Source organism: Trachemys scripta, chromosome 15, assembly GCF_013100865.1.
Source record: "Trachemys scripta elegans isolate TJP31775 chromosome 15, CAS_Tse_1.0, whole genome shotgun sequence".
NCBI classification, from domain to species: domain Eukaryota; kingdom Metazoa; phylum Chordata; order Testudines; family Emydidae; genus Trachemys; species Trachemys scripta.
Genome location: NC_048312.1, coordinates 3,884,252 through 4,025,984, shown reverse-complemented (window position 1 = coordinate 4,025,984; position 141,733 = coordinate 3,884,252). Strand labels below are relative to the sequence as shown.

The following is a 141,733-nucleotide window of genomic DNA, read 5'->3' as shown; positions in this document are numbered from 1 at the left end:
TTCAGAGTGAAATCCACCCATCAGCTTGGGGAACACGAACAGAGTCATGCCAGGGCCACCACAGTCTCGCTGCTGTATGAGAGGAAAGGTGGCCAGAGCAGGTGGCAATGCAGAGACATTTACAGTGCCACGGAGATATTTCGGGGCCACGTTTTGAGGCACCACCGTGACATTTCCTGGTGACACTTTGTGGCTCCGCAGAGACATTGTCTGGCAACATTTCGCGAGGCTGCAAGGCTGTTTTGAGGGGCTGCTGCAGCGTGGTTAGAAGTCACCCCAAGCATTCAAAAGCCTGACCCAGGCCCCCTAAAATGGTGAGACTAGCTTAAAAATGGTAACTGTCCATTCTAACAGCAGGAACTACGGGCTCTTTGTTGGCCTCTCGGGTTGTGCTTTCCCGCTCTTCTCCAGCCAGCCAGCAGCTTGGCTCTTCGCTTAGTGCCAGCTGGGAGTCTCGCCCCAGGCGCACACCTCCCACCGGCTCAGTGACAATCCGCTCAGGGCAGCTGCCTCTACTACACCCCCGGCTCCGCCGAGCGCTGCTGGGGCGGGGGGAGGGGAGGAATCCTGTCGCCCGCCTCCAGGCCCTAGCAACCAGCCACTCCCCAGGAGCCCGTTGCTAGGGGGTCCGTGCGCTAACCCGGTCCGACCCGGCTACTTCCGGTCCGCTCCATCTCCCGCCCCCCGGACCCCGCGCTTCTGGGTGTCTTTGGTTCCGCCCGGCGGGCAGCCGGAAGGGCTCGGGGCATGCTGGCCGGGGAGACGGACAGGGCGGTCAGGCGGCTCCTGCGGGCCGGAGGCGCGGTCAGGTCAGGAACGGCGGGGGCGGGAAGGAAACATGGGGTTGGGCAGGACGAGAGGAGGGGCGGGGCGGGGCGGGTGCCAAGGGGAGAGCAGGCCCGGAGGGGAGGCCGGGGGGAGTCGGTCACGGGGGAGTGTGGGCCTGGGAGGGGGGGAGATGGGGCCCGTCCGTGGAGGGGCGGAGGCCGGAGCACACAGCCGACCTGCTGCGGCCTCTTCGCCCCTGACGTACGTGGCTGTTTGACTGCTGCTGAGGTGACCATCAAGCTCAGCCCGGGTCATGTCAGGGCCCCAGGGGCGTCCCCCTGGCTGGTCGCCCCAGCAGGAAGCCCGCCTGTGAACTGGGACTGGACAGTCTGAAACCCTTCCCGGGTGAGGAATGCCGTAAAGATCCCTGCCCCGCGGTAACTGTCCATTGTTCCACATCCAGAAAATAATTTGCCTCGGAGCTAGGGTGACCAGATGTCCCGATTGTATAGGGACAGGCCCGGTTTGGGGGTCTTTTTCTTATATAGGCTCCTGTTACCCCCCGCCCCCTTTCCTGATGTTTCACACTTGCTGTCTGGTCACCCTACTCGGAGCTAAGGAGGGGCTGTGTGTACATGTGGAATGCGATTGCCTGGCATTATTCTGAACTTGAATGTACTGACTTGTCATATGACGGGTTTCCTTTAACCATGCGCCAGGATTTATTTCTTGCATGTTACCATGTATCTAGAGAGATCCCCCCACCCAGGGAACAGCGGGCATTGTGTCTATAATGTTGCCAGCCCAAGAGCGACCGGACTGAGCTCGGCACCCCACTCAGAAGGACCATATGTTAGCAGCTTGTGCTGAAGGCTAGTCCTATGATTTGCAAATTTTGGATCCTTTGTTTACATGAGAGATGTATTGATGGTGTAACAATTACCAAAGACATGATTGGGGATAAAAACACACAAAAATAGGATCGTACCGGACAAAAATATCGGTGTTCTGTGTATTACAGTGTCCTTGCCTATCAGTCCTATATGATGTGTTAATGTTGTTACTGGTTTTCCAGTAGAAAACAGCAAGCAGACTTTTCCCCTTACTTTTTTAGGCATAAAGTAATGAAGAACTGGGGTGTTGTTGGTGGAATTGCTGCTGCTCTGGCAGCAGGCATATATGTTCTCTGGGGTCCCATCACTGAAAGAAAGAAACGCAGGAAAGGTGGGGAAAGTTCTAAATTGACCGACATTATCCATATCCAGTAACAGAAAAATGTGTGCTAATGATGAATACATTCTCATAATGTTCTCTAGAAAGGATGAGAGAATAGTAAAATTTCCATTTTATTGTGGGTTTGAATTTCTTTTGAGCTAAGACTTTGGATGTTAGAAATGTTGCCACTTTTCTTTTAATCGTTAGATTTTGTAAAACCTTTTGTTATATAGCAAAATATAAATTTTGGTCAGTGAATCATGTTGCCTCCTATATGAATTAGTCTGTATCAATAAAAGATTTTTATTTCCTATGTAGATTTGATCTTTATATATACTATTATGTTAGTTTAAAATTTTAAAAAGTATCATAATATATATTAGGCATGCTTTGTATGTGTTTTGTAATATGTTTGTATTACCTACGGAAATTCAATAAAACTTAAACAAATACACAAAATAAACACCTTCTGATTGAACATAAGCACAGGATAAGTGAATGTCTTCTGCTTTGGAAAGTAAATATTCATACTAAAAATAGCTAGAATAAAGAAATATATTACACAAATCTTTGAAAACTGGAGAGCATCCCTAATACAATACTAATCTCAGGGAAGGAGATCTCACTAAATTGAGACCAGGTGTGCAAAGGCACATACTTTAGGCCCCCATCCTGGAAACGCTTTTGAATGTGTTTAACTTCACACATCTGAATAGACTCATACAAGCTATTCGGATGTGTAAAAATTAAGCACATATGTAAATGTTAGGATTATTACTATTATTATTTATTATTACTACTTAGGAATTGCAGTCATGAGGCAGGACCCCAGAATCAGGGCCTTCAACCTTGCAGATAGTATTACAAGTCACAAATTGAAAATTAAATACATTACAGTTGTTAATTCCAGTTTATATGGTAATATACAGATAATCCCACAGTAATCCGTGCTTGATAGTGTTAAAGTATAGCTTTCTGAAATTCAGTCAAGAACATTTTTCAGAGGAAGTTTACTTTTTTTTTTACAATGGCATGATTCTTAGAGACCATAACACTATTGCATGTTTGAGTGTCTTCTGATTTCTTAAACAACAGTTGTAAACACCAAATAAAAGATAGAAGCTCGAAATCCAAATCACATGCATCATATCACTTTCAGTAAAAAAAAAACTGTCCTACGCTCTAGAATGTAAATTGTTCATGCGTATTTCTAGGGCTTGTGCCTGGCCTTCTCAACTTAGGAAACACCTGTTTCATGAACTCTTTGCTGCAAGGCTTATCTGCTTGTCCGTCTTTCATCAAGTGGCTGGAGGAGTTTACAGCCCAATACAAGACAGCCCAGAATGAATCATCGGAGCACCAATATTTGTCCCTTACTTTGCTGTGCCTTCTGAAAGGTATCACGTTGTTAAACTTCTAAGGGGTTAGGTTACATTAATTAATAAACCCTAATGTGTTACTGGTTTTAAGGAATTAATTTGCACGGTGCTTAGTCTAAATGAGAAAGTTGAGAAATCTTTTATTTTTAATCTCACAAAGATGTCTCCCAGCTGTTGTCACGCTCAGAATTCAATCAGAAATACATTTCATTTCCTATCATTTAAGGTGGAAATTTCTCAAATAAATGCATGAGAGAGCATATGTGATGTTTGTTAAAAAGAGCAGAAAACTAAGTTTCTTATTACGTTAATGAAGGTTGGGGGATCGAATAGGTAAACTTAATTAGCTGACTTGATGGTGTTCTCTGTGTACAAAGAAATGACTGTATCTTGGGTCCATTTTCTCTGTTGAAAGCTGAGGTTTTTTTATTTGCCCAGGTTTTCATTACTATTGAGTCCATGCAGCACCCTCAGGTTATTAGTGTGCTTCCTAAGTCCCACCAAGGAATCTCTCAAACCTCTACTGCTGAAGGAAGGATTAGCTCCACGATACGTAATATTTAGTTTACATTCATTTTCCAAGTCCCCTCTACTCTCCTCTCCTTGAAAAAGGATTTTTCCATTCAAAGTTGTTGTAAAGTTGAATGAGGTGCCAGGGTCTTGCCCCTTTCCCTGCCCCCACCTGCATTGTTGTTATGAAAGCTAAAGGAGAGGTCAGAGGGCGAGGTTTTAAAATAAATATAACTGCAGAACAAGCAGGGCCGGCTCCAGGCAGATGCTTGGGGCGGCACGTCCAGGTATTCGGCGGCAATTCGGCGAACGGTCCCTCACTCCCGCTGGGAACAAAGGACCTCCCGCTGAATTGCCGCCGCAGATTGCGATTGTGATCACGGCTTTTTTTTTTTTTTTTTTTTTTTGTGTGTTTTGGCTGCTTGGGGCGGCCAAAACCCTGGAGCCGGCCCTGAGAACAAGGATTTACAAACATGTGCAGCTGTTGAGGAAGGGGGAAAAAAGGCATTCTGCAAATCGTTCCTCTCAGACATAACTAAGAAATAACTGCACAGCTGTGGATCAGTGGGTTTAAAACGTCCCTGCGCCCAGACTGGCTGGGCCAGCTTCTTGTGCTTAAGCATGTGTTAACAAGTCATTCCACTGTTGTAAGCAAAAAGAAATTAGGCCCAGGATATCCAGGTTTTGTGATCTAACCAATCTTAGTGGCTCCATTTATCATTTTGAATTTAATACCTCCAGCTTTATCCTGCCAAGAGGTCACAGAAGATGATGTCCTGGATGCAAGCTGTTTGTTAGAAGTGTTAAGGCTGTACAGGTGGCAGATCTCGTCATTTGAAGAGCAGGTGATTATAAAATTTGAACTAGATTATAGTATATGTTTGAGCTTGGATACTGTGACGATAGGTGCCTTATGTAATATAAGGTATTTATAGAGCTGAGTATCAAATCTGAATCCTCTTCAGCATGGTGAAAAGTTATCTTTAGTAACTAAAAGAAAGCAGCAATGGGATTAATACATGACATCTTCAGTTTGTTTTAGAGACGCCTGATTCAGACTCTAATGCCTTTCAACTGTCAGCGTTTGGTCTGATGCTGCCAGGAGTGACAAAGTCTCAGGGGGTAAAATTCTAGTCCCATTAAAGTCATTGCAAGTTTTGCCATTGACTTTAACAGGGCCATGATAAAATGCCCTGGTTTCTGTTTTTAAGGAAGTTCCCTGTGTTTTCTTAAGGCTCCCAGATTTAGTTACACGTAACCGATGGGGCTTCTAGATCTTGTACACAGCACAAATGTGTACAAGCACAAGCTGTGCAGACAAACCCAACACAGTAGATTCTGCTTAATAGCAATATAGATATTGACAACTTCCTGTTAATAGCAGCATTTTGCCAGGAACCAATCCCATCACATTGACGTTAATGTTAACGGGATGCGGATATTGGCAACGGCATGCTGCTTAATAACACCATTTCTTTGAGTCTTGGAAGAAAGGCCCCAGCTGTTGGCAGGTTTGTGAGGATGCAGCCAGGGAAGGAAGTGCTGGGGAGTGCCTACCCTGGCCGCAGCCCTACAAACCTGCCTGTGGCTGGTGCTCAGCCCATCCCAGGGCTTCCTTCTGGGGTTGCAGCCTCACAAACCTGTTGCCGCACAGGGATGGCACAGGAGGTCAGAGGCTGTGGACAGGGCAGTAGTGGGGAAGGGGGCTGCAGCCCACATGCCAGAGCTGCATGGCACTTCTCCCTGCACTCTGCAGGCTGTACCCTGCTGGGGGGCTGCACCCAGGGAAGGAAGTGCTGGCACATGCTAAGCTCTGACCCCCAGAGAGCACAGGGAAGCATGTGATGCAGTCCCATGAGCCCCCAGGTCCCAATAGAAACTCCATCATCCTGCTGGTTTGCAGGGGGGCAGCCAGGGAAGGCATATCCCAGCACTTCCTTTCCTCGCTGTAGCCTCACAAACATGCCTTCTCCTTGTTAGCAACTGCTGGATAAGGGCAACTTTTTCATGGCAACTGCGGAGAATAAGCAGAATCTATTGTATTTGAAAAATGTTTTCTGCTCCTAAGTGTGGGAAGTTTGGGGTCAGTAAATTGGTTCAGTTGTCTCTTCTATAAATATGGCTGTATATTTTATACTTCATATCCAAAACAAATGACCTAAGGGTTCAGTTCTGCTCTCATTGAAGTCAGTCAATTTCACCATTGACCTCAGTGGAAAGCAGGCTTTGGGGTCATTATTGTGAGTATATTTTGTGTGTGTGTGTACACTCTTCAGTATTCTTTCAGTGTTATATGCCACAAATACATTTAAAAAAAATGTTGTACATTGTTGTGGGCTAAGCTTTGCAAAAAAGATTGTTGGCAAAATTGTAGCACAAGCATAGGGATATAGGACTGGAAGGGACCTCGTGGATCATCAAGTCCAGTCCCCTGCAATTGCAGGGAACCTCATCTTATAATCCTATTTATAAATTTATCTATCTTCATCTTAAAATGAGTAAGATAGTTTGCTCCCACTACTCGTATTGGGAGGCTGTTCCAGAACCTCACTCCTCTAATGGCACCTTAGAGACTAACAAATTTATTTGGGCATAAGCTTTCGTGGGCTAAACCCCACTTCATCGAATGCCCACGAAAGCTTATGCCCAAATAAATTTGTTAGTCTCTAAGGTGCCACAAGTCCTCCTTGTTCTTTTTGCTGATACAGACTAACACGGCTACCACTCTGAAACTACTCTAATGGTTAGAAAATCTTCTCATTTCCTGCCTGAATGTATTCACAGCCAATTTATACTCATTTGTTCTTGTGCCAACATTATCCTTTTGCTTAAATATCTCTTCTTCCTCTCTTGTGTTGACTCTCAAATGTATTTAGAGAGAGCAATTATATCTCCTCTCAGCCTAAGTGGTTATTATTAAATTAACTGGGTCTTAAAAGTGTAATAATTTCTTTTTAATGGAAAAATGAACACCTTATTTTGCCATGACAGATTCCTATGTGCACACACGCTCTTGGTATATTTGTTGATGCTGTCTTGTTTGATTCCCCTCTAAGTTGCATATCCCCCTTTAACAGGATGCTCATGAACTATTCCATGTCCTTACATCTTCGTTGGAAGATGAGCGAGATCGTCAGCCCCGGATCACACATTTGTTTGATGTGCATTCATTAGAGGTAAAACTGTATAAAAATGTTATTTCCCTTTCCTTTAAAGTGATAGAGCCTGTTTAGATACTAAATATGCAATGCTGTTCTTCCATCTTTGGATAAAAATGAATTAATAAAACTAGCAAATTGAAAAAGAGAACTTTTCAAAGCAATATAATATTTTAGGACTTTGCATTTATATTGACTCAGTCATTCAAGGAGCTGAGCGTCCTCAATGCCCATAAACATCAGTGGGAGTTGAGGGCACTCAGCATCCCATGGGATTGGGCCCACAGCACCATCCATTTGAGAATCTCAGTATACTGTATGGATGGACTATAGGAATTGCCATAATGGCCCAGACCATTGGTCCATCTAATCAGGTATCTAACAGTTGTCAATACACCAAGTGCTTCAGAGGGAGATACAAGAAACTATATAATGGACAATTATGGAATAAACTTCTAACCTTCCACAATTAGCAGTTGACTTATTCTCTGAAACATGAAGGTTTAAATCTCTTATACATTTTTATTCTATCTAATATAACTGGATGTTCTGTCTATTAAGCTTTTATCAATTGTTGTAAGCGCTCAGTATCTTGTTGCTCCAAGTTCCAGCGTTCATGGTGCGTGATATAAAAAACCCTTCTTTTATCTATTTTAAATTCATTGCTTTTTAGTTTCATTGGTTGTCCCTATATATTAATTTTTTTAAAGGTACAATTTTTAGACTCAAATGAGAGCATATTTAAGATTTTGTATTTTGTAAGGTGAGATTTAATACAATCTTTTTCCCTCCTGTGTAGCAGCCAGAAATAACCCAAAAGCAAATAAGCTGCAGGACAAGAGGTAACATTTTCTCCCTTGAAAACATGTGAAATATTAAATAAATGTGCATATTTACTTATAGACATGGCAACAGTAGTTGTTTTACTCACGGAAGTAATATTACTATTATTTCATCTGTTTCTAGTGACCAGGAATGCATCTTTAAATGTCTCTAAAGACCATGTTAATTAAAGATTTGTAAACAGAAAGTGAAGTGTTCTTAAAAAACCTGGGTTTTAACAGCTGTAAAAAAGCAACAACCCCAAAGAAATAAAAAATCCAGGCATTATAATGATCATGATGAACGTGGAAGTACTAAATATTAAAGACAGTTACAACTTCGTATTTTAGGGTCACTTCACCCCATGTTGAGTCACTGGAAGTCTCAACATCCTTTTCATGGAAGGCTGACCAGTAACATGCTTTGCAAACACTGCAAACACCAGGTACAAGAATTTGTGTGTTTGAGATTAATTATAAACAAATAAAAAAGGAAAGCTTAATCAAAGGGGATTCTTTAATGACAAGAACCATCTTTTGTTTTATTTTGTGCAATCCTGAAAATTTGCAGGATTGGGGCCTTATATTGTAAGCAAACCAGGGCAAGAACTTTGTTTTCATATTTGTCTGTAAAGTGCCTAGGACAGCATTGGTGCTGTACAAATATGTGATAATAATAATTAATAATGAAAAATACAAAATTGTGACCATGCTTTGTTTTGTAAGTGTGGTGATTGTAACTTAAATATTGCTTTTAGTATTTGACTTTCACTTGCAGACACATTCGTGTTATAAGAGAAATCCGGTAGCACAGGTAGCATTTTAAGACTTGGTCATTCAGTCTTCAAACAGCCAATGTTCCTGTTAATTCTTGTGCAGTAAATGTGGGATTGGGCCGGGAGTGTTGACTTCTGTGCTGGACAGAGGAAACAGTATCTAATGCTTACAGAATATCTTCTGCTACCATGGAAAAATTCTACTCAAATATTTACAGAACAATTTCCAAAACTCTTTCTTTGCAGAAAAAAATAAACCTGCCCTCCAGTAAACTAACCAGAAGATATTTTGACCAGATATTTGAATTGTTTGTAACTAATTTTGCTGTATTTAGAACTACTAATCCAGATCAGATTATATCTAGTTAGAGTCCAGTCCTGTTAGGTGTTAGTACCCTTAACTACCATGTAGGACCATAGGAGTAGAGAGTGCTCGGGCCTGTTTTCATTAGGCTGAAGGTGGACTGTAACCCTGTGGACATGTGAAATGTTTTCTTTCAGAGTCCTGTGAGGTGTGATACATTTGACAGTCTTTCGCTGAGTATTCCAGCAGCCATGTGGGTATGTACTTTCTGCTGAAGCATGATCCATTTTGTACTACATGCTGCCTTATGGTCAAAGCTTTATTCTAGACTCGAGTCTTGTGCCTGAATTTAAAATGATGGGGTGAAATTGTAAATCAGTCATTTAGAATTAATTTTATTACATTTTATTAATTTTTGTTGTTGTTTTAGTAGATTTTCCTGATTCAGTATCTTACTCTGAACATAGTGGGGCAAATTTCTAGCTTAGCTAACCAAGTGTAACTTCATTGATATCAATGGAGTTGTCTGCCTACACCAGTAATAAATTTGGCCCTGTCTGCATATCTAGAGATACCAAAGTGCAACCTGAGGGCTGTGTGTTTCCTGCAAAGTCCTAGTATGTGCTTCTGCTTGCTTTCTCCCGATGATTAGAGTGAGGACAAAGGTGCCAAATTGTAGACTTTTAGAGCTGGTGATTTCAATAAAGAAGCCATTTCTGTTAATCTCTAAAGCCGTGTTTCTCAACCTTTTTGATACAAGGGACCAGCTTGCTGCCTTCCTAAACTCTGTCAGGTAGACCTCAGGGACCAGTGCCGGTCCACGTAGCGGTTGTCGAGAAACACTGCTCTAAAGGAGATACAAGTCTGGACAAATATTATGGTTGTTTGCAAAGTTATTATTAGATTACAAATAGTCCACCTGTATGCAAAATTTGTGTGGTCCTTAGTATTGTAAAGCTTGGGCCCCTCATATACTGTGTGTTATTAGTTTGTGTCTCCAGACAAGGGGTCTAACTGTTATCCCCTTCGTGTGTTCATGGAACAGCCATTTGCATTCATAGTTTTGTGCCAGTGCCTAGGGGAGAACAGAACCGGGCTTTTGACACTTTTTCTGTGCTAGTTTCCTATTTTTATACCCAAGTTGAAGATGACCCCAGCTCATCAGCAGTATAGATTTTGCCATCGAAAAGATGGCTAAAAATAGCAAGAAAGCAACTAATGCATGAGACGTAAAATACAGCCAGAAAGCCACATTCCTGCTGGGCAAGGGGTCAGGCTGCAGAAGGTGTTTCATGGGGCACTGTGTAATTGTGGAGGGAAGTATTGTAAGAGGGCCAGGGATCCATTGGTTCAAAACCCCACTAAGAAGGTGACACAGGAAGTGTAATGAAACAAATTACCGAGGGAGGTAATGGAATCGCTGTCACTTGAGGTTTTTAAGAACAGATTAGACAAACCTGTCAGGGATGGTCTAGATCAGTGTTTCCCAAACTTGGGACGCCGCTTGTGTAGGGAAAGCCCCTGTTTACCTGCTGTTAGACTGTTTACCTGCCACGTCTGCAGGTCCAGCCGATCACGGCTCCCACTGGCCGCGGTTCGCTGCTCCAGGCAATGGGAGCTGCTGGAAGTGGTGCGGGCCGAGGGACATACTGGCCGCTGCTTCCAGCAGCTCCCATTGGCCTGGAGCAGCGAATCGCGGCCAATGGGAGCCACGATCAGACGGACCTGTGGACGTGGAAAGTAAACAAACCGGCCGGGCCCACCAGGGGCTTTCCCTATACAAGCGGTGTCCCAGGTTTGGGAAACACTGGTCTAGGTAATACTTAGTCCTGTCTTAGTGCAGGGGACTGGACTAAATGACCTCTTGAGGTCCCTTCCAGTGTTACCATCCTATGGCTACTACTCCTGCACATAGACTATAACAGCTCCCAAGGATGAACTGGGTGGAAGGAGGAGGCTTCCATTCCCCCACCAACCTTGTGTATGTTCTCTGCTCAAAGCCCTTCTACTCTAGCTTTGTGGAGGAGCCAGGATTTAGCTCAGAATGTATTAATTCCTGTTAAATAGATAACTAAAATCCTTTAACAGAATTTAATTGTGTGCATCATAAAATCAGTGCAAAATTGTTTTTTCTCACACTCAGGGTCGTCCTATGACACTGGACCACTGCCTCCACCATTTCATCTCTTCTGAATCAGTAAAGGATGTTGTATGTGACAACTGCACTAAAGTATGTACTTTTAATTTATATACTCTTCCAGCCCAGTTTCTAGATCAAGTGACTCAGAGTGAGGACTCCTAGGTTCTACTCCTTGCACTGCTGCTGACTTGCTGAACCCTCAGTTTCCTCACCTCTGAAGTGAGGATTCTACCTCACAGGGTGTTAGGAGTCTGAAATTATGAGTAGTTTGTAAAGCACTTTACAGATCCTGGAATACTCAGTGATGGCCAAGTATTAAATCTTATAATATCCTGGTGGGTTGTTTTTTTCTGATCTTTAAACACTGTTTTACAACTACACCTCTACCCCGATAGAACACTGTCCTCGGGAGCCAAAAAATCTTACCGTGTTATAGGTGAAACCGTGTTATATCGAACTTGCTTTGATCCACCGGCGTGCGCAGCCCCGCCTCCCCCGAGCACTGCTTTCCCGCGTTATATCCGAATTCATGTTATATTGGGTCGCGTTATATCGGGGTAGAGGTGTACTTGTAACTTGACTGTAGCACAGGGAGCAAGAGTAATGTGACTTAAGATTAGACAGAGAATGTCTAAAGGTTAGACTTGAACCCAGAACTTTTGGGTTCATGGGCACTTTCTAGAAATGTTTCTATTTAGTTTCACTTCTTAATTCTCATGCACTGATATAGTTCTGCACTTCTGAGGTTACAAACAGCTGGGAAATGGTTAAACCTAAACAAACTGTTTAAACCTGCGTATAGCCCTCAATAAGAAACTACTATTTTTTGGCATATGCACACCCCTAGTATTGGTTTGTGTAATTTAATATTATGGATAATTAAATGGCTATAATTATGTTTCCTTTGATTTCAGATTCAGGCAGAAGGAACACTGAATGGGCAAACCACAGAAAACCAGAGAACAACGTTTGTTAAACAATTAAAGCTAGGGAAGGTGAGACAAATTGATTTGGCAAATTTATTTTTAAAGCCTCTACAGTAGTGTCTTCTAAAACAATCCAGTGACTTATCTCTTCAGTCTGTTATTTTGATACCCACTTCTTGGCACTGAGCTTGGAGACCATTCGTATTCTATTTTGTACTTAAATGTGAACTCATTTGGCAGTTTTGTATGCCATAACACCTTGACTCAGCAAAGCACTTAAGCCTATGCTTAACGTTAAACACATGAATAATCTCACCTTAATTCTACAGTGTGTGTAAACATATGTACTGCTGAGTTGTGGCTTATATGTCCCTTGAGATTCAGCAATAAAAATATGTGATTCCGTATTTCAGTGGTGAATTAAGTAATTCCTATATATATTTTGTTAAACACTTTGCCATCCCTAAGCAATGGCATGTTCTTAAAATAAATAAATAAGCCCCATTCTGAATGCAGGTGATTGGGTGGGTGAACATGGTAATAAACGGCTGAAACAACTTAGATTGTTCTGTGTTTGTGCAGCACACAGCACAATTGGATCCGAGTCTATGACTAGAGCTCCTAGGCACGACAGTTATACTAATAACTTAATTGAAAGAGAGAGTAAAACCTTGTGCTGCACTTTGGGTGTAAAACAATGGAACTGTTTGACTCCAGTTTCCATGGCGCTTGCTGGATTCACTCTGACCAGCCACAAAAACATTGCACATGGAAACTTAGCTCTGGTTACAGTATAATAGCACTAACTGCAAGAGACCCGATTCCTCTGTCCCCAAGGGATTATATTGATCAGAATCTTTGGTCTGCGCTGGACAAGTTTAAAAAGATTTTAGATGAGTCTTTTAGAAACATGCATGTGTTTTTATTGACTTTTCCCACCTGTGGCAAACCCCGTTAATTTTGTCCATCTACCTAATAAATTATGGTAGTGTTATTAGAAACCTCTCTTCTGACTGTCAGGCTTTATACTTTGTATTTTAGGCTTGGTCTACACCGGGGGTGGGGGCGGGGAGTCGATGTAAGATACGCAACTTCAGCTATGGGAATAGCGTAGCTGAAGTCGACGTATCTTATTTCGACTTATCTCCTGTCCTCATGGCGCGGGATCGACGGCCGTGGCTCCCCCGTCGACTCTGCTACCACCGCTCGCCCCGGTGGAGTTCCGGAGTCGATGGGAGCGCGTTCAGGGATCGATATATCACATCTAGACAAGACGCGATATATCGATCCCCGATATCTGGACGTACCCATAGGTATTACTTCTAGTGGATATAGTAGCAGATGAGAAGCCAGTTTAGTAATCCACTTCCCCATTCACTCTCTTGGACTTTAATTCTAGTTCCAAGAATATACTTCTAAATCAAGCAGTCGTTTCTTCCTATTTTTAATATGTCTGTTGACATTGTATTTCTGTGGAATGTGCTTGAAGCTCCCTCAGTGTCTGTGTATCCATCTGCAAAGGCTGAGCTGGTCAGACCAAGGCATGCCTCTGAAACGTCATGAACATGTGCAGTTCAATGAGTTCCTGATCATGGACATCTACAAATACCACCTCCCTGTCCATAAATCAAGCCAGCATGATCTAAACCAGAAAGGCAATCCATGGATGTCGTCTGAAACAAAGGCTGGGTCAGCAGTAAAAGCCTCAGGTATTTGATCTGAAAATAAAAAATATCAGGTAGTTTGTCAGTGTATAAGAAAAAAATATATTTATTTTGAATTATACTAAAACCTAGAAAGATCCCCTTTCCCAGCAGGCTTTGGCCCCTTGACATATATTTAAAATACAGTTCTTCCCTGTTCACTCCCATTCCAAAATACTTGGAGCATAGGTGGGCTGTGGAGAACTGGGCTGCATTAGCCCCAAAGGATGGGTGAGTTCTGAAGTCGATAGGCCCTCACAGAGAATGTCTCGTTAGTAGACCACCACTTTTAAACCAAGGGAGCTCCAACTATGGCTGTATTGCAGGGGGAGTGCAGACCCTGGAGCGCTCATGTAATGTGGTCACAATGAGACCCTGTGTCAAAACTAATGTTGAAATTGCAGGGCAGTTCGAGGTGTAAATTATACCGTGTTTAACGAAAAGGGCCTGATCCTACAAACCCTTATTTATGCGAGGAATCCCATTGCGTTCAGGAGGCCTGTTCACATAGGAAAGAGTATATAGGCTCATGTGTCAAAAACTGTGCATTAGGGAAAATGGCCCTGGATCCAGTCAGCCTTCAGTGTGCAGGGTGCCCATTAAAGTCAGAATTCAGCTCTAAAGAAGTCTTTTGTTGGCAGGAACAGCCATTGAGGAGGCGTTAGGCATGCAAACTGTGCCCTTGCTTGATAACGCCACAACTTTTTGCTTAAATAAATAAACAAAATCTTCACAAACTCGAGCAAACTGTTTCCAGTCTATATGGCTATATTGTATCACATCATTAGAGCTTAATTCCTTTGTTGCTGCTGGTCCCAAGTCTTCAAATAATTACTTGAATCGACGGCTAACTACTACTTCAAATAACCCAAACTGAGCAGGGCTCTTGCAGCCACATTCTACTATGAGCTGTTAACGGTGTCCTTGGATATAATGCTCCCCTTCCTCATTAGGGGATTGTGAGGTTTAATTAATTAATGTTGGTAAAGTGCTTTCAGATTCTCTAATGAAAGTTGCCATAGAGAGCACAGGACTATTATTTGTAATATGAATAGTTAAGCTGCAGATCAGTTAAATCACTGAATGTATAATTTCTCTGGCAGATCTGGAGCAGACATGTAGCACTAAATCATTCTTTATGAACGGCACCTGCTCTCCTTCATTATTAACATCCCCGATAACTTTCCCACTTGCAGTGGTTTCAGATTGCAGGTAAGTCAGACTTTTGAAGTTATTTCATAATTTCTACCCGTGCTTAAAACTGATGTAGATGATAGTTTCCTTTATTCCATCTTTACTGTGATTCGGTAGCCACAGAATTTACCATTTATCCCAGCTACTGCAAGTGTCCTCCTCGTTAGCAAAGGATTTCTGTCCCTTTCTGTTTGGGTGATTTGGCAGGTCTACTCTGCTCCCTGTGTCCGCAGCTAGTAAAAGGACTTGTGTGAATTATAAGTGAAGAGTTCAAAATCTCCTTTCTCTGGTTGTTTTTGCTCTGATGGCTCCTGCAGGAAAAAAATCAGGAGTGCAGCAAGCTTCTTACTGCAGAGCCATCAACATATAACTGCTGCCTCTTCGCTGATATCTCCCTTTTCTTTTCTCTTGACTTTTGAGAACAAACGAGTGTTTGTCATTTCTTGTAGACTTTGTACAAGCCTGTTTTTTAGAGGAGCTGTGTGCTCGCTGCTCCCTGCAACTTCTGTTGGAGCAGTGGACACTTCGCTCTTGTGATGATCAGGCCTAGTACTTGTCCTGTTAAATATTTTCCCCCAGAGCACTCCTAGTTTGAGACTATTCACTTTTCCCATGTGGCTGATATATAGTTCCTATAATGTCTGTCTTATCAGTAATCATGTATTTTCCCTGGAGTATATACTGACTTAAGATATTCCCTGCCTTTGCTCGCACCATGTGTCATGACCTGTTCCAGGAGGGGCAGCAATGGCTGTTTTATAGCCCACATGTTCGGTGAGATTCACAGCTTAGAAAAACAGGTGCATGGAGCAAGTACTTGAGAGGGCTTCCATGATTATATAGGGATGGTGTCATGTAATTTTATGTTTTTTCTGTTAAAATCATGTGTCCTGGGATAACTTTTACCATTAACACTGCTGTAGAACTTAGCATTCACATACTAAAGGAAACAGGTGGGGGGGCCTCACTGCAAAATTCAGAGCCAGTGTGCTGCACAGTATGCAGTGGCCCTCTCTAGAATACATTCCAGAAACTGTTTTCATTAATACTCAGAGCAGCAGTTCTATTCTCCTGATTGGAGAAGAGTGAAGCATTTTGACCAGGGGTCCCCAACGCGGTGCCCGCGGGCGCCATGGCGTCTAAGTGCGCCCGCTTACTGGCCGGCGGACGATATCCACCAAAATGCCGCCGAGAAGCAGCGTCATCCAGAGGTGTCGCCACCGAAAATCGCCTATTGACGTTGCCGCATGTTGGCGGCATTTCGGCAGATGCTCGTCTGCTGCCACGGTCCTCTGTGGCTCGTCGTCTGGCGCCTGCCAGACGAAAAAGGTTGTGGACCACTGATTTTGACAATTGCAGTGAAGATCTGGGGTGTTATGAGGGAATGTGCTGCTGTGAGAGTGCATCTCTTATGAAGGGGGTCCATGGAATGAAAAACATGCTTTAAAATGAACTAGCTACTGAAAATAAAGTGACTGGGGATTCTCCAGGTACATGTTTGATACACAAGTGCTGCTGACCCCTTCCTTTCTCTCATTTGCCCTTCAGTTCCCCAGTGTACCTCTACCGTCTGATGGCTGTTGTAGTTCATCATGGGGACATGCATTCTGGACACTTTGTGACATATCGCCGCTCTCCGCCTTCTCCCAAGACCGCGCTCTCGGTTAGTAACCAGTGGTTGTGGATTTCAGATGACACTGTGCGCAAAGCTAGTTTGCAAGAAGTGCTTTCATCTAGTGCTTACCTGCTCTTTTATGAGCGTGTTCACTCAAGAATGCAGCACCAAACTCAGGATTTCAGGGCTGAAGAATAACTTGGACCTCTGGAGAAGGATAAAACTGCTCTTGTGAGATGTACATTGCACCTCCTGACTGTTATGCAAATAGCCCACTACATGCCCTTTGATATTCCATTCCTTCCTGGCAATGGTGCCTGGCTACTGCAGGGAGCTAGTGTTTCATACCAAAACGATGTTGCCCAAAGTTGGTTTGCTAGTGCTGGGCACTCCAGAGTGTGTCTGCGTTAGAGAAGCATGTTTGCTGTTCAGATAATATTCTCTCTGCATCACAGATTTGAAACAGGGACTTCCTAGGGCCACATCTTTTTATTCTGACTTGTATGCATGTTTTCAGATGGAGCTGCTTAGTGTCACCTTAAGATATTTCTTAGCTGGGGAGCCCTAGAAGTGATTGATGAGAAATTACTGTTATCAAAGGCAATGATTTAAAAAAATGAAGTGCCTTGAGATTATTTAAATGGTTAAATTACCATTGTCTACATCTACAATCTGTGGATTACATTCTGGTAAACATCTATATCAAAGTGATATGAAGAACTATTAACTGAATCACATTTTTTGTCATAACCCCAGCTAAGCAACTAAAACAAGTTGTCTCTACCCAACATGCTTGATCCAAAAAAGCTCTTTCCTATTTGTATCTTTTTTTCCCTAATATTTCATTTCTTTGTACATCATAGAAGTACTTATATGTCAATACAAACTGCAGTTTTCTGTTTCAGGGAAATACTCAAATAGTTGATCAATTAGAACTGAGACACTGATTTGTTGCTCCATATCATCATACTATAAGAGATGTTAAGAGAGAACAGTATCTGCTAGCAATCGCTATGGTAATGTCGTCTGTCTCTATAAAACAATTCAATACTGTTGCATTAGATCATCAGGTAGACTGTGCCTCTCAGTGCTGATCTTAAAGGTGACTGATTGGTACTCTAAACTCACCTTTCCTACCTTAACAATGAACACTGCCATTCCCTATCATCCCTTCTAATGAATGCCTTCTGATCTGCAATGGCGTTTGAACCGGTTGGGATTGTGAGCCTGGGACTTGAAGCAACATGTGTCATGGTGGGTTAGAATACACACAGTTGCATGGGCAGTGATTGGGACTTTGTCCAGTAGCCTGAACAGATTGGTATCACTGCACTAGATATTGCTATTTTTAAAGAGTTTGATATTAACCGTATATTGCTGCTCTGTGCTCTTTGGTGTGTAAAAAAAGAGATGGGGAAAGAGGCAAGAAATCCTTTTGGCTGTTTTTAAATTAATGGGGATAAAATGGACAGACGTGGGCGTTCTTTTCTATTTATGTACTTCGGGGTGAGTGTGTGTGTGAGGGAGGAAGTCTGAATGTCAGACTAGGTCTTTTCAGTGTAAAACAGTGACTGACTTCTCAGACAATATCTACTGCCTCTCTAAAGTAGCTTTTTTTCCAAAAAGTTTTTTTAATTGTAACTTTGTACATTTTGGATCCATATCATTCAACTGCCCAATATTGTTCATATGCATTTGGAGCTTTTTAATAGGAGACTGAAAAAAACAGCCACAAGATCATAGGCTATGAATGTATATAACACTTAGCTGAAGTCATTCCAGAGTGTGGAATCATGATCCCTACTCACAATAATGCTCATAACCCAGAGAAATCTGTATAAATCCATTGACCTGTCTGGTCCAAAGAACCCTTGGCTTCTGTGTTAGAAGCCCTTTTTTTACCTTACTAATTTTATTACTATTTAAAAACATATGTAATACCAATGAACTTTGTGACCATTGAAATAAGATCTAAACTCAGCATGTGACCCACAAAAGCAAAAAAAGAATACCTGAGGCTGGAGCTTCTCTATTGTAGATAGATAGCAGTGAGCAATATGGGCTTTGCAAAGCAGTGCTGGTTGTCAACAGGGGCAAGAAATGCATGCAAAGCATCTGTCTACAGAAATCCTGCCAGTTGTACCTCTGACCTTCAAAACATTTCCATCTGACATTAGTGTATATGCTGCCATAGCGAGGCTCAACAGGGTGTGCTTTGTAATTTTAACTCCTTTGATTTTGTGGGAGCGTCTGCTCATTGATAGTATTTGAACAAGTCACTTTATTATGCAGTAATGGGTGGTGTGTCAGATACTACCCACTAGGAGGACTGTAGGCTTTAGGACTCATCAGCCTCTATATGATTGTGTGAAGCCACACGCTGTTGCAAGTTGTGCGTGTGTGTGTGTGTGTGTGTAATGTTTTCTGAAAATTTCCTTTTGTATAAACCTGCTCTTCACTAGCGACATTTCTCTGTGCCAGTTTGGGGTGAGGGAAAGGCTGCTCACGGTCACACATCACTAAGGTACTTGTTTGCCATCCTCCCACTGAACTGGAAGTTTCATGTGGCATCTTCAGCAAAGGGCAGTAGGAATGAGTGTTGGGCAGAAGCTCTTCCTAGCTTCATTGCAAGAAAGGAACAGGAGTTCTTTTCTTAGCCCTGGTTGTGGAGAAGTGTCAGCATCTTGGTCGTGATGCTGAGAAGTGCTGAGCACCCACAACTTACATTGGTTTCAGAGACGTGCAGATGGTTGGCACCCCTCACGATCAGACCCTGGACACAGTCTGGCCAGCTGAGCCTCATGGGCAGATACCTTCTGAAAGCAATATGGCTCTATTCAGGCGGAGGGGTACACCCAAATGGCTCAACTTGTGGGAGTGGGGGGCTAGTCTCTGTCAGCCAATATCAGCATTTTAATTTCTCAAAGGCTAAAGTTGTTGAAAAGGTGCTTATGAATGGAATAAAGGAATGATATGAAACATTAACGATACAGAAAACTGGCCTCTGCTTACTCTGGTAGAACTAAGATAACAGCTCTTTAACTGAATTATTCTTGTTTTAATGCACTTGTTAATAAAAAGGTATGATGTTAGAGTCCAAACCACTGCACTTCATTTCCAACACTGCTGTCTTTGAACTGCCTATTTCCTTATGGGAATTTTTGTACCTGTCTTGTTCAGTAGCAATAAAAGAACCAACTTATTAGAAAAGGTATCTTGATGCATGTGGTGATGGATTGAAACAAAAGACAAGTGAGCGGCAGCAGTGATGTCTTTCCTTTTCTAATGCAATGGCCTGCAATACCGGCCATTGTGAGCTCCTGATTTTCTCTGTTCCGTGGTTGAACACAAGACACTGACAAGGCTGTAGTATTCAAAGGATGAGTTTTTAGTTAGTGTAACAGATCCTCTATACGCACAGTAAAATATCAACGTGAGGGCTACACCAGCACACTTGTAAAGACAACCAGCCCTTGAAGTGTTTGTGTGTGTGTAGACCCCCTAAGCATGAGTTTGGATTCTTTTGGCCAGCATTGTCTCTTGGGGACATGCCTGCAGCTACAACCTGAGGGCAAATAGGGCCCAACCAGTTCCTTACTGTCCATGGCAGTGGGACAGAACCCCCGTAGCATCCACATACTCTGCACACTGAGCAATGGTTGGGAGGTTAGTATAATTCATTAGTTAGTGTAGTTAATAGTTGTTTTTGTTACACCTTTTGGCAATACATCTATACGTATGCTTAGGAGCTACCACGGTACATAGCCACTGTGGCTGAGACTAAATCCTCAGGATTTAAAATGTGTCCCTCTTGTGAAGCTGTACACTCAATGATTGACACTCTTGAAGACTTCTGTCTCAGGTATATTTCTCTGATAAAGGTTCCATCTGCCGCTCTTTTTCCAAGAGTATAACAAAGCCAGGGAAGTCTCCTAGCTCTTCCTTTTAGAATGCTCAATGAGGGCCTCTTCAGAGCCTGGGCTTAAAAATCCTGTTAAGCCTCCTCTGTCTCTTTTGAGAAGTGCCCTGTTGAGCTCCCAGGCATATTCTTTGTCCAAGCGTCAGTCCCCCTCTGCTAGGGGGTATGGCAGAGCAGATAAGCACTCCTCCACCCAGCCGTTGTCTGAAACGGGTCGGAAGAAGCATTGCTCCAGGGACAAGCACAGGCAAGGGTCACCCACCCCCGTACGCAGTAAGAGACACAAAACCCACCATGGTTTTGAATCAGCTCATGCCTTCAGCCAAAAGGCAGTTCACAGCCCAGATTGGGTCCTTCTGACACTTCAGCACTAGCTGATCATCAAGTACTAGAGATGGCACCTGAAATGCTGGTCTGTACTTTCCCAGCTACCAATTCCTCAGTATGGATAACCTGGGCGCGCCTGCTTCTGACACCAGACTCCATGGTGCAGATGTTTCCAGCACAGATTTACTGGGCTCTGAAGACATTCTCAGTCCCGAGTGATCTTATGCTAACCAGGCAACGAGACTCACCCCTACTCTCCTCATTGGCCAGTAGAGGTGCTTCTGTCTTGGTACCGACTTCTAATGTGACACGATACCTATAAACTCCCCCGGTAAGTCTGGGTTGCAGGAGGATTCTATGACACCTAACAGGGTTGCTCCCCTGCAGGAGGAAGAGTATTCATTTTCTTTCTCTCCTTCACATAGTAAGGAAGATGGTCTCCCCCTGCACCTCAATTTTACACTTCTGAGCATCACTGGTCTGATAGAAAGTCATGGATCACCCTAATAAGCACAGGCTCCTGGGATCTCATAGAGAACATTCATTATGGTTTCCACCCACATGGTGTCCAACCCTGTATCATAACAGCATGCAATCTTGGCCATTTTGGGCTCCCTAGCATATGTAACCTAGGATCACCTTCTACTACTCCCTCTAGAGTTAATCTCCCTCCCCTTCAAGACAAGAGATATCTACTCAACAGGGTTAGCTGGCGCAAACCCACAGCCTACAACAAGAACAGAGCAGTGAGGAAGAATAGCAGCAGGATAAGAAAGACCAGTTGTTCCCAACAGAAATTTCTTCCTCCTCACCAGATGAGGCAGTCATTCCTCCTCCTCCTCCTAGCCAGCCAGATAATTCAAGGCCTTCCAAGATGCATGGTAGATACTTCAGAGATTCTAGTGGAGGTGATACAAGAAAAGTCACAGATTACTAGGCCTCCTGCACTCCTCCGTGCCTGGTAGGTTTGTCATGTACATTACTTGTTAGAACCAGCTAAGGAGTTGTGACAGATCCTAGCATCAGTGGCGTCCACTTCCAAAAGAGCTGACAAGTGCTATCAGGTACCCCCTTAGATTAGAATATGTTTACAATACTCCCCCTCTCCGCCCCCGATCACTAATGATGGCGGCGGCGATAGATGAAAGATCTAAGCAACAGGGGCAGCCAAAGACACAATGTAGGAAAAAGACTCCTACAAAGCTTGACTTATTCAGCAGGAAGGTCTAACTCCTCAGCTAGTCTCCAGATGCACATTTCCAGTTATCAGGCACTGCTCTCAAAGTGCCTCAATTCATAGAGAAGCTTCCACAGCACAGTCCCCTACTGTCTGAGGGGTAGTTAATGGGCCAAACATCTCTTCAGGCAGCTCTAGACCTATCTAATATGGCAGCATATTCAATGACTACTGCCACTGATGTGCAGGGCTTCATGATGATTAGTCCTATACTGCCTGGATTCTGTACTGGTGAAGGAACTGAGGAAGGCCTGCTTAGCCCCTTATGCCCTCAAGTGGTGGGTGGGTGAGGTTATCTATGGAGTAGGTGCAATCCCAGTGGACACTGCTGGCCAAAAGAATTCAATCTCGGACACATACGCAACAACAGTGGAATCCATCTGGGCAATACATCTCCAAGAGTCATAGTTACTGTAAGATAAGTAACAGTTCTTATTGCTTTGTTGGTATATATCTTCAGAAGCTCCAGAACTGGGTAGTCCTGTTTCCAAACCTGCACCAGTTACAATCACATTGTAAATGATGAAGGGGAAGTTTGTCATTTAAACAATTAGCATACCCTTCTCGTAGAAGAATCTTGTTTTATTTAAAAAAATATACATGACTCATTTGTAGAGCAGTCATGCGCTCCCATACATTTCAGACTTACTGAATTATTAGATTCTATGGTACGTTAGTATTTAGTAGAGACTTAAAAACAAAAAACAAGGCATACTCACTGATAGGACTACCACAGACTTAAAAATAAACCTCCCTTCTGAACCAAGGAGAATAGCAGTAGAAAAATATACCATCAGGCTACAATAGCATTGGCTGTAGGAAAATAATCTTAACATCCAAGATCAAATGGTTGCCGTATTTGTATCTAAACAACTGCATGTTATTCCCCGTTTGCTTTCCTAATTTAAATACACTCATGTGACAAAGCTTGCACCACAGCAAGGTTCCTATCTCTTGCTATATATGCAAAGGAAAAGGCAGTGTTTGAAAGAGAAATTGACTTATGACATGGAAAGAAAGTTCTCATTTTCAGAGGCAAAAGGAGCTGTTCAAGCTAGATGTTAGGTTGTTAAATAACTTCATTTTTTTGGTAAAGCCATCACTTTCCGAAACGTCAGGTTGATTCTTGGGGCTAGCACCTTCTTGCGGGTGGGCAGGCTATGATACCAGTACACATTGGTGGGGTAGTTCATCATTAGTAAACTGCCATGGGCTAGCTGCAGCTTGACTGGCTCAATGTGGCATGAGGCGTTTTTCCCTCGGGAAGCACCGTGCCTGAAGAAAAAGTCCCTGCAGGCTCCAAAGGACACTGATGCGATGGGACTCCGTGGAACCAATTCTCTCTCATCATCTCGATGTTCACCCATGTGATCACAGCCATCTTTATATCTGTGAGGGGGAGGATTAAATTAGTTCTTCCATCCACTGTACAAGCATATGCCAAGACACTGCTTTACTGCAGCATATTTATTTTTTATACACGTACAGAGACTATTACGGGAAATCAAATCTTAATTTAGTCACAAATGAGTCTAGCATTCTCACCCTCGTGGATGATTTTCTACCACACAAAACTGACACACACACACTTGCGAGTTGGTTATCTGGATGAGAAAGACAGAGGGGCTCGCTTGAAATTTAACCGCCTTAGCCTCATAGACAAATCTGCATTTTGTGCAGGGCTTGAATGGAAGAGAGTTTCCTGTGACTTCGTTATACTTCTGCAGAACACATTGAAAATGTGCCACATAGTGTGTTTCAGACTAACGCGCATCTTGGGGAGAGGTTCGTCCCTAACTTCTCTCTCTCTCCTCCTCAAAAATGACCCAGTTCAAACACCAATTCTGTGCTTGGTCTGCAATCACTGGGATGCCACTCAGCTGAGCTTACTCCTTGTCTCAACAGGTGTGCAAGGATCATAGGATTGGGTCCCTGGTGTTTAATCATTCAGCAGTAACAGAACTATCTCCATTTAGATAATGTTTTCACTCCTCAGCCAAAACTACAATGAGAGACACTAAAGAAAGAGCTTAGCTTTTTGAATGCTTTCCAGTACTCTACTAGCTAGTTAACACTACATTGGAAGTTGCGTATCCACAAATCCCTTTTCAAGAGTAAAATGAAGTGGCGAATAACTGCTTAATGATACCTGACTAGTAAAATGTCCTACAATCAAACTGTTGTTTGAACAAAGATGCTTACTGCCATCAGAAATCAAATGTTACCTGTTAATAAGAACAAAATTAAAAGTGTGTCCAGTGGCCAGGGTGATGCGCTCTCTGATACGGTTGAGAACTGGAATCCATAGCTTAGGAGAAAAGGTAACACCTGAGTAAGTGTATGTTAACTCAGGATCTCCATATGTCACCTGCTTCCTTGGAATTTTGTGCCATTTGCCAAACACTTGCACTTTGGTAAGATCGCCTGTTTGAATAAGAGTTTGGGAAAGTCAAGACCGATTTGCCCTTCTTTTAGACAGCTAAGTAGCAGTGTTTTTTTGTTTTTTAAGTTTAGAGTTAGGTCAAGTGCAATTATCAATCATTCCTACTGCAGAGCGGAGTATAACATATTCCTTGCTGTGCAGCCGCTCTGAGTGTGACTTAGAATGACAATGCCACTAAATGGTGCTGCACATCTTAGCTTAAAAACCTGTCCATTTAAAAAGTGTTGCTGTCCAAAAACAATGACAGGAAGCTGACTAACACTAGAGATCTACATGTATGAGACTCCTCATGAGGGATGGAAATAGCACCGTGCTCTGGGCTTCTCCCACGTCACTCCCTGTTATTGAATGGGCGGGGATAACTGTAAAATAACAGAACTAAAACTTGAATCCTTTCACCTTTCATGTGTTTTGCATGTTTCATGCTGTGGCCTTGATCATGCATAAACTTAAGAATGTGAGTGAGCCCACTGAATTCATGTGCTTAATGTTACGCATATGCATATTTGAAGGATCTAAGCCTACGTTTGCCACTTACCCACTATGGGCCTGATCATGCAAACACATCTACCCATTGGGACCTTTAATCCCATTAAAGCCAATGGGAATCCACGTAGAAGTAAGAGTCTGAGTGTGCAGACTGTATGTAGGATTGGGCCTTCTGCGTAAAAACTTCCTCCCACCTATCCAATCCTGCACTGAAGTCATAAGGCAGAATGTGTCATGCCAATTAGAGATGGAGAGACATTAGGTCTGTTCGTCTGTTTACCTTCAAAATATTCCACTTCCTTTTCCAGCTCCTGGAAAATCTTGTCAGCCTCAGTTTTGTCGAACAGGATCTTGTAATCGCAGTTCAGACCCTCAGCCCGGATTTGCTTCCATGGAGAATGCAACAAGGACTCATCTGCACCTGGCATTTCTGACCGGGGCCTTTTCTTCTCTCCCCCATCTCTCATGCAGTCCAGCCCTCCTCCCGTCATCTCTAAGGGTTCTTGTTTGTTCTTGCCTGGGGAAGGCCTTTTGACCAAGAACTTATCCATTCCTAGCTGCCCCTAAGAAACAGTCATCAGCCTGCAACTAAAAGGCCTGATGGGATTTCACTCTTGTTAGATTCTGGGCTGCATGGAACTACAGTGGCCTGGGAAATTTTAAATGCTTCGTTGAACACCTGTAAAATCCTTGCTCCCAAGCAACAGAGACTTAAAACTACCTTAATATGACTCCAACAGATGGGGGATCGCTGCACCTCTGTGGAATGGAGTACCGGCTCCAATGCACTCAGTCATTCCAGAGTCATCCTCAGAGTCTTGGCAATGCTCCTAGCGCCAGACAGATCGTTACTTAGGACTCCACTGAAACTGGCCTGGCTATCAGATCACTAAAGGCATCTAGGCCACAGAAACAGCTCCTGCAGGCCTCATTTCCAGCAGCAATAGCTACTTCCCTCCCACCACTTCCTGTCTGAGACACAGAGCCAAATGTTCCACCCTTGCTCAGCCCTCCCACCCAAGCGGATTGTTTTGCTCTGTAAGGCTTGTAGCAAGGTCCCCTGGCACCACCTACTGGATCTTCTTAGAAGCATTTATAAATGACTAGAAACCACTATCAGCCTGATTACTGAATCCACCACATTTATATGCATCGTAAATCCTGTTTAACAGGTGACTGTGCCAAACAATGTTATTTATTTTGTATGGCTTTGAGGGCTTCATATAAGGCAAGCAAACAGGCACTCAATTAGGGCACTTTTATCCTAATGTGCATAGCTTAGTAAACACTCATTACAGCATTTAGCTCCTAATGTTCTGGCCTAGCAAATTTAAGGCTGGATTTCATGATTGCATTCCAGGATCCATGTCACAGGTGCATGTTCACTCCTTTGCCAACAAAATGAACAAATGAGGGCTTTATCTCACATCAGTTATATTATTAATCATTTTTATTAACGTTGTGCCCGAGGGCCAATCAAGAATGGGGCCCCATAGGCAGGTGCTGTACAAACACAGAATAGTAGACAGTCCCTGTGCCAGAAACCTTACAATCTAAACAGACCAGATAGATCCAGGGTGGGGAAGGGGTAGAACACAACAGCAGAGTGAATGATGGAATGATAGCAAATGCCATGTTAGTACCACATTTAAAAAAAAATTATATTTATTTTTGGTGTAGATGTATTTAGGAGGGAATTGGCAAAATGCAAAGGGAAGGGGGACAGGGGAGAGGAGGGTAAGAGGGGCATGCATTGAGTGAAACAGGTGCAAGTGCTATTCACAGTTGTACTGACAGGGCCATGGTGTTCTGGGCCCCTAGTGTCTTGGGCACAACTTAAGAGGCAGCATGGTTACTGCATAAGGAGATAGACTGGGATTCAGAAGATGTAGGGCCTATTCTTAGCCCTGCCACTGACTTGCTGGGTGATCTTGGGTAAGTCACTTTCCTCTATTTAGAGTGTAAACTCAGAGCTGGCAGGGGGGTCGTCTGTATAATGATTAGCACGAGGCCCTAATGTGTTTAGGATACTAACTAGGTGCAGTCATATAAACAACAATGAGTAACTTTAATTGTAATGCACACAAGTCAGTTTGTCCAGGCAATCATACCGAAATAAGTATTCAAGTTCCTTTTCCAGCTGCAAGCACCTGGCACCCACATGCTCTACAATTTATTTCCATCCAAGTGCTCTTATTCCCCCTTCCCCCCATGAGTGGCTTTGTGACTAAAGCACTAGAGTGGGTGGCACGACTTTGGGGGTCACACACCTGGTTCTACCACTTTAACCTCTCCATGTAAGTTAGGGATAATAGCACCTCATGGGTGTTAAAGAATCACAGAGTTTTGTAATTCTTTAGGGAGCATCTCAACTTAGCCTCATCACTGCTACTTCCACTATAAACCTGCTTCCTCGTGTCATTTCCATTTACTTCTTCATTTGTTTTCTGTCTTCCCTGTTGATGTTTTCAGCTTCCTCAGACAGGGTTGATAGAATGAGTTACTTAGCATTTGTAAAGAGCTCTGAGGAACCTGTTATGCAAGAGTTAAGTTATTTTATTTTGCTTGCCAAATAGCCCTTGTTCTGATCCATCAAAACCCACCTGTGTTGCAATGCACTGAAGCTACAGAGAGATGTGATGGACAGCTTTAAAGTGCCAATTTTTGAGTTTGTAAACAAGATCAGGGCAGGCTGGGAATGGACAAAGGCTGAATGCAAGGATAGAGGGGAGAAGTGTGCACGTTCACTCTGCTTTCTTGGGACGACAAACCTCACGAGCACAGCCAAAGCTTTCAAAGGGCAGAACTAGCTGCACCACTACTTGGGCAGTCCGTTTGGCGTTGAGGCTCATGTCCCTCCCTGGTGTCATCCCCTTGCTCTATTCAGGCCCAGCACATCCAAGGAAAGACTTATTAGTTACCAACCGTTTCTATTACAGCAGCACCCAAAGGGCTGTTAGGGTCAGGGCCTCATGGGGTTGGGTTGCAGCCCACCTCTCCCAGAGGCCCTGTAATTACCCCCCTCAGTGCTGCTTCCACCCCATCTGCCTGCAGGCCACACATCATCCACCCCCTGCTGGAAATGGGATTAGAACAAAACTGGGGTGAACCCATCAGAAGGAGGGGGGAGTCTGTATAATGATTAGCACAATGAGGCCCTAAATTGCCTAGGGAGGTTGTGGAATCTCCATCTCTGGAGATATTTAAGAGTAGGTTAGATAAATGTCTATCAGGGATGGTCTAGACAGTATTTGATCCTGCCATGCGGGCAGGGGACTGGACTCGATGACCTCTCGAGGTCCCTTCCAGTCCTAGAGTCTATGAATCTATGAGACAGTGTGCATGGGGGTGCCACAGGGGAGTGGGGGGGAGGACAGACCCAAAGGTGGGTGGGGTCACTGAGCGGGGTGGGGGGGTGGTAGAGCCACAGGGGCCTGAGAATGAAAACCACGGTCTGTTACCCACGTGCGTGAGCGCTGAGGGGCGGGGAGGAGACTGCCCCATTGCGCACGCGCGGACTGCCCCTAGGGACCCTCTCAAGCACGTGCTACCGCCAAGGTCCCCCTCCCCTTCTTACGCATGCGCACTCACTTGGCGCCAATTTGGGTCAGTCCTTCACCCAGGCGGCCGCCGGCCACTACCTCCGCCGGCTCCCGTGTGGGGAAGGGGCCGCCTGTCCCCGGCTAGCCGGACCCCGTGTGTGGACGAGTCCGCCCCTCCCCAGCCGGCCGGACCCGCGGAGCCCACCCGCCGCCGGCATGATCGGCCAGAAGACGCTGCACTCGTTCTTCCGCGCGGCGCCGCCGCCGAGGAAGCGGGAGCGCTCCCCGGAGCAGGGCGGGGATGCTGAGGTACGGAGGGGCCGGGCGGGACCCCGGGGGCAATGCGGCCATGCTCGGCGGCCAGCGCTTAGCAGATCTTGTTTAAAAGACCCGCCGATAAATGCGGCGCCGCTTTGGGGGATTGACCAATAGGAGCGCGCTCCTTGACCTACGGTCCAATGGGAAGGCAGAACTGGGAGAGGGGTGGGGCCAGACAACTTGGCGGGACTGCGGTAGTCACTGGCCAGTAGGGAGCGGGTTTCCATTCTCAGCGTCCAATCGGAGGGGTGGGACTGGGCGGGGCTGATACCGCGGCGAGCTCAGTCGGCGGCTCTTCATAGCGAGGAGCCAATAAGGGGAGCGGTGGCCTTGCCCTTGGCCAATGAGGAACGAGGGCGAGGCTCGAGTGCCACGCGCGCTTTCCGTGGCTGAACATCCAATAGGAAGGGCGCGCCCCTGGGGGAAACACGCGCGGTTTTCCCGCGAAGTAGCCACGTGTTTGCGCGGCGCAGGGAGCAGCTGTCACTTAGCCCCTCCCAGGCTGGGGGGCGGGGGCCCGAGCGCTCCGGCCACAGCCCCTCGCCTGCGGTACCCCGGGGGCGTGGGAGGGACCCGCCCTGCCCGGCTCGCCCCGCTCCACCATGGGGCTCGCCGGCCCCTTGTTTCTCCGCGCGGGGCCGGGCCGCTGCGTGCTGCCCCCTCCCAGTAGCCGCCTCTTGTGTCGCGACCTCCAGGCCAACTTCCCCAAAAAGCTGAAGCTGGTGGAAGGTGACTCGGGGAAGGCCTCGCCCCGCTCCCCTCCGCTGAGCCCCGAGCAGCAGGAGCGGATCCGCAAGAACAAGGAGGCGGCTCTGCAGAGACTCGCGTCGCGAAGCGTCCCCGCGGGGTTCGGAGAGGGCTGGAGGCGGCAGCTGGCGGGGGAGTTCACTAAGCCCTACTTCTCCCAGGTGAGTGAGCGCAGGAGGCTTTGCCCGGGGGAGGAGCGTCCCGCTGCAGCAGCTCGTCTGTAGCTGCTCGGTGCCTGCCCCTCTCCCTCGCCTGTACTGACCGCGCACCCCCTGCTTCCTCTAGCTAATGGCATTTGTAGCAGACGAGCGAAAACGTCACACCATCTACCCACCCCCGCAGCAAGTCTTCACCTGGACGCAGATGTGCGACATCAGAGATGTAAGTGCCCCTGGGGCGACCCCTGCATTGCCGGGACGAGAGTCGGGATTTGCTGCTTTCTGATGTTTTTGATAAAAAGATGAAAGCTGTATTTGTAATCAGGCCCCAGGATGCCATGCATGTGTTCGACTCTCATGGGTTTTCTGCCTGGAAACCCAGTGCTTTAGAATGTGAACCCTGCTTTGTCTCCTGTAGTGTTTGTGTACTTTGCCCCTGTTTTCTCATCCAGATACTGAAATAGGGATTTCTGCATTGGTTGTTTCCATCCATGACTGCAACATAATGCTCTTAAAAACTTTAGCTGTCTTCTTGGCCTCTTTTCCCCTCGCCCTCCCCATTTCGGCACTGCCTTCTTTCAGATGCAACTTGGCTGTGATCTACAAATTTTTACTTTGTAGCAATACATAAAATTCTAGCAGGAGGGTCTCTGCCGATTGAAGTCACTAAAACACAGGATTGGGGACTTCAACGGCAGAGTCCAGGGAAGGGTCTTGTGGCCTGCAGCATGCAGGGGGTCAGACCAGATGATCATAATGGTCCCTTCTGACCTTAAAGTCTATGCGTCTATGAGATATTAAGAATGTTATCAGCACTAATTAGTGTCTGTGTTCAGGTAAAGGTTGTCATCTTGGGACAAGATCCTTATCATGGACCCAGTCAAGCTCATGGACTTTGCTTTAGTGTCCAGAGACCTGTTCCACCTCCACCTAGGTATGGTTATGCTTTATCTGTTTAAAAGTCTGCCACTATTTACTGGGTAGGTTATATATAGCCATACAGCTGTTTGTGAGTTTGCCTTTCTGACTGCCTTTGAGGTAATTGTTTTGTGATTTGCTGAAAAATTAATTTTATAACATATGACAGAGTATTTCTACTTGTTGGGGAGCAGAAAGATGTCAGAAGAATGACTCGTATTGAATTTTAAGGTGTATACTTTCTGGGAAAGATCACCTTGATCAGTGGGTCTATTAGTCCTCACAGAGAGCGCGCTGATCACAACACGTCATTCGTGTTCTAGCCAGTCCTTCAGCTACCCACTGACCAGGCTGTCAGTGGCACCAGACACTCAATTGGCATAGCGCACCGCAACCCAGGACTGCTGAGTGATCCACCAGCCTCAGCCGCCCAAGTAGCTGGGATTACAGGCGCACGCCAGCACACCCAGAGCCTTCTGGGAAAGAATTACTACAAAAATAAATTGGTGAATTCTACATAGACTTCTGGCTCCTCCAAGGTGGTGATGTATTCCCAAGTATTTAGGGTCCAAACCTACAAAATTGGGTTTCCCTGCAGATCCAATTGTAGTATCAGGGCCTTACACAGGGATGACCTGCAGCCTGATGGCACAGAAGAGCCATTCTTGTTTTGGTTTCACAGAGGTCTTTATTTTCTAAACTGGATTGGATTAAACTTGCTTGTCTTCCTGTATTGCATACAGACACCATTCTGTGGCCCTATTCACTCAGGCATCCATCCTGCAAATCCTTAAGCAGATGCTTAACTTCAAGGAGATGTGTGGTCCCATTGCCTTCAGTAAGCATTTGCATAAAAGGTAGCAGTATCAGGGACGTGGTATTAATTAAAAAGATAGGTAAAGAAAAGGACCTGTCATATACATCAGATAAATCAGATGACTATAATTTTCCTAAATGGGAATTGGATGACACATCTAGAATGCGAGATCAGATTTTTAGTTCTTGGTAAAAGTTCCAATTGTAATATACAAAATCATTAACTTGTCTATTTGATAATTTCACAGAAATATTCTAAAAATCTCTTCCATTATTTTTGTTTGCAGTTTAGAAAATATTTACAAAGAGCTGTCTGAAGACATAGAAGATTTCACCCATCCCGGCCATGGAGATCTAACTGGGTGGGCCAAGCAAGGTAATCAATCCGTTCATCCTTCCTGGGTTCTTCGTTTAGACCGTGTCTGTACTAGCTCTTATGTCGGCAAAACTTTTGCCGCTCTGAGTGGCATAAGTATTGCCAGCATAAGCGCTCGTGTGCACAGTGTTATGTCGGTGGGAGATGCTCTCCTGCTGACATAGCTACTGTTGCTCATTGAGCTGGTTTTATTATTTCGAAGGGAGAGCTCTCTTCTATCAGTACAGCTGTGCCACTGTAAGCTTTTCAGTGTAGACATGGCCTAAGTGGGGATTTTCCTCCTCAGTGAGTGGGTTGTAGTAGCAATGTTAATCTAGCTATTGGTACTTTCCAAACTACGTGGCTGAGATTTATTAAAAGGAATCATTTAAAACCCCCCCAGCCTTTTAATGTTCATAAAGTGGTTAAATAATACTGAGTCGAAGCATGTAAAAAGTGAGCCTGTGCTTATGCACAGCTTAACCACGACAGCCTTGACCTTATACGTACACAATTGTCTTCATGTTCTCCCGACAAAGCACATGTGCAATGTACTGGCCTTTTTAACAAAGAAGAGATCACAATTTTTCTTGCGGTGTATTCTCTCTAATGATTCTTGCAAAAATCCACTCGCCTGGGGGAATAGCTTTTTGATGGGTGAGTGAAATAGCATCCTTTTTATTTATTTATTTTCTTTTGCTTTTTAAATAATGGTAAAATGTCTGAGAAAATATTATGCTTGGCTGCAGGTCGGAAAACCTTTGTGATAGCTGTGTAAAACTGATGACCACTCCCCAACAAGCATACAGCTTAATTGTAATGAATGATTATGCGATGTCATTACTGAAAATCTCATGAAGGTCTCAGAATTCATCTCTAACTTCCGTGGAGTTGCCTAGGGAGGTTGTGGAATCTCCGTCATTGGAGATTTTTAAGAGCAGGTTGGACAAACATCTGTCAGGGATGGTCTAGATCGGGGTGGGCAATGTTTGGCATGCGGCTCGCCAGGGTAAGCACCCTAGTGGGCCGGGCCAGTTTATTTACCTGCTGACGTGGCAGGTTCGGCCGATCGCGGCCCCCACTGGCCGCGGTTCGCCGTCCCGGGCCATTGGGTGCGGCAGGAAGCGGTGCAGGCAAGGGATGTGCTGGCCGCGGCTTCCCGCTGCCCCCATTGGCCCAGGACGGCGAACCGCGGCAGTGGGGGCCGCGATCGGCCGAACCTGCCGCGTCAGCAGGTAAATAAACTGGTCCGGTCCGCTAAGGTGCTTACCCTGGTGAACCGCGTGCCAAACCTAGCCGACCCCTGGTCTAGATAATACTTAGTCCTGCCATAAGTGCAGAGGACTAGACTAGATAACCTCTTGAGGCCCCTTCTAGTCTTATGATTCTCGTGTTAATGATACTGACTCAGCATTATAGTGGTAAATCTGTTTATGCAGACATGCTGTAACTTTAAAGGAAAACTCCATTAAAGCCTATTAATTTACAGAAACTATACTTAGCCCCTATATTTATCCCCTAAATGGTCTATTTCTTAGATGGGTTTCTTAATGACTTATTTTCTCCCTACTTCGACAAACGGATTGTTTGAAAACTCTACTGGTATCTCTCATGGATAGTTTTCCCATGAACAAAAGCTTAAATGATTTTTTTACCATTACAGATCCAGCAAAAGACTGGAAGAGAACTTATTACTTTGCAAACTAATTCATGTTTTCTCTGTCCACACTGATATGTACATGTCTTGTTTGTGATTAGGAGTACTTTTGCTCAATGCTGTCCTCACAGTCCGAGCACACCAACCTAATTCCCACAAGGAAAAAGGCTGGGAACAATTCACTGATGCAGTGGTGTCATGGCTAAACAATAATTTGGATGGACTTGTCTTCATATTGTGGGGAGCTTATGCACAGAAGAAAGGCATCTCTATTGACAGGGTATGGTTTAATTTTTCATATTTCTAGAAGTCTCAGTGCTTCTTGCTTCACTTGGGACATTTTTGGTAGGATGCCATCCAGAGGGGGCTTTTGGTCATAAGTGGAAAAAATGGTTGCTGCTGCCTACTATTCAATAAAAAAAGCTAGTAGACAGTTAAGGGACTCAAGGCAGGTTGTGCCTGTCCACTTCTGTCACCTCTTTTTGTTCCAAGAGTGCTTATCCTCTAGGAACAAGAACAATCAGTGTGGAAGAAATTAAGATACTGTTGTGTGAAGAGGCTCAACATTATGATGTGTAGTTTATCTCCTGCAGGAAACTTCCCAGAACAACTTAAACTCTTCGTTATTGCTGTTTATTAGAAATGCAGCCATTTATTGAGTGCAGAAAGCCTGGGCTTCATGGCAAACCTATGTGCTCTTGTTTTTAACTCGAATGACGAAGAGATACTTGCAATTTCATTTCTGCATTTGATAATAGCACAGATGAGCAACTTCCATCTAGGATCTGAAAACCTGCCAAGTTTCTCATTCTTTTGTTATCTCCAACTTCTTACAGAAACGTCACCATATTCTACAGACTGTCCACCCCTCGCCTCTCTCTGTGCACAGAGGGTTTTTTGGTTGTCGGCATTTCTCTAAAACCAATGAACTGCTGAAGAAGTCTGGCAAGAAGCCCATTGACTGGAGAGCACTCTGAGCTACAAAGATGAATTTGGGAGTGTAGTAGCCCTTATATCAAGGATCATCCCATTCCTGAAAAATTGGGCTGCATGAGAATTATTCTTTAGACTTGGTCTGGCTGAAAAACAAAATGGCCTACTTTGCAGAAGTGCTACCTTTAAGTATCTTTTTTACATACTGTATATGTTTAAGGGGAAAACCAGAGTTTGATATAAAGAATAATGAAACTTTTAGGTTGTCAAATTTTTTTAAGCTGAAGTCTGTTGAGCCTGTTCTCAAACCAAAAACCACGTATGTTCTTTGCTCTAATGGGACTATATAGGGAATTCTCATATTGAGCTAAACTCATTAAAAAATTCAGTTTGTGAGCATCCTTTTACGGTTAGTGAAACACATCTTATTTGCTATTTTTCCCCCCGTATTTTCCCATGTGTAAACCTAGATTTTATGTTTGGGTAAAATGGAAGCACCTTTATACTCTTACAGCAAAAAAGCTAGTTACTGTTTGTTCTGCTAAAGATCTGTTTAACCCAGTTTCATTTTCCAGATGTCGATGTATTTGTGCTTTAAAGATGGTTTTCTATCAGGCAGCTGGACTAGGTGTGTGGTCTTACTGAACACGCCTTTGAACTCCCTGAGGATTTCAGGGCTAATATCCCAGACAATTGGGGGAAGTTATGCTAATATTTGTGATGTTTCTCTTTTTTATATGCAAAGTACTTTATTGTGAGTTTAATACTATCAAAGTTCCATTGGGCATAACAGCTCCTTCTAACTACCACAACAGCCTGACTTTCAGAAAAAGTGTTCTCATGTTATTTAGTATGTGTCTTTTGTCACCTGCATATGTACCTGCTGATGACAGCTGAACTTCAAGGTGATCCTTCAGGATGGTATTAGAACCTTTCATGTCACTCTTCAACATGTTTGAATGTACAGTAAAATCAGGATGCCTCAGATATAGAATTGGTTCTGTGCATTTCATAGTTATGAATTAACATAATTGTCTTCATTTCACTTTTTTGAACCTCCTCTCATCCAGTGTGTATCTTTCTCCCACAGTTTTACTTCCACTCAGAGCTAGTCTGAAGTTGGAGATGCCTAGCATCTCTAAAGTTACATCCCCTGAAGAGTTAAATCTGTTCTTTAGCATGTCACAGGGGGCAACAATCTTGTTCATAGTCACCATTTAGCATCTGGTTACATTGTGCAAACCTATTTCTCGTGCCATGCTGATCCAGCAATATTTGCTTAGTTAAAACTCCCATTGAAAACAATAGACGTTTTGCCTGAAAAAGATCTACAGGAGTTGGGTCACCTAGTTCAAAGTGGATTATTGCCATTTCTTTGTTTATTTTTTATTTTCAGTATGTTGCAAACTGCAGTATGGAAGTGACAGATCCTTTTATCCATGAACATTTTGCTCACTGTTTTGCCACCGTGGTGGCTGGCTCCAATAGAAATTGAAGATTTCATGCTGCTCCCACAAAGTTGGTGACAGAACCCACCTTGCTCCCACTGACATCAGGGGGAGCAAGGTGGGGCTTTGATGAAATTCTAGGATTTCAGCTCTAGCTCTGAATTAATTGATACTTTTCTATTAACTTTCACTGATGGGATAAACTAAACTTTTTCTCTTTTCTGTGAAATTGCATCCTTATTTTGTACTATACTAGTACATTTTACACTAGTATCTATGTATGGAGGAGCCATTTCTGAATCTTTGTCCCAGTAGGTAACACTAGTACAAAAGAAAAGGTTCTATATGTTTTCTGTATATATTGTTTAACCATGGTGTTGGTTTTTAAATAAAAATTCTACTTTCTTTATGCTGTTGTGCTGGAATCATTTACTGAGCTCCCCATGTTAAGTTCCTCTTATCATAAATGTTTTCTCTTAGTGTGCTGTAGACTGTTTTCCAAAAAAAATATTGATATTAAACATAGTAATCTTTGAACTTGAACTCTTACTTCCAATTCTCCATCCTGCTTTGTTTTCACAGACCTATTTTTTCCCTCAAAACATTTTGGTACGTCTCAATTCTGCAATTCAAATGAAAATAAAACCTAGTGGGTCACCTCATTCAAATCTTTCTATTGTAAGAGTCAAATAGAGCATATCACTTTCTGAGAGTGTTTTCTCAGTGGCCATACTATACTTTTATTTTTATTTTTTTAAACCCACCTGTATGAAATATACCCATTACCAATATTGGCAACCTTGCACAGACAATTATCACTTGTTTCCTTCTGCAGAATGTTTTACATGTGCAAGTTTTCCACCTTCCACCAAACTGGGCCGCCATAGTATACTTCAGTAATTAGTCCATAGGCAACATTCCGTACTGCCCCAATGGAGAATATTAGACCACACGACTTGGCTCCTGCCCTTAATGCTGGTGTAGGGAATTTTGATGGGCATTTGTAAAATTCCAGTGAAAATATTTCCAATATTTTTTATACTCTATTTTGGATGGAATTTCCAGCAGCTTCATGCTGGCTGGAGGGAGGGCTTGGAGGAGGCATAGAGTTAGTTACTCTGCAAAGGGGCTATTGTGTCAAACACAGACTTTGCCTTGCAATGCTGCAGGTTTGTATTTCCTTTTAGAGAGCGCTGCCAGACGCCAGCATGAAAGCTGTGAGCGTATCGGAGTAAGGTGGGCTCAACACTAAATGCACAAAGACGTCGACGCACGGGTCTAGACTTGTGTTTACACCTCCCTGACAGCAGTTTTGTCTGAACTCCCTGGCCCAGTCCTGGCATAACGGGGGAGCAGCAGGGACCATGCGGCACCACTGTTGCCCCCTCTCCGGTGTGGGGAGGGGGCGTATGCACAAAACCAGCCCCGAGCAGTTCCAGGTTGGACCTTTGCAAACAGGAACTCCGCCCCAGGCCGCTCTGACCTGACCTGGCCCTTTACAGACAAAACCGCTCCCACGGCCAGGCCAGAGCGGAGCCGGGTCGCCCCCCCCCCCCCTTTGCGCTGCCCCCCCCGGGCCCAAATGACGAGGACGACGGCGCCAGGGCTCACGCGACGTCAGGGGGCGGGCCCCGAGCCCGGGGGCGCGCGGGGGCGCGCGGGGGCGGGGGATTCCTTCCCGCGCGCTGACCCCGGCCTCGGTTTCCATGGCAGCCGCCGCTTGTGAGGTGCGTTCTGGAGCCCGCGGCGCGGCCCGGCCTTCTCCGCGGCGCGGGGCGGGGGCAGCGTGTCCTCCCCAGGCCCCGCAGGCAGGGTGGGGCCAGGGGCCTGCCAAGCTCCCTGCTCCGCAGCGCCGCTCACCCAGAGGTGCTGGGAGTAGGAGTAGGGGTAGGGGCTGCTGCTGCCGCCCCCCCCCCCCCCCGCCCTGCCCGGGTCCCCCCCCCTGCCGGGGTTTACAGCTGGGTCCGGGGCCCCCCCCCCCCCACTCACCCCTTCCTTTGACACGGGGACCGGCCCCATGGCCCGCGGGGGGCGAGCCCCAGGGGGAGCCAGGTCGGTTTGTGGGGGTGTCTGGTTTTTCAGGTTTATGTGTAAAGGCCCCCCCAAGGGACCCCCGCGCAGAGGGGACTGCACCGCACCGGTGGTAGGTATGAAACGAGAGGCCCAGTAGCTCCCTTCACCGTGGGTTTTCTGGGGCAAGGCTGGATTAACAGACACACCGCTTTAACCAGTGGCCTTGTGAACCAGCCTGTCCACAGTTGACCCCGAAGGGTCCAGCGCAGCAAAAGGGGGTGTTGAGAGCGCGGTGAGGCATTGATTTTGGGAGGGGAAAGCAAAGCAGCAGGAACCCCTCCGCTCTGGCCACGGGTCCTTGAACAAGATGACTTGAGGGTTTTCTTGCTTGTTACTTGCACTGTGATCTGTCCCTCCTCGCTTAGGGGTTATGGAAGAGGGTTTATTGTTTAACTGTCCCATTGAAATACCAAGCTTGATATTTTTTTTTTGTAGAAGGGTGGGTGAACTGAGTGGTGAGAGTCCTAGGAGCAGTGGCATGTGTTCCCCCTCCAGCTCTGAAAATGTATCTCCGGCCTAGTTTGCATCAGTTTCCTGCTCTTCTAATCCTGGGCCTCTCTTCAGTCACATGCTGTTTTGATAATGTGGGTTAAACAAGGGTTAGGATGATACCTTCAGACACTCTCTCCTCTGTGATCTAAAGCAAGATTTTATCCTTTGTACCTTGTTAAAAGCCTTTGATTAGCTATGGTTTCTTTTCCTTGTTTAGAAAGGCAATTAAGTTGTGAGGATTTATTTCTCCTTATCACATCCTGAGATAAAGAGAGAAACTTTAATGGAAATTCAGCTCCCAAGAAGATTAGACCTCCCTGCTGCATGTTGTAAACTTTTCTTTCCAGACAGCACAATATTTCTGTCTCAAAGGAAAGCAACAGCTGTCAGGTACCATAGTAAATTAACCACTAGAGGGAGAGTTTAGAATCCCAAAAGCGCAGTGAAAAATTGCACAAGAAGCTGAAGTTGGCTCCTTATCCATGGTACCAGCTCCTTATTCAAAGGCCTGAATTATTTACAAATACATCAGTGTAAGATTGAATTTTTAGCAGTTTTCATCAAATTAAGAAGATTGAATCTGATAAAAATTCAGTTTCTAATTACTTCATTATTTATTGATTAAAAATCCAGTAAGGAGCTGGCTTTTGACTGGCTGTAAATGACAAACTAAGTTTTGGGTCACCTGAAGTAATGTGTCCTTGTGACCGACAGACTCTTCTGAAGGAGCTAGGACATGGCGCTTGTTGACCTGAAGCTTCGTTCTTGAGCAGCACGCCTCCACCTCTCTTCTATATTTTACACAAGGCTTGAATAAGGGGCTGGGTTTTGACTGATTGTATGTGCTGAAATGTGTCTCAGGTCACCCCAAGTGACATGTCCCCATGTCTCTGAGATTGTTGTGAAGGAGCTGGGACATCACTTGCTGACCCAAAGCTTTGTTCTTGAGCAGTGTGGAGTGAGCTATGATGTGCCCACCCCACTTTCATATTGTACACAGGACTTGAATAAGGAATTGGGTTTTGACAGAATGTACATGACAAAAAAGTTTCAGGTTACCCCAAGTGACACTCCCTACAACTGTTATTTTGTTATGAAGAGCTGGAGATATGCTACTCCCAGAGGAAAACTTTTATTTCTGGTCTAACAAATGTATTACCCCAATTTTTATTTTTTTCAGAGTAGCAGCCGTGTTAGTCTGTATCTGCAAAAAGAACAGGAGTACTTGTGGCACCTTAGAGACTAACAAATTTATTTGAGCATAAGCTTTCGTGGGCTACAGCCCACTTCAGTGTCTTAACTAACAATGAACATACAGTATGCAATATGCATGTAAAAAAACAACAAAAGCAGTATTTGGCAAATTTGCTGCAAATCCAGCTGTAATGTTTTCACAGAAATTGTATGATAGTTACAAATGAAGTCTATGGGAACTTTTGGTTTGTTGTTACATGAGTTAAGGACAGGAAAACTGGCTAAACTGATAGAATGGAGTTTAACTGTGGACGATATAAACACATGGTTTATGGTCAGTGTTGTGTCTTGTGCTCATTACGTAACAAAAATAATAAGGGGAGACTGTTTGGGCACCATTGACTCCCAAATAATCATGTTTATTAACTCTATGCAAAAATACAAGGCCTAGTTGAATGCTCACTGGTGCTCTGAGTGGTTTCTGATGGCTTCTAAAACCTAGAAAACTGTGAGTACCACTAGAGTGCTCACAAACTACTTAAATGAATACTACCCTATTCTTATATAGTACAATTACTGAACCCGCTAGTGTCTTTAGTATTGCTTTGAGATTTGTACAATGTGTCTTAGTGCACTTTAACAGAATTTGGAGAACTCTTTCGGTGGCTAGAATATTACCACCTTTCCTTTTTAATTCCATCATAGAAATACTAGCCCTCAATTTCATTAAGCATGTGGAAACATACAAAATGCTTCCTGCTGTTGTATGTTATCTCAACAACTTTGCTTTAAGAAACTCTATTGTTTATGCAAATAATTTTGATGACTTCTGTTGAACTAAGCAATATTTGAAACATTATTTTAAATATTAATTATATTCAAGTTGCATGAAAAAGAGCTACAGAGAGGGCAGATGAAGGATCTTTCGGGGGGTTGGGGACGTTTCATTTTTGTCTGAATAGTCAGTGAGTGGTATTTGAAAAGAGGCAGGTCGCTGCTTTAAGGGGATTCCACCAAAACGTGTCTTGGTTTTTTTCAGCTTACTTGCTGTCATGCACGGAATCTCTGTTAGCTGAAGGGCACATTTTTTAATCTTGTGCTGATCAGACTGAATTGTGAGTGTAATGAGAGAGCTGCAGGGATCACCACTAATGAAATGATGTGTACTCAATTGATGCAATCCATTGCACTTGTTTACTTTGACTATGAAATTATAAAATAAGCAAAGAAGTTGTCATTTATTATAATAAAAAAAAAATTAACTGAGCAGTTGTTGGTGCTGATCATCAGTGACACCTATATTTAAGCATTCTGAAGGATTTGCATGCTAAGGCCCTATTTTGCACAGAAGGGAAGTTTCTTCATAAATTTCTGCAGAATTGCTGCATAATGTGGTGCTGTCTGCCTCTCCATAAGGAGGTTTTTATGGTCTATACACAACCAGCTATTGCACAAACCTTCCACATGTAGAGGTAAACTTTGACAAAGTTTCAGAGTAAAGTTGTGTGTGCAAAAGGGCCAGTAACAGGGTTTCATAGACTGAGAGATTTTCAGGCCAGAGGGGACCATCTAGTCTGACATCCTGTATGTCACCAGCAAATTTCATCCAGTTACCCTTGTTGCTTGGCTCAAAACAGCTTATGTTTGACTAAAATATATTTTCTAGAATGCCAAGTATCAGAGGTGTAGCCATGTTAGTCTGTATCCGCAAAAACAACAAGGAGTTCACTGGCACCTTAAAGACTAACCGATTTATATGGGCATAAGCTTTCGTGGGTAAAAACCCCCACGAAAGAAGAGAAGAAGCGGAGTTTTTTACCCATGAAAGTTTATGCCCAAATAAATCTGTTTGTCTTTAAGGTGCCACCGGACTCCTCATTGTTCTTCTAGAATGGCATTCACTCTTGATTTGGAGACATCAAGAGACAAAGAATCCATCACTCCTCTTGGTGGTCTGTTTCAATGGTTAATCACCCTCACTGTTAAAGATTTGTGCCTAATTTCTCACTTGACTTTGTCTGGCTTCAGCTTCCAGCCATTGGTTCTTGTTCTGCCTTTCTCTGGTAGATGAAAAGCCCTTTAGTGCCCACTCTTTTGTCCACATGAAGATACTTACACACTTTAATCAAATCTTCTTTTTGATAAGCTACACAGATTGACCTTTGTAAATCTGTCACTGTAAGGCATTTCCTCCAACCATTTGTGTGACTCTTTTCTGTGCCCTCTCCAATTTTTCAACATCCTTTTTTAAAATGTGAACACCAGAAGTGGATGCAGTAGTCCCTTCCATCCTGACATTTCTATGATTCTGTGATTCTTCTAGTTGAGTTGAATGTCTCCTGGCTCTCTTTCCCCTCTTGGTCTCAAATTACCTGTCCACTTCTTTGGTTTGTACTCTCACCAATTCCCTTATAGCTGATCCCTTCCCAAGTGGTGTCTGTGAACATGATTTCCAAATCTGGTTGTCCAAGTCTTTGTTTTCTTGGCCGCTGCACAGTGTTGCAACTCATGCTTTCAGACCACGTCGTCTTCTCCAGGAAGGTCCCCAGCTTGCATTTTCTATGCTAGGAATCTATTCTGTCTTCCAGCAGAAAGGAGAACATAGTACATCCAAGGCAGGTTGCAGCAGTTGTTGTTAGTCTGTATCCGCAAAAAGAACAGGAGTACTTGTGGCACCTTAGAGACTAACACATTTAGTTGCTACCTCTGGTATAGAGCCATACCTACCACAGGAACAGCCTGTCTGCCACTCCTGTTGACCTGGCAATTGACTTCTATACAAGTCTCACTGCTCAGCTCCCTTCCTTGGAAACAGGGAGGGAATAACCACTTCAAACACTGGTTCTGTTCGAAGGGTCCCAGCCACAAGGCTCTCATTGAGACACAAACAAACCTGACTCCGCTGGCCAGTTCAGGGGTGCACAGCCAGCCACACAACGTTCTGTGGAGAACAAACAGATGGAACGACGTAACACTTGCTAAGTCCCTCTCCCTGCAAGCATAGGATGCACAGCTTCATCCTCTGAACCTCTCCTGTTCGCTGCTCCTTTTGCCCCGCTAAAGGGCGTCTGTCCATCTGGAGGGGGAGAAGGACTCGTCACATGGGCTACAGTTTTTCGCAAAGAAAATGTTTCAAGTCAGGGAGTTCCATGCCTCAGCTAGGTCAGAATGGTCCGACTGTCAAACTCTGGTTCCTTATTCAGAATGGAAGTGGGGTGGGGGTGTGCCATTTGGCAGACGATTGTACAGAAACACAGTTTTGATTTGGGGAAGGACTTATTCAGCGGTTGTGGAGACATGTCACTTGGGATGACCTGAGACACCTTTTGTCACAGTCAGTAGGTCAGTCAAAACACTCCTCCTTTGCCTGATTGGGATGGGGGTGTGACATGTGGCAGCATATTGCTCAAGAATGAAGGTTCGAGTGGGGGAGTTAACATGTCCCAACTCCTTCAGAACAGTCTAGTGGTCAAGGAGGAGTGTGGCTTTGGGTGGCCTGAGACCTGTTTAATCACCTCCAGTCTGTCTAAACCCAGCGCCTTATTCAAACTCTATGCCCAATATGGAATTGGGATGGGGGTGTGACATGTTGCACAGGAACGAAGCTTCGGGTTGGCGAGTGGCATGTCCTGGCACCTTCAGAACAGTCTGTCAGTCACAGGGATGTGTCGCTTGGGGTGATCCAAAACTTATTTTCTCACAAGCAGCCAGTCAAAACCCATATCCTTATTTGATTATTTAATAAATAAGTAATCTGTAATTAATTTTGTTATCACATTCAGTCATTAATTTGGTGACATTTTCTAAAAAATTAATCCTACATTGATGTATTTTTAAATAATTTTGGCCTTTGGGCAAGGAACTGGGAACCACAAATAAGGGGCTGGTACCAAGAATAGGAAACCTACTTTAGCTTTATAAATTGTAGCATATATATTTGTGTAGAAGCCTTGCACAATTAGTAACCAACTAATTTTCCCCCCAGAACTATGGGCTTTGATAAAATACATTTTTATTGTGAAATAAATTAATCTATAAAACAAAAATTGGATGGGAGCTCTTGGCTTGGACAGTGTTGGGGCTGTAAGTAAATGAAGGCAGAAAAATCTTGGGTTAATAGCCATGCAAAAGAAACTCCTTTTGTTTACTGGAAGTGGCCCTTCTACATGTATGTTGTTTTTTTTAACATGCTACATCTACCAATAACTCTAGGGGTCTAGATGCAGAATCCAAATTGAAATCAGTTCATGACGTGATCTGACTTCTCTTGGAGTAATAGTAAATAGACTCATATACACACACAAAAATAAGACCAAAACATCGGTCTTGGTCTTATCATTTTGATTAAATGTTAATCATTAAAAGAATTAGATATCTTCAGCTTTTAATTCTGCTGTACTCTGCCATAGAATAGCTACAAATGATTTTATACACAGTGCCTGTTTTGCTTATTTTCAGGACAATTGTGTGTGTGTTTTTAATTAAAACTTTCCACAATGGATCAATCTCCTCTTATTTCTTTATATAATTTTATAGCAGGCTGACACAAAAAATGTTTGTGCTGAACAAACTCAGCATTAAACAGTTGTTCATTTTGCATCACTGAGTGACCTTTGTCCCACTAAATCTAATCCCATTTTGGTATGCAACAGAATAACTTGTAGCTGCTCTCCACATGCTTGATGTGGAGTCATTGCTGGCTTTTTTTTTTTTTTTAAACTTGGCTTCAATAAAAGTTTCCCAAGCAGAACGACTGAAGGGATTTTATTTAATATCAATGTCATAAATAAGATGAGAAATTTAATTTAGGGAAACTCCATGAAATGTGAAACCAAGCAAAGAATGTGGGTGACGTTTGGTGTCTTTAACCCCTTAAGGCCTCCGATGATTGGAAATACCAGCAGCCATGGAAAGGTTACCGAAATAATCCTCTCTGTGCATATGGCTTTGGTTAGACGGACTGTTCAGTGTGGGCCATGCATTACGAAAGCAATTTGGGTTTTCTGTTGCATGTTTTCAGATCATTCTAGTTCTGGAGATACTTCTATATCTAGCATGGCTCTGAGTTTCAAACAAACCATGGAAAATTGGGACTCCATTAAGGTAAACTTGTGTTAGGAAACATAGCGAGTGCCTAAGTATATATATATTGAAACATTGTCTGTCATTCTTACCAGAGAATTATTAACTCTCTTCAATTGGTTAAATGCTAATAAGATTCTTTTGTACAGCAGGGATTGGTTATACTCTAAAATTTATGTTCATCACAGTCACCACTGCCAAATAGTCTCCGATGCTCAGCCTCTAGTCCACTAGCCTGACAAGGTACAATAAATATTTAGTCTTCAAGAGCTGTGTAATGCTGAAAGCAGAGTGTGGAAGTCATGAAACAAAGGGCATGTGCGAAGATCCAGAGACCAGATAGGATGGTAAGTGGCTTAATTATAATGGAACTAATATTGCTAATTAAAAATTAATATGGCTAATGTGGAAATAGAAGCAGCTCTGTGCAGGGGGGTAATGCAATTGTTTGCCAGTGGGGGTTGTATCTGTCTGCTTGGAATCCTGTGGCCATGAAGAAGAACTGATAATGGGGCTGGATGTGCCTTACTTCGATCTAAACTGAGCAGTATAAATTATGACCTTATTTAAATGGATTATGTTACTCTGAACTCCTACAAAAGCTGTTTAAAGATCAAATACTGAATGTTTTAAATGCTATTTAGAGTTTTGAAAGCTCAGGTCTGAATATAAAAACTGCTTACTTTTAAAGTGACACCCTAAATGTTGCATTTGTATGTTTTCCAGCTGTTGATTGTAATTCTCTTCTAGCCGTTACAATGGGTGCATTTGTTTCCTGCCCCTTAAGGCCCAGATCCTGCAAACGCTTGTGCACGTGCTTACTGTTACTACTGAAATAATGAGACTACTCGTGGTATTTATTTAGCTTTAGATAAAAAGACCCCAAGGCTCTAAGTGCTGTAAGACATCATTAATAATCCAGTAATATCCCAGCACCATTAAAATAATGATTTCAGCAAGAACTCAGTTAGCCAACCATGTATAGAAATGCCTTTCCACCCCTTCATTGTTGTGAGGAGCAGCACGCCCTCTGTCCTCTCCAAAAAACAACCAACAGGTGGCTTTAGCCAGCATGCGCAGAAGCTCACCAAATTTGGGCTACATTGGACCAAGTAGGGGAGAAGTTCCAGATTCCTGGAGCCCTCATAGGGTAGCTGGCAACCTACTTCTCCTTCTCCTTTAGCATGAGAGAGATTCAGCTCAAGTGCCCCTGCTAACCAGAGCTGTGAGTGGTCCCTTATAACATGTGTTAACTACTTACGCAAAACAATTTGTTCCACTTTGTATTTAGCTTTGACGCACTGAGTACCTTTCCCAGCCCTGAAGAAGAGTTCTGTGTAGCTCAAAAGCTTGTCTCTCTCACCAACAGAAGCTGGTCTAATAAAAGATATTACCTCGCCCACCTTGTGTCTCCAATATCTGGGGACCAACATGGCTCCAGCAACACTGCAGACCATAGCTATGGCAACCTGGCCTGGGGAGAGGGGTGGTCGCTCAGGTAGATTTGTCCATGCCATTTAGGGCTCTGTTGGTCATAACCAACACCTTAAACTCCATCTGGAGACAGATGGGCAGCCAGTGCTAATCCCGGAGCATGGGTGTCACATGGTCCCAGTAAGACGCCTCTGATGCTGCATAGCCCCGTGTAGAGTGCATTGCAATAGTCTAATCCTGAGGTAACAAAGGCATGGGTGACAGTGGCAAGGTCAGTATCCAAAAGGAAAGGTCACAACCTCCTAGCCAGATGCAGGTAATAAAAAGCTGATTGGATTCCTGCTGTGATATGGCCATCAAACAGCAGGTGGGCGTCTAAAATCACTCCAAAGTTGTGAACCCTAGTAACTCATGATGGACACTCTCCCTCAGTCCAAAGGACTGAGATTACCTCTGCCATCTCCTCTGGCTGCTTCCCCTAGCCCACCACCATCAACTCCATCTTGTCTGAGTTGAGCTTCAGCCAGCTTGCCCTTATCCATGCCCCAGTCTCAAGTAGATGCTTGCTGAGGTGCTGAACTTCATCATCCAAGTCAGACAAGCAGAGGTGCTGGGGACGCGGCAGCACCTGTGGCTTAAAGTAATAATAGCAACTGAATGCGTGGCTCCCATCACATGTAGGGTTACAGTTTTGTTCAGTGGCTTTCACTATCTAAATTGTTCCAGTGCCCCTGCAGATGGGGTCAAGACAGACAGCTGGGAGTCATTAGCCTACTGACAACACTGCACCCCAGGCCTCCTACCCGCCCCATACACACGTTGAACGGGAGGGCTGGCAGGATGGTACCCTGAGGAATCCTACACTTCAGAGCTCTCGGAGTAGAGTTGAGCACGTGCCCATGTGTTGACAGGACCAGGGCCTGCATTTCTCCCAGCCCTCACTCCTGTTTGTTTCTGCTCAGTTTTGAAAAGTAAAACAACATGGGAATTGCTGCTTTTTCAGCAGCACCTCCGGTGGGCCTGGCGCTTTGGAGATGATACCCCGCCTCAAGACGGCTCCATCGTGGGAGGTGCTGAACTCCTGCCTCCCTTAGTGACGTCCGTGGGGTTTGAGGGTGCTTAGCACCTCATGGGATTGGGCCCTTAGTTGGGCATGGGAAAAGCAGGGGGCAGAGATCAAAAAGCAGGGGAAAGGGAAGGGGACATGAAGGATGAAGCTTACATAAAGTAAGGGCATGAGGTTTTGTTTGTGCTACTTGTGTGCCATGTGTCTTGTTCTTATGTTTAATTCTTTTGGGTTTAGTGTCAGCAGACAGAGTGTGTTTGCATGGGAAGAGATGGGTATCAGTTCAGTACAGGCAGGAAACCAAGCCAGGCAGGTTTAGGAGGAGAATTGAAGAGACCGTGGGGGACCGTACCATGAGCTAGCTGGGTTCTGGTGTATTTTGTGGGGTATGGTCTTTTTCCTGCCTAATGTGGATGAGGAAATGGACTTCTTAGTCTTGCGGTGCAAATCCAGTGATTCCTTATTCTGTCGTCTGCATGCATTGTATGTGAAAGTGATCCCGGACCGGGGCAGCAACCTTCAGAGATTGGCAGGGCCCTTGTTTTGGGTCTGAATTTTTCCATTTTAATTTGATTACCCTTTACAGAAAACCTACTTGCCCAGATCAGAGCAGTGGTTTATCTAGTCAGGAGTCTGGTCTCCTCCAGGGGCAACATCAAATGCTTTAGAGGATGTTACCAGAAACTCCATAACAGAATAACTTGACAATAAGCACTTTAACGTACAGATTTTAGTCCCTTCGTGTGGTGAGGTCTGTGGAGCCTTGCTGTTCTATTGAAATAAGCATTTCCAGGATAAACACTTGTCTGTTGCCTTCTCATCTGTGAATGCAAAATTGCGAGGATGAGCAACAGCAAGGTCCAGTGGATCAGGGCTGGGCCTGGGCTGCAACTTCTTTTCCCATAGCTGCCACTGACTTGCTGTATGACCCTGGGCAAGTCACTTCATCTCTCTGGGCCCCTGGTTTCTTTCCCACCCTTTGTCTGTCTTGTCCTTTTGGTTTGTGAACTTTTTGGGGCAGGGACCGTCTCTCTCCATGTGTTTGTACAGTGCTCAGCACAATGGGCTCTGATCTCACCTGAGGCATCCAGGTGCTACCACAGTACAGATAGTAACAGTAATAACAAGATCTGACCTGCAGGTTAGCATTGTTAATAGGTAATTACTATAAATCGTCCTGCTGGACTAGAGAGCTTTGAGCCCATCCCTGTAATGTCCATGAGACACTGTGTTCCTTCCTAGTGTGCTAACTTGTCAGACAGCACGGTGAACCAGGCACCAGTCATTGGCTGTCACAGAATATTTTCACAGGATCGGTGTGTCCTGTTTTAAAAATAAACCACATCAGCTTTGCCCCAACACTCAGCGTAATAAAGTCTTTGACATTAGACAGCAGCGGGAGACCATTGTCCCGTGACATCATTACAGGCGTGGCTAGCTGTACAAAAACATAGTAAGAGACAGTCTGCCCCAAAGAGTTTGCAGTCTAGGTAGGCAAAGCATGGAAGAAAGGCAGGCGCCTTCCCCTTTCCTCCGACATGCTGTCAGAACACCAGGGGCACCTTTGTAACATGCCACAAGCTGCAGGGCTGAATCATTTGCATAAAATAGGACACATTTCATCCTTTCCGATCACCCCAAGGGCCTGTGGAGCCTCAGCGTGGCTCGTGATAGAGAATCACAGGCTGGGAGTCAAGGCTGCCTCGTGGCCTCGTGGGGGCCCTGGAGGTAGGATTTGTAGATGTGAAGCAGATTATTCATACCAGGTCACAAGGGTTTTGCAAAAGATACTGATAAATTCTGCACATGGACCTGCTGGGACCTTTCCCTAAAGTCCTTAAATTGTGAAGGTCTTTCCCGGCCACTCCTGAGCCATGGGGATCATCCTGTGCAGGGTGAACAGGCAGAAACACAGCACAAACATTGTAAACAAGGAAAAGGGAGCGGGGAAGGGGGAGGAAAGGGAAAAACTTCTAAAAAGAGAGGGGGAGATCTCCTTCCCACCACTCCCCCCAGTCTTTTAATTATTTGAATTACAGGAGAACCTGAGAGTTACGAACACCTTGGGAATGGAGATTGTTCCTAACTCTGAAATGTTTGTAACTCTGAACAAAATGTTATGGTTGTCCTTTCAAAAATTTACAACTGAACATTGACTTGGTAAAGTTTCAAAGCTATATTATGCAGAAGAAAAATGCTGCTTTTAACCATCTTAATTTAAATAAAACAAACACAGAAATAGTTTCCTTATCTTGTCAAATCTTTTTTTTAACCCCCCCCCCTTTTTTTTTTTTTTTTTTTTAGTAATTTATGTTTAACAGAAACTATACTGTATTTGCTTCTTTTTTGGGTGGGGGGAAGGGAGTCTCTGCTGCCTGATTGCATACTTCTGGTTCCTAATGAGGTGTGTGGTTGACCGGTCGATTCGTAACTCTGAGGTTCTACTGTAACTGCTTTTCAGAAAAGTGGATATTCAGTTTACCTCCTCCCCTTCCATCCCAGCCTGAATCATTGGTATGTGAGATTTGTAGCAGGGGGAATTGTAATAAATAAATGCTGTTGGCATGAAACTTGCTTGTCCGTGTGTCTTATGCACACGGTTGTCTGTGTCTGCATGCAGATGGGCTAGACCTATGATAAGGTTTTGTATCTTGGTGGGTGTTTCCAGGACCGGCTCTAGGTTTTTTGCTGCCCCAAGCAGCAACAACAAAACAAAAAAGCCCTCCAGGAGCACAACTGCCGAAGCAAAAAAAAAAAGGTGGCCGGAATGCCGCTTCTGAAATTGTGCCGCCCCAAGCACATGCTTGGTTTGCTGGTGCCTAGAGCCGGTCCTGGGTGTTTCTCTTTGGCGACCACAATCCTATGGGAGCCTGGTGCTTGCATTCTGTGCCTGGATAGAGCAATCAGGCTGAGGACTTTACAAATGAGATGGAAATTGACTGAAGCAGTGGTGCACTTATAAGGATGCCTGGGTCCTTGCCATTTTTCAAATTGACTTTAAAAAAAAATCTACTTCTGGTAGACACATACTCTATACATAATATAACCTGGATTTTTCTTTTAAGTTACGATCTCTTCCCCTGATGTTTATAAGGATCTTTTCAGCTAAGAGGAAACTGACATTGCAGGGAAAATTGACTTTGCACAATGTTCTGTCAAGTACACAAAATGAACAAGCTTAAAAAAACCTAGAGGGAAATAATTTTTCTGCTAACGTCTTTCAGTTCCAGTGTTCTTGGATGGTGCTAGTGACTAGAAGGCACCCAGTTTTTAGGGAGAAATGTGATTTTATATTTTTCCCATCCAAGATGACGGTGTCCCTTTCTAAATGTGGCTATACCAAAGTCCTTGTAGATGGTCTTTCATAATAGCCCAAAACTGGGGGTGTTGGCTTAGGATTTAATGTCAAAGTGAATGCACATCTGCTACTTCCATAAGTCACGTAAACTTATTAGACTGTCACGTTTCTGTGGGAAAAAGCCAGGGTGTTGACTTGTATTAGCCTATTAGGCATATCTAGGGGAAGCTCAGTGCATAGTACCAGTCAGCTCTTGCCAAAGTTCTGTTTTTAGGAAGTAAAAATAGCTTGTGCCGTAACAGTGTCTTCAGTTTAGCTATTGCCTGTAAGTACATTGCAGTGCTGAATGAAGGACCAAGCAAAGAGATTTGTCAGAAGGATTTTGTTGGGTAAAAGATACAGTAGCTGGCTGCTTTCGGTACTGAATGTTCTTTGGTGTTAGAAATATACCTGAAGATCTCTTAACCAGCATTATGCTTCTGTTGTTTATTTTTCACAGAATCTGTGTGGGCGGGAGTGGGGGGATAGGAGGGAGGTCTGTAAGGTCTGGCTGCTGGCGGCTTCCTTTCGTTCTGTTAAGCTAACATACACCACTAACAAACAGCTAATAGAGAATCGTGGTTTTGGAGCAAGGGGGATCTGATTCCTAATCCTTATTGCTGTAATACAGTTCCTAGTGCTCTGGGACGATACATACTGGTTGTCTTGACATCTGCTGTGACCACAGAAGTTTTACGGTGTTGTTTTGATCCTGTGGTAGCATTTCGAATCCAACCAGTCTTTCTCTGTTAGAATGAGTCAGTCCCAGTCCACTTGCTGCCTGTTAGTGTTAACTGAACTAGATTGTGACTTTTATACATATGCATCTCTTCATCTTTTAGGGTTTCTGAATGTTACTGCTGGCCCTGTTGTCCTGTCTGATTTTGCTATGGTTTATTGAGACCAAAATGGCAAATTCTCAGCCCGTTAACCAGCTGAAGTCAGAGACTGAGAGACCTAGTCCTGAGCCGCCAGCAGCCTCTGAAAACAAAGAGAAACCTTCAAAAGGATCAACATGCCAACTGCAGGAGAGGGCTGTAACACCACCCAAGTCCACAGGGCCTGGTCACACCTCACTGACCTCTGGACAAGTGTCCATGGATGCCTTTCAGCAAGCAGCAAGTATGCTTTGGCAACACAAACTTCCAAATATCCCTTCTTCCTCTGACGTGTCAGAGCCGGCACAAGATGTTCCAGCAAACAGTTTAGCAGAGCCTTTATCTCAAGTTCCGCTTCCTTCATCAAAGCAGCAGATGAAGCTAAAGAAGTCCATCTCCAGGGAAAAGCAGGAGCAGTTTATAGAACACACTCAGGTACAGCTCAAAAGGCAAGCGATGGCAAAATTTGTCCTGGGCTCTTTTGAAGATAACTCGTCTGATGATGAGCTGGTACCTGGATCCTTTAAAGTCACTAGCAGAAGTAGCGTGATGAGCGTTGGTTCCTCCTCCTCTTTTGAGTCCTTTTCGCTAACATCTTCTTCCACAACCATGAGGTAAAGAGCCCTGAGATTTGTTTCCAGATTCTTTTGCTCAAAGCTATTTATAAATAAGTAAATTATTTATAATATTTATAAATAAGTAAATACACCCCACTCCCGGTTTACTGAAAATTGCTCTTTTTCTTCTAATGAAATTCTGTTTTTAAATGGAAACTTTTTATTTTCCATTGACACGATTGGGGTGCTGGAGTTTGAGCAGAACCTTGCTAATCCCCACTTCGCTGGTCTGTGCATTTTAGAATTTTGCCCCCAAGCACCAGGCAGTCTCTGCCCACATCTTAGCTAGGGTTTAAAAGCAGAGCCAGCTCTGTTGCGAACTCTTTCTAAATCTAAACCTGAGCTATGCTTCGCAGCAGCTCGTACGCTATGCTTTGCGGAATTGGGGCCTCACTCAATAATTTGCAATAGTCAGTGCTTCCCAATAGCTGTCCTGGTCACTAGTGCAGATTTGCAAGGTTATGCTGACTTCAAGAGGCTATTTATGTATATTACAGCATTGCAATGTCCAACTTGCTGGTGCATTAAATCTATTACTAAGTGGACTGGGCAGCTGGGGGATTAATAATGGAATATGGAACTGCAGAGTGTTGTCTGCCCGAATTACCCCCTTCATGATAAGCTGGGGTTTTGAGGGGGCTTTCCGGTGAGTTTGGAGGAGTATTTAATACCCCTGTTTGAATTAGAAATGGGCCTGGATCAGGTTCCTTGATCTAAAGAGCTCCCTAGCTGTGATCCCGATGCACATACCCCTCTACCTTGATATAACACTGTCCTTGGGAGCCAAAAAAATCTTACCGCGTTCTAGGTGAAACCGCGTTATATCCAACTTGCTTTGATCCACCAGAGTGCGCAGCCCTGCCCCCCGGAACACTGCTTTACCGCGTTATATCCGAATTCGTGTTCTATTGGGTCCCGTTATATCGGGGTAGAGGTGTATCCATCTCTCCTTTGACCTAAATGCCACCATGCACAGTATGTGGTTGATTTGGTTTCAAAATGGATATCAAATAATAAACTCAGTGCAGCTGTTTGAGGTGGTGTATCCCCAAGAACTGGGTTCAGTGTCTGTGCAGAGAGCTTTCTCCAGAATAGTGCCATAACATTTCTGAAAGCGCCTTGTTCGTGCTCCAACAGTGCCACAGCCAAGCAGCTACACTTCACCAGTGTCAACTACACTTCACCAGTGTCAGCCTGCTCTTGCCAATGAGCACCTCTGTGACTTTTGTCTGAGGAGAGATTAGAGAGTTGAAGCTTGGATGCAGCAACTAGAGAGGTCGTCCTAGTTCTTGCTCTTACACGACAAGAGGAAAAGATTTCAGCTGAACTGAGGAACTTAAAATGAGAGAAATAATATAAGGTGTATTTTAACCCTTGGACTGTAATGAGGGATGTGATTGATAAATCAGCTTGACCCTGAGTTGCCCTGCCAACCTTTGTAGTTTTACAGTTGTGTGTGTGTGCGTGCTCGCTGACTGTGCAAAGCAGAGAGAGAAAGTGACTATACACAAAGTGCTGTCAAAAGCACAAAGGAAACATTGCAAAAAATAGATTTTTTCTTCTCCTAATCTCTTTCCAAAGTTGTTATAACAGATATTAATTGTAACTGTTTAAAAATATCAGATGGAAATGTGCTTTTTTGGGGGGGGGAGGGGGGTCCATTGGATGTGCCCCTTTAAACATAGTAACCCAAGTTAAAATCAGACCACTTTTTTCTCCCCTGCTTTCTCTTTCATTTTGTTTTTTCCTTGTATGCTTGTTGTGTTTTTGTTTTTTCCCCTCTTCAAGCACGCCATCTGTTGGTCTGTGCAAATGTTGCTACCTTGTCACCGCCAATAGTCTCCACATGGGCCAAAAATCTGCCCTCAGTTACCCTCATTAATGTCTTTGCATGGAGGTAACTAAGGGCAGAATTTTTCTCACTGGTGGGAGGATAAGACCATATTTAATACAGGGGATCATCATCATGTATGTTACACTTACCTTAGAGTTTATATCTGTATGGTCCAAAGCAACAGAGAGTGCTGTGGCACCTTATAGACTAACAGATGTATTGGAGCATAAGCTTTCATGGGTGAATGCCCACTTCATCAGACGCATATCTATCTGTATGGTGTATTTTTGTTTTGCTCAGTAACGACAGTTTTATTTGGCTGACCTATGGGCATGATTTTCAGACACCTTAAGCACACAGAATGAGTGCACAGTTAATTACAACTGCTTGTGCTTGCATATGTAATGCCGACAGACCCCGGTCATCAGCGGGCAGGATCGAACCTGGGATCTCTGGAGCTTAGTGGATGATCCTCTACCACATGAAACCAACATTATTTGACTGTCTCTGTTTTGGGCTGGGGAGAGGGACATTACTCAGACACTAATGAGTAAAATGAAGGCCACCTGCCAGCACCGTTGCTCTGTTTTTTCACTTTGTAAACGTGTGGGTTCTGAGTGTGTTGAAATGGCTACTGGCTGTTAATAAATGAAGTGTATCCCTTTAAGGAATAGCAATAAGGTGACCTGGGCTGAGCTAGCCTTGAAGCAAAGGGCTGTTTTCCTTGCATCTTGGATCAGCAGATTATAGCGGTTGTGTGGGGTTTGCTTGCTCTTTAGCTGCTGAATTGTTTTACTTGGTGTCCTTTAGAGGTAAGCGAGCTTTTAAAACTGTAAATGATAACAATATGCAGATGTGAGCATTCGTGAACTGCGTGTGACCCAAAAGTGGGAGCATGCGCCTTAAGTGATCACCGTGTTTGACTGTTTGGTGAAACTTGGGGCCTGATCCTGTGAGGTGCTGAGCACCCTCCGTTCCTGTTGACTCCAAGAACTGCAGCACCTTGCCGGGTCATGTGCTTAAAAAAAGAAGTCACTGCTAGGAAAGGAGTCATTCAGGTTAGGCTGTTATTTCACCTGTGTATCAAGGAGAGGGTCTGGGATCCCAAAATGTTACTTTTGTGTGTGATCTTTGGTGACAGGCTGTGTTCCTCACTCTTATCCGTGGAGATGGCCAGGCAGAATTTTACCTGCTGCTACCACTGCTTGGGGAAACAATCGCTATCCTTCCTTCGTCAGCAAAGGAAGGAGAGTGGAAGAATCCTAAAGCAGAATGAAAATATTTACATTTACAAATGTGGGAGAAGGTGTGTGAGGCCTGGTGGCTGGGCCAGGGAGCTGGAATTCCTAGGATCTATTCCCAGCTTTGTCACCAGCTGCCTGTGATGACCTTGGGCAGGTTCACTTCATCTTCCTGTACCTCCGTTTCCGATGATGCAGATCTAACTTGCAGGCAGGGTTATGAGGATGAGTGAAATGGTGTTAGTAAATTATCCTGCGATCCGGAGAGAAAAAGTGCTGGTGTTAATGGAATCAAACCCACAGCCCTCCCTTGGACAAAACACTCAAGAGCAAGAGCTGCAGATTTGGCCCTGATCTGTTACATATTAATTAATAACTTACGTTTCTAAAGAGCCTCTCGCTGAGGCATTTGAGGTGCTGAGCGAATGGATGGGACGTGAGACAATTAAAACAGCTTACAAACTAGCCGGTGCTGCCGTTATTGCAGTAATGCGCAGATTATGTGCTTGGAAAAAAGTGCCCTCGTTTTAAAAAAGAGGGGTCTTGCCTGGGGTTTGGTCTTAACACTTTGGGTTGCCTATTGCTAAAAAGTGAGATTGATTAAGCTGTGTGGAGAGGCGGAGGGGGTGGGGGCAGGGGAAGGAAGGAGTGGGATCCATACCCTTGTGGCCGCTAGAGCAAAAGCCTCCTTGCTCACCCACCTTACGTGTAAAGAGGGAAGTCACATGCAGTGGCGTTACCAGAGTGCTGATCCTCCCCAGGCACCTTGCCAGGGAGCTCTTTGGAAGCCAGCAGGACTGATGCTGTCTCTACGGTATCCTTTATCAGCCCTGGTGCTCCACCATTAACTGCAGTGGGTGCAGGATCCAGGCCCCAGGGCATGCAGGATGGGTGCAACGTGCTCACGGCCGCTTGCAATAGCATTTGTTCCTCTTCCACGGCCTGAGAACAAAGAGATGGGTAGGAATAACTTCCCCTGTCATCCGGTGAAGGGATCATTCATTTAACCCCTCCCAGTGCTGAGCATCCAGCGTTTCAGCCATAAAACAATGACTCAGATAGACCTATTTGTATTCATTTACCAGGAAGGGGAACTTGCCCTTCAGATAAGGCACTTTGCTGTGTCAGTGCTTCTCAGTTTCTAGGGCTGGGCTTGCTGTGAAGTGGGATCTGGAGTCAGACATGGACTCCTGCGAGGTGTTTGATTGGGGTTGGGACCCAGAGTGACAGTTCAGGCCCCGCTCTGCTCATTGCATTTGTTCTCGCCGTGCATGTAAGTTGTCATTGACATGAGCTGGCGCCCTGCTCTGGTATGAGCCCGTTATACATAGCGCTGTGATAAGGCTGATAGGAATAGATTGCAGTATGAAACAAAAATAAAATCCAATCTTTCAAATCCCTATTCTAACCCACTTCTGGAAGAACTTAACCAACGTTTCATGGCTAAGCTGGGCAGAGGTCTTCATTTGTTTATGTAATTATAACGTTCACTAAAAGGTAGCAAATGACTTTGTCCATAAAATCATATGGACTTGATTCTCTTTCTCCCCTGCCCTTTGCATGTTGTCTGTTGTCTTGGTCTGTAAGCTCTTCAGGGTGGAGACCATGGCTAACTTTGTTGATGCACCACGTTGGAAACACCTGCTTTGATGCAAGTTTATGTCAGTCCAACACAGTCAGGAAATGCAAATGTTCAGGCTCCAGGTCAAGGTGATGTCTCTGCCTTTGCACATACGCTGTGTAGTAAGGGTAGAGTTGGGTTCCTCCCCCCTACTCCCACCCGGTCCCTACTTGGATTTTGCGAAACAAAACTCTGGCCCCTATAGGTATCTGGTAAGGTGAAACTGCTCTAAGCTACTGTTGCTTTAAGAGAGAAGTGAGTGGAGCCAGCCCAAGGTCATTTAAGTGAAGTTTCTAATCTGTGCCACAGGGTGTTGCTAAAGAGTTCGCTGTTACTACTACTCTAGCTGCCAGGGGAAGGAGGAGAAATGGAGGCAGGGAAGAGAGACCGAGAAATGGAGGAGGAAGAGGAAGCACCCGGGTTGGACTCTGCAATGGGACCCTAATCACACATTGAATTACAGAATGGAGGGAGAGGATGGGTCCAGTGTTTGAGAAGGTTGGCACCAGGGGCAAAAGAAATGTTCTGCCTTGGGTACCTTGAAAAGGGGATCAGGAGTTCAAGGCAGAACGTAACTTTCGTAACAGCTGCAACTTTTGTCTGCTTAGCAAAACAACAGGCGCCTGCTGCTCCTTTCTGATGTGCTTCAAGGGTTTTTCTTTCCTAGTTTCCTAGTTCTGAGTAGAGTTCCGGGTAGGAATCTCTGTACTTGTTGAGATGTGTGCAGAGAAGCACTCCTTGAAAGTTAGTGGTAGCCAGGCATTGTTCCCTAAACATTGCCTGCACACTGCATTGGCTGTTTTTATTTTCTCATTGAAATGTGAAAGTTAATGAATGTTTGTCCAGCGATTTGAATTTATCGAGCAATTCATGATTTAGGGAGATTAAGGCAGCAGCTTTTCTTATGCAACTTTTTCTCTTTACTTTTCTGAGTGTGGCAGTGAGTTATATCTGGGTTTTTTTTTTTAGCACTGCACAATATTGTGGCATTTAACTTTTTTTTTTTTTTTTTACTTTTGTGTTTGTGAGAGATGCTGTCAGACTAAAAATAATTTATTTGAAAAACAAACCCAACTTCCCTGTATTACCCCTTCATTTATTAAAGCTAAAATCTTGTAAAACCAAACTTTTTTATAGTTTGTTTTCTTTGAATTTGAGGCATCTGGGACAATGAAAAATGAACTGGTTAGTTTCTCTTTAAAGCTACTGGGTTTCATCATGTTGTCCTGCTCTAGCATAGCACTGCATTGCTTGGGTTCTGCCCCCTGCAGGCTGGGATTCATGTTGAAACAGTTCTTGCTGAAATATCAAGTATTTTGTGGGTTTGGGAGAGGGAAGGGAATTTCTGTGCACATTAGCTTGATGGTTGTAAACGTTCATAACTTTATTGCAAATCTCATTATTTGGTTCTTTTCTTTACTCCAGGAGGTGGGACTTTATTTTCTCATGTGAGAATCTCTCTGATTTCATTGGGGGAAGGGTGGGGAGTACGTTTCTAGCCTTTAAGGTTGCAGAAAAAAACTTTACAAATATGAGCCCTGGAGTCTCAAAATCCAGAAGGCAATTAAAAGAACCTGGAGTGTAGTATTTTAAAAAAATTGTAGCATTTGTAAGCCACTGTTATGACTTTTGAATGCTTGCGGTTGATACTGCTGGGATAAACACAATCTGAATATCTGGGCCTTAGCTATCTGCAAGTAGCCCTTTGATCATTAGCATTAAGTACTAAAGGATTCCCATCCATGAAATTTACAGGAGACTGTTGTCTGAGCAGGATTAGCAAAGAAAGGGGTTCAGTCCTACAAAGCCCTTGCAAATGGACTTCTTGACTGGAGTTAAAGTGAGTACGAATTGCTCCTCTGAGTAAAGGTTCCAAGAGTGGAGAGGCAGCATTCTGTCCAATATTGCAGTATTTAGTGACTGATAGGAAAATGAGAATGATACTGTCAGTGTGTTTTGATTTCCTGTTCAAAACTACATGCTTGTTTTTCTTTTGTGTCCTAAGCACAAAGAGCATAATTTATTTGATTGTTGCATGCTGATTTCATGACTAGCAAGTGCCCCGACCTTACAATCTGAGCTGCATGGGAAGAGCAGTGCTTACTTCAAAGTGCCTCTCTGGCCCAGGAGGTCCTTTCATGCGTCTATGGAAAAAACAACAAAGTATGCAGCAGACTCGCAGGATGGTCTTGTAGATTGAGCATGGAACTGACAGCTGGTCCCAGTACTGCTGTTGATTTGCTGCATGTCCCTTGGGCAAGTCACATAGCATCTCTGTGCCAGAAGAAAGGTGTGCACTTAAAACACTGCAGCACTTCAGTGAAAATGCTCCTATGTTGACAGGAGAGTTTCTCTTGTTGGTGTAGTTAATCTACCTCCAGGAGAGGCAGTGGCTATGAGAGAAGCCCTGGATGTCTTACACCAGTGGTTCTCAAACTTTTTTTTTTTTTTTCATGGACCACTTGAAAATTGCTGAGGATCTCGGCGGACCACTTAATGATCTTTCCAAATGTTGTTTGTACCGTTAGCTAACTATTGTAAGGTGCTATATAAAAAACCCTTAATAATTAACGTTTTTTTGTTCTACAAATAGAAGCACACAACTCATTTTAATATCAGTAGTCTTACCTTTCTAATGCGATGGATGTGCCCTCTCTCCCCCGCCGCGGCAGCCCATGAGCCGAGGCTGGGAAGGAGGGGGGGGATCTCTCCCCTGCCGCGGCAGCCCCCGAGCTGCCGCAGCCCCCTCTTCTCACCCCCCTGCCCCGTACCCTCTATTTCCCCCAAGGCCACCACCTCACTTACATGTCCAGGCACCTAATTAGTGAAGCCATGGCTCCACTAATTAGGTGGGTGGCCCTTCATTCCCTCGTGTGTGACCGCCCAAGCGCGCACCTTAGAGGGAACTATCTGTGGACCACCTGAATGGAGCTCGCAGACCACTGGTGGTCCGCGGACCAAAGTTTGAGAACTGCTGTCTTACATCATGGCTTAGGTTGTTATAACTGTGTCACTCGGGGTGTGTGGTTTTTTCTCATCCTTGAGCAAAGTAGCTATACCCATGTAAGTTTATCATGTAGGCCTCAGGACTCTTCTGTGACTTGGAGATAAGAAAGGCCTACCACATAGCAGTTGTGAGGCTTAATAACTGTTTGCAAAGTAATTTGAGACCCTTGTGCAGAGCGTTGGCACGTTGCCAGCGATGTGTGATCTGTGAATCTTTGTCAGGCAGGAAGCGGATTAGTATTTGTCATGGCACTATCGTTATCCTGATAGTAGCTACACACATACTCAGCCTTGTCCGTCAACAGTCCTGAAATTTCCCAGTGATTTTGGCTGTGTGCGCATCTGTGGTCTGAAATGCAAACACCAGGATGGCTCTCAGCCTCTCTTAGGGTATCTGTGTAGAGATAGAACATCTTTCCTAGCAGCACAATTGCCTTTTATCAATGGTTTTTAAATCAGTGACAGGTAGCCAAGGTCTTGGGCACTTGATATCATTAAAGATATCCTGTTATTTTGCATAAGAGTAGGGGATTCAGCCCTGAAGAATTACATTTCGCTTTCCTAAATTTACTCTCCTGTGTCTCTCAATTGAATACAGTGTTCTCCTTCACCCTTTGTGTAGGGTACTGTTTAAACAGCTTCTGTGTTCTGTCTTGGAAGAATCTGCATATTGGTAAAGCAATCCTTTATATCCTGTATTTACCTTGTCGGGAGTGTACGGGTTATCTGATGGCTATTCATTCTTTGAGACCATTGGTATTACTGTGATGGTTTGTTTTTCATCTTAAGTTTTAGGCTGTTGCATGGTTTGCAAAATTCATTCCTTCTCAGAGTCCTAAGCTTGACATCAATCTGACTCTGCCCTTCTGAACTGTTGGCGTATCTAGACAGCAGCCTTGCTTTGATGATGATTTTTTTTAAATGCCGTGTTTTTTTGTACCTGATTCAGGCCTAGCATGTCAGGGCTGCACCTGGTCAAGAGAGGCCGAGAGCAGAAGAAGCTGGATCTCCAGAGGGATTTCACTGTCGCCTCACCTGCTGAGTTCGTGACTCGTTTTGGGGGGAACCGCATTATTGAAAAGGTACCTTGCCCTTAGCCCAGCCCAGGCGCGTGCTCGTGGGGATGTCTGGCTTCCTAGCTCTCTTTGCAGTTGGGATGCTGGTTTCCTGAACAGTTCTTATATTCTGTAGGCTGCTGGCATGGAGGTTCCTAGGATATTAACATAGGTCAGTTATGTCAAAGCACCATTAAGGATCAAAATGGATCCTACAAATACAAAACTCTTTGGAACTTCTTAGAGGTGTCTCCTATATGCAGTTTTTTGCTTACTTCTTTCCTCCCTTGGTACGTGTGTGCAAACCCACTTCTCCCTTGTCCCTGCTGATTGCCTGAAGGTTCTTTACTTTTTTCTTTTCATTGTAAACCTCCAACTCTTGACTTCCTATGTTGCATCCAACACCTTTCTAGAGGGTGCTGCCTGTCAGTGCTGCGTTCTCAGTCCTCAGAGAAAAGGCTTCTGCAGAGCTTTGTGAGGTATTTTATTCCTTCCCACGCCCAGGGCTGGGCAGTGCCTTGTGTTATGCTTGAATAAGCCAAGTTGTTGTTCTAAGTCAAAATTATTTCCCACCATCCCAAAAGTAAAGCTTTTTGGCTAAGACTCGACATCATGAAGACTGGCAGCCAAGTCACAGCTCCGAGAAACAGCGTTTGTTAGAAACACTGATCTAGTCTCAACTTCAGCATTCGCAGGCAGCCCGCTCTTGAACTGGTTTACTTTGATAGGAACAGACATTGCAGTTAATTGTCAGTGAGAGTCCCTCTGCATTTCAGGGTGTTTATGAATTGTATTGCAGACATCGGGCCAGATTCTGATCTCCATTGTGCCCAGAATAAATCTGGAATAACTACTTCAGTGGAGTAACCGAGAGCAGAATTTGACCTCGTATTTCAGCTTTCTCTCATTTGTGTAGAAACGGTAACTAGCCTAATGCTTCCTTCATCTGGAGACTTCCTGCAAAAGTTCAGCTCTTGGAAAGGAGCTGTGGTGAGCTGTCTGGGCTGTTATAATGTGTCTGTCCCTATAGTCTGGTATTCTGCTCTCTCTACAACCATGGAATTCCCATGTTAATAACATTACTGTGTGTGTAATAACCAATGTACATGTTACTACGTAACTCCTTTCCAGTGATCTAAAGGCTGCAATTTTGGTGTCTTGGCAGAATATTGAATAAGGGACCAGTCTTTTTACAGTTCCCATATCTGAGCATTAGGGCCTGATCCTGCAAGGTGCTGTGTACCCTCGTCTCCGTTTTCAGGGGAAATGAAGGATCTCTCTGCCTTTTGCTGGTTTGAGCCTAGTCCGATCCAAACGCCTGCCTCTGACCCTTGTGTTCCTTTCTGCCTCTTGCTTCCAGGTTCTGATTGCAAATAATGGCATTGCTGCTGTGAAGTGCATGCGCTCCATCCGCAGGTGGGCCTACGAAATGTTCAGAAATGAGCGAGCAATTCGATTTGTTGTCATGGTTACGCCTGAAGATCTTAAAGCAAATGCAGGTAAGTCCTAGATCCATAAAATCTAACCGATATCTGACATTTGTCCCCTCTTTCCTTGCGGTACCTATTGCAAACATCCCCTGATAGGTGCCAGCACTGCTGCCTCTTTGTTCTCTCCTCAGCACTCACCTGGGAAGTTCTGTATTGATTGGTTTTAGTCAGAGGCACAAGCACCTGCATTCACAAGCCAGGACATCTCCTAGTGTTTTCAGTGAGAGTTTCTCCTTGCGTGGACTATAGGATCAGACTCACTGAGAGATTTAGCCCCTCCCCCCCCCCGCCCTCCAATCTCCCTTGGGTTCTAGAACTGTGGTTGCTTTGCAATATACAGTGATGTGTGCAAGCTTGTCATGGCTGCAGTTCCCTGGGGGAGCGACCATAATAGGAGCTGAAGTTGTCAACTCAGATGCAGTCAGTTTGCTATGCATGTTTCCCCCCCACTCCCCGACCAGCCCTCTGTACGCTACCAAGAATGGGCTCTCTCTTCCAGAGTACATCAAAATGGCTGATCACTATGTCCCTGTCCCTGGGGGAGCCAACAACAACAACTATGCCAACGTAGAGCTGATCGTGGATATTTCCAAGAGGATTCCGGTGCAGGTACAAGCAGCGCACAGAGGGTTGGTCTTCATGGACTAGGGATGGTCACACAAAAGTTATGAACCTGAAGCTCAGGAATCCTCCTGGGCCCATTTGAGGTCTGGAAATGGGTCCTGGCATTAGGCAGGTAATTCTGGAGGGACAGCCGGAGATCCTAGGGCCTGCCAGTGCCTGTGCAAACTGAGGGAAAGATTCCCGTTGGCTTGAGTGGGCAACGAGAGAGAATGGAATGTGTCTGCAGACCTGAGTCTCTGCCCCCTGACTGGGGGGTAATTATTTGCAGTGCCCGGCATTATGGCTGCAGAAGGGGCTAAGTTACAAACCAAAATGGCTCTGGAACCATTCCCACTCTTTCTGTTACACAAATGACCTTCAAAGCCCAGAGCAGACCCGTACCTTAGTCTGTGCGCTCAGAGGTGCTACTTGGGCACTGTGGCATGAGGGGGAAGGTGCCACTGGGCTAGGTGCCCTCTCTATTTAGAGTACCATGGCTCCATCCTTTGAGAAATTGAGAACAAGAGCACCCACCGATCATTACCGACAAGACAGAATGGAAGGGGTGAACCCTCAGGTAAATGGCTCCCTGACCACTTAGGCCTTTAAAGACTGTAACTAATAGCCTGGGTTACTCTTGGAGGGGAGCAAGTGGAGTGTAGAGAGAGGCCGAAGCTGTAGTTAGGACTTTGAAGTTTGAGGGTGTTGGGATCCATGCTGTTGATCTGCGCCTGTCACTATTAGAGGGCAGCGCAGGATGCGGTGGGTGAAAGATGGGAGGACGCTTGTGCGGACAGCTATCCCCTCATACTCACTGCCTTTCTTTCATCACAGGCCGTGTGGGCTGGCTGGGGCCATGCTTCTGAAAACCCTAAGCTTCCAGAGCTGCTGCAGAAACATGGGGTGGCTTTCCTAGGTAGGGTTCTTGCTTTTTTCCCCTCAATGCAGCCCTCCGCTTAAACCACCAAAACCCACCACTGTCCAAGGGGGTCATGTACGCTGAGTTAGCAAGTGTGTTGGTGTCCTTGGCTTCTGGTGGGCACTACTATTTCTGAGTGTGGTGTCTGTGTGTATTGGCCCTACACACCAGCCTTCTAATGTAGGGGCTCTCAAACCAGGGTTCATGGAGACTTCCCAGTAACATTCCTCATAATGTGCGCCTTTTACTCCGTTGTGTTTGATGTGGTTGGAGGGTGGGTGGGATATGAAGTTCTTTGCCGCCCTTTGAAAAGGGACCCACTGCTTCTGTGAGTTTGAGGCACTGACCTCCTCATGTTTTTGTTTCCTGCCGGCTTTAAGGTCCTCCCAGTGAAGCCATGTGGGCTTTGGGAGATAAAGTGGCTTCCACCATTGTAGCCCAGACTGTCCAGATCCCCACATTGCCATGGAGTGGAAGTGGTAAGAATGCCTTCTGCATGAGATATGCTTTGTCTGAACTTGGCTTGTGTCAGATTTATTTGGGCGTTGTCTGTCAAATTTATTACAGAAGGGAAAAAGTGGGGATCCTCCTAGCCAGAGGGGCCAGATCTTGGGTGGGGCGTCACCCCTCCTCTGCCCAGGCACATTTAAGTGCTCCCTTTTCTGCCTGCCAGGAACAGCCAATCCACCATTAAACTGCTGACTCCAGTTGCTATATAAACAGGAGTTTTGTGAATCCTTACTGCTTTCCTTTTTCTCTTCCTCATCTTCAATTCTCCTGTTCTGTCTCGATGCATCTCTTCTTCCCTGGGCCTCTACTGTTGCTTTTAACCTCCTAAGTAGTTTTTCATCCAGTTTTATTTTTTGTCCAAATTCTCCCATTCAAAACCTCCTCCTCTTCTGCCTTAGCCATTCTCATTTTACTGTATTCATCTTCACTGTTTTCTTCCTTCCCTCCTCTGTCTCTCGGTCCCCTCTGTTTCTGTTTGGCCTCTGTCTGTGCTTTGGCTCTCTAGGGATGGGTGCCTGAGCCTGGTTCCTGATCACTCTCCCAGTACAGGGAAGTGGGTGCCAGAGAGAATTTGCAGGTGTTGCTGTCCATGTGTCAGCTCAGCCACAGCCCTGTGGCTTTTGACGGCTCAGTGTTTATCGGGCTTGAGATACTAATCTGGGGTCTCTGCCACGGTGAGATGCCTGTCTGCCTCACTGCTGGAGGGCTGCCAGACCCCAATTTGTGTGGGGTTTAAAAAAAGAGCCAGAATGATTTAAAAAAAAACACACCAAAACACCTTGGTAATAGCAACGCTGAGATCTCTTCATGTTTGTTCTCTGGCTCAGAGCTGCTCTCCTGTGTAACCGGGCTTTGGGGAATACAGCTGGTCCCTGCTAAGTCAGGCCTGGCTGCTACTCCAGACAAACTGTGCACCCCTGCTTGCTTTCCCATATGATTCATAGTGGAAATATGGCTGTAGTAGTTCCTATGGCTGGGCTGTGGGGGAGGAAGCATCAGTAACTTGCCAAATCCAGTCATTTGCTGTGGGTCTCCGAGGCAAGAGAATGAGTTAGCGAGGTCCCTCTGTAACCATGTGCTCCTCTGTTGCATTAAGGCCTTCTAAGGTCAGTGTTTCATTCTGTAGGTCTCATGGCAGAATGGACAGCGGAGGATTGTGAGCAGCGGAGAACAATCAGCGTCTCCCTAGAGACTTATGCACGAGGCTGTGTAAAGGACGTGGATGAAGGCCTGGAGGTAAAGATCCTGGCCCAACAGTGGCTCAACTCATTTTATTTGAAATTGTAAATGGGGAATCATCATTATTCAGTGGGTGTGTTTCCAATGGTGTCCTGCAGAGATTAGTCCTTGGCCTTGCTCTATTTAACATTTTTTATCTATGACCTGGAAGAAAACAGGATGTGCTCAAGGATGCAGATGACACAGAAGTTGGGGGAGTGCTAAATAATGAAGACGGCAGGTTGCTGATTCAGAGTGATCCAGATTGCTGGTTGCAAGCAAATAATGTGCATTTTAATATGGCTACATGTATGCATCTAGAAACAAAGAATGTATGCATCCGAAGAAGTGGGCTGTAGTCCACGAAAGCTTATGCTCTAATAAATTTGTTAGTCTCTAAGGTGCCACAAGCACTCCTGTTCTTTTTGCGGATACAGACTAACACAGCTGCTAGTCTGAAAGAATGTAGGCTGTACCTAGAGGATGGGGGGACTCTATCCTGGGAAGCAGTGACTCTGAAAAAGATTGAGGGGGTGGAGGTGGATAATCAGCTGAACATGAGCTCCCAGTGTGACACTGGCTAAAAGGGCTAATGTGATCCTGGGATGCATTAAAGGGGAATCTTGAGTAGGAGTAGAGAGGTTATTTTATCTCTGTAATTGTTACTGGTGTGACTGCTGCTGGAATACCATGTCCGGTTTTAGTGTCCACACTCAAAAAGGATGTTTATATATTGGAGAGGATTCAGAGAAGAGCCACAATAATCATTAAAGGATTAGTGATAGACTCAAGGAGCTTAGTCTATTTAGCTTAATAAAGAGAGGATTAAGGGGTGACTTGATTGCAGTCTATAGGTAACTACGTGTCGAACATACATTTAATAATGGGCTCTTCAGTCTAGCAGAGAAAGATATAACATGATCCAATGGCTGGAAGTTGAAGCTAGACAAATTCAGACTGGAAATAAGGCGTAAAACTTTAATCATGAGAGTAATTAACCGTTGGAACAATTTACCAAGGGTCATGGTAGATTCTACATCACTGAGAATTTTTAAATCCAGCCTCGATGTTTTTCTAAAAGCTCTGCCCTACGAATTATTGTGGGGAAGTCCTGTAGTCTCTGTCATACAGGGTATCAGATTAGATGATCACAGTGGTCCCTTTTGCCCTGGGAATCTATGAATCTTTTCCTTAATTGGATTCCTAATAGTAATAGAAAGGGACCTGACCAGCGCTATTGGCTCCCAGCACGTCACAGAAACAAAAATAAATTTCAGCAATGACGGTCACACGCCTAACAGCCAGCAGAGCCAAGCCCCTTACCCGGTACAATGCTCTCCTCCCCAGCGCAGATCCAAACTCTCACCGTACCGCACCTCACCTCCTGCAGCAGGGTGTGCAAAATAGAGATACCCTGAAGTTCAGCAGTTGGGAACTGGTTTGGATCAGAGCTAATGGGAGCTCTTTGAGAGCTGAGGACCCCTCCAAGCAGCTGGTCTGCCACCAGCTCCCTCTCTGTTAAATTGAGAGGAATTCGATGAGTGCATCTACGTCTGTTGTGTTTGCTTTAGACAAATTGAACCCCAGGGCGAGGGGACCTGACTCTGTGGGCTTCAATGGGTGTCGCACCCACTTGCTCCAGGGCTGCATTTGGCCCAGAAACAGCTAAACCTTTCCCTTCAAATTCTTGGCCCTTTCCCTCCTTCAGGCGGCCGAGAGGATTGGCTATCCTGTGATGATAAAAGCTTCGGAAGGCGGCGGTGGCAAAGGAATCCGGAAAGCAGAGACCACGGAGGAATTCACTGGCTGCTTCAGACAAGTGAGAGACTCTGAGGAGAGTTTGTACCCCCAAATCCCACCTTTTTAATTTGCCTCCTCAGAGAAGTAAGAGGCACCAAGGAGGACGCCTCCCTCCACCCCCATCCGAATATATACCTGTCTTTTTAACTCCCCCCGTTTCCCTGCAGAAACTCTGAGGGCCTTCCCCTCCCCATAAATCCTGAGTTTTTATTTTTTTCCCTTTAAAAGTATATTTAATAGAAGAGCTATTCCCCACTGTTTCCCTGACTGATTTTATAGGCATATTTTGGGGGGCAGAGTTATTGTCAGTTCAAACACCAATCACATATTTTTAAAAAATGTAAAAAGCTCAATACATAAAGGAGTTGGGAACATGAATGATATTTTATATGGTGCCAGCCCTCTGCCCAGCAGTGAATTTCCCCCACGGAGGATGATGACACATGTAAACACAATGTCAAGGAATATACAAGCCTGGATCCACCACATGAATGCGTTTCTCATGCTCTTCTGCTCCCCTCCCAGGTACAGAGCGAGGCCCCAGGGTCCCCCATCTTCGTGATGAAATTAGCCCAGCACGCCCGGCACCTGGAGGTGCAGGTCCTTGCCGATCAGTACGGGAACGCGGTTTCATTGTTCGGCCGCGACTGCTCCCTACAGCGCAGGCATCAGAAAATAATTGAAGAGGCACCGGTGACGGTAGCAGCTCCCTCTGTGTTTGACTTTATGGAGCAGGTAGATATTCTGGGTCTTTTCTGTGGGCTAGGCTGAGGCAGCTCTCACAGAGAGAGAGGATGTTAGAGAAGAGGAACCTTTTCACTACTAGTTTTATTACCTGTATTACGGTAATGCCTAGGAACCCCGAGCAAGGCCCTGTTGTGCTAGGTGCTGCACAGACAAATAACAAAGGAGACAATGCCAGCCACAGAGAGCTCACACTCCAGCTGTAAGTGGGACACCACCAGGATGAACTGTTCAGATGCTTGTGTACAGCCCTTGCGTTTCAGCCAAATGCTTAAAAGCACAAACCCAAGAGGTTGCCTGATGAGCAGAGCTGGAACTAGGCATTTTAGCGCCTGGGGCGAGCAAACATATTTGTGCCCCCTGCCTTTTTTCATCATTCCCCCCTTCCCTCCCCGAGGTGACGTTTGGGTGGGGAGACAGGACACACACAGCGTTACGTTCCCCTCCCCTGCCCCGGTTTTTTTGGTTGTGCCCCCAACCGAGACAGGCTGGGTGGCCCATTGAGATGAGTCAGGGGCTGAAGGTGGTGCTTCCTCCACGAGCCCTGCTGGGCAGGACTTTACGTGTCACCTATTTCCACCCCAATTTTCTGCCCTCACGGCTTTGCACCCTGGGTGGCTGCCTTGCTCGCCCCGCCCTGCTCAGGAGTGTCCAGCAAGTTAATTCTTGTATCCCTTCCACAATCTCCTCGAACCGGGGGCTCTCCGCCTGGGAGCCATGATCACCTTCCCTTTCTAGAGGGATAAATGTTCGGTTGTAGCCTGGGGCTGCGGTATGGAAACACTGTCCCAGTGTATCAGCTCTGACCTAAGGGTCTATCCCTTAATCATGTGAGTATTCCTTACTTCACAAGCCTTTGGGACCTCTTGTGTGACTAATGTGATCTTGTCTGTGTCATCACCTTCCTGCAGTACACTTCTTGTTTGAGTACTTGCATTATAGTAGCCACTAAGGTCCCCAGTCAAGGACCAGGTCTCCATTGTGCTGGGCACTGTGTACACACAGAAAAACAAACAACCCCCATGCTTACCAACATCTCAGTTGAATGAGTGACTCTTAAGGTGGGGAGGTTTGTTTAATTTAACTAGCATTTTTGGTCTATGATTTTGATTCTCTGCCTGAAATTTTTTCTAGCTGCCACTATTCACCTCCGGTTGCTGTAGAGTTTGGTAGCTCGATATTACCTCTCCCATATTAAGTACATAATTAAGTAGCACACTGAACTTTAAAGTCTTGGTTCTTGCAAACTTGACATGGCTTAACTAACAAGATAGTGGCTTTTATTCCTCAGTCCCCAGGTTACACTCCCGTCCCATCTCCTAATGACTTCTATTGCTTCCATGTTTCTGTGCTGCATTCAGTCAGTTACCCGCTGCACACTAAAGCTGCGTAACTTAATGGATCACAGTTGTAAATTGCTTTACAGTTTTAATGTACAGATTCATTCTCCCTCCTGGGCTGATGCTTTTCCTCCTATTTATTTGTATTGCTGCGGCATTTGTCTTTCCCCGATTTGATGTAGTGTCCTGGAAATATTGCATGCGGGGCATGTCAGAAACATGCACGTAATAGACTCTGAACACCAGGCAAAGTGCTCTGCAGTTGTGGACTAGCAGGAGCTAGCGTCACAAAAGTCAGATCTGTTTGTGTCATGTTTTCAGTGTGCAGTACGCCTTGCAAAGATGGTGGGCTATGTGAGTGCAGGGACAGTCGAATACCTCTATAGTGAAGATGGCAGCTTCCACTTTCTGGAGTTAAATCCCCGCCTGCAAGTAGAACATCCTTGCACAGAAATGATTGCTGATGTGAACTTACCTGCGGCTCAGCTACAGGTATTTGAAATTTGCCAACATATCATTTTTTCCCACTGTTGCTTTTCTTAAAGTTGTTGCAGCACATGAATGACTCTGAGGAGCTCATTGGTTTGAGCCACATGTTGTGTGTGAGTTTGGGGTTTGTGAAAGGTACCAGATTGGCAACTTGGGAGAAGGAATTTCTCTCTCCATTAAGAGGTGGAACATGGGCAGCAGCAGACCAAGCCCCTGCGTGATGTCTCACTCCCAACCCAGAGGAGCCATCTCTAGGAGTGAGAGTGACATGCCCCATCAGTCCTGAGCACCTCAAAAATATGCCCACAAAGTGACCAGTTGGGATGACTGCTCTTAAGGTCACTTCACACAGGGCTCTGAGCAGCCATCAGATGGCTGCTCCCTTTGATTCCTCCAGAAGGAGTTGGATTTGAACTGGTGACCTAGAGGGTGAAAGGCTCCTTGTCCCTTTCCTGTTTACCTGAGCCAGCCAGTCCCACCGATTGGCTCTAATTCTCATACTGTAGCCTCATTTCAAAGCTAATTTAGAAGAATCCAAGCCCCGTCTCCTTTGTCTCCTTTTTCTGCTGGGCACTGGTGCAGATTGCAATGGGTGTCCCCTTGCACAGAATAAAAGACATCCGAGTGCTGTATGGAGAGTTGCCATGGGCTGATACACCCATCTGCTTTGAGAGCCCTGCGAATATCCCAGTGCCCAGAGGCCATGTCATTGCTGCTAGAATCACCAGTGAAAACCCTGATGAGGTGAGTAAATGGAACCCTGTTTAGAAAGCGTCTGCTCTGGTCTGGATCAGATCAAAATGTTGCTGGGGGCAGGATGCGACCTTGTTTTTAGCAAGATCTGAACTCTGAGCAGTCCTCCACTGATAAAATGTTGGAATACTGGACATATTCTCAGATGAGATCTGTGGGGTTAATGGAATCCACAGGCGGACTTATCTAATAGCTGTTGTTTGCAATGGGATTCCTCTTTCCTGCCTTGCACCTATTTTGTTTCAAATGTAAAATTTTTACTTTCTTCTCTTTGTGTTTTTTTACATTGACTCTAGGGGTTCAAGCCAAGCTCAGGGACAGTGCAGGAGCTGAATTTCCGTAGCAGCAAGAATGTCTGGGGTTATTTCAGTGTGGCAGCTGCTGGCGGTTTGCACGAATTTGCTGATTCGCAGTTTGGGCACTGTTTCTCCTGGGGAGAGAACCGCGAGGAGGCCATCTCGTCAGTATTGTCCTCTCAGTAGGATTAGCAATAAGCATTTCTCGAGAGTCTCAAGTGCCACTGAATGTTGATGGGTTTAGATATAAAAATATTTGGTTTTAACCCTAAGAGGCAATGAGCCACTTTGGCTTTTCTGAGCAGTTTAGCTGTGGACTTGTGACAAAGGGCCCTGCAGGGGAATTATGGAGACTGTTCAAACTAACCTGAAATATTCAGAAATGTGGTGATTTAGCCCTGCTTCAGCAAAGCACTTAATGCTTAGCTTTATGTATTGCTCTTACTGGTACTGGTCATGTGCTTTGCTGCATTGGGACCTCACAGAGCTACTCTGTTACCTTTCAAAGTAAACTGTTTCCCAGCAGGCCAAAAAAAATAAATCTCTAAGAGCTGAACATGCAGAAAGGGCAGACTTTTAATAACATGCACTCGGAGGCAGCTTTTGACTGCAGGCTGTCTCTCTCCAGAGTTATAGAAACACATCTGTCTAGGTTTTTATAAGGTTGCCTATCACTATATGCAGCATTCTCAACCATTCTGTGTAGCTTGCTGTATACCTTGGCTGCTGAATAAGAGCCTTCTTGCATGTCAGTCGAAATCCAATCAAAATGTGGCGTATGTGTTTGTATATTTTGTAAAGAGAAGTTTAACGTCTGCTCTTGCACTTGTGTATTGGATACATCAGATTTTGGATCTTTAGTACTTTGTATGATAGAAAATGAAGTGGGGAAAGACACTTGCTAAGGGGGGAAAAGATATAGTTATTCTGTATGCCCCAATAGATCGGTATGCTTAGCACTGAATATTTATCATGCATCGGGAATAAATTGCCTAGGGAGTTTGTGGAATCTCCATCTCTGGAGATATTTAAGAGTAGGTTAGATAAATGTCTATCAGGGATGGTCTAGACAGTATTTGGTCCTGCCATGCGGGCAGGGGACTGGACTCGATGACCTCTCGAGGTCCCTTCCAGTCCTAGAATCTATTAATCTATGAATCTTAAACTCCATATTAACAGAGGACCTTTTCTTTAAAAGGAATATGGTTGTGGCGCTGAAAGAGCTGTCGATCCGTGGGGATTTCAGAACAACAGTCGAGTACCTGATTAAGCTGCTGGAGACTGAGAGCTTTCAGAACAATGAGATAGATACTGGGTGGCTGGACCACCTGATTGCTGAGAAAGTGCAGGTGGGAGAAGCTGAGCTCTGACTCTCTTCCCTCTGGCTAATCGTCTTCATTCTCACATGGATCTGCTGTCCACAATGTGCTAGAAGTGTCATTCTTTCCCCCACTAGGCCGAGAAGCCAGACACCATGCTGGGCGTGGTTTGCGGTGCCCTGAATGTAGCAGATGCCCTGTTTAGGACTTGTATGACTGACTTCCTGCATTCGCTCGAAAGGTAAAGTGCTACGTGACTAATCGGATAAGCACAATGAAGTGTGGCTTTTAAACCCTTCTTATGACCAAATACTGGTCCCGCTAAAATGAATGGGAATTTTGTTACACTCTTCAGCGAGAGCAGGGGTATATAGAGCACGTGACGTACGGTGCTGTGTTTGAGAGGCAGTGGACAGGGTGCTGGACTGGGGCTCAGGAGATGTGGTTCTGTCCCCAGCTCTGTCACTGGCCTGCTGAGTGACTGGGCAAATCACTTCCCCTGTCTGTGCCTCAGTTTCTCCTCACACCTTTTGTCTGTTTAGACTGCAAGCTCTTTGAGATAGGGACTCTTTCAGACTGCCTCTTACTATGTGTTTGTACAGCACCAAGCGGATTAGGGTCCCAGTCTTGGTAGAGGACTGTACATACTATTGTAATAATTGAGGTAGGGGTGTGTGTGTGTGAGAGAGAGAGAGTGAGAGATCCAAGGTTTTTTGGCACATAAGCTGACCCTTTGTCACAGACATTCAGGCTACTCTTGCATGATTTTGTCTAATGCAAGTTAACACCTTAGCAGGGTAAGGCATGACCAGCCACTAAGGGAGTTAAAACCAGGCACAGAATGTTGACTCGTGATTACAATGCTGATTTTCAGAGTGGGATGTGAAGATGGTGTTCCTATATTCTTTAAGGCAGCGAAGTGGAAGAAAGGAAACTTTGTTTGACTTCCAGAGCCTTAATGGGCAGCAAAAGAGATGAGATATTAAAAAAGAAAACCCAAGGTTTTTGCTTTCTGCTTCTGAGATGTGGGAAGTCAGGTTATTAACATAATAGTCCCTTCTGGTCTTTAACGTCTATGAAGAAAGTTTTATTTTGTTTTGTTTTTAAGTTGCTGGGTTTTTTTACCTTAGGAATGTCAAGTTCACTCTTCACAAGTTTTCCTGTGGGACTTCTTGTGGTTTTTCAGAGATGTGCATTGTGAACTTTTACACCTTAGTTGAAGGGTGAGAGTGTTGAGTCTTTATTTAAGACATTCTGTCTCCAAAGTGTTCATGAGCCATGGGAGCTAAGTAGATGATGACCGAAACCAAAGTTTTAATCAGGCTGGCTAAAAGTCCCTTCCCCTCTCAATTGCTGAACTTTCACTCACTTCACTTTTGTGATGGTGTCATGTTAGTAGCTCTGCCATCATCATAGAATCTTGTAGGGGACACAAGAGCTTAATTTCTCATGTGAAGCAGCACAACTCCTCCCTCACCACCTTTTAAACGTTTTATAAACTTTCACGCTGCCTTTATACATCCGAAAGGGGATGCAAAACCAACTATTTCTCTCCTCTGCAAGCAGGGCCGGCTTTAGGAAGTGCGGGGCCCAATTCGAACATTTTCAGTGGGGCCCCGGCAGGGATGACTTAAAAAAAAAAAAAAACACATTAAAAAACCCCCTTTTATTTCTTCCATGTATTATTTACTTTCCATAACTATATAAATAATAACAAAATTATATATTACATACATTGCTGGCTGGAGGCAGGGCAGGGGCTGACTGGAGGTAGGGTCTGGCTGGAGGCAGGGCAAGGGGTGCGGGGCTGGCTGCGGGCAGGGCAGGGGGTGCAGCAGGGGCTGGCTGCGGGCAGGGGGTACAGGAGGGGCTGGCTGCCGCTGCGGGCAGGGCAGGGGGTGCAGGGTGCAGGGCTGGTGCGGGCAGGGGGTGCAGCAGGGGCTGGCTGTGGGCAGGACAGGGGCTCCCCTGCTTCTACCGCCCCAGCTGTTTAAATTGCCGAGGGAGCCCTGGGGATGCGGTGGGGCTCCAGCGGCTATTTAAAGGGCCGGGGCAGTAGAAGCAAGGGGAGTCCCGGACTTTTTAAATAGACCCCAGAGCCCCGCGGCCCTACCCCAGGGCTCCAGAAATGGGGCTCTGGTGGCAATTTAAAGGGCCTGGGGCTCCAGCTCCTGCTGGGAGCCCCAGGCCCTTTAAATTGCCCCCCGGGGAAGCCGGCCACCCCGGTACAGTGTACTGGCGGCAGCAAGGGCGTGGGGCCCTCTTAGGTGCGAGGTCCGATTCAGGCCTAAAGCCGGCCCTGCCTGCAAGTCCCCTTTAAAAGCTCTCTTCTGCAGCCCACTGCAGTCTAAACCTGCTCTTTGGACTAGTGCTGATGGGCTATATGCCGTGGCTGAGTTCTCTTGGTGTCTGACTTTTTACCTTTGTCCCTTAGGGGCCAAGTTCTGCCAGCGGCTTTCCTGCTGAACATTGTAGAAGTGGAGCTTATTTATGAAGGTGTGAAGTACGCGCTCAAGGTAAACGGTGTCTTTTGTTTTTCCAAGCTTGTGGAGACTTTGGCTTGCGCAGGCATTACTCCACATGGCTAGGTAGATTCTGCATGTCTCTCTCATCAGTACAGACAAGCACTTCTGGGTGGGTACTGTCAGTGAAAAGATAGTAAAAAATATCTTCATTATCCATTTTTTAAAATAAAAAAGTCTCGTTTTAAATGACTTTAACTATTTGTTTTTACAGTATGGAGAATTTTTCTGCTTTCAGATGGACTGTTGCTGGAGTTAATGCGTCTAATAAAGTGCTGGCTTTTCCTGTTCATAAATCCAGCTAGGTAGCAGCTGTAGTTAGTTAAATCACTTTCTTATCATGGGAAAGTGGAGGATCAGCTGAAATTACTGCTAATGGTTGAGCTGTAGAACCAGGCTAGCAATTTCTCAGCGGATTCTGGGATCTCCCTGACACAGTTTAGGAAGGCAGCAAGCTGGTCCCTTGTATCAAAAAGGTTGAGAAACACTGGTCTAAGTGACAGAGGGGGCATGGAGAAGCCGAGTCCGTATTCCACACTAAATCCTGCTCCCACCCACTACCCAATGAGAGCTCGGCTTCTGGTGTCATCTCAAAGGGCTGTTGCACAGCAGCCTGGCAATGCAAGCCTAAGGCTTGATCTCAGTGAAGATTGTAATGTTCACGTTTTAAAGCCTCTCTCTTCGGTATTTTTCAATAGGTTGCCCGTCAGTCTCTGACAACTTATGTCATTATCATGAATAACACTCACATTGAGATAGACGTGCACAGGTTGAATGATGGTGGGGTGCTGCTCTCCTATGATGGTAACAGTTACACGACGTACATGAAAGAAGAAGTTGACTGGTAAGTTAGAGAGCTGACCCATTATCCCACTGCTGCAGATTTCTTCCCAATCTCGCGACTAGACACAGCAGCAATTGCAGCTGCTTCTGCAGCAGGCAGAAAATAGGTTGAGCAGTAACAGAATTTCGCCTCTCCTTAAGCTACCGAATCACCGTTGGTAACAAAACGTGTGACTTTGAAAAGGAGAAAGATCCAACCATGCTGAGATCACCCTCTGCTGGGAAACTGCTGACGTACACCGTGGAAGATGGAGGCCACATCTTCGTAGGGCACAGTTTTGCAGAGATAGAGGTAACTGTAGGTTAGTGCAGATTGTGTCACTGAGTGGCAAATGGCTTCCAATCTGTATGCTTGATAAAGAGATGCAGATTATGTATATGCACCCCTACAATAAAAAAAATGAAGTCATGTCTCTATTGTGACACTTGGGGGGAAAAAAATGACTGTCCTAAGGTCTTGATGTTGCATGGATGATATTCATTTATTACACTCTATTCCACAATCCTCATACAGGTGATGAAAATTATTTTGACCCTGGAGGTGAAGGAATCTGGCCATATACGTTATATAAAACGGCCAGGAGCATTGCTGGAGGCAGGCTGTGTCATAGCTAGACTCGAGTTAGATGATCCTACCAAAGTGCACCCAGTGAGTATAGCTGCTGGGACAGAACCAGATTATTTTCTATTTACTTACATGACTAATCAGGTCATCCGTGACTTATAGCTGTCTGTCTCTTATGCCCCAGTATCTTAATATGTTTGTTCACTTGGGGGTTTAACTCACCAGATACTTAGCAATGATGTAGAATTTTGTATTTGAAAGTGTGGCCTTTATATAAATATTCTGTTGGCCTTAGCTAGTCTGTATCTTAAGCATATACGCCTTTCGGGATTTGGGCAGAAAACTGAATTTTGATTTTTAAGGCTTGATTGAAAATGACTAGAATAAGGAATTCTGACGTACATTTTTCTAATGCCTCTTACTTGGCAACTTACCACTTGATTCATTCTGACGACACCCTCCTTTGCATTTTAATTAAAATAATTATGGATACTGAGCAGTTTCCTTGCCTGCTGAGGTTGCACACATGTATTTTTCTAGATGATAGTTTAATTTGAATAAGATCTGCCTCACTTTTCTCCTCTTCACTCCTGTTTTATATTCCAAATGTTTTCTTTCTCTTGTATTCAACCTCAGGCCCAGTTGTATACAGGTGGCCTCCCTACCCAGCAGATGCTGCCAATTGGTGGCCTGAAGCTGCACCAGATCTTTCACAGTGTCCTGGAGAATCTGATCAATGTCATGAATGGCTACTGCTTGCCAGAGCCATATTTCAGTGCAAAAGTAAGTGCCTTTCTCTAATGGCATCTGCTTCTAATACCCAGAGGGTATTTTAACTGATATATTTATGCCAGCAAACTTTTGTTCACATGTAACCATCTTTCCCTTCAATTTCTTTTTTATACGTGGATGAAGACCTGGATCTACTCTCAAATCTAGTTTAACTTGTATTCTTGTTGGAATGGTCTCCCACTATCAGTGTGATAACAAAGAGCACTTACCGTATTTCTCTAGGTGGCAACCTTGGGGGAAATTTGTAATACTTTGCTGAGCCCCTTAATGTTAAGCATTGGCTGTAGTACATCTTTTGTGCCTTCCATTCATCCAGTGATCTCAAAGTCCTTCACAAGCCTTAAATTAAGGCTCACGACCACCCGTTGTGTAGATAGGTAGGAAGGTGTCATTCCCATTTTATAGACAAGGACTCTAAGGGCATGATTTATGAGAAATGCTGAGCCGTCACCACTTGTCCTGAGGTCAGTGAGAGCTGCAGGTGCTCAGCACCTCTGAAAATCAGTCCCCAAGTGACTTTGACCGGGGTTTTATACCTGGTTCGATGCTACTCCCAGCCCAGTGCCACAGTTGAGAAACCATCCTTAATTCCATTGTGCTAGCCCACCTGCCCTGTTGGTTACAGGGCTGCAAGCATAGTTTTCATTGGGATGGCAAGATCCGTTCACTTGCCTTTCCTGACACATCGGCCTCTGATGTTTTTCCATTACATCTTCACAGCAATAATCTTTATTTTGCTTAGATGAAAGAATGGGTATGTGAGCTGATGAAGACCCTCCGGGACCCCTCCCTGCCTCTTCTGGAGTTGCAGGAGATCATGACAAACGTGTCTGGCAGAATCCCACTGTCAGTGGAGAAATCCATTCGAAAAGTGATGGCACAATACGCTAGTAACATCACCTCCGTGCTGTGTCAGTTTCCCAGTCAGCAGGTAAGCCGTACAAGAGGGATGGTCTTGTGTTCCATCCTTTTTAATATCTTGGTGATTATCAGTTTTTTCTTTTCATGCTAAACTGGTCAGAATTTTTCAACGGAAAAGTTTTTCTGCTAAAAGATGAGGTTTTATCAAAAATATGAATAGGGAAAATGTCATATACAATAAATTTATTAAAAAATTTTGTTCAAAATTTCTGTTGTGTGGGGGAAAAAACAGCTTTTTTGATCTGCAAACGTTTGTAACAGATATAGTTTAATTTGGAATCTTTTACACAAGTTTTCGGCCCTGAAGCAATTTTTCCCCCCCCTCTAAAATTGAGCTAACCTCTTTAAGCTATCCTTTTCCTATTTGAAATCTGAAAAAGTTAAGTGTCTCCTCTTCTCCCAGCTGTTACTCTGAATGTTCCATGTAAATGCAGCTGGAATAGGTCAGTGTGCTTGACCTCCATGTGTTTTCTGTAAATAGATTTCTGTCAACCCAGGCACCATTTCCCTGCTCTAAGGCTTTCCAGTGAGTGTGTAATGATAAATGTCTGTCTTTCATTGTTCATGAGACACTGTGGGTGTGAGGTAATACCTTTTATTGGACCGATGTCTGATGATGAGAGAGACAAGCTGTGTGGCTCGAAAGCGTCTCTCTCTCACCAACAAAAGTTGGTCCAATAAAAGGTTTACCTCACCCACGATGTCTCTAATATCCTGGGGCTGACACAGCTACAGCTACATTTCATTGTTCATAACCGTGCATATGATGTTAATTTTAAAAAAAATTAGAGGAGGATTGTGGTGGGTTTCTGAATTATTCCTGCTGGAACATAGGCACACTTGGAATGTCTTGTGGCAGGCAGGTTGGCTGGCTGGTTGGCTGTACTGTGCTTACCAAACAAAGATGGTTTTACTTCCCCTTATAATACTTGTTGCCCTTCCTCTTTGCAGGGTTGGAATTAATGTTTCCAATTTATGGAGACATCTCTACAGCCTTGTAGTGCCCAAGAATGGCAACCATAAAGACACCGGATCAGTCGTGCAAATCCTTACTGTGAATAGTCTCGCTGAAACTAATTGAACAGTTCACATGAGTTGGGACAACTCGCATGCGTGAGGCATTGCAGAACCTGCCCCTGATCTTTGGGGAAATGAAAATTACTTACTGCTGCTCACAGACTGAGGGTTTCAAAGGCGCGTAATAGTTAGACACATGGGCTTCTTTGAAAATCCAACTAGAGTTCCTGCTAATTAATATAGTCTCTTAAAAAGGGGAATGTGTATAGGGCAAGAGAAAAGGGAGCTTCATTTTGGTGTCTTAGCCATTCCCGCTTATAGTCACATCCCCTTGGTTTTCCAGACTTTTGTTCCCAAGCTACTTTTTAGCTCCTTCATGCCTGTGTTTCTTCTGCTCTGTGCAGATCGCTAGCATACTGGACAGCCATGCAGCCAGTTTGCAGAGGAAGGCAGACCGGGAAGTCTTCTTCATGAACACGCAGAGCATTATGCAGCTAGTCCAGAGGTGAATGCCTTCCTGTGCTGTGGCACGCCCTACGGTGTGGGAGGTTTCCAGACGTGCTGTGAAATGCTCCATAGAAACCAGTGCTGGCCCTGACTCCAAGGGAGGTGGAGAAGGGTCAGGGCAGCTGAGGCAAGTGGGGCCAATGCTGGTGTAGGTGATTGCAGCCTGTGGGAAGGCTGGCAGTGATGCTGCACCCCTCTCTGTCCTGAGCAAGCAGAGCATTGGGTGAGCACCACTTCCTGGCTCATGCACCGAGTGCCATTGTTTCGAGCCGTTTGCTTGCCCCAGGAGAGGAGGATCCACCCTGACTGCTTCCTAGTCCATGTTCGATTCCCAGCAAAAGCAGCGTGGCCAATGTGATGACGCGTTAGCTCTGGGATGTGGCACACTCGGTCCTCTTCTCTGTTCCCAGGTACCGCAGCGGCATTCGGGGCTACATGAAATCTGTCGTGTTAGACTTGCTGAGAAGATATTTGCAAGTGGAAACCCAGTTCCAACAAGGTCAGAGGAAGTGGTGGTGTGTTTGCCGAGGGCCCGGTGCTTTTCCGCAGGCCGGGGGAACTAATCTAACCAGGGGATGCTTGCTGTTTCTCCAGCCCACTATGACAAATGTGTGATCAACCTGAGAGAGCAGTACAAACTGGACATGACCCCGGTGCTCGAGTGCATCTTCTCTCATGCTCAGGTGGCAAAGAAGAATCTGCTGGTGATCATGTTAATTGTAAGTAGAGATGGCAACCTCTGTGAGACTAGGGTGGGTGTCGAGTCAGATCAGAAACGGCTGTTGAGATGCACCATAGATTGTTACCGCTGACCTGGAAGGCAAATTCTGAATACAAGGAAATCGAGAAATAAGGGTGGGAGGGAATGAAGCAGCCTGTAGTTTTGTGTTTTGATGAGTGGCTTGCCGGTAGCAGTTTTATAGAAGGAATCCGTTGCAGTGTTGTAAGAGTGAAGGTCAAACTGCAGCGGAGAACTCTGGAAAAATTACCGGTGTGGGAAGCTTCCCTGTAATAAGAGGGTTGATTTGAGATATTGCAGCCATCTGTGAAAGGGGAAAATAAAGCAAATGCAATGGATTAAGTGTTTGTGTGTGTGTGTGTGGTCTCAAATATTCTTACAGCTCTTAACAACACTTTATCTGTACAGAGCATCTGATGTAGAGCATCTATAGAGTGCTTTAATATCTTTAATTAAGCCTCCTTATTAGATCTACTTTGCAAATGGGGAGGCAGGTTTCGATTAGAACTCAGATGTGCAGCCAATTACATCAGATTGTCTCTCTTGTATTTTATTGTAAAATTAAACTTCTGCAGACATTTTGAAAGAAGTATTTTGGTCTTACCTGTTTAAAACGTAAAGTTGTTTTCAAACTTTACAACATCTGTTCTTAATATCTTTGACTGCATCCCCCAAAATTGTTATTGGTGGCTTCTTCACTAGTGGAGCCTTTATTAAATTATCTTCCCTTTTCTGTACCGACTTTTAAGAAAAGGGGAGGTTTTCTGGCCTGTGCCATCAAGGAGATCAGACTAGATGATCACAGTGGTCCCTTCTTTGTATAGATTCCAAGGCCAGAACAAAAAATTGGCTCCATGTGTGTATGTTAGAAGAGAAATGCACGTCTTCCTGGTTCAGTGCACAGACATTTGTAGGCAAAGTAAGGAATGTAGATGGAGGTTTCTGTTCAATCAGGGTTAGTCATTAACACTGGAAGGGTATTTAATAGGACCAGCTGTGTGGTCGAGACTCCACCATGACAGAGGAGCTGATGGCCATTCTCACTGAGCTAACACAGCTCAGTAAAACGGAGCACTCCAAAGTGGCTTTGCGAGCCAGACAGGTTAGTATGTTTCGTGGTTTACCCATGTTGTTAAGTGGTGGTGATTTTCCCCCCAACCTTCCCCTTCCGCCTCCAAATCACAGCCATTTATTTAGATTCTTTTTATATGTAGGTTTTGATTGCTTCTCACCTCCCTTCTTATGAACTGAGACATAATCAGGTGGAGTCCATATTCCTGTCTGCTATCGACATGTACGGCCACCAGTTCTGCCCTGAAAACCTAAAGGTTGTGACTACTACTTACAATTAATTCTAAAGCATGGGATTTTACCTTTTAGTTAGTTCTTAGTGAAGCAGTTTGATTTGAAAGCCATTTATTTCAAAAGGCCTTAAAAAGGCTTTAATGTCTTGCAGTTTAAGCTATTGATGCTAGTATATATCAGACCATGTGAAATGCTGTTTTCTGATCTCTTCCAGACAAAAGCCCATAGCACAGGGTCACCCTCTTTCTGCCACTCTCCTCCGAAGGGGTAGGAAGTGAATGGAGGATTCTGTTCCCCTAGCAGGGAAACGTGTCCATATGCTAGGAATTGAGAACTGTGGTGACGGGTACTCTAGATTACGCCTTAAATCATTCGAAACCCTCAGTGTGAACTGCAGGCTAACGAATCTAGCAAAAGCTACTGAGGGAGCTTCAGGATTGGAGCAACTGCAGCTGTGTAACTTCCATCTCTTCTTCGTCTTTCATGCCAGCACCGGGTTGTTCAAACCTTGTCTTGTGCTGAATTCTGTTTTCCTCGTGACAGAAACTGATCCTCTCGGAAACCACCATCTTTGATGTGCTCCCTACCTTCTTCTACCACTCCAACCAGCTGGTGCGCATGGCAGCTCTGGAGGTAAAGGGTGAATTGAAGACTTTGGCTGCCATTTATTTAGAAGAAATGCAGCTCTTAGAGCAGGAGCTGCTTTTAGTGCCAGCGAGAGAGGCTGTGTTGCCCATGGTGGTTGCTTCGGTGGTTGGCCATGGGAAAGCACTCTGATTTCAAAGTAAATTCTTCTCCCGCCTCTTTGCTTAGGTGTATGTGAGGAGAGGATATATCGCCTATGAACTAAACAGCCTGCAGCATCGTCAGCTCTCAGATGGCACGTGTGTGGTAGAGTTTCAGTTTATGTTGCCATCATCTCATCCAAATAGGTAGGAATGACCTGCACTTAGTCTGTTGCCCAGTTCTACGTGGTTATTGATGAACTTGACTTCCATGCACAGGTGCCGACTTTTCCAAGTGCCCGGGGGCGGGGCTCGACCCCCAGCTCTGCCCCAGGCCCTGTCCCCACTCCACCCCTTCCCCCCAGGCCTCACCTCGTCCCACCTCTTCCCACTCAAGCGCGCCATGTCCTTGCTCCTCCCACCCCCCAGAGCGTCCTGCACGCTGTGAAACAGCTGATTGCAGTGGGCAGGAGGGAGGGAGAGGTGCTGATCAGTGGGGCCTGCCAGTGGGCGGGAGGTGCTGGGGGGTGAGGGGGAGCTGATAAGGGGGCTGCCGGTGGGTGCTCAGCATGCTTCCATGGCTTGATCGCTTTAACAATGGATACGTGAGGGAGTTGGAGCATTCTCCCCCCCCCCACCTGCTTTTTGTAAAGCTGTTGAATTAATTTTGCATTAACTCAATGATGGAGACCCTCAATGGGAAATTATTAAGCCTTCTTAGGTGGGCTCTTAGTGGATAAATCCCCTTTTCCATCTGGTGCATGGTGTTGGGTTTGCTGTGTGAATTGAAGAGCCGGTGTTTCATGCTGTAGCTCACCGAGTTGTTCAATACTCTGATTTCAGAGGCAACAGCCCCACTTTGAGCAGGTAGAGTGCAGAATTTTCTCTTTGAAGCATGAGAAGTGATTTTCGCCTGCTGCATTAATACTCTACCCAATGTGCCCATTTCTCTCTCTCTCTTCCCCATGACTTACTGGCTGCTATGGTGGCACTTTGCTTTCTGGCCAGCAGGGCAGAATGGGTTCTTGCTGAATCAGGCATCCCTAGTGGTGCTGGGAGATGGGCAGAAGTTTGCACACAGTCTCATCCCTCAAGCTAAGCGGATGCTGCTCTGGAAGCCGAAATCAGAACAAACCCTAAGCTACTAAGTGGCATAGTAGTCCTCTCCATGCACGCTGCTTTTAGAATGTGAGGGGAGAGCTGTTAGAGGCAGCCAGGTGTGCCTGGCAGGAGAATAAAATAAGGACTTGAGGTTTTACATCTCCAAAATGCTCTGTGGGTGTTACTCCTCGTCACATGACTGGGAGCTGAGCTGGTGTCTTCCCCATTCTATAGATGAACTCGGAGGTGAAAGGATTCGCCGACGGTCACGCAGTAGTTCAGTGATAGAACTATAGTAATGAACAGAACCCAGGAGTCCTGAGTCCCAGTCTTCAGCTTGGCTCATGACCATGCAAAGTAAAGCCGGTCAGGTTAACGTAAATAGTACCAACAGCAAACATAGGCTGCTCTCTTCTCAGATGCCAAAGGTTGTAGTTCTGTACTGGCAACAGTCCAAAAAAGGACTTACGTCAGGGAAGACCTCTTGGATCTGCTGATCTGTTTCTACTGTGAATTAATTAACCCTGTTGCTTAGTTTGGAGCCTATGTCCTTGTGCAAACCCAACTTGGTTCTAGAGAAATCACAGCCCTGTGTTTATTTGCGCCCTCTTTTTTTGGCGCAAATAGAGCTCTGTTAATACAAATGAATAATTTAGTATTAACCTCTGGCATGGTGGGCTAACTGTGAGATGGGGGAAGGTCCTGCTGAAAGAAGGAAACAATCTCATTGCAAAACTGCCCCAGGCAGAGGCAGGAATACTAGACTCCCTCTGTGCAGAACTCAGTCACTGGTACTCTGCAGGGAAGACTGATCCAATCTTACGCTCCCTGAGTGGTATGGAAGAATTATGGATGATGGGGGGTGTAGTGCCCAAAGCCCCCCAAGAAAGGGGACTTGCCTTGCTTGACAGCATTATTGGGTTCTCAGTGAGATTCCACCCCAAATTTAACCTACCTGTGATGCAAGATAGTATCAATGACCCAAGAACTTTGAGGCTATGGGGTATATTTAAGATTATAGCAGATCCCTTTATGGAATACTGCCCAATGCTGTCACTGGCGCTGTGTGATGGAGACATCAGTAACATACGCCTACGGGGTAGTAGTAGGATTGTCAGGCTGAGGCTAGCACTGGCGTGTTTTAAACGTGACTTGATGGAGGGCCTGGAAACGAGGGGAAATTCTTACAGTTCTCATGAGCCAGCGTTGCGAGTCGGAGCACTAGCAATTCCTGGGAATCTGCTAACCAGGAAACGTAAGAGATCCGAACAGGCGGTGTGTTTTTTACTCCAAGAAACAAATGGCTAGCACGGCGTGGGGTGAGCATGCTGCAGATAGCCAGTGAGCCCACGCAGAGTTAAAATCCCCACCTGTTCCTTGCACTGCTGGCTGGCTCCAGTGGAGGAACTGGGATCTCTGAGCTGTCAGTGAAAAGGAAGAGGAAGCTTTGGGGCCCTCCAGTGGAACTACCCGGAGGATGGGTTTGTAGGGCTGAGTTGACGCTGCCAGTGTTTCTGTTCGGTGCCTTGCATCCAGTTCCTGAGACACGTAACTTGCGCAGAAAGGCTGTTTGCTCACGTGTGTGCGTGTTTTCTATTGTCATTGGCATGTGGCTCTCCATGACAGGCCCCTTTTCAGACATACGTAAGCTGGGTAGATTGTTCTTTTGATTTTTAAAAGAATGTAATAGAGAAGAGAGCTGTAGGCACCACCTGGTAATTAAAATCACAACCAGTGAAAACATTGCCCAGCAGTTTAATAAAATAGAAAAACATATCCGCAAACCCTATCCCACTGCCCCTAAAACCACCTACCCTCAGCTTTCCCCAGAAACCCCAGGGCCTGTCAAACAGAGCGCTTTTGCAGTGAGCTTGATGTGATTGTTAAAGGGTTTTTAAACGAATTGTATTCACTGAATAGTTGTCACTCGGTCTGATCTGGGCAAAGAAAAGGAAACCCTAACAAGACACTGGTGACTAAGGAGGCAGTGTAGATGGGATTCTTTACAGACACCTCAGCTCCGGTGAGGGGAGGGGGAGGGAGATTTATACAGGTAATTCATTTTCTCTCTCTCTCTCTCTCTCTCTCTCTCTCTCTGTCAAATGAATTCTAGATAAGCTGTTTCCTCACATCACATGCGTATTACCTGTATCCATGTCCTATCTAACTGCTCTCTTGTTCTTTGTACAGAATGTCTATCCCGATCAGCGTATCGAACCCTGACTTAGCCAGGCATAGCACCGAGCTGTTCATGGACAGCGGCTTTTCTCCTCTGTGTCAGAGAATGGGAGCCATGGTTGCTTTTGACAGATTTGAAGATTTCACAAGGTATGGAGGGAAGGCTGGGGGGAAATAAATAGAACACGTAGTGTTAGCCAAACACCATCTCCATTATGCTAACCCGGTACTACCACTGTTGTACCAAAGCAAACCATGCGAGTGTTTAGTTCTGTGCACGGTCTTCAGTTTGACTGTTAAGAAATGCTCTGTGTCCAAAGGATCTTGCCAAAGCTCAGGCAGCGGGAGAAGTTGTTTCCAGCATGACACTCAAAGCAGGGGGAGATGATGATTCACTTAGGCTAACTGTTGCTTTTTTAATTCATGGAAACACTTGTTAAAGAGAATGTAACTTGTAACTCTTCTGGAGTGCTTGCCTCTCTGTGTGTAGGTCCTTACGGCCCTTACCACCATAGTATCTGAGTGCCTCACAGCCATTTAATGGGTTAATCCTTACTACACCCTTGTGAACTTTGGAGGAGGATAGGTTAACAAGTGACTCCCAAGGTCACAGAGGGAGTCTGTGGAATTGAGTCCCAGGCGAGTTTTTCCTTCGCTGCTGACGTACCCAATTCCCATCTGAATGCTTGTCCTCAGGGAACACTCTCCATAGTTCGAGGCTGTTGGCTTTTGTATTAGGTGGGTTGTGTGCAAGGACTTCTCTCGCTTGATACAATCACTGACTTATCCACCACACCCTCTTTGGATTCTGCCAGGAATTTTGATGAAGTGATCTCCTGCTTTGCCAACCCACCCTCAGAGAGTCCCCTGTTCAGCGAGGCGCGATCCACACTCTACGAAGTAGAGGACAATAAGGTGAGGCTAACGTCTGGTCATGTCCTTCTGGAGACACAGCGTGGACACTTCTGGGACTGACCTCACCGTCTTGTTTTCAGAACATCCAAGAGGAGCCCATCCACATCCTGAACACAGCCATCCGATGGGCTGGCCACCTTGAGGATGAGGAGCTGGTGCCAGTCTTCAGAACCTTTGCTCAGTCGAAGGTCTTGTGCCTCATACAGTATTTTGCTTATAAACTTGGGGTGCAGCTCCTGTACAGTATGCTCACCCGATGTACTACAGCTGTCACTTCAGCCGTCCTGGCAGGCAATGTATAATGCTCCCATTTGTGGAGTTAGTGGTAATGTCTGTCAGAGTTGCCTGTTTTCCTGGGGGTGGTGATTTAAAATACCCTTGGGCACATGAAGGCTTTGCCGGTGACGTGACGCTTGTCTCCTGCTTTTCATACAGAAAAACATCCTTGTTGACTGTGGCCTCCGGAGAATCACGTTTTTAATTGTGCAGAAGGTGAGCAGAGAGAGGACTTTGAGTTGCAGTATCATGTTGGTCACACTTTCAAATGTACACTCAATATAATTTTTAAAGACTAATAAATGATGGCTAGATGTTACAAGCCTGTTACAGACATGAGTGGTATGTGTTAAAGGGATAAAAGAAGGACATCAGCAGAAGGTGTTATGGATGGTTATAAGCAACCTGACAGGTTTCAGAGTAGTAGCCGTGTTAGTCTGTATCAGCAAAAACAACGAGGAGTCCTTGTGGCACTTTAGAGACTAACAAATGTATTTGGGCATAAGCAACCTGTTGGCCTTTGTAACAATAGATGGACATATCTATTGTGACAGGTTTAGAGTAGCAGCCATGTTAGTCTATTGTGTGGCTCTCTAGAGGGAGGTTACTCTTAATATAAAATGTGAATGTTATTTTGTCAAGTCAATTTTTTGATGGGGTGGGATGGGTTCAAAACAAAGATGTTACAAGTTGCTCTTCCTCTTTTGGGGGTGACTTCACTGTCTTGTGTTTAAATGCCCTTTTTGCTAGTACAGGTGAGAATTGCTTGAGCCTCCTGTCTGTATTTAACGCCATTGCTGGGTTAATTTTGTTAATATGTCTGTTTTTTTCCCTTTTGTAGAGCGAATTTCCAAAGTTTTTTACATTTCGAGCAAGAGATGAGGTAAGGCTCATTGTCCGATTCTAATGTCTCTTAAGTCAGCTCTAGAAATAGTGAAATTATTCCAAAGTCAGACAAAGGTTTGCTCTCTTCTCTGGTGTGCACTCAGTTTGCAGAAGACCGGATTTATCGGCACTTGGAACCAGCCCTGGCCTTCCAACTGGAGCTGAATCGGATGCGTAACTTTGACCTGACCGCTGTCCCCTGTGCCAACCACAGGATGCACCTCTATCTAGGAGCTGCCAAAGTGGAAGAGGGCAATGAAGTTACTGACTACAGGTTTTTCATACGAGCCATTATAAGACACTCTGATCTCATCACTAAGGTAAAAGGACTTAGTGTTCCTTATGCTGTGACTCGAAATTAACACCATGTTTTTGTCGCTTTGTCCAGACCTGTACAGCTCTCTGGAAGACTGTTGTGCAGGGAGGGATGGGTATTCCTACCTGTAGTGTATTCCTACCCCTCTCTCTGAATAGGCATGTGCTACTCATTTTTAGCCAGTCTGCTGTGGCTGCCAAGACGGGGACCAGCTGTGAGGATGGTTCTGAGATGCAGACGCATGTTGGCTAGATATGGTAGAAACTACTGGCCATCTGTGACACTTTCTATCCCCCATCTCCGTAGTGTCTCGCAGACGTTGATGAATTTATCCTCACAACTGCATGCTGCCCTCTGTGGAGCCTAAGACACAGAGATTGAAATGAGTTGCCCATGCTGATACAGGGCGTCTATGGCTGAGATGGGGATTGAACCCCAATATCCATGGTCCCAGTCTAGTGCCTTAGCCCCAAGACCATCCTTCTGGCCACAACCAGTTGGGGACAGGTTTGAAAGAGTACCTCACCTCCAGGTCACTTTCTCTCAGAGATCACCTTTTCCTCCATCAAGCTGCTGACGCATTAATGGATAGTGTTCAGAAACACCCAATGGGAAAAGCTGTGATTTCCTTGCTGTTGTTTGACTCTGGCTTTAAGGACTGCGATCTAGGATAGCCAGGGTGTGGGGCATTTCTTTTTTGTGGAGTGCCCAAACTTTGCCAGTTTGAAGGCTGGCCTGCCAGGAGCTCAGGATTACACACCCAGTTGTGTCTGTGAAGGAGCGTATTGCAGCTCTGCTCCTTTTTAATACAGGAGGGCGGCACATGGAGACTGCCGGTGCCAATGCCCTGCTCTGATCCTGTCACGGCCGTGGCCTATGCTTCTGTATTACAGCTGGAGGCTAAGGCTGCGCTTTGCTCACCAGCCTGATTCAGGCAGGGACAAGCTTCTGTCTTACCTGTGGCGGTATTGCCGCTCGCTATCCATTCCCAGCTCATGTGCTGCCTTGTGCCCTGTTCCAGGAGGCCTCCTTTGAATACCTGCAGAACGAGGGTGAACGGTTACTCCTGGAAGCAATGGATGAGTTGGAAGTGGCCTTCAGCAACACCAGTGTCCGCACTGACTGTAACCATATCTTCCTCAACTTTGTGCCTACTGTCATTATGGATCCGTCCAAGGTGAGCTTCGTCGAAGTGGAGAACAAGCTTTCTGGGGCAGTGGTCACCTCTTTGGTCTGTGTCTGTACAGTGCCTAGCATCCCAGGATATTGGTCCATGACCAGGGCTGCAAGGCACTATGGTAATACAAATAATCAATAACTTTTTCTTTTTCACTTCTAATGGGCACGAAAAATGGAACAGCCATGTTTTTTCCTGTACACAGAGGTTTCACAGTGGTAGGTTTGGCTAAAGGGGCAGCAAATGGGAGAGATGGGAGACGTTTCTTCTCCCAAGTAGTGACCATCCTGTTGCTGTTCCGTTCTCCCTCCACCCTCTCCCCCATTCCACTCCATGAGCTGTAGGACTCAGACTCCCAACACCTCCATGTGGCTGCGTCGCTGTGTGCTTTGCCTCCTGTTCTAACTGCGTGCTCCTGGTGGAGGTGCTGTGTGCTGGGGAGATGCTGAGACCGCTAACATAGGAATGAATTAGTCTGTTAAATTTAGACCTGCAGGAATTCTAATGTAAAATGGTTGATGAGTGGTACTGAGTGGCTACCTGCCAGCACCAGGGGCTCAATGTGGGTGGTGCACTGGACCCTTGCTTTCTGGGCTGTCGGGAACTGAGAAGCAGGGAGGGAGGGAGGAGATTGAATAGAAGTGTAAGACTGGAAGGGACCTTGATAGGTCATCTAGTCCAGTCCCATGCACTGAGGCAGGACTACCTGTTATCTAGACCATCCCTGTCAGGTGTTTGTCTAACCTGCTCTTAACCTCCAATGACTGAGATTCCACAACTTCTTCCACACAACCAGTTTGTTTTTTCTTGTCAAGCAAACACATTTGGCAGCACCAAGTTGCGCTCAGCTGGAGGGGACTGGGAGGGTGTTGCAGTGATGCCGGAGATCAGAGCAGGGAGGTGGTGGTACAGGGCCAGGGAAGGGGGACGTCTAGCAATTTCTCATTGGTACACGTTTAAATGTCTGTGTGTGAAAGCTTAAAAGGAGCAGGATGGGGGAAGATGCTCTTATGCTTAGACTTGTGCCATGTTACGGCCTAGAGTGTGGTGTTACGTAGTCATGAGACTAATCGGCCTGTCTGAATGAAACCATTTGAGATTCCCCTGCCAGATCGGCAAGCATGCCCAGGTGTCTGGCGTTTGTGTCCCTAGATCGAGGAGGCTGTCCGCTCCATGGTGATGCGCTACGGCAGCAGGTTGTGGAAACTCCGGGTCCTGCAAGCTGAAGTGAAGATCAATATCCGTTTGACTCCTGTTGGCAAAGCCATTCCTATCCGCCTCTTCCTGACCAATGAGTCCGGCTACTACCTGGATATTAGTCTCTACAAAGAAGTGAATGATCCCAGGACTGGGAATGTGCGTGATTTACACTGGAGCTAATGCAGAGTGCATTTAAAAAAAAAAGTCTGAAAGCGTTTCCCCTCTGCTCAGATTCTCTCCCCCCCAGGCTTTCCTTTCACCAGATCTTGTTACCATAGTTGAGCAAGTACAATTACTCAATTATGGTAGCATCAGGAGGGACTTCTGCACCTGTTAGGGCTGGAGTCATAGTTCCTGTCAGGGCTTCCTGGGAGCTGCCACTCAAGGTGTTACAATTCCTGAAAATATTGTAACAAGGCTGGGGCCACAGTTGTCATTCAGCTGCACACTGTAGCTACTTGGAACCTCCAAGTGACATCATGAACAGAACTCTGGCCCTCCTGCTCCAAAAGCACCACTTAAGCTAGAGGAGAATTGCTGCCAGCTCTGAGGAGTATGGGGCTGGTGACACATAGTTGCACTGTTCTGATTCTGAGCAGCAGAGGGCAGTGGTGCATGCAGACACTACTAGTTCATTACAATATCATCTGTGACTTCCCCACCCAAGCTGGATACATTGTTCTTTTATATTGAATCCAGTTATCACTGAACGTGTAGGGCAGTTGTCATATACTAACTGATCTAACTTTTCTAAACCACTCTGAGGGATTGTGCATTAACTTTGTAAAGAACAATTCACCTGCGTGGGAGAGGAACTGACTTTCTGACCTTCCCTTTAGATTATGTTTCACTCCTATGGGGATAAGCAAGGGCCACAGCATGGGATGCTGATTAACACACCATACGTTACCAAGGACCTGCTCCAGTCCAAGCGCTTCCAGGCACAGTCGCTAGGCACTACCTATGTATACGACTTCCCTGAAATGTTCAAGCAGGTAAGTCCTGCTAAATAGCCATTGGAAGTATTCCTGTCATTTCCTTTCCTAGTTCCATTTCCAGCTTTCCTGTTTGTGGGGGAGAGGCCGAGGGGTGAACCCTCTCTACCCCCAACCAGCATAAAAACAGGTTCATTTATGTAAAGTGTTTTCTAAGGAAATCCTCAGCTGATGTACAATTGACACAGCTCCACTCACTTCAGTAGGGGAATGCCAGTGAAGGAGCTGCACCAGAATGTCCTGTACAACAAGAAACAAAGCTGAGCCATGTTGTCAATTGTTCTTGTCCCCTCTTTATTTAAATAAATATCATTAAGTGGATGTTCATTTGTGGGGCAGCAGTAGCCTTTGAACTGCTTCAGCACATGGTTTCTGTCTCATCTGATGTGTGTGTGTGTTTTTAATTCTCTTAACTGGTTCTTTTGCAGGCTCTCTTTAAATTGTGGGGCTCTACAGAAATGTACCCCAAAGATGTTCTAACCTACACTGAGTTAGTGTTGGATTCCCAGGGGCAGCTGGTGGAGATGAACAGGATACCTGGAGGAAACGAGGTATGAACAAAATGAGTAGGTGGGAGACAGTGTAGAGCTGGGGAGGTATGGTATGGTAGTGGGAAAGACAGAAAACAGAAGGGAAGAGGTGTGGGGGGGAAAGAGAGATGGAGAGAGGAGGAAACAGACGCCAAAGACAACACAGAAAAAGATTCATCGTGATCTGTTATAGGAAGGAAAAGAGAGAGAGAATGGAGTGGAGCCAGAGAGAGAGATTAGTTACAGAATAATGAAAGGAAGAGATGTAAGTTGCACTTCTGTCCGACGCATTATGTAGAGAGCTGATTCACCTGTTCCAAGTAAATATAATCCCAGTAAATGGTGCACAACAGTTTGTTCCTTTATCTCACAGGTGTGTGGTGGCACACGTGCCTCTCAGCATGGCTGAGTCCTTAGGTGTTGGGACAATTTTTCAAGCCCTGTCTATTTCACTGGCTTTTTTTTTTTTTTTTAGTTTACTTTATCACTTTCAAGTGGAGCCCGTCCTCCTGCCTTGCAAGATGCTGTGCAGAGTTTATGTGGTGCATCTTGGAGGAATGAATTGAATCGCATAAATGGTTAGGGAATCATATCTGAGCTGTGACTGACTGTGTTTCCCAGGTGTTCTAGCCACTTTATCAGAAGCCTGAACTTCTGCAAGTTGAACAGATCAACCTGAATTACATTTTAAAGTTTGGAGAATGCTGTTGGGAGTAGAACCTGACAGAGCGTAGCCTAAAACTAGTATTTACTTCCTCTCGAGAATGTTGCCCCTTTGACTTTATATCTCTTTGAGCAGGTTGGGATGGTTGCTTTCAAAATGAAGCTGAAAACCCCTGAGTATCCCAAAGGCCGAGACATCATTGTTATCAGCAACGACATCACCTACAAGATTGGCTCCTTCGGGCCCGAGGAGGATCTGCTCTTCCTGCGAGCTTCGCAGCTGGCCCGCTCGGAAGGCGTCCCCCGGATCTACATTGCAGCGAACAGCGGGGCACGGATAGGGTTTGCAGATGAGATCAAGCACATGTTCCAGGTAGCCTGGGTGGATCCCATGGATCCCTACAAGGTAGGTGCATGTGTCTCATTACAGTCGGGGGGAGGGAAAAAACCTTCTTTGCGAAAGACCCAATTTGGGAATCAGAAGGGTTGAAAGATGCAACAGCAGCCCTGAGATTAAATGGGATTTGATAACATACGGGGTTAATACACAAGTCCGATTGCAGAGCTCCACTCATGAGCAGGGCCCCCCACCCCACTCCACGTACCCTCCATCCACATCCTGTCTGCTGGCTGCCACCTTTGGGCTGTGGAATCTGCCCCGCCCCTCTCTGCGGTGTCTGGTGAACCCACTAACTGGATCAGGAAACCAGAAGGTGGCACTAAAATGCCCCTTTCAAACAGGCCGCAGGAGAGGGGACAGCCTGAGAATTCAGTGGACTGATTGTAGAGGCTCAGTGGTGGCTGATGGTCAGTTCTGTGCACGTGGTGCAGGGTTCTTTGTGCTTTGCATGGGTCTAGAGCTAGGTTTATTCTTTTGTCTCACAGTCCAGGCTAATAAATAACCCTACGGTTAAAATAACAATGGGCAAAATTTTCAAAAATCCCAAAATGACTGAAGGAGCCTAAATTTCATTGTCCAAAAGTGAGCTAGGTGCCTGAGCTAGGTGCCTAAGTTAAGGTGCTTAACTCATCATAAGTGAATGGGACATAAGGACTTAAGGACCCTAAGTAAATTCTATGCTTTGAAAATTTTACCCAATGAATTTAAGGGTTTCTGTTTATTCTCATAGCCACTTGTGGACATTTGCATACATTTTTGCAGTTTGGTGATGCTGTTATCAGTGTGTTACGTGTAATATGGTGATATATCGATATAAGAGTGTGTGTGTGTGTGTGTGTGTGTGTACGCACTATAAAATGAATACATTACTGTGCTCTTTATAAACTTAAATTATCAAATACATGTACAGCTTTATTATATATAAGCTATTAGATTTTTAAACTACCAATCAGTGAAAACTGCACTACAAGCTGCTTATGCTTGTATTGGAACAGACTTTAACTTTTGCAAGTAGCAGGCGCCTGTTGGAAATAGTGTACTGAATGGCTTTACAGGCAGCTTCTTCAGCTAATTCTTTCCCGCTTTTTTGGAAGGGGTTCAAGTACCTGTACCTGACGCCACAGGATTACACGAGGATCAGCTCTGTGAACTCCGTGCACTGTGAGCATGTAGAGGAAGGAGGAGAGTCCAGGTGAGTGGGTTTTTATTCAAGTCCCTGCGTACGCCTACACTGCGAGCTGGAGGTGTAAGTTCCCCACTGACCTCTGATCGAGCCAGCACGCTGAACCAGCCACCATGGTTCACGGAGCTAGCTGCCCCGAGCATGTACCCAGTGTCTTGGACTTGTCAGGTATGTAGATTTATCCCCATCGCACCCCTGTGAGACAGTGAAAGTATCGTCCCCTTTCGCAGATGAAGAAACTGCCGCTTGGAGAGGCAAAGGGCCTCACCCTAGGTCACACGGTGTCTCCTGTGCCTGGGTCCCAGGCCGTACCTTGCACCTTGTGAAAATGAGCCCATTCTGTTGTCTTCTCTGGCTCTGTATTGTCTCTTCCGCTTCCCCACAGGTATGTCCTAACTGATATCATCGGTAAAGACGAAGGGTTCGGTGTGGAGAACCTGAGAGCATCTGGTGCCATTGCCGGGGAGTCCTCCATTGCTTATGATGAAATTGTGACCATTAGCATGGTATGGCTTTTGGAATCATTAGCTGATTTTATGAGCCATTCTCCTTCACTCTTAGCCAGCACATGAGGCACCTGTGGCATTTGCGTCTAAAGCCACACAGGATGAAACTGCTCAGGATTGGCCATGTGAAGTGGAGCCAAATATTTATGAAATCCCCACGAACCAGCTTAGCTATTGGGGTTCAGATGAAGTGTGCTAAAGCTGTGAAATGCTTAGAATTTATTTTCTGGTCTAAAATGCCAGTGGTGTACTACATTCAACAGAATATTGAGCAGAACTAGCCATTATCAGCTGGCAACCTGAAACCAGAGTGAAACAAGAAGGTTATTATATACAATGCCAGAGTTCAGTCTTCATTCAGTAACTTTGATTGTGGTAAGGGTGTATCATTTTGATGAAACAGATTAGCAGCAGCCGTTTCGTTACCTATCTTCCAGGTTGGTACAAAAGAATGTAGAGTTCTGTTAATTCTTCCTCATGATTATGTGGCCCTTTTTCCTCAGTAATTTTTGTCTTCCTTGTCTGCATCTCTTAGGTGACATGTCGTGCCATTGGAATTGGCGCTTACCTGGTGAGGCTAGGGCAGCGAGTGATACAGGTGGAGAATTCCCACATCATCCTCACTGGGGCTAGTGCTTTAAATAAGGTAACAAGGAGTTTAGTTCCACCCATCATTTTATTTTCCCCTGAAAATTGTCCTTTCCTGTGCTGATTTATCACTCTTCTTTGTAGCAACCAGAGACATTCGCTGTCTCCCACCTGCTAAATTCCATAATGGATACTAAGTATTTCACACACAAAAACTCCACAGTACTCTGGATGTGATAGGTGTTTAAACCAGATGAGTTATTCATGGAATGTGTACAAGAGATCAGTAAGGGAATTACAAGTGATTCACAGCATTTGAAGGTCTCTGCAAACATTAATCCATATACCTCTCCCCTGTGTTTCCTGAGACAGAAAGGTTGAGAGATTTGTTAAGGTCACAGAGCAAGTCATTGGCAGAGCTGGCATTCAGAGTGCCTTGCTCAGTCAGCTAGTTCAGTGTGGCAGGTGTATGAACTTGTCTGCGTGCAGTTACGCCGGCTTCATTTAAGAAGAGATTTTTTTTTAAACCCATTTAGTTAGACCAATGCAAAAGGCAGTGTGGACACTCCTACTTTACAAAACCAAAATTTAGCTTAAGTCAGTCAAGAATAGGCTTAAATTAAATTAAAATAAGCCACTTAAAATTACCGTGTCTACACACAGGTTTGCACTCGTTTTAACTAAACAGGCACAAGTTTGTGTGTGCATAAGGTCTACAGCTACTTTATTCTAGGGGTGATAATCTTTTCTATTTATAACTTTAACTAGGTCCTGGGGCGTGAGGTCTACACATCCAATAACCAGCTCGGAGGCGTGCAGATCATGCATCATAATGGTGTTTCCCATGTGACTGTCCCAGACGACTTTGAGGGCGTCTATACCATCTTACAGTGGCTTTCGTATATGCCAAAGGTGAGTAGCTCCGACAGGACAGCAATGTGTTGGCTGTGACATTTTATTTAATGCAATGCCTTGTTTAAAACAAACACCCAACAGCTTTTTATAATCCATTCTATGTGCGGAAATTACTTCTGTAGTTGCTGTTTTGAAGGCATTTGTGCCACCATCTAATGCACTAGAAGCATCGTAGACAGTAATGTGAAATATTGTCCATAAGGAAGAATAATTATACGTAAGGGAATTAGTCTGGATTAATGCTATTTCTGTAACAGCCTAAGTAGCATTTCAGTAGGGTAAAGGGTAGAGTGGGAACGAACATTGTCCAGCAGATTTTTGTAGTGCTGTTTGGTAAAACTGGGTTAGAGATTTTTCTTCTTATAGGACAATCGTAGCCCAGTGCCTGTTACTGCTACAAGTGACCCCATTGAACGAGAAATTGATTTTGTCCCTTCCAAAGCCCCCTACGATCCCAGATGGATGCTGGCAGGAAGACCACATCCAAGTAAGTAAGGGTATTCTAACCTAGACCTTCTGCAAAAACTCCATTCTGTCTCCCCATCCTATGTGTATTTGTTGTTGTAAAATCCTCCCAGTCCTGTGTACGCAGAATTTTACTGCTGTTTGATATAATGTGCCCTGGGAGTTTATTGTGAACTGGTCTGCAAAATAACCTTACAGTTACATGCTCTGTTTCATTGCACAGTTGTTAAGGGAACCTGGCAGAGCGGCTTCTTTGATCATGGCACTTTCATGGAGATCATGCAGCCCTGGGCACAGACAGTTGTAGTTGGCAGAGCAAGGTAACAACAAAGCGCGGCTCTTCCCTAAACCAGCTGTTAACAGTGTACACTAAGAGCCATTTCCTGCCTTGACGTGCAGAATCCCGATTCCTACTGAAGTCTGTGCTCCTGTCTGAGTGGTAAATCAGGCAGGAGTAGGAACTAAACTATCTGTATAAAAGGTAGTTGACATTCAGCAAAGCAGTGCTTTAATTAACTTGGGGCTGTCTCATCCCCTCCTGGGGGATGGGCCTTCCTGGGAACGGGTTCTGTGGTGTCCCCCTATGTTGCTCTATTGAGCAGTGGGGAAAGCAAGCCCCCTGGACTTGCTTTGAGACCAGTTGAACTTGTCCGCTCGATAGAAGTGAAAATTCATCTCTACTTTAGAAACTGACCTGGTCCCTGGCTCTCTGCAGATTGGGAGGGATCCCCATTGGTGTGGTAGCGGTGGAGACCCGGACTGTGGAGATGGTTATACCAGCTGACCCTGCAAACCTGGATTCTGAAGCAAAGGTATGTTGGGTAACCACTGGGGGGAGAGAATGTATGTACAATGACAATGCTTTGTATCGTAAAGCTAGAAGAAAATCCTGCTCTGGATGACCCTTTTGTATGGATTTCTGGCTTCTCCATTCTTCCTCGTCTTTCAGGCTGGTGGAATCAACTACCCTGAGTCCCTTCATTGGTTTTAAACCTTCCAACTACCGTACTTTGTCGACCTACCAGCCTCATTTGCCAAGAGGGATCTAATCCGAACTGAACACTCCTGCTCACTCTCTTTCAGATAGTCCAGCAGGCTGGGCAGGTGTGGTTCCCAGATTCAGCTTTTAAAACTGCCCAGGCTATAAGGGACTTCGACCGAGAGCGGCTCCCTCTCTTGATCTTTGCAAACTGGAGGGGATTCTCAGGTGGCATGAAAGGTGATTCGCTCTTCGCTAAACAGGAGTCAGGGAGGAGAGCTGGGTTGTGATCCCACGTGGCCCTCCGTGGAGTATGGGGATCCCTAGCAAGCTCAGCATGTCCCTTTATTACTGCTATTTCTAGGGGCGCTGTTTCCCCGAGAGCATGCTGACTGTGTGATGCTGTTCTGAGATTCGCCTCTTGCATAGCTCCCCTGCACGGCTGCTGCTGCAGGGGCTGATGGCTGGGGGACGGGAGGGCTGCATTAGTGTCACATTGCAGGTTGGGGTGTCTTTTGTTTGGTTTATTTTTTTACTGTGGAGGCAGCCTGCTCAGTCTCTGTTGGGGAGGGAAGTGCTTTGGGTTGCTTAAGTAAGAAATCTAGCAGGTTTTATAGAGTCAAACTGCTGGGCATCCTCAGCTGGGATGGCTGCAGGGTGGCACCTGGAAGAGACAGGCTCTTTTAGAGTAGAGGTAAGTGCAGGGGTCCAGAGAAGGGATAGGGAGTGATGTATTCAACCTGGCGCTTCTCCCTGGCATGTGTCACCCAACCCACAGCTTGTCTCTGTAGCGCCACAGAGCAGGAGGCATTACCAGAAATGATTGATAACATAAAGGTCTTGATTTTCAGACATGTACGATCAGGTGCTGAAGTTCGGTGCTTATATTGTCGATAGCCTCAGGCAGTTTAAACAGCCTGTTCTTGTCTACATCCCCCCACATGCTGAGCTAAGAGGAGGGTCCTGGGTAGTAATTGATCCAACAATCAACCCGGTGTACATGGAGCTTTATGCAGACAAGGAGAGCAGGTAGGTAACATCTTTCTCAGGGTTTTTTTGGAGTCTCCTGTTCTGGTACTTTCCTTGTAACTCTCTACTGTTCTAGGCATTTTTCCATAGCCTTTGGCTTAAGTTTCTAGTCAGTCTCTCCATATTTTTTTAAGGGTTGGACAAGGATGATGAGCCCAAAACAGTCAGAGCCATCTAGATTGCTTAGTAAACAGGGATCATGCAAACAACATGTATTTTAATACAGCTGAGCTAAATGTGAATGTACACATCTAGGAACAAAGAATGTAGCTCCTACTTACAGGATGGGGCACTCGATCCTGGGAAGCAGTGACTGAAAAAATGTGGGGGTTGTGGTAGATAATCAAATGAACATGAGCTTGTAGTGCAATGCTGTGGCCAAGAGGGCTAATGTGATCATGGGATGCATAAACGGGAATCTTGAGAAGGAGCAGAGAGGTTATTTGACCTCTGTATTTGGCACTGGTGTGACCACGGTTGGAATCCTGTGTCCAGTTCTGGAGTCCACACTTCAAGAAGGATGTTGATAAACTGGAGAGGATTCTAAGACCAACAATAATGATTAAAGGATTAGAAAACATGCCGTAGAGTGATAGGAGCTCAATCTATTCAGCTTAACAAAGAGAAGGTTAAGGGCTGGCATGATCACAGACTATAAGTACCACATGGGGAACAGATATTTAATAATGGGCTCTTCCATTAGCAGAGAAAGGTATAACATGATCCAATGGCTGGAAGTTGAAGTTAGACAGATTCAGGCTGGAAATAAGGGGTACATTTTTAACAGTGAGGGTAATTAACCATTGGTACAGTTTTACCAAGGGTCATGGTGGATTCTCCAATCCTGACTATTTTTAAATCATCACCAGGTGTTTTTCTAAAAGCTCTGCTTTAGGAATTATTTGGGGGAAGGTCTCTGGCCCATGCTACGCAGGAAGTCAGACTAGATGATTGCAATGGTCCCTCCTGGCCTTGGAATCTGTGTCTATGAAAATGTGACCTTCCTTTTCCTGTGCTTGTAAAGTGTGTGTATTCTCCGTGCCACATGCCTGGGAGCCTTTGAATGGTAAATTCACTGATAAATCCTTCCCAATAGCCCACAGGGGTGGAAGAGAAAACTAAACTACACTTGGGAAAAGACAAATTTCTGCTTTATGCAGTGTAGCTGTAGCCATGACGGTCCCAGGATATTAGAGAGACAAGGTGTTTATTGGACCAACTGAACCAGCCTTGAAGAAGAGCTTGGTGTGGCTCAAAAGCTTGTCTCTCTCACCAATAGAAGATATCACCTCACCCACATTTCCGCCTGACTTTCAAGCAGGGCAGTCATCGTGAATGCAATTATTGCGAAAAATCTGAACAATACCTAACCAGTGTCCTCTTTAAAGTTATACAACTACAACTCTGTAACTGGTGATCTGCTGAGATCTTTCAAGTACTAGGAGAGAACCTGCATTATTAGTAGAAATAATACATACAGAACACCCAAAAATGTGAGGCACGTTGCAGGGGAAATACAAACCCGTTATGTGATCCCTTTATGAGTTCATAGACTCATTTGCAGCGGTCTCATTATGAGATTTGTTAACCTGCCAAACTCATGAGCCAACAGCTAAAAATTGTTGGGCTCTCACAGCACAATTTGCTGGATATTCTACATAACTGGTCCTCCAACAATATACATTGCTGGGCTAAATAAACTTCTTATTTTTAATGGCCCTCCTTTTATCTTCGTGAATACTTGGCGATAACTATTGAACATAGGGGCAAATAGTAGAAAATGCTAGAAGGAGAAAGCTGCAGAAATCTCAGATTTGGGAAGGGAAACCCTTGCAGCGTCCCTGCTCTTAATCCTCAAATTTAAACACCCTCTGTACTGTAACAATAAGAACAAAATTTCTGCTGAAAATAATATAAAACTGGAAAGTCTTCCCAGAATGTATTTTCCCCTCACAGACCTCTCCACTGTACCAAACTTGGCATCACAAAACCTCCGTCCTTTCTAGGGGAGGCATTTTAGAAGCTGAAGGAACAGTGGAAATTAAATTCAGGAGGAAGGATTTGATAAAGACCATGAGAAGAATTGATTCAGTCTATGCCAGACTTGTTGAACAGCTGGGTAAGAAGAGAATTTGTTTCCCCCTTTCCCTTTTGTTCCAGTTTACGTTGCTAGCTTAAAGCATGCGGCATGAACTCTGGAGATGGGTAAATAATGGTGCTGCAGTGACCATCTGTGAAATCCTGTTTAGGTGCCAGTGGAGGTTTCTTTTAACAGTGAATCCGGGACAGTGCCTGACCTGATTGGGGCCACTCCGTACTATTTGAATATAAATGAATAATAATCTAAGGGGTTGTGATGTCCATAGTGCCTTGTCTATCTGTTCTTCACACCATTCACACGCGCCCTCGGAGAACAATCGTCAGCCCTACAAATGTTATTTCTTCTAAGTTACTTTTTGTTTCTAAGAAACAAAACTATAGTTTAAGAAACTATAAAGATGCTGTATGTAAAACACAAGCACTCACACAGTCTGTTTAGGCATAGCTTTAGCTTGGAAATCCTTGGGACAGAGACAGTGCCTTATTTTTCTATAGAGTGCCATGCACATTTGTGTCAGTGTATAAACCTCAAACTCCCATTTAAGGTCACTAGTACAGTAGTTAAGTCCATGGGTTTTAGTTTTTATTTATTTATTTAAAGGAGAATTTTTAACCCTTGGTTGTTCCTAGTTTAAAATTTGCTGCTCTCTTACAGCCTGGCTTGCAGGTAACTGAACTCAAATCCAGACTGACAGCTGCTTTGTTTCCTGGAATAACAGGTACCCCAGAACTCCTAGAAGAGGATCACAGAGAGCTGGAGAAGCAGCTGAAAGCTCGGGAAGAGCTCCTGTTACCCATCTTCCACCAGGTGGCAGTGCAGTTTGCTGACCTTCACGACACGCCAGGAAGAATGCACGAGAAGGGCGTTATTGCAGTTAAGCGACAGCGCTTTGCTTTCAGCTTTTATTGTGCTGATATTGGGGAAATGTAACAACCCCGATGATTCGCCGTTAGAAAACATGGTCAAGGCATTTTAAAGAAAAAAATCTCATTACTGTAGAGGGCAGTGCCAGGGCTGATGTGGGTGAGACCCTGTCCTGTCACGGATGGGCAGGAGCATGGAAGTAGATTGCTGCTGCGTGACATGACAGCACCAATGCTTCTGACTTGGTATTTCTGAGGCCCCAGTCTCCGCAACTCCTAATGTAGGGGTGAACCCTGCAGCACCCACCTAGAACCCCATTGGCTCCAGTGTCGGGCTCCGTTAGAGCGCTGTGCTGTGCGGAAAGGAATTCTGATCGGAGTTGCATTGTGCTGCTGGAGAGAGTCTTGCTGTCCCTGCAGAGTTTGAACAGCAGAGGTTATACCTCTGATTCCGATGCTACTTTTCAGAAGGGCAGCATGTCTGTAAGCAGGGGGAAGTCACAATGGGGAATCTCTCTGGAGATGCAGATTGCAAGGATACACCCTGCCCCTCCCAAATATTTTGTCCAGACAAATAGAGTGTACCAGTATCTGAACTTCAGCTTTTCCTCATCTCTGCCATCCCCAAAGCATTTCCTGTACAAGCCTGAATTTTGAACTCTCTTCCCTCCGTCACCCCAGGATATCCTTGAGTGGAAGAACGCCCGTACATTCTTATATTGGCGTCTGCGGCGCCTCCTTTTGGAGGAGGTGGTGAAAACGGAGATTCTGAATGCGGACAGCGAGCTCAGCAACATTCACATCCAGTCCATGCTGCGCCGCTGGTTCATGGAGACGGAAGGAGCTGTGAAGGTATCTCTTCATCTTGGCTATTTCAGGTTCTCATGTTACTGATTTGCAGTCTGTTTTCTCAGTGTCTCCCGTACTGTCCAACGACAGCCTGCCGTGCTTCCCTACACGAGCACATGCTCAGTTGACTTCCTGAGTTTGGCTGAAACGTGATCAGAGTTACTGTTCCATAGCTTGAGTGTAACGTTCCTGCCATGGTGAATGGCCACTGAAATCCAAGCACGGTTCTTCAGATCAGGTGACCTACACTGGATGCAAGTGATCATCAAACTTAAACAAAATGGCGCAAAAAAAGAAGTCCTCTGGTTGAACTCTTTATCTTGAAGCAGCGTCTCTCAGTGGAGAAAGAAGAGATTGCATGCCGGTGCTTTCAAGCTTCTTCGTTGTATTTTTTTTTATTTATCTTTAAATAAAAATTCTCTAAGTCATGACTTATGAACTTTAAATTAATTGACAATCGTGGCTGTTACTACCCTGTAAGTCTGATTTCTGTCCCTTGTAAAATAATAGAACCAATACTAAGAGAAATAGAACCACTAACCATCTAGGGAAAGACAGAACTCTAAGCAGTAAACTACATGAGTTTCAGAATAAGTTTCACTAAACAAACCGAAGTGCTTGATGAAATGATGGAATTAGTAGGTGAAGGGAACGTGAGATACATTCGATATAAGATTCAAGGATATTCAGTTTTGAGTAAAGCAGTTGATTACAACCTCGTGAAGTTTTACTCCACCAATTGACTTTGCTTGGCCTTAGCTATGAACACTGTCATGTGGAGTTGAGGGAGGGGTCTAGTGATGTACTTTTGGGATCTGTGTTTAGCTCAGGTTTTATTTGACATCTTTCTTAATGATCAGGAAGAGGGAATGTGGAGCATGAAAGACACTGAGAAGAGAGGAGTTGCAAATACCAGTAAGGATGGGAGGTGAGGGGGTTACAGAACCATCGAAAGAGAATAGGAAAAGTGGGAAAATAAATTAATAAAAAACCAAGAATCAACTGAAAAACTGCAAACCAATACATCTGGGGGGAGAGGGAAACTAGCCCAGATGTCTGCGGGGGATATTAAATGGGAGGAAGAAACCTGACAGAACAGTAATGCTGGGGGAAGAGGCAGAGAGAGGGAAAGTGAGATGGAAATCTTCGGGAGAGGGAGTAGAATTATGCAAATGAAGCATTGCATATTCACCTGCTATGCAAATTAAGGCATCACATTGTTTGCATAACTGCTTCAGCTTTCAGGACCTGCGCGGGCCTTAAAAGATATGTGAGGGTAAGATCTGTTGGTACGAGGAATAGTGTCCCAAGGAAGGCTGTATGTCCTGGGATAGTCTAAAACTGGATTTGACAGTACAATCAGGAGTAACCCTGCACTGGAAAGAAGATGGATTGGATAACTTTGTAGGACCCACCTCTCTCCCAGGAGTATGCGAAGATGCTCTTGTTGTTTTCTCTAGGGCTATCTCTGGGACAATAACCAGGCAGTGGTGGAATGGCTGGAGAAACACTTGCAAGAAGAGGAGGGTTCCCGATCAGCCATTCGAGAAAACATCAAATATCTGAAACGGGATTACGCCCTCAGACATATCCGGACGTGAGTACATGGAGTGCTCTGGCCTCTTACTGGAGGAAGTTGCGTGTTGCTCAGTTAAAAGTAACTGAGTAGTACGTTTAATACTCCTGGGTATAAATGGCCACAATAGATGATTTCACCACAGGTTGGGTATAGTGTGTGGGAGGCACTGGATGGTTCTTGCTTAGATTATAAGAGCTTTAGAGCAGAAGCTGTCTTTCTGTGTGTCATGTACAATGCCCAGCTCTCTGCCAGTAATTCAATGATGCCACCCTTCTCCTTCCCTTCTTGTGTCCACTGTAGCTTGGTTCAAGCAAACCCAGAGGTGGCCCTGGACTGCATGATTCACATGACTCAGCACATCACCCGTGCACAGAGGACCCAGATCGCTCGTCTCTTATCTACCCTGGATAACCCGCCCCCTTCTTGACAGAGAGGCTGCAGGTGGGGGTGCCAGGAACAATCACTATAGACAAGGAAGCGCACAAAGAGAAACCACTCCTTTTGAGACCAGATGTCTTCTTGCCTGCGTGTAGTCGATCCTAGTGTTGAAGCCTTAGACTCTACTGATGTCTCTCAATAAATGATGCCATTGTTGCATTTTCAACCATAAAAATAGCCTTTCTGTGAACACCGTGTTCATCCTGGATTTGTGGGGACAATTAAAAAAACAAATCCATTACAGTGGCATTTTTGTGGGATTTAAATTCAACCCAAATTGACCTCAGGAGCCTTGTCTTCAGAACAAAGCCGGCAGGGATGGGCCCCGTGGTCATTTTATAACTGAATTTAAAATCATTTATTTTTTTATTGTAAACCCAGTAAAATGTTGAGATACATTTCATTAGAATGAATGGAGCTGGGAGTAGAAATCAAACTCTGTATAATAGCCGGAAAGAGAAATATTTTTGTACTAATGTTTGTTGTTGCCAAACATCTGCCAGCATAATAAGAAAATGTTGTTATTTTTAATGAACAAGAGAAAACTGTGTTTTGGAAAAACATTCACACTAACCACTAGAAAACCACTGGAGAGCCTCTTCATTCCCCTGCTATGACAGTGTTCAGTAGAGGTGATTATGAAATAATTCTTGGAGCATGGTCAGGGATTCCAGGGAAGGTTTCGACAGAGCCATACATTTCAACCTGTCCTTCATTTTATTTGTGGTCAGGACACCAAGTTTGCAGCTGTTAACACAGTTGTCAGTGCAGGATTTGTTAAACAGTCCCAGTTCTAACAAGGGAATGAAAAGGGGCAGTTGAATTTTCCATCTCTTCTTTAATTGGTGTCCCCTTCCATTTCATATTGGAATTCCTTGGAATTATTCCAGTGTCTGCACCTGCTTCCCCACCCACCCACATACACTCTATTTGGAGTGGGGTGGGAAAGCACATGTGGACCTGATCTTGTCAGTGGTTAACCTGACCTCATGAATTAAGGTAACATATCACACACTTCAAACTATTTAGTTTAGTAAAAGCAATGATTTAGATCTTACTGTGCCTTGTTCTATTGTGGTAGCATGGCGGGTAACAAATCCATTTGCCTAATGTAACTGCGTAATAGTGGTGATCCACCCTTTTGCCATTTTAAAAATAAATCCTCAGGTCACATATATCCTTCGACTGTCCTGGGTTGCATAACCTCATGACAATACATGTACCATGTCTCACTGTAATCTTTAATCATAAGAATAAGATACGGCTTTACGGCTCTTAGATATGGCCTTATGGGAATAGAATTGGTTACCTGGTTTAAATACAGTGTTAAAGCCATTATTTGGCAATGTTACAGATCCCATCAATTGATTGTAAACCAAATAATGACAAAACCAAAGAGACGCACAGGACAGCTGTGCACACAGTGGGCTAGAGAATGTGATGAAACAACTTACTACATGCAATGCCAGTGGTGAGGTTTTTCCAAAAAGAATGTATTGTGTATTTTATTGAGAGGAGGGCAGCAGGAGAGACTTTAAAAGTTCCCTGATTTGAAAGGTGTTACACCTGAACGAGTTTTGTCAGAGAGAGGAGGATGTGTTGTTAACAAAACTCACTGTATGGAAGGAGAATTGGGAAATCCAGCCCAACTGCTCCAAATAAAATGATGACATTTTTCAGGGAGGATTCTGACTTCTGTTTCTTTGCCTTTATACTAAATGCAGAGGTTCTATGACCTGTATCCTCTCATTGCATTAAATGCGCAGAGCAGAAATGCCTGCCAGCAAGTGACATGGAGCTCGCTTTCCTGGAGCAATGTGTTCATACACAAGCCCCTGCTCTGCCACGAGTGAGCTGTGCCACGTTGGTTAGCTTTACAGTTTCCAGCACTGCTGTTACAGTGTGGAAATGCCCGGTTGTGGTTCTTTCTAACCCGGTTGTGTTAGAGTGGGGTGGGGAAGCAAGAATGCTACTGCCAAGTTGCCTCAGTCATGTATCAGGGTGTGTGTGTGTCTTTTTCCCCTTTTCTACCTGGGTGGATTGGGGATTTTGCAGGAACTTCATTTGATGATGCATGGCCTGGGGCCTGCACTGCCACACTTGTTTTTGATCGGAAAAAGGGCATTCTGGGATAGCTTGGGTGGGGGTAGACCATAGAGTAAATGATTCTTTTAGATTACTCTGTACGTAACCTATGAGAACGAAGACTTCTGCTATTAAACTAGCTATAGTTCCAGTAATCTTACAAAATAAAATCTCTTAAAACATGAATATTTGCAAACCCCGTGCATGATGGAACGCCCTCCACTGCACCAAATTTAGGGATGAACTCTGTTCCATCACCACCAATGCAATGTCAAAGCCTATTTAAAATCAGTGAAAGCCAATAGCACATGTTACTGTGCACACTGCGGGATACTTTATTGTGGCTGCTTGGCGAGTTACCCTCAGCAACCCTCTGTCTCTTAATGAAAACTGAATACGATTTATATGAAATACTGTATGTCTGGGATTTTCAAAGATGTTTAAAGGAGTTGGATGCCCATCTCGCACTGAAAAATGGAAGTTTAGCTCCATTGTATTTTCCCTGTAACTAACATTGGACTGGTGTTCAGTACAGAGCTGCTGAGTTGTGTAGCTGGTACTTGTACAGGCTTAGTGCTTGGGATGCGATCAATGTTTCAAGCGTCAGCCTGAACTTAATGGCTTTCCTTGGCTTAGTTGTCAGCTTCTGAACATTTGTTTAAATGTAACTCTCAGTGTAGGGGAAGCATGTCTAATTGAGGCAGAATTATGAAACCTTGTGTATGCTTGTTTGCAGCATTCATTTAGGGCTAAACCCTGCAGTCCTTACTCAGGTTAAACTTTCTTTGATTTCAGTGCCTGGAGAGCAAGAGGCCTAACTCTAGCACCTGGCACGGCACTAGATAGTAGGAGTACGTTTGAAAAGACTTGTAGGGAAATATAGGGCGCATAGGCCCTTTATTGGATAGAAAACTTGCTCCTGTTAAAACTGCTGCAGAAAACACCAGAGTGACGTTCAGCTAGTTTCCTCTGATGAACCATCTGGAGAAAGGACTACGTGGTGACCAGACCTTGGGTAAGTAACGTGGCAACAGTGGTCTGTGTGATGCTCTGTAGCAATTAAACGTACACACAGTTTTCCCTCATCCCAGGCCCCGATCCAAAACTTTCCTTGTCACTTACTAACCCTGGGGCACCTATTAGATACAGCATCTGATTTGCAGAGAAGTTCTGATGTCCCCTATCTCTTCCAGGTGGATTGTCTGAGGCACAGGGAGGTGAAGAGGTAGCTGAGGTTGGAGCCTGAATGGCCTTTCAGGAATGTGAACCCAGTTCCATCGTGGTCTCCGGAGCCATTTTGCGGGAATGTCGGGCAGCCAGTGACACTTGAGGAGGGGAATGAGGCAGTGACTTTCACACAGGCCCCCGAAGAGTGGTCCAGAGGTGGTAACGTTCAGCCCCTTCCAACTTAACCTGATTTCAACAGCTCATCTTTTTAAGATCTGTTTTCATACACAATGGATTACAGGACTTCTTTTGTGAGAAGAGGAACTACACAAACATCAGTGGCTGCAGGTCAGTTTAGATGCAAAGATTCTCCACAGCAAGTGGGTTGTGGAGGAAAGTACATGATACGCCTTTTAAAAGTGTTGTTCTCAAGGGAGGTTTGAACTGAGGATAAGGGTAGGGAGGAGGAAAAAGCAACATATTTACATCTATTTCTATTTCAGGAAAATTCTAAATAGGTTCCAAAGTTCACCTGTTTTGTAACCCTCCCATCTGAGGAGAGCAAGCGACTAGGAGCCAGGACTCCTGGACTCTATTCCTGGCTCTGCAAAAATGGCTGGCTGAATGACGTAGAACGAGCCGCTCCGCTCTCTGTGCCCCTCTCTTCTGAGCTGTAAAATGGGAGTGATTCCAATGGATGTCATGGTGGGTTTCAAGGCGTAGTATTATGTTTGACGGTTGATGAAAGGTACTGTATAGAAGTAAACTGTTTTAATTTGTGTGGATAGTAGAAATGAGGGACACGACTGTTTTCCTATAGTGGTGGGCTCTTTAGATAAAGTACAGTCTCATGTTCAAGAGAAGTTTCTAGTCATTTGCAGCAAACTTAGACAGTATATCAAGGATCAACGTTTTCTGTGCTTACTGCATTATTAAATCAGATAAAACCATTTTCCACCAGGTAATATTCAGATAGCAATTTCCAGGCCGTTGCTTTTTAACACTTAGCTGCAAAGTGCCCTTTGAACGTGGCTTTATGTACACCAGACTAATTTTAACACAGTCCATCTAGAATAACCCTGGGTTAGCACTAAGAAATATTTATTAAAAAAGTAAAACATCTTAAATGATACCACTTACATCAAATGATCAATGTCCACATTATTGTGTTTTCTAAATGGGACTTGATTTAAACAATAAATTATGACATGGAGCATCATGCCACTTTAGAAGAGGTTATTACTTATGTGCATATTTGAAAAGATATATACGCATAAGACATTATCACATCTCATTTTCACAATGTTGATTTTCAACAAGAAAGTACCACTGGACATTGCAGTGGGATAAGATCCTGCATTCTTCATCTTCCCAGAGTATCAGTATATAGAATTTAGCAAAGACTGACTGTTTTATTTTTTTTCTTGTTTAAATCTGTGTAATGAAAAATTAGTGGGGCCTTTTTCTGCTTCAAAACATTCTTAGCCATAATTTAGCGTAGGGAAGAGTTTCGTCTGAATCTAAGTCGGTACAATGTTGGTACAATTATAAGGAAGTGTAAAATTGTTATCGAGGCACAGTGATAAGCAAAACAAAAAATAATAATAAATATTACTTCAATGTCACAGAGGTACAAAAACCTAAACACTACATTTAAGTGTAATTCTTACAATTTGCTTTACATCACTCGTCGTTTGAACTGTTTCTTCAAATCCAATTTTAAAATGTTACCAAATACATATTAGTTTTCAAAAGTTTACAAAAAAATGCATGGTAAGAATCAATTTTGCTTAGATTAATTAGGAAAAAAGACAATTATGAATTGGTACTGTACAGTAAAAAAAATATTTGGTCTGACTTTTTTTTAAAGGTGTTTCACAGTATCAAAAGTGCTTGTTTAAATTCAGCTTTCAAAATGAAACCGAAGTACTACAAAAGTGATTTAAAATAAGGTGTTGCATTTGTGATTATGAATAATTTAGTTCATGCAAATAAAGAGTTACTGCATTTAAAAAAAAATTGAACAGTGCTCAGTTTACATAATTTCTTTTCTCTTCAGAACAATAAATATAAATAAATTTACAAATAGTAATACTGCCTAGCACAAGACTCAACAGAAGCACAATACACAGGAACTATTGTAACAAACCTAATCATTTTTTTTTTAAGTCTAAGATAAGTGTGTCATTCCTAAAATTCCACTCCAGTGATCAGTTTAATAATTCAGCCCTACTACCTCCTTCATGTGGTCAGCCCCCCACCCTCCTTTTTCATTAAGCCCTAGGTAAAAAAATTGTGGGTTTGATTTAAAAAATTTCTGCTTGAAGCCTCCTTCCCCCTTCCCCCCCCCCCCCCCCCCGAGAATACATTTAAAGACAGTTGCATCAGAAAGGTGTTGGCATTGCAAGCGTTTCCAGAAACAGCATGTGATCTCTGTTTGTTTGGCTGTGGTTATTTGGCTCTTTGGAAAAAAAGAAACAAATACATAAGGTCAGGTGGTTCTCGGAATCTCTGACTCGGCCCGCTGGAGCAGTGAGCTGGTGCATGGGCTCCTGTGTATGTTGTGGTCAGACGGAATCTGCATGTCAGTCCTGCACTCGACGTTAGTTCTGAGGGTTGGATTATGTTGAAACATAATGTGACTCGTGTGTGAATTGTCCTAGTAAAGTTTTTCCTAACTGATGCACTCCACGCTCCGTTTTGTCAGCTCCCCGTTCTTGTATCACAACAGCCAAAATCCTTTTTGATCTCCGTGAAGATGACGAGGGAGGTGTGTTCACAAACCCCGTGCTAGTACTGGCTTGATACATTTTGGCATCACACAGAGTTCTGGTAAATACCTTGCGTGATGCAGGGGTCTGCAGAAGGAGCTGCTTTCCAGCTTTCAGATCCTATCCTAAGGCCTCCCAGGGAATAGGCCTGTGACGAGTTACTTCGGTCATCGCATCTGGGAATCTTAAAGCAGAGCAATGGGCTTGTTGCCTTGACCATTCATGTACTGTGACGAGGCTACATTATCCAGCGTGGCGTAAGTAGTGTAGAGGCCTGTGACCTGTAAGTCTGAGAAGGAATAATCACTACCACTCGAGACGGGGGTGAGGCCAGCCGTGCCCAGGTCACAGTCTGAGAGCTGGAGAGGGGAGTTGCTGAAGGCACCGAAGGTATCTAGATTGAAGCTGTCGTCTTTCATGTCTTCCCATATATTTCCTTTAAAAGAGGATAAATTCAGTCCTGTTACAGGTTTGACCTGCCATGGGCTGGGTTCAAGGTATACAATGGTCTTAAGAGTAACTGTTTAACTATCTTAACTGAAAGGTTTTAATTTCTACTCAGTCAAAGGATGATGCTTGTGAGCGACTAAGTTTTTGGTTTTGTGGTACAAAGGCCTTCAGAATAGCAGGAATAATATGGGTTCAGCTGGTCAGTCCACAGCTAACTTTCCTGCCCCTCCCAACCTGCTTAAAACATATTCTTCACCCGTAATGATATTATTTATATAGCACTCTTCTCTCCTGCCATGCTGCATGGACACGACGCAGCTAATCTTCACAACAACCCTGGGAGGTGGAGAAGTGTTCCTTTTTGCAGGTGGGGAAACTGAGGCACCAAGACTGCGACTTGTCCCTGGCCACAAGGAAAGTTATTGTCCGAGCTAAGATTAGCACTCGGGCGATCCTGTTCTCGGCAGGCTCTCAGACTGGCCATGACCATGGTGCCTTTTCTTGGACCATTAAGCCACCCCCCCCCCCATTTCCCTCCCACATACACTCCTAATCTTCACTGGATACTACACCACTGGGCTAAATTATACTGACGCATGTAGGGAAATTCAAGGTACATAAACCATGGTATTCCAGATAGGATTCTGATCTTCTATTTCAGCCCAGTCCTGCAGTATTCCAGTGGAAGTGAGCCCAGTATGTCCTACTGGATCCAGGATGTGTTTTATATGTACAGTGTCTCCATAACTAGATAACACTGACACTCCGTGCTCCCATCCCGCTTCCCCTTTACCTTGTAGTGCGAAATCCATGATGCTTGGATCAAGAGCATCCACTTCGGTGTTCATATCTGCCGTCGCATTCAGGAAGTCTGCGGGTGCACGGCTCATTGGGTGGTGAGGAAGGGGACTCTGGCTCATGTCAGGCAGAGTATGGAGAGGAGGCGTCTGGGCAGGTGCAGGTGAGTCCGGGGCTATGCGAGCCTGGGTCTGGATCTGGTGATGCAGTGGTATGGACTGCAGAGAGAGAGTCATGGGCTGGGGCTGCAGCTTGGAGATGGAGATTCGGCCTTGGGCTGCAGTCATGTGAGTCAGTGTGGACACTTCGGATTCTGCCTGTTTACTAGGCCGCCTGCAGTTCTCAGGTCTGTCGGTGATTAGTTTGTCTAATTCCTCTGTATGGAAAATAAGCAACTGAGCATACACGTCTACCATGGTGTGAGCAGGGCTAGTAGGTCCCTGAGGCAGCTGAGGGTTTGCAATGCATGCTTTGCTTTTCAGCAGTAAATAGGGACACGCTGCAGAAGTACAGTTCTAGAGCTGGACAGGTACCTCTTACCACCTCCACTCCTCCCTCCCTCCCATACACACCATACACAGGGCTTCTCTTTGATGTCTTATGATCAGGCCAGGAAAACCCTGGCCTATTTACCAGGGCAGTCAGGCTAACACTCTTCAAACCACATGGGGCAGACCTACAGTGAGCTCCTTGTTGATAGAGGTCAGGGAATTTTAATCTGACTGAGGATTTGCTAAACTTGTCTTTACATCTTAAGTATGTTTTTAGGACAGCCACATGATAGCTTCAATACTACTTTGTTTTTAAACTCTTCAGTCAAAAATAAAATGTTATGTCATTCTGATCACACGTTCCAGACTTACCAGGAAAGGTCAGGTTTGGTTTCAGCCACTGCCATGCTAGTAAGAGCTTAACAAATACGCTGTTTGTTACAAACATGGGGAAATCTTGGAGCATGAATAAAAATCTCAATTCTGCAAAATAGGCATGAAATGTGGTGTTTAAAATGCAATGCTCTAAAGCACTGACCATCAGAGGCAGCGGAACTTGTCTAGAATGTCTAAAGACTGGGACAGAAGATAATCCTCTTGGATCTGATCTGAGTCTGAAAGAGCCGGCATACCCAATTAAGATGAATGGTTACTGTCTCAAGATAAGTGACTGGGGTATTTTGAGAAAACTGGAGTCAGGGCTTAGAATAGAAAATCTTAGAATAGAAAATTTAACATCTTCCGCTAGATGATCTCAAAGCATTGTACAGCATGAATTCCGCCTCCCACCCATTCTGCTAGGTGGGAAGTGGCGCACCCATTTTACAGATGAGTAGTCCGAGCTGAAGTCGGGTTTGCCCAAAATCTCACAATGTTAGAGGCAAAGCTGGATATAAAAGCCAGGAGTTCTGGCTTTCATTGCCCAGCGTTAATCACTAGACGACACTCCCAGGAGAGGTGAGGGGAGTGATGATCAGCTAGAGAAGGGCAGGGAGAGGCAGCAGCTGGGAACACGAGTCAGTGCCTGGGAGGGTCAGAGGCAGGAGAATGTAGGAAGCACACCAAGCAAGCATGCTTTGGATGAAGTGCTGAATCAAAAAATAGATTAACAAAAATTCTCTGCCTCTCCTGTGCTCCCGTGGCTCAGATCCGATACCAGCGCTGACTATTTCACATGGAAGGTTCTATTCCAGCAAACCCAGGCCTGCTTTTTATGTTGGATTCCTGAGAAACCTGTTTGTTTTTAGGCCATTAATAAACACTCCTGGAGTGTGCCAGAAGAGCATGGTGCACAGCTTCCCTAATCACTCAGCTAGCCAAACCAACGTCCTTGGCAGCTGCCTACATGCAACAAGCGAGCCCCACAGAGCGACCCTGTCCTCTGAAACGCTTTCCCTCCTTTCCCAAGCCCTGCTCTGGATAACTATAACAATGTACGACTGACCAAACCGTCTCGGTTACTGTGACTCTTCTACACAGCAAGTGGCAAAGCCCAATGCCAGTCTACCTGGATTGGCCATGCTCCTGTGAATAGCGGCCAAGTCCTTCCTCTTCCATTTCTGCATCTCTTCTTCCATCTTGTCAATCTTGGCAGGGTTGAGGGCCCACAGGCAGCCTTTGCGTGAGGTGCCACTCATTTTATTCTCCACTTTCTCAAAGCACTTGTTCAGGGAGAGATTATGGCGCACAGAGTTCTTCCAACCATCGGGAGCTGTCTGGAGGGCAGAAGGTTGTTATTCAAATAAGCTACTGCCGTGAGGAGAGCCGTCGGGTGGATGGACTGTGAATTCTCCATGGGGGACTCTCACAGGCCCCGCAGATCACAGCAACCTGCCCACCCGTTTAGCAACACAAGCAGCTTTCAGCATATTGTACCCGGCCTCCTTATGCTGCATGTTTTTTGTATGTCACAAGGCTCTGGGCTGCACTAGCTTCCAAGCACAGTTCAAGGCCTTGGTCTCAACGTAAATAAAGCAGTTTGGGTCTGACTTACCTCTGAGACAGTCCCTCTCCCTAGGCCCTCTACCCTTCTCTCCGGTGTGCTCAGCTGAGGCTGTGCTGTTGACAGGCCCTAGACGTGCTCTGTGGGGGCCTGGAGGCAGCAGGATAGTTTCACGGGGGGACAACTGGCTGTGGAACTTGCTACATGCATGGGTCTACCCAAGGCAGAGTTTGTGGAACTGGACACAGTTTGCTTGAGAGTGGGGGGAGATACCAGCCCTTAGATGTCATAGCAATAGACCCCGTGTAAAAACCTAGGAAGATCTGAGGGAGGCTCCAAGGCTACCAGGGATGGCGTTTCTTGAGGCCACCTTCTCTCGGGGACGGGGGTGTTCTTGCTTTGAGGGACAGCCCAAGGAGGGGATGGAAGGAGGATGAGGTCATGGTGCCACCTGTTGTGGCCAGGCTTATTTCTCTGTTTATGCCCAGAGGCTTAGGCCTAAATAACCTGCTCCCCTAGACCCAGTGTGAGTCCGGAATTAAAATGCAGCCAGGGTAAAGCAGGGGAGACGCGTGGGCGTCTGGGGTGGTTGGTTTTGGTACACAGCATCTTGAGATGCTACAGATCGAATGCAGTGGCAAGTGGCGAGGCCTGTTTTGTTCCCTTCAGTCATAAAAGCTTATTGATTCCTTACCTTGAAGTAGGGGAAGTGCTCCTTCATGAAGCTGTAGATCTCACTCACTGGGAGGCTGCCCGTTTTACTGTTCTTTAATGCCATTGCAATCAAGCAGCTGGAAGAAAGAGAGAGAAGATAAAAGCCAGTTCCCTCTTCAGACTGTGCGTGTTGGCCCATAATCTCCTCCTCTTTACCTAGCAACCTGACACCCGCCTTTGCCCAGACATGAGTGCCCGTGTGAACAGTCACTTCCCGCTGCACTCGGGGTCTCATCAGCTCTACAGTAACGTTACCCAGCTTCTGTGTTTAAGGGTCCAAAAGAGATAATGAAATCTTGAGAACCAAGCTCTTTGGCGCTGTTACTCCACCTCTGTTCTGCTGGAAGGGGATTAACTTGTCAAGGTCTTTCCACTGTTAACTACACTAGTAACCTGGACAGAACAGCAGAGTGCTGGGGGAGGAGTGATGTGGATTTGCCTCTCCAGAGAAGGCTTCTGTCAAGATCATGGGAAAAGTAAATCAGTTTTGTGCTAGGAAAGGAAACGGAGCTTTTGCTGTGCCAAGTATGATACATTTATAACCAAGTCAAATGCAGGCTTGGAGCAATATCCCAGCTTGTTCTCGCCTCACCTGTAGGAGTAGATTGGCTTGGGATAATGTTTGGGATGGACTTCCTGAGCAGTGTGAGGGGCAAGGCGAGGTTGAGAATATTGAGGACGGGGTCCATAGGATGCATTGTATATTGCAGCTGGGTTACACTGTATTGAGAAGAAAGAGGAAAAACTGTCAGAAGAATCATCTTTCCCCATTCCACACACACACACACACACAATTGCCGTGAGTTATTTCTGGCTTTGTACTGATGAGAAACAAAAGCTCCCCCAAAAGATCACATTCCAGACAGTACTTCCTCAAACAGGCTCCTGTGCTCTGAGGAGACGGGAGATTCTAACCAATCTCTCAGTCGGTAAAGCCAAGTGCGGACTAAAGGACATGGAGAATTTGTAACAAGTTCCATCCTTTCTCATAATGAAGTCCCACCCCCCGTGCAAGCCCCCTTCCCCTTTTGCAAGGGAGACACTTTCTATGCTGTTTAGATTCTAATTGATTCAGACACCAAATTACAGGACATCATTAAAATGAACATACCAAAAGCTTCCCAATTCCGGTTCACTGTACAATAGCACACAAGGCTCTTGCTCATCCGAATGCTATTATCAAATCATTTGTTTGTAATTTGTGACATTGTCACAGCTCTATCCCAGGCTGTCCCTGCCCCACCTCAGGTTCATCACATTTTTGAGCAATCTAACATCAGCAAAATACTGTCCTGAAGATCTGGAGACTGACGAAGGTGGGTTTTTTTTTTTTTTTGTTTTTTTTTTTATAAATATCCACAGTAGAAGAACTGGGTGGGTTGTGCTGGTGTGGTCTGCTCCTGGCTGCAAAGCTGACCTGACCCGGGGCATTGCTGTTTCAGTGAGCGGAGTTGTCAGGAAGCTGGCTGAGGGTGGGTAAAATGACACACGAATAGAATAAGTTTTCTTCCAATTTAGGGGGGGGGGACGGGATTGTGTAGTGATAACCTGGTTGGAATAAGCAGCTGATTACTGGTTCTGGAAAGTGAACACTCCCAATGCTGAGTTTCTACGGCACGTCACCAGTGGTAGGGGAGGCAGTGGTGTTTTTCCTTCTGAAGGGTTCCTAGAATTGGCATTTTAGAACCTGACTCTAAAAGGCACGTGCACAGAGATTAGGTTAGGGGGATTCAAGGCAATTTTAGCTCAGCTGTTCACTTTGGTGCAGAATATCTGTAGGTCTGTGTAAGAGCCTGCAAATCCGATCTGTACAGCTCCTCTGAGACGCAGGCCGCATAGCAAACAACAGTACCTGTTGTGCATTCTGTGCGATGGCAAACACTTGCTGTGAATGAGGAGCAGGGAAAAGCGAGAGCTGTGACTGTAAACTAGGAGATGGCTGCCCTCCGACCGTGTACTGGCTCATCTATTGGGATGAAAAGACAAAAGTGTCGGTCCTATAGTCAAACATCTTTCCTTGGCAAACACTGCAATGACAATTAACCCGCTCAGGTCAGCTCTTACGTTTGCTCCATGCGATGTAATAGTATTCAGTCCCACAATTCCCTGTGGCAGACTGGCCTGCACCTGAATCATTGCTCCCGGAGCACCTGTTGAATGCATATTACCTGGCACAGGACCTATTCATGAAAAAGCACGTGATGAACGCACCCACACAAAACTACATCTCTGAAAACTTAGTTGCTATTTATTTTTAAAGCCTTATCTCAACTCTGATTAGACTCCATGGAAATAAGACTGAACTCAAAACACACTGCAAGGGTGACATCAGATGCCACTGAGAGCAGCTGCTGCTGGGGTGTTAGGTGACAGCTCTCTAATGATTTTGTAGTGCCATTAGTGTATGTGGCATTTTACAAAGGGTAAATTATACTGAATTACAATTTTTGCCCCAAAAGGTTTTATAATCTAATGGCATAAATTGCTCCATAAAGCGAACACAAATAGGTGTGTTTGCTGAGGTAATGTTAAGACTAAGGAGAAGTTTGGTGACCATTAACTGAGAGGCTGTATGAAGCGCACAGCTGCAGGATTGGTCAATTCTCATTTTAGTGATGTTGAAACAAAGGCACAGATAAATGACCATTTCCAGAGATACTGAGAACTTCTGAAAACGAAGTCCTTGCGCCAAGGTCACACTAGGAGACTTAGCTGAGCATAAAAGTCAAGTCCAAACTCTTCGATCTTTGGTCTAACCCCTAGTATGCACTGCCTCTTAAAAAAAAAAAAATACACAGGATGTAGTGCTTCTGGCAGAGAGCGAAATCTACTGTACTTACTGTGAAAAGTTACAAACAAGAAAGCTAGTTACAGAGTGTTTTGTCTCTCATTATTATTATTTGTCATTTAACAGCAGGGCAAGTTACCTGTCTGCTGCAGCATTGACTCCTGAGAGCTGATGCTGAAGTCCATTCTTCCACTAGCCATCTGTTGTAAGCGAGGAACATCAACAGAGGTCAGCCATGACAAGGACTGCAAGTCACTTGGAAGGTCTTCACTCAACTGGGATGGGGCAGAAGCCAAGAGTCTGCAGGGAACAAGGTGAGATGTTAGCAAAGAGCACAAAGATTCTGCTAAATTGTCTAGAGGTAAGAAGGATGTCTTGGGGGGCCCAGCCTAATGCAAGTTAACAGTAGATGTGGGTCTGAGTTACAAAGTTGAGATGTGGATCCAAAGCTCAAGATGTGAATTTTTGGTTCAGGCCCCATCTCCCATTCATAATGCCTCCGTGTGTTCCTTTGTAAGAGGGAACATTTTATTTAGCAGGCTTTGAAATGTTTCTATTTTGAACCAGGACCAATTTAGGAGACTGTTCTGTTGAGATCTCCCTGTAGAACAATATAGTGGTCAGCTGAACATTATGAAAAGTATATTTTTGCATGAGCGAGAGAGAAGGGCATTAGCACTGCGGTCAGAGCAGCAGTGCTGTACTCAAGTGCTGCTGGTGTTACCATCTAAAATGCTGCTTTTCAGAGGTTAAAGTGGCTGTCAACATTCAGCCCGTGCTGTAAACGTTAAGTTGTCAGTCTAGGAGCACTTGATGCTTTAAAAAAGGTCCAGTTTGGCGTACTAATAAAAAAACTTTAATTTAAAATAACCCACACAGAACATTGGTAATGGAAAATTGACTTCAGTGGGACCATTTCTGTGCTCAAAGTGTGTGCTTAAGGCTTTTTAGAATTGGTACCAAAGTACTGAAAAGGAGTGATTGTTTTGTACTTATCTCAAAAATTACTTTAAAACTTGGGGGATGGAGGGGTGAAGCAGTAGATTCATAATGTTCTAACCACTCTGAGAAACTTTAAAAAGAAAAATCAGTTAGCACGAGATCTTTAAAGGGTCTCTGTCCGTTTCCAGATGGACACTGCAAGGGCAACTTTGGCTGAGAATAAGATTTTGTAAAAACAAGTTTTTTTATGGAACTGTTTCCATGAACTTTATTTTAATTCCAAATCCACATTCCCCTGCAGCATCTGCAAACCAAACAATGCAGCACTGTGCTAGTGTATGAGAACCAGGAAGGGAAACTGCCTAGAAACAAAACTGAAATTGACCATTCCCCCCTACATGCATGTGCACACACAGTGATTGCAGTAACCTAAGGACACTCCATGGTTTAAAATAGGATTTTTAACCTGACTGTATTCCATTAAGTCTGAAACCCAGCTAATGACAAGACTAATGAGGAATTTCAGCACCTGCACCCTCAACGGCCTTTACTTAGTGGGCCCTTTGACAGACTGAAGGAGCTTCTTCCTTGTGTATCATGTGGATATCGACGTTTCCAAAGGAGAGAGGTTTTTGTTGGTGCTGGGAGCTGGGGCGTGATGCGAATCCCACCTTCAAAGGCTCTGTACCGTGGTGACCTTCCCTCCAGCTGCAGCAGAGTGCAGTGCTGTGTGCAGTTCGAAAGCTTGCACCTTCCACCAATGGAAGTGGGTCCAATAAAAGATGTTACCTCACCTACCTTGGCCCCTCCTGCAGTCAGTCCCAGTCTCTCTCAGAAAATCAGCTGCAGGGGAGCAGCTTGACGGAGATGCGAAATGCATCTCCATTTGCCCCCAACCACCTGTCCCACAGCCATACTCTCTCCAGAGCACTTCCAGCCCACGCGAGGCTGGGGAAAAGTGCTCCTGCCCCAGGAGCTGAACATGCTTCTGCAATAGCCCCCCCAACCCCTGCTGATTTGGGGAGCAAAGGCTTTATATCCTCAACAGGACCGTAACTGCCATGAACAAAACGACATTAGAGTAGGTTAGATTAAAACCAGCCATATCCAGGAAGATCAGAAGGCTGGCTCTCAGCTGCGGTGTGCTTTGTTGTCACAGGGCATGAAATATTGTATTCAGAATTAAATCCTGTTCAGGTTATAACAGAAATTCAGATCTAGCCCTTCCTTAAATCAAACATATGAGGGCTTCAGAAACCAGCACAACGCAATCTTCACTATAAAGCAAAATCTAGATTGTGGGATGAACTGCAGATCTCCTCCATTCGGGCCTTGGTGAGATCGAATGGAATTATACTCAACTTAATTTTTTAAAACAGCCTTCGATGTGCTAAATCTTCAGATTGTAAGAGTTTATGACTATAAATGCAGACTATCTTAACTGATAAAGCCAATGAAAAAACAGCCCAGACTTCTCTTGGTGAAAAGTTCCGTTTAGAAATCTAATTTCTGCACATTTTGCCCCACTTGCACATGCTGTGCTCTTAGAAAGACATGATCAACTTTGTATTACTGCTGATAAAGAAATGCACGGCATAAAAAGCAAAAACAAACACATTTACATGGAGGGCCAAATTGCAAAAGTCCTTACTCGATTCAAAGCTGCCATTGAAGTCAGTGAGTTAACATGATTACAAACTGATGTCCAGATTGCGAGATTGTTTCTCATGTTGAATAGTGCTGAGGAAGTCAGAGGGACTCCTCAAGGAGTCAGGAACTACTTCACATAAGTAAGGAGGATATCTCTACATAGCCCTGAGTAAGGACTGCACAGATTCAGCCATTGGAAACATGTTTCTATTTTGGAAGAACACAGGTTAGCCTGAGATTGTAGATTCTCTTTTTAAAACACCCTAACTGAAAACATTATCCAATAACAAGTGACCTTTTAAAAAGCCAGGTGCACAGCACTAATGTGCATCCATTGTCAAATAGTGATACAGAGGCAGTAAATAAATCTGATTTCTGCTGAAGCATCTTGTATGTTTTACACGAGTCTAAATCAGCTTAACATAAAATGCCAAAACAGCAGTGTGTTGCAGCCCAAAAGGCTATTGAGATTTTAGCTCTTTCTAGTCAAGATTTTCAGCAGTTCAAAAGTTCCCCAAACTCTGTTACCCGGTAGATCTCTAAAGCAGAACTTTATTTGTTTGCACAAAGATTTTAAAACACAAAACAAGCAGAAGCCAAAGCTCAATTCCTGGCCAAAAACGTCTTCAAATCCTCCTCCGAGTCTACCCTGGTTTCTTTCTCCTACTGTAGTTATAGTGCAATAATTAGCATTGCCATGGTTACCACTGTTCAGTTATTTTGTGAGGCCTGGGACTTAAATGCATAAAAAGAACATCAGGTGACCACTCTCCCTACTTAGTGATTGGCTGGGTTGTAAGTAAACAAGAGCATTAAATGATTTGAAAACTGGGCAGGCTCATGTCGTTTGCAACAGTTGGACCCGTTCATTGTAAGCCGATAACCCATTGTGCTGCAAACGACTGTTGCCCAGTGGCACGTGGCCTCCATTGTTTTTGGCATTCTTGCTTAATTGTTTTTTTCCCTCCTCCTTTTTACAAACTTCACATTAATCTGGCTGAATGACAGCCAACACACAACACACACACACAGACACACACATGCCATCTGGCACCCTGGTCCCTGCCAGTCCTTCCAGACAAGTCAGCTCCTTCAACAAATAATGGGGTCAGATGGGCGGTGAGGGTCAAAACCCATTGCACACGCCTCCTGTCAGGAAATGAATCTGCCACATGCCCTCTCTCCACTCCACAGCATGGGCTAAACAGCTCCGAAGGGGAGGACCACAGAAGCCATATTTGCACAATAACCTCTCTACGTTTATCTCTTTGGAAAACTGATAAATTCCTTTGCTTTATGTTAACGCTAAGTGGATCCATCCAGCTCTTTCTAGAAGCCTAAATGATTAGTAATCCACTTTGTGTGGTAAGACGTTGTCAGAAACCTTCACTGCAAACAGCCTGAACAGGGTGCTGACTGAAAAATAGGAAGCTCAAGATTCTCCTACTTCCTAGTATAACATGAAGAACATCTTTCCTTTTATACAGCAGCCTTAGTCCACAAAATCACAGGCCAGTGTGCAGACAGTATATCGGGCATAGGCATGTACCTCCACTGACAGAGGCAGGGAAGGGCTATAGACCATTTTTTAAAGATCTGATTTACTTTTAAAGTTCATCTATCAGTCACTATGCTCCATTTTAAAGCAGATACAAGGATACAGTGAAACAGAGCGCTCTGATCCATTTGTAAAACAAATGTGATTCTTGTGAGGGAGATTATTTTAGCCCCCTCCATCCTGGCATAGGCTTCTAGTCTGAATTTGACTTTCTACTTCCCATCAAAACAAAACAGACTTCTGTTTTGTTCAATTAAACAGCTTTGATGTATTCTCTTGCAACTATTTTTTAAAATAGACTGACAAGTATTCTAACAAACATTACTAGTTTGTAGTAAAAGAGTAGACTCTAAGCAGGTTACCAAAAACACATGTGGCACAAAGGGATTATTCTTTGAGTTGTTCAAAACAACTGTAAATTTCAGCAGTAGTGACTTCAAGTCACTTCACTACTGCACATTTCACAGTAACCCAATCCAGGCAATGAGCGCTCAGACCTTTTACAAAGATTAACACAGGGAGAGCTGTCCTATCGCCTGGTTTTTTAAATGTACAAATATACTATGCAATATAAATTCAACTCCTCTAACGGTAGATGGGTTCTGGGTATGTCTTTGACTCTTAGGGGAAAAAAATGCAAATCAAACCATCTGCTTTAGTTAAACCATGCATAGTAGTGACTAGCTGGCAATTTATCTACTCATGGAGTTCAACCACCTTCCACCTGTGTAATCCTGTGGCCCCCTCCCAACCTACAACTATATAGATCTAACTATCTGTTTGGTATATCTCCATTGTATCCTTTTTCCCTTTTTTGTCTTAAATTAATGGTAAATGCTTGGAGGCAGGGCCCATGTCTTCGTGTGTGTTTGTACAGCCCCAGGTACATGTGGCTCAGATGAATTTAAATACCAATGGGGTATACCGCTAACACATACTTACTGAAAATGTCTAGGGGTCTGCCTGCTTGCTTGCTGGGAAGCCCTCCATTTTTGGAAAGCAGTTTCAGTTCAAGATGGCGGCTGTTGCTGAGGGAGCACATTGTGCTCTCTCTCCTGGAGAATTTATGGGTGGTTTTTTTGGTCTGTACTGCCCTAAGGCTGTATAAGGCAGCCTGGCTTGTAAGCAGAATGCTCAGGCTGAGGTCATTAAGCTCAGATGTGAAGGTTAGGGATGGTCTAGGAAAGTGGTAAATTCTCAAACATTTTCTCAGTGTAGGGTGACCGTGTCCTAGAGGCTCTCATGGAAACCTGCACTCACATTGTGGTCACAAAGAGAACTTCCCTTCTCATTTGTGATTGCAAACATCCCTTAGGCAACTGCACCAATTGCTTACATATTTTAGCTGTCTCCAATGCAGGAAATGTTCCGTTATTTAAAAAATGAGTTAATTAGTCACACTGTCTGCTCCTCACTTTATCTCTTCTGTTCTTCTTTCTCCTTTACCTCTGCAAATGCTTCCTTGCCACTTGATTCTTGTCTCCCATGCAGCAGAAGCATCTCTCTCTCCCTTTGGAAGTTCCTCTCCTGCTAATGGCTGACTTGGGTCTCTGGTAACAAATCCAGCTTCCCCTGCGTCTCTTACATAGGATTCAGTGCCCCCTACATACAGGCAATGAGGCGGGCTTGCTCCTTGTTCCTTTTCTCATTTCTGAGTCCCCTGGAAATAAGCTCAGCTAGTCCCAGAGACCAGACAGCTCTCCCTGGACCACCACCAAGTGCTCCACCAACCACAATTTAGGAACCCCGGCGTCAGGGGTAGTCAATGGGCAGACCGTGGGCCAAATCTGACCGCCAGATGCTTTGAACGGACCCTGAAATCTTTTTATTTACTTGTTGTTGTTGATGTTGTTTTATTATTTTCTCTGGAGTCTGGACCTTGACCAAAAAAATGTGGATCTTGACAAAAAATAACTGACTACCCCTGCCCGGCGTTAAATGATACAGGGCTTTGGGGAAAAAAACCCAAACCTGGTCACTGTGTGCAGTGTTGCTGTTTCACTTTTCCTTTTTCTTACAGTACTTAGGATAAAAGTACAAAACTCTTCAAAGACCTTGAGCAAAGATGCTTAGCCTCTGGTAGATGTACCTTAACAGCTATCAAAATGGTTTCTACCTTTCAATTAAATTTCACGGTGCCCCACGGAAGCAGATCAATATCGGGGTGGGGGAGGGGAGTGGGGAACTGAGCCATAAATGAACTGCATGATTGCCCAAGTCTCACAGGAAGTCAATCGCAGAGCTGGGAAGTGAATCGGTAGATGCTGACACCCTGCTGTGCTCCACGCAACAATCTTTCCTTGCTATGGATGCTATTCTGCCGAACGGACTCATGTTGCGTAGCACCTTACTCTGCAAGTTCTTCCATGGAAGAAAACGTGGCTTCTTGTTTTCATCCGCTGTCCCTTGTTTTATCTCCTGATTACCAACGTTGGACTGACTTCCCTTTGCCCTGCATCTTGTACTGGTATCTACTCCAGTGCCAACTGAGTGTAGAATGCCACCAGGCTACATTCACTCTGCACAGGTGTAAATGACCATGGGTTTGTGTACGCTTGAAACGCTGCACCTTCAGCACTTCAGCTTAGACACTACCTATTCTGATGGGAGGGGTTTTCCTGTCAGCCTAGGTAATCCACCTCCCCATGAGGCAGTAGCTTGGTTGACAGAAGAACTCTTCTGTTGACCTAGTGCTCTCTACACCGGAGGTTAGGTCGGCTTAACTATGCTGCTCCAGGCTGTGGATTTTTCACACCCCTGAGCAACATAGCTGGGTCGACCTAACTTTTTAGCACAGACCAGGCCTAAGTCAGCAGTATTACCCACTGCCTCAGGGATCCAAGCATTCTAGCTCACAGGGGATGTGGGAGAGCTTTATAGATAAAAGGAGAAGTGTTCTGTACCACGAGTATTTGAAACTTCTTGTGATAACTGAACACTAAACCAAATTCATTTTCTGCCCTGGGTCTTGAACTAGGTGCCAAGCCCCTCCTGTGAGGGGTTCAGGGTCCTCTGTACTGCTTTCATTGAACGCTGAGGGGTCTTGGAACTTTGCAGGATGGGGCCTATAGACTGGCAGAGCTAGAAGTAAGAATTTTGTAAATGCAAAATAATTTGAGGTGCAAGGGCCATCGCTTTTTAATTTACATTGATTAGTAAATTTCAGGAACTGCATGGGCAACAGTTGAGGTAATCCACTTAAAACAATTCTCAGCACCTTGCGTTTGACGCGTTTTTAGGAAGTCAGTCTCTCTCTTCCTTATTTTTTTTTTTTTTAAAGCAACTAAGGTGATAAAATCCCTCAGCCATATCACGGGGTCAAGGGAATGGACACTTCAATTCTCTTCAGGAACAACTACTGTTGTAATAATTATGTATTTGTAACCTTTTAGCTGCAGCATGTTTTATTTTAATGCAAACTCCCAGATCCTGACCGTCCCCAATGGTGAATATTGAAAATATTTAAATCTTAGATTGCTCCTCACAGATCCAAATTCCAGACTTGGTTTGCTCATGTTGTAGCCTGACTTCCAGACAGACAGTAGTAGTTTCTTACAAGCACCTTCTGTCACAAAACATTTTACAAACAAACTGATATACAAGCAGTAGACAAGGCCCTTTCTCCACCATTGAAGTGCAGCTATCTCTGGAATGGAACATAACAGCTGTTTATGGCTCCAACACAGCAAGTTATTTAAGCATGTGCATAACTCTCCATCTCATTGCTTTCAATAGGACTACAAACATGCCTAAATCTCTTGCTGAATCGGGGCCTATCGGAACAAAGCCACACTACATAACCATTTAGGATAGGAACTGAGGTATATCTTAACCAGATGAATCTGGGGGATGGTGGGAGGGAGAGGGAGTTTGTTGGAAGTATGTAATTACATCAGTTGGAATTTAGCCAGGATATCTAATGGGTTAATGCTCCTGTGATAATTTTGTGTATTTATATTCCTGTAACACTAAAGATTTATTTATTTATTGAGGATGCGCTTCACCCAGTACATGACGCAAGTAAAGTAGATATTTTCTATTCCTACAGTCAGTGCTTTGTGACTATTTAAACACCTTTTGGCTAAGAGCTACCTATTTAAACCCTTATTTCTAACCTAATATGAATAGTGACTTTATACCTGCATTGCAAGTCCTTCAAAAATATTGTACAAGGCTGCTCAAATAAATCAGAAATAGGGGAAGTGTGGATGCTGTTATACTACACTACACTGAAAGTCCAACAACCGTTACACAAAGTGATAAGCTACAGCCAGTAGTTTTATTTACTGTTTGTAAGGTGATTCCTTAAGCTAGAAAAGTGACATTTCATTTTAGTTAGTGACTCTTTTAAAAGTATTCCTTGCTGTACCAATACACAAGTATGTTTCTTTGACTCTTTTAAATTTGTATTTGCATAAATGCTGATTAGGCCAGATGAATTACGCTTGCATTCCCTTCTTATTCTAGAGGCATATGGTCCAAACACAGCATTTTAGGTATGTCACTGTTACCACCCTGTAACAGGAGTAGGTTAGTGATTGGCCAAAACTAGTATGCTGCTGCTATATTTTAAAAACAAGAAGAGTCAAATGTGAGCAAGAATGTTGAATATTTCTTAATAGTGAATTTTGTGACTTTTGTTAATGTCCCACCCTTAACAAATATGTACTTTATCTGTGAAAGTATGTATGGCTTTTTGAAATGGCAGTTAAAATCAATTCAGACCTTCATCAGGAGGTGTTAAAACCTGGATTACAGTAGTTGGACTAGCTCCACAGTCATTTCTGAGGAAACTTCCACAGACAACACAGGGGGGTTTGCCTGATACTTTGTAAACACAGACAGACTACAGTGCAGAATCAGATCCATTATATAAGACACTGAAGTCCTCTAGGGGCAGTTGGTTCTATGGTCAAGTCAATCTAGATTTAAGCCGTTATAAAAGTTAGAATAGTTCAGTATGTATTTTAAGACATGTCCCTTATGTTATTTGATAACCATATTTCCCCATACCTCCCCACAAGTCGGTCGACTGAATCTACAATCAATTGATTTTTGGGAAAAATGCGTAGTTTTGCCCACCTGCTGATTTGGAAATAAAGCATTTTTAGCAAATAAATAGCCATTCCTGTGTTTGGGATCATTACGTATTTAGGAACTTTTAAAATCTCTGTTGGGTAAAGTTGCTTCACTGTATGAATATTTGGCCCAGTGGCCCTTAATGGTTCCAAAGTTGCCATTCTGTTTTACTTTGTTAAGTGGTGTACATTAAGCACTTTGACTAATGCCAAATGATCTGAGTGAAATGGGCCTCATTAACTGCTGACTTTATAGTTATGTCAAAGGTTATGTGATATTCCAGTTACGCAATGACCACCAACCACAATGGGACTTATGTGGCTAAACTCTTGCCTGGAGAGCTACAAGTCTGATTCTATCCTGTGCTATATGGGCCCACAGCATCTGCTACTTTTCAGGTACACAGCTATACATGGTAGATCCTGGAAGATCTAGTACAAGCTCCATGTTGTAAAATTCTACCGAAAAGAATATTCTGAGAGACCACAGCACTTGTTAGCTGAATCACTTTGCTCCTCAAGGGCCTGCTCTACAGCCCACTGACATCAAGGGGAGTCTTTCCATTGCTTTAATAGGCTTTGACTCAGAACCTATAATTTACTTAGCTCAGTACTGGATCACCCACAGATACTCCATTGCATTATAAACTTGTCACCTGTTGTTTCAGTTTTGAAAAATAAAATATTTACACTGAAATCAGTTTAGTCTTAAAAATGAATTCGTAAGAGCAACAGGTTCAGGGAATGCCAATCCCAGCAAGCTCCCCTACAGCTTTATCATTCCCTAAAATATTGGCTGCAGTCAATAGAAGTGTGTGTCCCTGCTACCATTAAGGGGTTAACCTTTAAGGGTTAGAGACAACAATGTTTTCTATGGAGGAGTTGGAAATGCATCTTTTTATGCAAAGTAGGCAGGTACCTACATCCCTCAGGAGGGAGGAGTTGAGGGTGCATGAGATGGTGCTTAGCAAGGAAGGTGTTTTATGTTGCACTGTTGAATCTGCAAAAATATGTATCTGAAACCATCATCCAAGTCTGTCCTTGTGTGGACTTGACTGAGAAATACAATCCATGTCACCACTCCATCCACTATCTCTCGTTTAAATATTCTTTTGGTCCGGAAGGTCTCAAGATCCACCAAAGTGTTTTTTTTTTAAAACAAGGGAAACCTTGTAATGTTTCAGATCTGACCTTTAAGCCGCCCGGGTGCACATTCTCTATAAACCACATGTACAATTATTTGTAGTTACTGCCTTTCATTCCTGTCTCTCTCCCTCTGACTGTTCCCTTCTTTACCCTTCCTGGAAAACCTGGTCTCCTCAAAGTGCAACTGTCCAATTGAGAGACTCTAAGTGAGACAGAAGGGTCTTCTCAGCATAGTCCCAGCCTCCCACTCACTAATTGGAGGCCATTTCCTACTCTGCGGAGCCCTGCTGCTCCCCCATGGAGAACTCAGGACTGTGGGTTCCAGTCTTGGACTGTGGTGACAGCAGGAGAGTAAACAGAGCTGATAGAATTTGACAGGTCTATTCTTTTCTTAAAATCGTTCAGTCTAAAAGATTTTCTTTTACATAATCCAAAGTGTTTTCTCATGAAGTAGGACAAATACTGTTCCACAATTGCGGTGTAGTTCAGATCTGATGCATTTTTATCAGAAGTTTCTACTTGTAAATGAGGTCACATAATTCAGAAAACACTTTTTAAAAAATATCACAAACTAGTTAAAAACAACTTTAGCGATGTCGGAGCTGTTAGTTCTAAGAATATATAATAAATAACTAAAAGCAGTTTTAAAACCTGCTTGATCTCCAAGTAAACTAAGATACTCTGTCTCTGTGTCTTAAAAGTAAAATAAACCGTATCCTGCATAAAAACTTTTTTGTTTGTTTGTTACTATGAATTAAAGAATCTCCCCTATATGAAAGGTCTTTGTTACGGTGCTATATGCTTCAGGGAGCTAATACTAATTTACAACTGAGCATCCACAGATCATCCACACCCTTTCTGAACAACTGAAACATTTCTTTACCAATATTTACATAACCAACAAAATGCCTAGAGCAAACAGTGCTTTAATAAACAGCAAAACAGGGTTTCACAAACCTTTCTCCATAGTGGCTTCACCCAGTATAACAAATCACTTGTTGTGCTGAAAGAAGCTGCCGGGCAATGTTTGCATTTTGAATAGAGAGAGGCTAGAAGAAGAAGAACACCTACGGCTGCCCACTTTGACCCAAGGAAATGTTGAAAACACCCACTGGCTGTGAGAGTCACCCACTTGGCATTTACAAACAAACCAACAAAAAAACCCTCTTCACTTTGCTGCACTGATTAACATGCTATTATGTATTTCATAAAACATCACCTCATGTGACAAGATGTAGCTGAACTTAACCCAAAGCACTGTAATTCATGCATAACTGTCCCATGACTTCTAGGAAAATTTTTTTTTTTTAAATTCTAAATGGATAAGTGTTGGTATAGGTAAATAAATGCCTACTTGCTAAAGGTTGTCAGCAAACCCAAGTTTGTTCCTGTTCATATTATAAGTAGTTTGGCATATGAATGCATTTGAGAACTAAAGCAAATATTTATTTTAATTAGGACCTTCCCAAGTGCTAGTTGAACATGACTCCTGTTTTTTCTGACTGCTTCCTATCAATTCAAAATGCTACATGAAAGGGGGCTTTTAAATCATTACTATTTTACAAGAGTATCATAGTCTGGCAAATCACACAGAGCACAGACTATACCAGAAGTTCACACCAGGCTTTGAACATATTTGCATTGACTATGATTTACTATCAAAACATTTTAAGCTAGGGTGTTTCTGAACACACAGTATGCTACAAGCAGTCACCAAAGAGAAAATTTCTTTTAAAGAGACAAGCACTAAATGTAATTAGCTTCTTCATTAAATAGGATTTCTGGAATATTTGAATTTATTTAGAAACATACATAACTGCTAGTCATCTAATGGGCCAGGAGGATGCAACACCTCTTTATAAATGGATAAATTCCTCACCTGTATTCCTGCGGTGAGGGGTGATGATTTTGCCCTGAATTTCTAATGATTCCTGACATCATGGATGTAATGTCACTTTCTATCATCTCCTGTGGGGAAGACAAAAAAAATAATCATATAGATATGAAGTAGCTATCCAGCATTTCAGCAGTATAGAGGAAAATTTTAAAAATTCCAAATTAAAAAACCTGGAATGTAAGACAATTGTTGTTGGCACGTTTCCTATCACTTTTAAGAGCAATGTTTTACTTAGGCTATAAAATGTCTAAATAGTTTAGAAAGGCAAAGGAGAACACAATGCAGAATATATAACTGATGTAATAAATGGGAGGGTCAAACGAATCCATTACAGACATCTCAGTTGTGTGAGCTGAATTCCAACCAAATTAGGAAAACAGTTGTGTGTCAGTTTTTATATACTCAACAAAATCATATGACCTGACAATTTAAAATTTAGGAAAACTAAACGACATTTAAAAATGACAATGGCTAATATTTTAAGTACATCTAAGTTATTACCAGAAAAAACTCCGCTAAAGAATTGATGCGAAGACACAAGTTTAAAAAAAATCTGGGTGACTGCAGAGTCATTTAAAAACACTCCATAATACAAGCAGCTGTGGCAATGAATGAGATCATTTTAGCAGAAAGGGAAGAAAAGATTCAGTCATACAACTTGCCCCAAAGAGTAACTGTTTGCAACACTATTATTCTAAAAGTACAGCTAAGGCTGAGTGAGGAAAAAAATAAAAATTACATGTGCCAATAAGACTGACCCAAGTTTTCAGAAAAAGCTTGCAGCCTCCATGAACTAAACAAGATCTAAACATTATCTGCACATATTTCTCAATAGGAACTTGTAGATTACATTCTATGTGCTTACAGGAAAATGAAATGTGCTAATTGCACAACTGTATGCAAAGCAAACCTTGCAGGATGGTACCTGGAGTGAGATCTGCGGCTGCTGCACTTCTCTGGTCTAAAGGGATCTCTCTCTTTGTAATTTGGCTGCAGTTTCAGTCTCCAAACCGTTTTTAAATTTCCCTCTCAGGAGCTGTCCAGCCCGGAGCATGCGCACAGGGCGAGTGAGTTGCTTTGCAGGGTCAGCCACAGGGCAGGGTCAAGGGGACTGCAGCATTTCCCAATCCCAGTAGCACTGAGTCCCCATCCCACCCCCGGGTTGCCAGCTCCCCCCCCCCCCCCGCCAGGAGTTGTTCTGGCCAGCGGTTGTGCTCTCTAATCTTTTATAGCATCTAAACTTCCTTCGGATGCACCCGAGGACTGAGTTGGGAAGGAAGGGAGAAAATTAAAATTTAAAAACCTGTTGCAAAATGTGTAATAGGGCATTAAAATTAGCATCCCTAGTTGGAAAAAAAAAGGGGGGGGGTGCTAAGAAGGTATCCCGGGTTTAGACGCAGACATTAAATTGTTTTTTAAAACAAAAGATCTCTTGCTTTTGAGTGGGGTGGTGGGCGAGAGAAGGGGCAAATGCAACAGCACGCGCCACTTCAGCACCCCTTTAGGGGGTGAATGGGGAACAGTACTAGCGTGCGCCACTCCAGAAGCAGCTGCAACAGGATGCACACCCGCCACCAATTGCAGCCTGGGATTCTTTACTGGGGAGGAAGGTGCGGTGGGGAGAGAATTAAGGGGTAATAGCAGCCGCTGGATACTGCTCTGCCAGCCGTGCCACTGCTTTGGAAGGGATCGGGGTCAACAAACTGCACGAAGAGCTTTCACCACCCAGTCCTAGGACCCGGCTCCCGCTGCAGCTCCTGAGCTGGGGGGACAACTGCACTAGTGCAGGAGTTTGCACACACACACCCCGAGCTGGGGGACAAGTGCACTAGTGCGGGAGTTTGCACACACACACACACACACACACACACACACACCCCGAGCTGGGGGACAATTGCACTAGTGCAGGAATTTACACACACACACACACCGAGCTGGGGGACAACTGCACTAGTGCAGGAGTTTACACACGCACACACACCGAGCTGGGCGACAATTGCACTGGTGCAGGAGTTTGCACCAACCCCCCCAGCTCTGGGACTAGGGGACAATTGCACTAGGAGTTCGCCCCCCCCCCCCCCGGCCCCCCCCCCCCCCCGAACCCCCCCCCCCCCCCGCTCCAGCTCCTCCGGGGGCGCCGCGGCCGGACCCTCCAGCTCTCCCGGGCAGGGGACGCCGAGCCGCAGCTGCCCCGATCGGCCCGGTCCCTGCAGCGCCGCGGCGGAGTGATGGGGGTGGAGGGAGCGGTTGGTTCCGCCTCCCGTCCCCGGGCCGGCGCGCTCCTTCCCCGCTGCTCGGCCCGCGCCTCCGGCCGGCCTCCGCCCCTGCGCTCCGCGGGAAGGGGCCCGGGAGCAGGGCGGCCCTGCGGGCCCAGCCCCGAACCGGCAGCTCCCCAGGCAGGGGCGGGAAGCGCCCGCCCCGGGAGGAGGAGAGGAAGGGTATGGAGGGCACTGCCCCCCTCAGGGACCAGCATAAACGGGGAGGGGCGGAACGGGCTGCCACCCCCATCCCCCGGGGCTGAGCCAGATCCCCCCTGAGGGCAGGTCAGAGTGGGGGACAGCCCCCCTGAGAGAGTGAGGAGTGGGGGACACCGCCCCCCTGAGGGCAGGTCAGAGTGGGGGACAGCCCCCCTGAGAGAGTGAGGAGTGGGGGACACCGCCCCCCTGAGGGCAGGTCAGAGTGGGGGACAGCCCCCCTGAGGGCAGGTCAGAGTGGGGAGTGGGGGACACAGCCCCCCTGAGAGAGTGAGGAGTGGGGGACATAGACCCCCCCAAGAGAGTTGGGGACACAGCCCCCCTGAGGGCAGGTCAGAGTGGGGGACACAGACCCCCCAAGAGAGTGGGGAGTGAGGGACACTGCCCCCCTGAGGGCAGGTCAGAGTGGGGGACACAGACCCCCTGACAGAGTGTCAGAGTGGGGGACACAGAGCCCCCTGAGGGCAGGTCAGAGTGGGGGACACAGCACGCACACACACACCCAGGGACTGATAGATTAGTGCAGGGAAGCAGCTCCCTACCCTACTACACCAACCTAACTTAGGAGGAGGGGGAGATACCCCCAACCTGTAGGTGAGAGGTGGGGACACAACCACCCCTGCTGGACCCACATGGATTGTGAGGAGGAATCTCCACTGCAAGGCTCTACCTAGAGAGTGAGCTGGGGATAGCCTCCCTGAGGGCCTGTGGGGGCGTGGGGCGTGAGGCAGCCCCTTCTAGAGATCAGGAGATGCAGAGAGATGGGGTGTGAGGAAAGGGGTGGGGGTAATGTAAGGCAAAGGAAGGATAGATGTGGGGGGATCCACCAGGGCTGGTTAACCTGGTGCTGTGTGGAAGAGCCAGTGACAGGTCCAGGGGCATTTCATGCAGCAAAGACACATTGAATAAAACCATAGCGCTCTTTATGAAAAGAATAAAGAACTGTGCTGATAAGCAAGGCTCTCAGATAGATGGAGATGAGTAATATTTTAGCAAACCAGTACACAGACATCAGTAGAAAGGAGAGGAAAAGCCACTCATTCAAACACTCACATCCACTTTCCCTTCCCATAGCCTCTCACCAGAGGTTTTTGAAGTGTGTTACAGAGGTTAAATCATGAAGCCACACAATACACCTGTGAGGTAGGTCAGTCTTATTATCTCCACTTAACAGGAAAACAGAGGGAAGTGAGCAAACTAACATCCAATACTGAGGCTGTGGCAGAGCTAGGAATAGATCCCAGAAATCCTGGTTTCTGCTCCCTACTTGTTATCACTAAACTGCTCTTTTTGGGTTTCTCTCTGCATTGGTTTACTAAGGTAATTGGGATTTTTCTTTCCTCTTGCCTCCCATCAAACAAGTGCTATACCTTTAAGTGAGATTTATGTGAGTGCATTTATAGATCAGTGGCAATATCAAGGTGTCATTCAGAGTTTATACACACCACACAGATGTGGAAATAGTTCAGAAACACAGTTTAAGGGTGCATAAGGCACAATCAGTACTGAAGTCAATGAGAGTCTATTGGATTTAGTGGGCCTGGAATTGAGGTCAACCCTCCCCCCTGTTTCCTATCAATAGGAATTGAAAGTGCTCAGTACCTCCCAGGATCAGGTGTCCTTAGTGCAACAGGCACACATGTAGAACCAATAACCAGCCAATATTAGCAGTATTAAAAAATAAAGTAATACAACTGTTACAGCCTGGGAGATATTGATTTTATCACTAAATTATTTGAGTACAATGATATTTTGTGCTGTTGTTTCAAATGTTATTACATGGTTCACATCACTGAGTTTCTTTATAGGTGCACATTAAGCTTAACTTAAAGCTAAAGCACTTTTAAACTAAAGGTCTTGGTTCATCAGGTGGGTGGGGGCAATGGGTAAAATACAACAATATTTCTTCTAAGCTTTCTCAGAATCTTCCTGTCCCTCTGTAGGATCAAATCTATTAAACTCTACAGTTGTCTTGTTTCCTTGTAGTAATGCATTAATTGGAAAGCTTAATTTATCACTGAGTTGCACAACTGCGGTTTAGAGCCAGTGAGCATGGAAAGTATTTTCTGGCAGCAAATAGATAGTACAGCTTACGTCTACTTTGTTCACTAGAGAAGTTTACAGAAGAGAAGAAGGTAAAGGGATGGGTAACAGTTTGGCCCAGATTCTGCAAACACTTAGAACTTCTTGCACATGAGTAGTCCCCTTAAAGTCCTATGCATAAGTGTTTGCAGAGTGCAGCCTTTATTATTGTTATCCAGAGCAGGGAGTGGAATCTCCCAATAACAAGCTAAACATACTGTTAAACTAATATTAAAAATGATATTTAAATAGTTTTGTTCTAAATAAACAAGTATCCTTACGAGTCACCAGTATCTGTTTTATTGTCACTCTTTTTGATGTTATCTCCTTAGTTGGCTTTTCATCAGAGATCCTTTGACTGTTCTGTTCTAAGGTTTAGTTCTGTAGAAATCTGAGTTCAGGTGAACTGCAAGTTGATAGGTAGATTCTGAGAGTTTGCCTGTGGCCAGTTTTTTAGTTTTAAAAGAGTCTTCTCACCCAGTTATTGTTACACTGGAGACACTGGATTGTCGGACAGAAGTTAGAGCAACAATGTGGACAAGAAATGTAACCGTGAACTGCATTTTTACATGAAGTAATTGGGCCTCCTTACAAGGCTTAAAATAAGAGAATTCCAGAAATGGGTTAAAGAAGCTGGATGGAAGCTTATTTTTCCTTATTATTCTATATTAAGTGGTTGAACTTGGCTTTTACAGTCCTATTTAAGGAATGAGGCCAGCCCATTTGGCAGAACTGAAGTTATTTTTGTGGTGAACACTGGCAAAAAGAGTTTATTGGCTAGTTCTGCTTATCCCTTTCTATTCTTTCATTCAGATTTGGGCTAACTTAATTAGAAGCACATGGCGGAACCTGCATATAACCTTTAAAAATAATTTAACAGTAGTTAAACCTCCTCCCTCTTTTGGAGTAACTACTTTGCAGCAGATTAATCATGAAATAAAGTAACGATGAACCAAAAGAGAGAGTTACTTTATAAATGCACTTGGTCTCCAGTTCCTTTGCTCTGAAATAGGAGATTTTCAGTGTCTTATATTTTTCTGATATAGAAAAAGCATGTAGAAGCTCAATTAATTTAGTTGTGGTAGTTCGTTTTGGATGCTGTACTAACTTGCACTGAATTCACATTGCTATCAACAGATGTTCCCCCAAAATGCATCCATTTCATTTTAATTGCTTTCTGATTAACTTTAGGAGATAATTCCAGAAAAGCAAGAGACAACTGAGGAAAATACAGGAATAGTAAGACGTGAGCTGGTAATGTAGAAATTTACCTAAACTATGATGACCTCTGTGCCCCATCCAGCCAGGTGATAAAAGCATTTCCCTATGTGAAAGCTATTTGGTCTGGGATACAGAGGTGCTATCTTCAGCCCAGCATGACTGAAAAACTGCTTCAAGTTTACTCTTGGTCTTTTCTGTTAGAATACATTAAAATGTCCTGACCTTTGAGCTCCTTAGTCCTGGTTAGGCATGATTTCTGATTCTATTGCTCCTTTTTCATTGGCAGAATATCTTAAAACATGTGGAGGAAATAATGATGTGCTCTAAGAGTAATGCCTTTTATTTAATAAAAGTAAGAGCTTTTTGAAAAGGAATAATTTCCCTGCACACTTCAAGCTGCTTTGTTTTATGTGGAAGACTGTATTCCCTGGCTCCTCCTTTGTTTGCACGGTGCCTTTTACAATTCATTCCCCCAACCCAGAACTTAAATAGTCTATTTCCAATTTGAACTGCAAATTCATTTTGCAAATACCTAATTTTAAATAAGATATGAAGGAATCTGCTTCTATATCCTCTGCTAACTGGATCAATGCATAGCTTCCAAATCTGTGTGTATACTTTTCCCCTCAGAAATAAAATGCAGCTATTTAGTTGCCAAAAACCTCTGTTCCCAAAACCTGTTCATTTATATTCCTTTCATGTTAATGTTTAAAATGAAATGAATGTAAATTTGAACTATATACTAGTTAATTTAAATACAGCAAACTTACAAACTCTCTTATTACAATGCCAAAACACTGTGTTTGATTCAATAATACTGTATCATTGTAACAAATTACACTTAAAAATCATTTAGTGTGAAATTGCAGATTAAGCCCATCAGGGATGGAGTTTTAGCACTAGTCTAGCCACTTGGGAGTGTACAGATGGTGAATCTGAGTTTTACAATAGGCACAATCACTGATTACACCCATGGATCTAACGGACAAAAAGACCTGCCTCACAACTAAGATAGGAAAAATACAGTGGAGGTCCTAGTGCCTGACGTGTTCAGAATAAACTACTTTTAAAAATGTCTTTACCTTTAAAAGATTTGTTTAATGTGTAGTACAAAGAAAAACCTAATTAATATGCCCTGCATTTGCAAAAGGAGTTTTATGCCTATTCTTTTTTAAATTTGTTTTTTCCACATTGCAGCCATGTAAGCAAAAACTGTATTTTTAATTGTTGGAATTATGCACATATGGGTTTGGCAGCTTCTAACTACCAGTGTCTTCAGTACTTAAACTAATACCTGCTGTTCTCTATTCAGAAGGGAGAAAGTTTCTCTCTTGCCTAGTATTGTCATGACTTTGAAAAATGCCATCTGATCTAGTCACTGATTTCAAATTTCATACTGAGGACACAAGGAATGGATCCATTATACTGATGTAAGGGGTCACCAGGATAAAGCTAGTAACAGAAAAGGAGAGCATCTTTCTGGGTATGCCAGCCTCCACTTATAGCGTTTTTAGAAGAAGCTTCTCTTTTTGGCCATGAGCAATGCTAACTATATAAGTTTCAGGAGTCTTATGCAAGCTCTATAACACTCATGCACATTACTGTACACTCATAAATACTCTTCTGTCACTAACATAACTGCTTTTTTTCAATTTTAAGAACGGGAGAAAGGTGAAATACCTTTATTCCTACAGTATTAGTGCAAGTGCACTTCTTGTACAATTTGATAGACTCTCTTAGTTCAATCAGCAGAAAATTTAGATTTATGTCTTTATTTTCTTCAGTGAGTTTTATAAAGTTCTCTTTGCAGAGAAAAATAAAAAAAAAATATGTAATTTCAATATAAGCTAGGTTTTGTTTGTATTGCTGGCTATAATATGTGTGTAACTTTAGAAAAAAATATTATAAAATACTTCTAAAGATCTGACAAAAGTAGAGAAATTTTGAGTTAGAGGTGACTGCGTCTCATTGTTCTTAATTATCTCAAAATTCTTAGAAGAGTTATAGATGTGTTTACCATAAACCCTATATAAAGCCATAGGCTGATGTGTAAGCTCATCGGGGCTGGATCCATCTCATTGTTATATGTTTGTATAATAGTTAGCACAATGGGCCTAGGGCCGCTAAGAACTACCACCCTACAAAAACATAATAAGAAGTGCTTGAAGGGCTGACAACCCCTCAAAAGGTAGGAGATTCAGTGTAAAGTCTAACACTCTGTCCATCAGTTCTCCGCTTAAGCCTAATGTTGCAGCATGGTACATTGTGAGTGGTTTGCAAAAATTAGAATGTTCTTGATAGAAGGTTTGTTCTTTGATGCACAGCATAATTTATCTCTGTGGAGTGTTACGGTGTAACAATTATTTTTATATAGAATATTATACAACAGACACCGTGAAAGGATAAACATGATTTGCTGGCCCATGTTGCTGCACTTCCAATGTCTAACATAATTGCTGGCGTCAGGACTTCTTAGCAAAATGTAACCCCAAAATGTCTTAAAAGCAGTAATGTGCTTCAAGAAGTATAGTTGTAGATTTTCATTTGTCCTTCAGTGATATCATTATTGAAGAAATATAAGCCAGTGGAATTTTCATTTCTAACATTAAATCCTTTTCCACATTGACATATGATAAACCTAAAAACATTTTAAAATATTCAGGCCCTAATGTGAGCCCATAGAAGCAAGAAGATTCAGGACTGAAGCTGAAATTACTCCCTTTACTCATTGTCTGTAGGAATTGCAGCACATATGGAAGGTAATATCATCCATGTTTAGAGACACCCTCTATAACATCTAGGCATGAAAGGGTGTGCTAAGAAATAGCATGTCAATTTGAACTTGAATTTGCTAACATTTGTGAATTTCAGTGAAATCCTTATTGCTACTTAAACATGAGCATTTGTGCTTTAATTTTATTTTGTATTTTTTGGTAATAAAATATAATTATTTTAAACATGTTTGTTGCCACCTTTTTACAATAATATGAAACTCACTTTTAAAGGACTATGTAATTGATTTATGGATATAATTGACAAGTCTTGTGGTGACTGGGTGAGAGGATGGTGGGATTTCTGCAGTTGTGACTGCTTACATAATTACACAATTGACATTCCTGGTTATACTGTGGTTGTTAGGTAGGGTACAGTTTCCCTCCATCCAGTCCAAGTTACAGGGAAGAATGCATGCTTGTGACTTATGTCTTCCTACAGCCTACTAGTGGTCTTTTTCAGACTCGGGTTCATGACAGTTTTAACCCAGTCTCCACAGACTGATTGTGAGTATGACATAAATGACAATAATGCATGCTCTTAACTGTGTTCATGCCCACACAATAGAGGGTTTTCATGCAGAACAAAAGTAAAACAAGAACATTTGTAACAAAGAAGAACATTTTCCACCTTTTTCCTGACCATTAAGAATTGTTCCCCTCTGTCTACGAGTTTACAGCTTAGGCCAAATGTGTAACTTTTGTCATAAACTCAGCTGGATCCCTTCCTTTAGAGTTCATGTTGGCCTCAGTGCTGTTGTTTGCCATAGCATTGCCTCCACACAAGAGACGTGTAGGTGGTGATTTCCATTTATTGACAGTCCAAATGGTCTTTAAAGGTTTCCCAGGCACCAGCTGTCTCTTGTTAACAACCAGAAGTGCCCTCAGGAACTTCCTCTTATTTGATGTTCAAATATATATATTTTTGACGCAACATGTGATCACATATACCAAGTCAAATGACAGTTCTCTACTGAGGAGGTACTTTATAGGGTTTTCTGGTATGTTCAGTGTGAACAAGTTGGAGCCTAATCCTTTTGTGTCCTTATATAGTCATTGACCGCTACTCCCTGCCTTTCCTTATCGAGCTAAGTCTTTCCACAGTTTGAAAGCTTTGATATCAGCACTTTCCTTGATACCCGTATTCAATAGTTATTTTTCTATATCACAGTATAAAAATTCCTCAAGATGTATAGATAGACTATGTCTGCCACTTCATCCCATCAGCCCCCGTTGTCACTTCCTTGACAAAGATAATTAGATTTGTTAGGCATGACCTCTTCTCTCTGAATCTATGTTGACTGTCTTTGTCCAGCCTGTACCTGTCCAGGCATTCTCCTATTTGTTCCTTTACAGTGACTCTGGAGTCATTCCTAAGGACAGACTTCTCTGAAACCAAGCTTCATTTGTAATGAAAGAGGTGCCGGGGCTCAAGCAATTTTTTTATATTCATAACTGATGCAGCAAGCCCAGAGGTGCCAGGGCTATGAACTGCCAAGTCCAGAGGTGTTGGGATTCAGCCCTAGCAAGCCCTGGCCAAAGTAAGCACTGTCTGAATCCTCTCTATCCCTTCTTTTTTGACCCATCCTCCCCTTTTCTTAAGGGAGTCTAATGTTAGTGAAAGATGCTATACTGACAGTATTGGAGACTAAAGTCTTTACTTATCCACAGAACAAGTATAACATGGAGGCAAGCTTCAATCTATGTTGCCCCTTGCCAGAGCCTTAATTTGGCTTCAGGTGGTGAGTGATGAGTTAGATCACCATACCTATTCAGTCCTTAGCTTGTGGACTGAGACTGTCAAGAAGGATGGTAATTATATGCTGATTTTGGTGATAGGATCACCAACTTATGGCGCATAGAACATTGAATAGCCATGACTTAAGTCATAACTAATCTGGGATGGATTCAGACAGTCACAGGCCCTTCTACCCAGTTTCTCTGCTCCTGTTTTGCTTCTTAGAGTCATTTTAGCCTACCTTTTGGATAAGGTTTGTGTATGGTGAGATTTTAAACCCTGTTCAGCCAAGCATAGTGCTTTTCAAATGTCAATAAAATTGCTAAGACTTAAGTTCCTCTTCCTTTGATCTCCTTATAGAAGGAACCCACGGAACAAGTTAAAACAAGTTTCTGCATTCTGCCGTATTTCCTATGGATGCAACAGGTGCAGACATCTGATCCCCAGCCTTCCAGTGGCTGGAACACTGGGGCCTTGTCTACATTGGGATTTCAACCACTGATGTTGTTTTACCAGTACAAGTCCCTACCATAGACATGATTTACACTGGTACAGTGCAGTGTGCTCTTGTGCAGTTATATGGGAGCAAATCAGGCTGGACAGATATGATTTTTGTCCATGTTAGGAGTTTACACTGGTAGGCTCATACCTGTTTTTCAAAGAAATGTTTTTAAAAGTAGCAAGTGACCTTCAGAGTGTGGGTTGTCATGTAGCTAGTTACTGCTTAGTGTACAGCTGAAAATTTATGTTGGTGTCAAAAGTATTGCTTCTTGCACTAATATTTTTCTTTTGTTCCCCATTTTGGAGTTTCATTCCACATCTGAGTTTCAAATCAACACGTGCTTGGAGATCTAGTGGAAACATAGCACATTGGGGTCAGAGTTTGGGATCTTTGATTCGAGATTGGCCTAGAAGATGATCACTTAGAGTTTTTGGTTGTTTCTTTTTGCTTCAGTGGGAGCTGGCTCAGGTGATTAGCCTCTGAAGTAGTAAGTTAGTTGCTTTACACAACGATGGCCAGCTGGAGGGCATTGACTATAGCTTCAAGGGGAGCTGCAGCTTTTGCAGAGAAGGTTGCTGTAATGTCTAGACTTGACAGAATGGATGGAGTGAAATTAAGCTACTAACTGAACCATATAGATACAGACACAAATTGATACAAGATTATGATTTGTCATTTCGCACTTTAAAGTCTCACTAAAACTGCTCTTCATTAGTCAGAAATCCAGTGTCCAAGACAAGGGCTATCCATACGGCCAAATGGCAAAGTTTAGCTTCAGATCCAAACTTTGCAACGCTTAAGACTGTTTGGTCCAGAGTTTAGCCCAAGCCCCTCTAGTGCCGGGCTAATTTAAACTGTTGTCCTGTGTATTTGTTTAGCATTAGGTTCATCACTCACAGCTAGAAATATTGTTAATGGTTATACTTTTTTGGAGGAAAATTATTAGCTCATTAATAACAAATATAAATTTTTTTGTGCAGTTTCTGATATAGCAGTACTTTCTGCCTATAAAATGACACACAGTATCTCAGCCAAACAAAATTACTTCAAAAAAATCCGAAACCTTGGCTTGCTAGGCTGAAATACAGTAGATTTGTGAAACCCAAATACAATATGATGAGTTAGGAGAAGCAGCATCAAAAACTATTTTTAGCATAAAGTATGCTCTAGTATA

General features: G+C 44.4%; 5 protein-coding genes across 19 annotated transcripts; 3 read left to right on the top strand and 2 right to left on the bottom strand.

Annotated features, from left to right (window-relative positions):
• Positions 1–713: 713 nt before the first annotated feature.
• Positions 714–16,729, top strand: USP30 (ubiquitin specific peptidase 30). The gene is made up of 13 exons (XM_034791045.1): positions 714–809; positions 1,883–1,992; positions 3,198–3,380; positions 4,614–4,717; positions 6,950–7,048; positions 7,830–7,872; positions 8,203–8,297; positions 9,129–9,188; positions 11,075–11,161; positions 11,986–12,066; positions 13,487–13,706; positions 14,804–14,912; positions 16,443–16,729. Exons 1-13 carry the CDS (start codon positions 748–750, stop codon positions 16,705–16,707), a joined length of 1,518 nt encoding a protein of 505 aa, XP_034646936.1. The 5' UTR covers positions 714–747; the 3' UTR covers positions 16,708–16,729.
• Positions 16,730–21,229: 4,500 nt separating this feature from the next.
• Positions 21,230–26,842, bottom strand: ALKBH2 (alkB homolog 2, alpha-ketoglutarate dependent dioxygenase). Its single transcript, XM_034791047.1, has 3 exons — positions 25,205–26,842; positions 24,218–24,416; positions 21,230–23,381 (listed from the first exon to the last, which is right to left on the bottom strand). Exons 1-3 carry the CDS (start codon positions 25,473–25,475, stop codon positions 23,072–23,074), a joined length of 780 nt encoding a protein of 259 aa, XP_034646938.1. The 5' UTR covers positions 25,476–26,842; the 3' UTR covers positions 21,230–23,071.
• A 1,667-nt stretch (positions 26,843–28,509) lies between these two features.
• Positions 28,510–36,011, top strand: UNG (uracil DNA glycosylase). Its single transcript, XM_034791481.1, has 7 exons — positions 28,510–28,775; positions 29,480–29,692; positions 29,817–29,912; positions 30,526–30,623; positions 31,711–31,799; positions 33,537–33,715; positions 34,272–36,011. Exons 1-7 carry the CDS (start codon positions 28,683–28,685, stop codon positions 34,410–34,412), a joined length of 909 nt encoding a protein of 302 aa, XP_034647372.1. The 5' UTR covers positions 28,510–28,682; the 3' UTR covers positions 34,413–36,011.
• A 1,517-nt stretch (positions 36,012–37,528) lies between these two features.
• On the top strand, positions 37,529–105,986 carry ACACB (acetyl-CoA carboxylase beta). Of its 14 annotated transcripts, none has more exons than XM_034791503.1 (54): positions 37,529–37,543; positions 51,337–51,986; positions 60,641–60,773; positions 62,107–62,245; positions 62,736–62,845; positions 63,674–63,755; positions 64,139–64,237; positions 65,395–65,504; positions 67,195–67,305; positions 67,812–68,021; positions 69,692–69,862; positions 70,442–70,603; positions 70,909–71,072; positions 72,107–72,257; positions 72,365–72,468; positions 74,662–74,743; positions 75,448–75,593; positions 75,734–75,884; positions 76,107–76,241; positions 76,794–76,940; positions 77,692–77,880; positions 79,292–79,392; positions 79,805–79,893; positions 79,989–80,113; positions 81,122–81,235; positions 81,348–81,461; positions 81,982–82,071; positions 82,252–82,370; positions 83,007–83,030; positions 85,455–85,592; positions 86,258–86,357; positions 86,438–86,545; positions 86,793–86,849; positions 87,475–87,516; positions 87,623–87,838; positions 88,856–89,011; positions 90,164–90,367; positions 91,051–91,206; positions 91,635–91,757; positions 92,536–92,805; positions 93,894–93,991; positions 94,368–94,488; positions 95,024–95,134; positions 95,845–95,988; positions 96,358–96,478; positions 96,680–96,776; positions 97,172–97,268; positions 97,540–97,675; positions 98,287–98,464; positions 100,471–100,583; positions 101,284–101,438; positions 102,110–102,280; positions 103,738–103,874; positions 104,157–105,986. In XM_034791503.1, the coding sequence occupies exons 2-54, from the start codon at positions 51,346–51,348 to the stop codon at positions 104,281–104,283; spliced, it is 7,389 nt and encodes a 2,462-aa protein (XP_034647394.1). In that variant the 5' UTR covers positions 37,529–37,543; positions 51,337–51,345; the 3' UTR covers positions 104,284–105,986. The 14 variants fall into 14 exon arrangements, 12 of the variants coding, with proteins under 12 accessions (XP_034647394.1, XP_034647403.1, XP_034647402.1 ...); XM_034791500.1 differs by lacking the exon at positions 37,529–37,543 and adding an exon at positions 44,828–45,004; XM_034791502.1 differs by lacking the exon at positions 37,529–37,543 and adding an exon at positions 50,779–50,844.
• Positions 105,987–109,908: 3,922 nt separating this feature from the next.
• Positions 109,909–130,932, bottom strand: FOXN4 (forkhead box N4). Of its 2 annotated transcripts, none has more exons than XM_034791499.1 (10): positions 130,682–130,932; positions 129,754–129,842; positions 117,640–117,800; positions 116,777–116,892; positions 116,565–116,678; positions 115,305–115,432; positions 114,693–114,789; positions 113,564–113,771; positions 111,561–111,941; positions 109,909–110,753 (listed from the first exon to the last, which is right to left on the bottom strand). In XM_034791499.1, exons 2-10 carry the CDS (start codon positions 129,837–129,839, stop codon positions 110,503–110,505), a joined length of 1,542 nt encoding a protein of 513 aa, XP_034647390.1. In that variant the 5' UTR covers positions 129,840–129,842; positions 130,682–130,932; the 3' UTR covers positions 109,909–110,502. The 2 variants fall into 2 exon arrangements, with proteins under 2 accessions (XP_034647390.1, XP_034647388.1); XM_034791497.1 differs by having other exon boundaries at positions 130,697–130,932.
• Between the last annotated feature and the right edge of the window lie 10,801 nt (positions 130,933–141,733).

Bases quoted from the DNA above. Each gene is read 5' to 3' on its own strand.
- USP30 (XM_034791045.1), top strand. From the start codon at position 748: ATGCTGGCCGGGGAGACGGACAGGGCGGTCAGGCGGCTCCTGCGGGCC. The intron at 3,381-4,613 runs GTATCACGTTGT...TAATACCTCCAG, and splicing joins TTTGCTGTGCCTTCTGAAAG to CTTTATCCTGCCAAGAGGTC. The intron at 4,718-6,949 runs GTGATTATAAAA...CCCCTTTAACAG, and splicing joins TCTCGTCATTTGAAGAGCAG to GATGCTCATGAACTATTCCA.
- ALKBH2 (XM_034791047.1), bottom strand. From the start codon at position 25,475: ATGGATAAGTTCTTGGTCAAAAGGCCTTCCCCAGGCAAGAACAAACAA. The intron at 24,417-25,204 runs GTAAACAGACGA...TTATTCAAACAG, and splicing joins GGAAGTGGAATATTTTGAAG to GCGATCTTACCAAAGTGCAA. The intron at 23,382-24,217 runs GTAACATTTGAT...TCCCCCTCACAG, and splicing joins AATTTTGTTCTTATTAACAG to ATATAAAGATGGCTGTGATC.
- UNG (XM_034791481.1), top strand. From the start codon at position 28,683: ATGATCGGCCAGAAGACGCTGCACTCGTTCTTCCGCGCGGCGCCGCCG. The intron at 28,776-29,479 runs GTACGGAGGGGC...CGCGACCTCCAG, and splicing joins AGCAGGGCGGGGATGCTGAG to GCCAACTTCCCCAAAAAGCT. The intron at 31,800-33,536 runs GTAATCAATCCG...GTTTGTGATTAG, and splicing joins AACTGGGTGGGCCAAGCAAG to GAGTACTTTTGCTCAATGCT.
- ACACB (XM_034791503.1), top strand. From the start codon at position 51,346: ATGTTACTGCTGGCCCTGTTGTCCTGTCTGATTTTGCTATGGTTTATT. The intron at 68,022-69,691 runs GTAGATATTCTG...TCATGTTTTCAG, and splicing joins TGTTTGACTTTATGGAGCAG to TGTGCAGTACGCCTTGCAAA. The intron at 79,393-79,804 runs GTGAATGCCTTC...CTCTGTTCCCAG, and splicing joins ATTATGCAGCTAGTCCAGAG to GTACCGCAGCGGCATTCGGG.
- FOXN4 (XM_034791499.1), bottom strand. From the start codon at position 129,839: ATGATAGAAAGTGACATTACATCCATGATGTCAGGAATCATTAGAAAT. The intron at 116,893-117,639 runs GTAACTTGCCCT...TTTCATGAATAG, and splicing joins GTCAATGCTGCAGCAGACAG to GTCCTGTGCCAGGTAATATG. The intron at 114,790-115,304 runs GTGAGGCGAGAA...TCTTTCTTCCAG, and splicing joins AAGCCAATCTACTCCTACAG to CTGCTTGATTGCAATGGCAT.